Raw genomic sequence first — 144,179 nt, 5'->3', positions numbered from 1 at the left:
GGGCCCCCAACGAAAGCATCGCACATTTTCTTTTTTTATGCGTGGCTTATGTAAACCCAAGAAAATCTTGGTTGGCTCCTGTTTGTAGGAACCTTGGTGTTCTAAGCGGTGTTGAGGGGTTGAGAATTATTTGTTCCTCCACTGAAATGTCCATCGTAGTTGGAACGGCAAAATATCTGGGGTGGGCATGGTCCATAAGGAGGAGGGCTTTATCCTCTAATGTGCCTTGATTTTTACCTCTTCCGCTTGTTTGATTTATCCTTGCAAGTATCTACTGGGAGAAAGACATGAATTTTAACTAGAAAATGCTGCTAAATATGTATGTTGGGAGTTTTGATTGTATAAACTTGGGAATGGTCCGTAACGCGGAGGTTTCTACACCTTAACATGCATCTAGTTTCAGCACTTTATGAGAAAGCTTATTTTTAATCCCAATTGGTAATAACTTTTATGTTTATGTACTATGTATTTTTAACTACAAATTTATTGTTATCAAATGCTTGAAGTTTTAAAATGTATGAATTTATATGTGTGTGCTTTTATGAGTGTATAACTCGAATAAAGCTTTTTCAATCAATCACTACTCTACTCACTACTCTACTCACTACTCTACTCACTACTCTACTCACTACTCACTATACTCACTACTCTGCACTCACTACTCTGCACTCACTACTCACTACTCTACTCACTACTCTACTCACTACTAACTACTCTACTCACTACTAACTACTCTACTCACTACTCTACTCACTACTCTACTCACTACTCTACTCACTACTCTACTCACTACTCTACTCACTACTCACTACTCTACTCACTACTCACTACTCTACTCACTACTCTACTCACTACTCTACTCACTACTCTACTCACTACTCTACTCACTACTCACTACTCTACTCACTACTCACTACTCTACTCACTACTCTGCACTCACTACTCACCACTCTACTCCCTACTCTACTCACTACTACACTCACTACTCACTACTCTGCACTCACTACTCTCTACTCTGCTCACTACTCACTACTCTCCACTCACTACTCCACTCACTACTCATTACTCTACTCACTACTCACTACTCTGCACTCACTACTCACTACTCTGCACTCACTACTCTACTCACTACTCACTACTCTACTCACTACTCACTACTCTACTCACTACTCTGCATTCACTACTCACTACTCTGCACTCACTACTCACTACTCTACTCACTACTCTGCACTCACTACTCTGCACTCACTACTCACTACTCTGCACTCACTACTCACTACTCTGCACTCACTACTATACTCACTACTCAACTCACTACTCACTACTCTACTCACTACTCACTACTCTACTCACTACTCACTACTCTGCACTCACTACTCACTACTCTGCACTCACTACTCACTACTCTGCACTCACTACTCACTACTCTGCACTCACTACTCTGCACTCACTACTCTACTCACTACTCACAGTACTGTAATTAACACATTTGATCAATTCACTGTTAAATTTCAATTTCATGTTAAGAGAAGCGACACAATAATAAGACTCCAATTGACAATCAGTGTTAAAAGCCAAGGCTCGTGGAATCAGCTCACAAGAATGACATTAGATAACAGAAAAATATGATTTAATAGATATTTGTTACCACTCCTATTTCAAGCCAAGGTTAAAAAAAACTTGCCAGCGCATAGCATGTACTGGCAGGGCTGAACAGCCACTACATAGCCAAAAGAGAGAACATTTAAGTAAGTTACTTAAGCTTGAAAGGGCAAAATAGTTAAGTTCGAACAAGAAATAACCCGTCACATTACATTACATCTCCGATGACAGGCGAGGGGATCACATATCGCACTGTACACGCACACTGCGCCACGTGGAACAAAAAAAAACACAGGCGGAGAGGGCTGGGTAGGACCACCCACAGTCACTGCTTCAAACACAACTGAAATAAACCCCATTCTCGACCGAATGTACAACTTAAACGCCTCACACACACACACGTCTCCCTCCCCACAAGCCACTGTTGCCAGCACCGCATAACACACATACATATATATATATATATATATATATATATATATATATATATATATATATATACACACACACAGTACACATTCTTAAGGCATTCAAATCAAGAAAGAGCGGTACCATTAAGTGTAAGCAGCTTCAGCCGACAGACATGAGAGGGGGCGGGGTCATTCCAGAGAATACGATGGAAGGGGGGCTCTTATAGACTGCCCACGCACACACATCTCTGTACAGTACAGGATCTATACACCAAAGGACTCAGATCATAGCGAGTCCTAGGGCGCGGATTTTTAGCTCCACTTTAAAGCCAAACGTTACCATCTGCAGTTACACTCGTTATGCAAAAAACACGCATCCGTGTTCACCTGATAATAGACGTGCTTATTTATATAGTAGGGTGGGCACCTTACTCACAGTGGACAGCCTCTCTATACCCAAGCTTTAAAGGACAACATAATGCACGCTGGGAAATGTAGTCTGTTTCCCCTCCATTGAGCCAATAAGAGAACTCACCTGATGAGCCTAGGGTGTAAGGACTTAGTAAGAGACTGGCTCTCGAAGAAAAGAAAAAAAAATAGGAAAATCATGGCCGAACGTTGGTCACTAATTCTGTCAAAGAAAAAAAAAATTATGTATTTATATGTATATGTATATGTATATATATATGAAAAACACCGCTCCTCCTCTGCACGCTCTGCGCTCGCAGCCCACGCCAGCAAGTAGAGGACTGGACCAACAAGTCAGCAAGATGTAATTTTTATTTCTACATCACCCACAGAACCAGCGACGCGTTTCGGGCCAAGGTGCCCTTGTTCACGCTGCAACATAGTAATGTTTGTAATGCTCTTTTATACACTTATTTTTGCAAAATGTCACCACCCCCTGGTGGCGACCTCCAGTGTTGCATGTGTTAATACAAACAGTGAAAAAGTACTATTGCTGCCAATTGTATAGTGTACATCTGTCTTTCTGTGTATAGCATTGTATCTCTATACAAACATGACTGGTTAAATCCATTAGTTCTAAAAGAATACTGACCATGTGAATCATTTTAAAATATGTCCAAAAACAATTATAGTATTATACATCACTAATCTGAATTTTCTAAAACTAATGAAGTAAGTTAGCAAGACTTTACAAATACAGTACTCTTGATTTTACTAACCACCCACAATTCGATAATTATTGGTAGCTATAGTTATGTACATGTGCAAATCTAAGCATATAGCAGCAACAAATAAAGTGCAAAAAGTGAGGAAAAGTGCAAATTGTATGAAAAAAGTGCAAAGTGCAAGAGTCGACCGCATTGCCATCAAAACAAGGATACCATACATTTTCATACATATAAAATATTAGTATTTTAGAATTTTCAAATTTCATAAATGTCAGTATGGTTAAATTATCGGTTCTCAAGGTTCATAAATAGCAAATGGTATCAAAAAGTTTATCAAAATTTAAAAATGGGCATATGTAAAAATAACAACATACCCCATGACTAGGAACACATGAAGACACCATTTAACTTGATCTAAAATCTAGTAGAAAAAGTTAAAAGACAATTCATAATACACTGGTATAAACAATTTGTAGATAAAGAGATATCAAAGTAAATGAGCTAGAAATTTCAATATACAGATATAAGCGAGGGTACAGATCTTATAAAACACTCCGCGCTCAATGCTCACATAACCCTTCTTCTGCTACTCTTCTAAATCTAGTATCTCCTAATAGGGAACCTAACTAGGAGACAAATACTGTCAAGAGGAGAAGAGGAAATAAAATGGATATACATAGATTACTCATGAAAACAGACTGGGAGTGTTGGGGGATAAGCAATCTATTCTTATAGGTAATGATGCATTTCTTCAATGTTGTTGAGCCCATTTGGCCAACGACTGTCGAGCTCCAAGATAAACCTACTTTCCAATTTTCTGAGTTGGAGTTCACGGTCGCCCCCTCTTTTCTGTGGCGGGACTGCTCCAATCACAAAGTAACTCAAGCATGAAAGGTCATTATTGTGAGCCCTTTTAAAATGTCGGGCGACCGGATATGCCGGGTCACTGTGTAGAATCGCACGTAAATGCTGCAGTATTCTGACATGCACCTGGAGCTTGGTACTACCAACATATCTGAGCCCACAGGTGCATGCCAGAACGTATACAGCATGGTCAGTTCTACAGGAGTAATTTCCCAAAATAGGTTTGGAAATGGAGCTAAATGGAGTCGAATAGTGTGAGATGGTGGTGCCAAATTTGCAAGCACGGCAGCTTGTACATTTAAAGAAACCCTGTTTCGCTTGTAACCAAGATTTTTTCATTTTAAGCTCAGGTGCAGCTTTATCCAAACAATTCCCCATTGTTTTGGCACGTCTGAAAGTTACAGTGGGAGTGGCCGGCAATCTAGTATTAAGAACATGGTCACTGAGGACAATGGGCCAGTTTTTATTAATGATGGATTTAATTAACCTTTCTTCCCTACTGTATGTGGTAATCAGGCGTGGACATTCTGCTGGAGGGTCCATAACAATAGAGGTTTCATCAACAATAGTTGTGGCAGGAAAAAGACTTTCTCTAGACCGAGACAAGGATTTGTTGAGAGCTGCTTTTAAAATATCATCAGAATACCCCCTTGCTTTCAGCCGTGTCATAAGGTCTTTAAGACATATTTCATAATCAGATGGGGAACTGCAAATTCTCTTTAACCTCAGAATTTCACCGTACGGAATCCCTGCAATGGTGTGTCTGGGGTGCATGCTATTTGCATGCAGCGTGGCGTTGCCTGCAGTTGATTTTCTGTGTAAGGTAGTATTAAGGGTGTCATTGGCAACATATACTTCAACATCTAGAAATTGGATTTTATTTTTATCTATATGCGCCGTAAAGTTAAGATTGAGACTGTTGCCATTTATCTCCTGTATGAATGTAAGGGCTTCCTCCTTAGTGCCTCTCCAAGCGATAAAAATATCGTCCATGTACCTCAAGAAACAAATTACATTGTTATCCATCCACCCTTTGTGGTGCACTTTGAGGACCTGCTCCTCCCACCAGCCAACGTGCAAGCACGCATAGCTGGGAGAGAAGCAGGCCCCCATCGCCACCCCTCTGAGCTGTCTGAAAATCTCTTTACCAAAAGAGAAGAAATTATTGTGGAGGCACCATTCCATGAGACACAAAATGACCTTATTATGTTCATAATACTTAATTGTTCGCTTAGAGAGGTACCATTTCACAGCGGAAAGTCCTTGTCCGTGATCTATGCTTGTATAAAGCGCCTCCACATCTAATGAGATGAGCCACATGTCTTTATCCCATTTAATAGCTGCAATTTTGCTAATGAAATCGCTGGTGTCACGTATAAAGCTAGGAAGTTGTTTCACAAAGTCTTGGAGGAAAAAGTCGATATACTCCCCCACTCTTTCGCCCACGCTGCCGATAGCAGACACTATAGGCCTTCCAGGCGTTGGTTGTATTGCTTTGTGTACCTTTGGGATAAGGTAAAGGGATGGCAAGACAGGAAAATCAATACACATAAATTTGTGTTCCTCCGTTGAAATTAAGCCATCTCTTTTCCACTGGCTTAGCATCTTGTGCAGTTTTTGTTTGGCTTTATCATAATCTTTGTGTGAGGCTCTTACATAGCACTCGGGGTCATCAAGTTGACGTTTGGCCTCTTTGATGTAGTCCTGTTTGGGCCAAATTACTAAATTCCCACCTTTGTCAGATTTTTTGATCACGATTTCATGGTTGTCTGCTAACTTTTTCATCAGCTTGTCATAGGCGCATTTGACATGTACCTCTTTTTTTCGCTTTTTGTGATTGTTATTAACCTTAGTGTAAAGTTTTTTAATGTCATTGGTAACGCAGTCGTGAAAGATGTCAATTGCATCCTTCGGCATAAGAGGAATGTATTTCGATTTTCTTTTGAATGGACTCAAACCTGCTCCTATTTGGGAAATGGATATTTTTCTCAGGCGGCTTTGAGTGGCTTCATCAGGATCGATTTCTTCATTGTCAGGGGGATCAAGAAGATCGTTTGCATCAAGGAAAACATGTGTGTCTGCAGCACATAGTTGGCTGACGCTGCCAGATGCGTTTTCTTCGCTCAAAAGGTCAGTGTTATTCGATTTTTTGGCTGATTGTAAGGCGAAATGTTTCTTCAATTTTAGTTTCCTTATAAAACAGAATAAATCGACCCTGGTCATGGCATAGTTAAAACTCTGTATCGGTGAATAGTTCAATCCCAATGATAATAGTTGCTCTTCCGCTTTATTTAGGGTGACATTGGAAAGGTTGATAATTGTATTATCCATTAACGTCGTTTCCCCCATGTTTTTTTCTTCTTTTTTTGTTGCATATATATAGCCTCGCACACATATAAATAACTCTAAATTAAATCAGGAACATGAACTCCGTATGTGGGTGTGTGTAATATATATATATATATATCCACACACATTTTTATAGTTGAGATTACAACACCCAACGGCAATTTTGTCGGCAATTGACTCATTATACAGATAGTGTTCAAATACGGAGGAAGGACCATCTGAGAACGTATATTGGAAAAGGAAAATGAATGAAGCTTGCACCCGTTACAATGTTAATAACGCTGTACAGAGCACAAGTAAACAGCCGAGCAGTACTAGTGCATCACGGGGAGACCTCTGGTGCTCAAAGGGACCTTGGATGGGATCAGGGTGTGTACCAGGATCAAATGAAAAACGCCACATCACACAAAAGGATCGGGGTAAAGGGACGAAAGCTGTATCGTCACCCATTCACCAGATAAGCACACCTTCCTTTGTGCTTTAACACCGAGCTCTGTCCAAAATGGCGGTAAAAAGAGTGCTCAAAAAATGGTCTGGTGAAGGGACAAACGCACCCGGCACGGCAGGTATAATCTTCCCCACTCCCCCCCCCCCTTTCTATTGGTCATTTTGTCGCAACAGCATGTTTACGGCGTCCATACTGTATACGACGTTGCCTGCCACGCTAAAAGCTGCACCAGTGCCTATCACGTACACAACAGCGATGGGGGTTGCAAAAGTGTAGCAATTACGTACAATACCCTATACGACTCAAAACTGCACTCTTCACTAAATGGAGATTAACGCACTCACCTAAAACAATTACAGCGCTAGAGAGGTACCTTTAATGAAGGCTCTTAGCAGCAGTCAACATATGGTGCTGTAGCCTGGTTTTAGTCCCCCTGAAACAGCCAACTGAAAAGCGCCAAACACCGCCACCAAAGCCCCGCCAAAACAAGACCGATTGCGCTTGCGCATAACAGACTTACAGCACGGCCACCCTGACAGCTCCTAATTAAGATTAAGATGAATGCACTGCCGAGCACGTAACCGCTGATAAAATGCAATGTAATGGTGAACGCTCTCCCACCATCTGTATTGCATTAAAGGGGCACTCTGACAGCTCCTAATTAAGATTAATAATCTGCCGTCCGCGTAACCACACACAATATGCCATGTAAATTACTAAAATGGCCGACTAAATTACATACGGCCTATGGCGTCAAGGCTACTAAAAATACTGCACAGCGAAGACGAATCACTAGGCAGATGCCAAAAAAAACGGGCGCGCACTAAGGAATGTGGCAGCCCGGACCACTAAAGATTTTTTTTTTTTCTAATACATAAGTGCTCGGAGCTCCGCTCCACTTCGTGGAGACGTAGGCCCGAGCCCTAAAAAGGGACAAGGGACAGTCACTTCCTCCGGTGGCGTTTAGAGAGCTGGTTCTGCACGTTCCGCAGCTCTTTGCGGAGGTCCTGGACCTGGCGCTCCAGGTAGTCCACTCGCTTTCGGAGGCGGCGCTGGCGTACCATCCAGGCTCCGGGGGGGGCAGCTGTTGGTTTTGCTGCTGTGCGGCGGCGGCGGGAGGCTGTCGGGCCACGGCTCCGTTTGGCTGGAGGCTTGTGGCTGGTGGACCCGGGGGCAGTGGAGGAGGATGTGGAGGTTGTTGTTGTTTCCTCCTCATGCTCCCGAGCCCACAACTGTCGATACTCGACACAAATAGCCTCCAGCTTACGGGCCCTGGCCCGGACAGCCATCTCCTTACGGGTGAGCTTTTTGGGAGTAGCATCTATGAAAAAAGGAAGAAAAATACTGTAGCCAATAGTCTTTAACATAAAGTCAAAATAATTCAACAGAAAGTTGACACTCAGTAACACCAGCATAAGTAACACCAGCAAGTAGCAAACACAGTATAACATTTTTAAGATAACGGACCAGGTTTTTTTTGATTGTCGATCAACAACTGGCGCCTCCCGTATGTGACGTTATTTATAATTTCTAACCACTATTTTGAGGGTGCCCCAGATAGGAGGAAGAACCTAAACCTCCAATTAGGACCAAGATCCAAACATAATTGATACAGCAGGTATCTGTGCACACGTCGCCTTTTACAGAGTAAATGCTGTTGGTAATCAAACAACACAACCAGACAAACAATGTGGAAGTAGTCTTGATAAAAGTTTTTCTTCAATTCAGATTTTATCCACCACGCCCAGCCAACACGTGTTTCGTTAGGGCTAGTAGCCCGCGACTTCATCAGGGCTCCCGCGGGCAGCGGTTCCAAAGCTATTGCCACAATGGCTAGGTGCTCTCAGCCGGTTCTAATTCCGACCCGGATACCGGGTACTGTCGAGGTTCTAGCTGATTCGTCTCAGCCGTCCGTGTGATGGTTAATACCAAAGATGCGACACACCATAGGAGTATCCGTGTGAGCGGCAGGTTAAGACGTACTGCTTTCCAGCGTCTCCGCGTGTAAATGCGGAAGTCATCTACAGTTTACACGCGGAGACGCTGTAAAGCTGAGACGGCTGAGATGAATCAGTGAGAACCTCGACACTACCCGGTAGCCGGGTCGGAATTGGAATCGGTTGAGAGCACCTAGCCATTGTGGCAATAGCTTTGGAACCGCTGCCCGTGGGAGCCCTGATGAAGTCGCGGGCTACTAGCCCTGACGAAACACGTGTTGGCTGGGCTTGGTGGATAAAATCTGAATTGAAGAAACACTTCTATCAAGACTACTTCCACATTGTTTGTCTATTGGTTGTGTTGTTTGATTACCTACAGCATTTACTCTGTAAAAGGCGACGTGTGCACAGATACCTGTTGTAACAGTATAACATTTTGGCATGTATCTTTCCGCCGTCTTTGTAAGCCTGTGACATTACTGGGAGTTTCAGAATTCCACTAGCAGCACTATGGGTGGACTCACTACTACATACATAGTCAGAGAGTACTCAAAAAAGGCCTTTTTTTACTTTTTTTTCTCTTGGGTTGCAAAAGGAAATCACTGGTACGTGAACTTGTGCTCGCCGCCATAATGGCAGCTCACTCTGCTTTCACCCAAGAAATACAGACACAGGCCATGATGATGCAGACTCGCAGTACTTTAAGCAGTACATGCAAGTGGGGATCTGAATGTCTTACTTTTCTATAGGGGTGGCACTGCCACTGGCCATACTTCTTCCACTCAGCGTCTGCTCTACTACATCATACACCTCTGCTATCGACGAGGAGGATAAAGAAGATAACATCCAGGCTTTGAAAGTACGTCTATGATTCTTCTTGATGTCTCAAATGTACCAAAATTTATTTTTGTCAAAAACCAACTAACACCCTTTTCATTATATTTTGGAAAGCGCTGTCTTCTTATGTTGAATTGCATTCAACAAAACCATTCTTTATATTCATAAATATTAAGACTCGCTCGTCCTTCGTTTCACCCTTCTTTAACTTTTCGTTCTTCACATCCCTAAACTTCATCTGATATGACTTGGCTTCACAAATCACAATAAAAATTGGCCAGCTGAGTTGAAGTGAAATAGAGGGGGCCATTGGTTACCAGAGAAGTACCGTAGCTAATGCTATTAACAGTCAAGGTTGACTGTCTTCTACGTGATAGTCCAAAAAGTAGTTCTAAATTAGTAAATGTTCTTGACAGTACAGTGTACTTATAATAGTGTACTGGGTACTACTGTACAGTACATCATACACTACTTTGCGAGGCTACTCAAAAATATTTCAATAAGTAAGGAGTATAATAACTTACCACCGTCCGCCGCCGCTGAGTCTTCCCCCCCAGCTCCTCCTGTTGGCGCCGCCCCATCCTGAGTGGACCCCTCCGCACTGCTGGCCTCGGCACTGGTTGTCATCTGTGCCGCGTCAGATGTTGTGACGTCTAGGAAAAACATGTCATATTTTCAGATGCCATACACAACCCCCTATTTTGTCTCGTAACGGAAGAAAATGTTACATAACACTTTTTTTTATTACTAGGATTGAAAAAGAGTAACGGTTTTGGGGAGGGTGTTAACCTTTTATATGCTTATTCCATTAAATGCTACACTTGTTCTTATGACAACTGATGAATGCTTGCTTAACGGGCACCATTTTTCTCATTACAGAAAGAAGATTACATTGCCCTTCTGCCAGACAATTCTCCAACTACTAGTAAGTCATCACCAGCAGTACTGTGTTTTCATTTATTAATTGAAAATAAAACTTTAAAACTAACAAACACTGTGTGGTTTTTGTTTACGAGTGAGTGAGCGGAAAGGTTTGAACTACTGCACTTGGCAGTCATGTTTCAGTGACTCAGATAGGCCGGGACTCGGAGGTAGTCTTCTTCTGTTCTTCTGGGTCGTAAAAATCATTGGTCAGACATTCTAGATAGTCGGTCAGGGGATTGGGGGTTCAACTTCTGTTCAGACTGAGGTATGTCGAAAGACGAACTGCACCTATCATCTTGTCCATACTTCTTTGTGTGCAGAATAGTCCCTGAAACACTAGCGGTATGGGATGTGCTCCTCTCAAATCAAAAAGGACACTGCTACCTTTTAGTTGGTGTAAACAATTACATTTTGTTGTTGCAAATTGTCAAAGCACTTACATTAAGAAGACTGGAATAGACAGCAAGGGCAACCCAGAGGACTACACTCAGTGCCTAGAGCTATTGCTGTATCAGAGTTTTGTTTCACACCGTTTGCCGAATGGGCAAGCTTAGCTACCTACACAGACCGACTCATAATTGTAAATAGTAGAAGCTGAGAGAGTGATGGTAGAGGCAGGATAAGAATGTAGAAAGTAGTCTACATTAGAAGAAGATCCAAGACTATTTTGTAAAACATAGAATTATTAGGAACCAGTTTATAATAAATAGGGGCTGTAAAAGTTAGGGAAGTATATGAAATGAAATGAAAACAATATTTAATAAAGCGCACTGCTGCCAAGCGGCTTCCTGGCGCTGGGGGACCTGGAACAAAACTCACAGAGGGGGACACAAGGGAACCTAAGAAGGGTAAGCCAAAGAAAAAAGAAAAGTTTTTAAAGCTTTACGGAAATGGCTGAGAATAGGAATGGAACGAAGATGAAGTGGGAGACTATTCCAGAACTGGGGAGCCAAGACGGAAAGACGAGTGCCCCCGGATCTGGATTTGCGAAAGCGGGGAGTGTGAAGAAGGGAGAGAGAGGAAGACCGGAGGGTGCGACTGGGAACATAGGGAGAAATGAGGGAAGTGATGTAGGCAGTGGCAGAGCGAGAGTGGGCACGAAAGGCAAAGCAAGCTAGTTTGAAAAGGGATCTGAAGCGGATGGGGAGCCTGTGGAGGGATTTCAAAGCCGGGGTAATGTGAGAGGATTTGGGGAGGGAGAGAATGAGACGGGCAGCTTGGTTTTGGATGGCCTGTAAACGTCGGGATTCGTGGGAAGGAATGCCCACGTACAGGCCATTGCCATAGTCGAGGCGAGAGAAGACTAAAGCCAAGACTATGGTTTTAAGTGCGTCGATGGTGAAAAAGCGAGAAATCTGCCGGATAAGACGGAGGGAGAGGAAACATGCAGACACAGCAGAACTGATCTGGCTGTGCATAGTTAAGTCAGAGCTGACTTTAATGCCAAGGGTGCGGACAGAGGAAGAGGGCGTGGGGGGGGGCCAAAAGAAGGGGGCCAATGTGCAGGAGACCAAGGGTTAGAAGGGCCACCCGTGGGGACAAGTTCCGTCTTATCGGGATTGAGCTTAAGATGGTTGGCGCTCATCCACTCAGAGATAAAGATAAGGGTGGAACTGAACTTGGGGATAGAATCGGGAGAAGAGGACAGATCAAAGACAAGCTGAAGGTCATCGGCGTAATTATATACAGAGACCCCCAGTTTGAGAAGAGAAGAAACAAGGGGACAGATGTACAGATTAAAGAGGAGAGGGGAAAGAGAGGAGCCCTGAGGAACACCACAGGTGACCGGACAGGAGGGGGCAGAGAAACCAGAGAGATGAACGGCCTGATGCCTATCCTGAAGAAAGGATGCTAGCCAGGAGAAGGCCGCGCCCCGAATGCCCGCTGCGCAGGCACGGTCGAGAAGAATGGAATGGTCGACCGTGTCAAACGCAGCGGACAAGTCGAGAAACACCAGGGCTTGGGGAAGGTTAACATCTGCCTTGCCCTTAAGTTCATCCAAGACCGCGAGAACCACCGCTTCTGTAGAATGGCCAGGGCGGAAACCCGCCTGGTGGGAAGCTAAAAGGCCATTGTCCTCGATGTATGAGGAAAGGCAGGAGGTGACATGGGTCTCTAGGATCTTGCCCAAGTAGGGAAGAAGGGAAATGGGACGGAAGTTAGCGGGGAGGGAAGGATCTAGACCAGGTTTTTTTAGGATAGGGAGAACAACAGCAGATTTAAAGGAAGAGGGGACAGCACCGGAGGCCAATGAGGAGTTGAGAAGAGTGAGGGGAGGACCAGGACAGTTAGAGAAAAGGGTTTTGAGGATACGCGCAGGAGCGCCGTCCAGAGGAGAACCGGATTTAACTTTAGACAGGTAGTTACGGAACAAGTCAGGGGAGATAGGGGGGAAAGTGTCAAGGGAGGAGGAAGGGGGAGTGCCAGGGCTGGTGAGGATAGGCTGAGGCACATTAGGAATGTTAGCTTTAATTTTCGCAATATTGTCGATAAAAAAGTTATTGAGTGAAAGACAGAGGGATTGGGAGGGGGCCAAGCCGGGGGAAGAACGATCAGAAGTGGCAAGATTGCGGACCAAAGAGAAGATTTCACAGGGTTTATTCACGGAGAGCGATACTCTCTCCGTGAAATAAGAGGTTTTGGCATTAAGGACTGCTTTTTTGTAGTTGGTAAGAAGTTGTCTGTACTGAACGCGCAGAGGAGGGGAATACTGACGTCTCCAGAGGCGTTCCGCCCGCCTGAGATCAAGTTTTAGTGCTTTGAGCTCAGTGGAAAACCATTTGTGCGCATCGTATGGACGGACCGCTTTGATCTTTTTAAGCGGGGCCACACGGTCACACGAAGCAGCAAGCCATGTACTTAGAGCTTTGGCCTGGGATTCAAGGGGAAGACAAGTAAGATCAGGAGCGGAAGAAACCAAAGAGAGTGAAAGGGAATCAAGATCGGTTTGGTTCCAGTTGCGGGCTAGAAGGTTTTTAGGGGGAGAGGGTTTGTCAACCACACCTAAGTGAACAGAAAAGGAAATAATAAAGTGATCGGACCAGACACAGGGAGCGATAGAGGGAGGTAAGGCAAGGGGACACGATGACCAGATTTGGTCAAGTATATGGCCGTGCACGTGGGTCGGGGCTGTGACGTGAGAGGTAAGGTTCAGACAGTGAAGAGTGGCAGAGAAGTCTTTGGAAGAAAAGTCTTCCTTAGGATCTCCTGGCCAGAAATTAAAATCACCAAGAAGGAGCACGGAGGAGTTGTTGACCACCAGGGTGGCCAGCAACTCCTGGATGGAGGCTACAAAAGAAGACATCGATTGAGGGGGGCGATAGACAAGAACCACAGTGAGGGGGGAAGGGAGATTGAGAGAACGGGCCACCAGGTAGTCCACGTTAGAAATAGGGGGGTGAGGAAGGAGCTGAAATTTAAGTGGCGACCGGACAATCATCGCCACCCCCCCGCCGGCCTTGCCATCCGGGCGGTCAGCTCGGAGGGCATAGTAGGTGTCAGGGAGGATGGATAGAAGATCAGGGAGGGAGTCAGTAGTGAACCAGGTTTCGTTCAAAAATAAGAAGTCTGGAAAATCAGTGGTTAAAAGATTGAAAAGTGCTGTCTGGTGTTTAACTGCGGACCGGGTATTAAGTAGGTAGGCAGAGGCAACCGTGGGGGCCGAGGGGGAGGGAGGAACCGGGGATGAAATAGAGGGGAGAGAAGGAGAGTCGGAAGAGAGATGTGTCAGGTGAAGTAGAGGAGAAGAGAGAATACCAAGTGATTGTAGGTGATGAAGGGGGAGAGGAGCAGGAGAGGGAAAGGCAGATAGTGCAATAAGTTGGGCAGCAGTGTAGACCAAGCGAGGGGCAGGGTGTGTGGCCCCTGGTCCCGGGCCCGTCGCAGACGGGCGCAGACGGGCTTAACTTAGGCGCAACTTCGGCGCGCCTTCGTCGCGCCCGCTGCGCCCGCCCGCTGCGCCGCCGGAAGACAGGAACAATTATGTGGGGATGACACATGAAGAGGGCGGATCAAGGGGGCGGGACAGGGGGTGGAGGAGCCAAAGCGCTGCAGCGCCGAGGCCAGACCCGCCCAAGATGGTGGACCCGCCCGTCCCCTCCGAGATTCAGGCGAGGAGGGGGCGATCAGCGGCGGCGGTCTGGTCTCTGGTCGCGTGCAGGGAAGGGGCAGCCAGGAAGGATCCGAGCGCCGGGCTCGGGGCGCAGTGCAGGTATGTGGGCAAGTTTTTAAAAAAAAGCAAAAGTTGCTTTAAAAGTCTCGTTGCTCCCGGAGTCGCCTCGGGAGATCAGCAGCAGGTCGATGCGCCCAGGTGAATGGGCTCCTTAAGAAGTAAAGCAGGGGGGGAGGAGCCAAAGCGCTGCAGCGCCGAGGCCAGACCCGCCCAAGATGGTGGAGCCGCCCGTCCCCTCCGAGATTCAGGCGAGGAGGGGGCGATCAGCGGCGGCGGTCTGGTCTCTGGTCGCGCGCAGGGAAGGGGCAGCCAGGAAGGATCCGAGCGCCGGGCTCGGGGCGCAGTGCAGGTATGTGTGCAAGTTTTTTAAAAAGCAAAAGTTGCTTTAAAAGTCTCGTTGCTCCCGGAGTCGCCTCGGGAGATCAGCAGCAGGTCAAGTATAAGTATTAAGATAACAATAAGACAACTTACTGGGGCCAGCAGAAGAACCTGGAAGGGACTGCTCCTGTCCAACTTCTGCCACCGGAGTCTCTGTCGCCGCCGTCGCCTTGTCCCTGGGAGTTTCTGCTGGTGGTGTTAATGAAATAAAGAAACACAACATGGATGATTGTTTTTTGGGAAATATTTGATTTCTTTGTACTCAATCTAAAATTATGTCGGGGAAACAAATTAACATCAATTGCATCTGACCTGGTCAACTAAGAGGATAGTAGTACAGTATTGCAGGATTCGCAGACCGTCTAATAGGAAAGTTATGTAATTCACTAACTACATCAACAACAAAAAGGTTCTACTACGACTGCCATCACTCAGCAGCACGAGACGTCGCGTGACAGACACAGTCCATCATCATGATTGCAGACCACTAACAAATGTCCTAGAACAAGTAATAAATAGTATACTCAACGTATCAATCCACCACTATCTCTTCAAAGTGGCAGCAGCAGGAGTACAAAGAAGGACTAGACTTGAGTCTACTGTCTCTAGCATTACGTAGTAATGCTCTCAAATGACTAAAAAGTTGGAAACAAGTAAGCATAGTAGCAACGCCAACAACCAGGCGAGCACCTGCAATAACAGAAGCTATTTAAACATTAATTTACCTGCAATGTAATCTAATCAGCAGCATTCGTACTCTTCAGGAAAAAAATAGATTAGCAATATAACAGAGCAGAAGAAGGAAAAAAAGTAGTTATTAAATAGCTACTTACCAAGCCCAGGGATCTCCACACCAAGCAGGTCGACCAGGTTATGCTCCCGGTCCAAGATGTCACTCCACAGGTGCGTCACTTGGTGGTAGGTGCGCCGGACCCCAGACTCCTTATGCATGCGCCGGCACACCGTGTCCCACAGCTGGCGACGCTCCCGGAGGCCGTAACCGGAAGCAATCCGCCCACCTGCTGCCACGGTCTTAGGGAGGTGGACCTGGACAAAAACCAGCAAGGCGGCCACCTCCACCGCAGAAAAGATCTCCCTGGGCTGCACTTCCTCCCCCCTCCAACGCCCGCAAGGGAGCCGGGTACGTGGGGCTGGGCCCTTCCCCTTGCCCTTGTTGCCTCCCTTAGCCATGGTCCTGGGCACAAAAAGAAGGAAAGAAGAATAGGTGCGAAAAAAATAAGAGAGAGAGCAAAAGAAATAAAGTAGGTAATAAAGTAACAAAAAGTTTTAAAAAACACAAAATATAGATGTAGGAAATTGAAGAGAGAGATAATAAGCAAAAAAAGAACAAAAAAAGTTCAGAAAAACATAGGATTGCAAAGATGTAAGGTGGATAGAGAGGTAGCATGCCCAAAACCATAGCAGTGAATGAAAAACAAGATGGCCGCGCCCATAGAGGACCGCGTGGGTAAGTTCGCGCGATATTTCCCCCGCGAGCACGCAAAAACGCCCACGAATACGTAATCACGCGCCGCATACGCCGCAAACTCGCAACGAGCGGCCGGAAACGGAAACACGTTACGCAAACAAGATGGCCGCGCCCGTACATGACCTCATGGGCAACCTCGGAGTCGGTGCGCTGCAAGCGGCCCGCGAAGAAGCAAAAAACCGTCCGAACGCGCAAAAAAAAAGAAAAAACGCCCGAACATGCAAAAAAAAAAGAGAAATCAGCAAATTCGCACGAATTTGCGGATTGCAAGTTCGATTTCGCGTCCCGCAAATCTAGCGAAATGGAAGAAAAACACATTTTGGAAAACTGAAAGCACTTAGCAGGTGCAAAAGTTCAAACTAAGTTGTAACCATTCCCTGTAGTGCTTCCTGAGGGGCCCCTCCAGAGTTCAGTTGCCTACTTTCAACTATTCTCTGACCCTCAAAGCAGGGTTAGAGAATAGTTGCAAGTATGGCACATTGCTCCTGTAAAAAAAATAACTGCAACAGGAAGGTCTTACAGCTAAGGAAGCAGGTGCCAGACTTGAAGCACAAATTCAGTGACACGTTAACCAGCCCCAAATTAATTCATCTCAGTTGAGGCTGGGAAGGTGTGCTTTGCTTTCCCCCCATAATCTACAGTGGTGAACAAGAGGGTGGTAGTGGTGAACCAGAGGGTGGTAGTGGTGAACCAGAGGGTGCTGTGATAAACCAGAGGGGGACAGTGAGGATCCAGAGGGTGGCAGGGATGAACCAGAGGATGGCAGGGGCAAACCAGAGGGTGGCAGTGATGAACCAGAGGGTGGCAGTGATGAACCAGAGGGTGGCAGCCTTGAACCAGAGGGGGACAGTGCTGATCCAGAGGGTGGCAGTGGCAAACCAGAGGGTGGCATTGATGAACCAGAGGGTGGCATTGATGAACCAGAGGGTGGCAGTGATCAACCAGAGGGTGGCAGTGATCAACCAGAGGATGCTGTGAGAAACCAGAGGGGGACAGTGATGATCCAGAGGGTGGCAGTGGCAAATGAGAGAGTGGGAAAGTGATGATCCAGAGGGTGGCAGCGGCAAACAAGAGGGTGGCAGTGATGAACCAGAGGGTGGCAGGGATGAACCAGAGGGTGGCAGGGATGAACCAGAGGATGGCAGGGATGAACCAGAGGATGGCAGGGATGAACCAGAGGGTGGCAGCCTTGAACCAGAGGGGGACAGTGATGACCCAGAGGGTGGCAGTGGCAAACCAGAGGGTGGCAGTGATGAACCAGAGGGTGGCAGGGATGAACCAGAGGGTGCTGTGATAAACCAGAGGGGGACAGTGATGATCCAGAGGGTGGCAGTGGCAAACAAGAGGGTGGCAGGGATGAACCAGAGGGTGGCAGGGATGAACCAGAGGGTGGCAGGGATGAACCAGAGGGTGGCAAGGATGAACCAGAGGGTGGCAGGGATGAACCAGAGGATGGCAGGGATGATACAGAGGGTGGCAGTGGCAAATGAGAGAGTGGGAAAGTGATGATCCAGAGGGTGGCAGTGGCAAACAAGAGGGTGGCAGTGATGAACCACAGGGTGGCAGGGATGAACCAGAGGGTGGCAGCCTTGAACCAGAGGGGGACAGTGATGATCCAGAGGGTGGCAGTGGCAAACAAGAGGGTGGCAGTGATGAACCAGAGGGTGGCAGGGATGAACCAGAGGGTGGCAGTGATGAACCAGAGGGTGGCAGGGATGAACCAGAGGGTGGCAGGGATGAACCAGAGGGGGACAGTGATGATCCAGAGGGTGGCAGTGGCAAACGAGAGGGTGGCAGTGATGAACCAGAGGGTGGCAGGGATCAACCAGAGGGTGGCAGTGATCAACCAGAGGGTGGCAGTGATCAACCAGAGGGTGGCAGTGATGAACCAGAGGGTGCTGTGATAAACCAGAGGGGGACAGTGATGATCCAGAGGGTGGCAGTGGCAAATGAGAGGGTGGCAGTGATGAACCAGAGGGTGGCAGTGATGAACCGGAGAGTGGCTGCGATGAACCACAGGGTCGCTAACAGGCTGGACACGTAGAAACAACATGGTCGCGACCGTTGCGACCACACAAGTAAGTTCGCGTTTCCGAACTTGTACAAAACCCTCGTGAACTGGCAAAACCAGCAAATTCGCAATTTCGCACAAATTCGCGAATTTTGCGAATCGTGAATTCGCAAAATTCGCCCATGCTTAGAATGAATCACTAATTCCCGTTCTAGAACACAAAAAAAATGAAGTGATTTATTCCTTAGTGTTTGCCAATGCTCCACTTCACCATGGGGTAAAACTGGTACATTGACCAATACCACGATATATGGTGTTGCCTCCGGGGGTAGGTGAAGATTAGGGTGCTGGGGAATAGAATGTCTTTGGCCAGGAAACTGTCCATCTGGAGTTCCTACATTCTGGGGGCCCTCTATTGAGTTATTACCAGACTTTCCTTTTTGACTAACAAAACTGGCTTTGGCTACAATTCGGGCCTTTTGACTGATACAGAGTATTATTACCATCTGTGAGGGGGTGCTCAGCCCTTAGTTGAGGAAGGTTGTCCGGGTTCACTAATCTAGGGACTAGGTCAGGGGGCTGTGCATCTCCATTTTTGGGACCACTACAACCTCCTGTCGGGCATAATCCACCAGCTGCATGAGATAGATAGGTAATGGATGTGGGATTCATCAAACTATTAATCCAGCCCTCAAAGTTAGTTAACTTTTTTAAATTAGGGTCCAAATGAGCTGATATTATAAGTTACAACTTTTGCGTAGAGAAACCGTCCATCTCTTGGGCAGATGGAACCTCAGTGGGTGCTATGTTCTCATACATTAATCCCTGGTGACCCCCCTCTGTTTCAGAAACCCTCCTCCTGTGGTTCCCGGTTGCCGTCTCTCTGTACGGACCAAGTCTGGAGAGAATAAATCAACTTCTTGCTGTATCAAGAACACACCAAAGATTCTGCTTCTGTTTCCTTATATATTTTTCAGTCATTGCACTGTTTGTGATACTTTGTTGTAGTAGCGAGAGCACACTTGTATATTACTCATCTTAAAAGCCCTTAACAGCACAATACAAAGTATAACAACCACACAGGCTCAGAACCAAATGATCGTATCTTTGGTATATGGAAAAACTCTAACCAGATGTTAGCCCAGTGGCCCAGCCCAGCCTCTGTCGGCCTCAGATGGGCCCACACTTGGCGTCCCGCGCTGCGGTGGAAGAGGCAGCGCTATAAGCGTGATGGCCACACCTCCCCCTCACCACCGGCACCTGAGATTTATGGCGAAGTACGCTGGGACTTGTAGTCCATCAAGTTGGAGGTAGCGCGTTGATGTCGAGGAGCGCTAACTAGCACTGCTTCTGGGTCTCTGGTCCCTCTCCAGACCAACACGATGACAGCAGCAACCAGTGGGCAGCAGGAGTGGTAAAATCAGCAGCCAGGGAACCCCTGTATATCATATGCTGGGCCTCGCCTTGTAAAGCACCTTGCGCCGGAGCAGTGACGCAGCCCTCCTGCAACGCTTGAAAGTGGCCCAGCCACCAACTTCCAGCACCCCTGTGTCACCTGCCGTACCACTGGGGGCTCAATCTAATGCCCCAGGTGCTCACCACACTCACCAGAGTATGCAGTTCCTCCTGAGCACAGAGCTTCATCTCCATGCGTCTTCAGGTCTGGCAGGCATGCAATACTTCTTCGGCCGCCCCAATTTCCTCAGGGGAGCCGCTGGCACGATCAGCCCTACGCCACGGGATCAGGCCGCCACTGCCGCACGGCCTCGGCGTCCGTCCATGGTCAGGCAACGCTGCAGGGGGGAGCAGGCACCTGTTCTGTCACCGCAGCGATAGCGCTTCACTTGACTGCACCCTGTACTGAGCATAAATGTGCCGCCAGTTCGGGCATGCAATGTGGGATCGGCTGTAAGCTACGCAAAGTTAATCCAACAAAGACAGAGTTCCATCTGATCGTCAAGAGCTCCAAAGAGCCACAGACCCATACTTTGCTATCTAAATAGGTAGCTCTTTCTCAGGTGTCACACCAGTGAGATGCAGAGTCCCACAAGTGTCGACCATTTCCCACACACTCTTTAACCTATATCTGGAGTCACTAACGCAAATCTTCAATCGAACATTACATACCACATGTACACTGACGGCACATAATTATACTTAGGGGATGTTATCCAACTAAATAACACTTTAGTCAAAACTCAGTCCTGGGTAGCTCAAAACAAACCTCAATGAGCTCTCTGAAAAAAGAATTCCTACTTTTCTCCTCTCATAACAGATCCACATGCAACCAACATTGGCTCAATCACCTAAACACCCTCAACTGCATTATTGATTCCACTACATCACTTGGAATAACACTGGTGAAGAATCGGAACATGCTAGTACACATCGGTGCACGTTATTCCAACTCAATCTTCTGAAGATAGTGAAGAAATTCCTGCCACCTTCATACTTCAAACAAGCAGTACAATCATGAGTGGTCTCAAGACTAGAATATGGATCTGTGACCCTTTCAGGTCTTCCCAAATTGAGACCAGCTCCACTCTAAGCGACCCTCAATGCAGGTCTCTCAACTAGCTCCCTCTTGAGGCCAGAACGCTACTGAAAATGCTTGGCTCACGCATAAAGCCATTAAAAGTTTCTCACAGGTTTAAAAGTATCAGTTATAATACTAAAGGTACAGTGGTATTCTTCTAATATAAAATCTGTACAAATCTAGCAGAGGACTAATGTATCCTTACTTAGCTTAGTGAGCGTACAGTATGTAATTGAATTGAATTGAGTTGTACGAACCCCAGCTATATTCAAATCTAAAAACAGAAGTAACGTACTCTTCCGCTCGTTATAGATGCCCATGGGCATATGAGCGCTCTATAAAACCACAAATCAAATAGTACAACCTTAGAGCGTTTATGCCAAACATTGGCTAAAAAACGACTTACCGAAAAAACTATTGCTTCAGAGGGGTCAGCTTTTAAAATTCCTAATGCAATTTTATAATTAACCTTCAGGTTTAAAAAGTCAGGGTGTATCCATTTCCTGCGGGGGCCACGGTATTCTGGGCAGAAAAACAAAACACGTACCTCCGTCTCAGGAACTTCCCCAAAGGAAGGGTATTAGTCTGAATTTCGATCCCTTACCCACTTACTCATTAAGGTTTTTAGTGGCAAGCTACCCAATCGAAATCTCACATACAGACTTTTGGGGGGAGAAATTCTATCAAGAAAACTTAAAACATTGGGCTAGGCTTGAATATAAGAAACTGATCGGTTCGGACGACCTAAAGAAGCCATGGCTAGTTGCTGGCCAGCCAGGAAGGCAACCTCAGACTTTCCGATTTTCTCAGTACTATCCCAGAGTCTGCTTAGTTAGCCCCATTCTCCTACACCATTTTGAAATATATTGTAACCAAGGGGTTTGGAGGACGCCATTGATCCTCATTAAATTCCTCAATGCGCCCCTTTACTCCATTAGTTCTGGGGTAGACAAGATACAAACCCAAAACCTCGAAGGTCTTAGATGTGCCATATCTGCAATATGTTTGCTACTAAAATCCATGAAAAGTAGAAATGGGGAGAACTTGAAGGAACATAGATAAGTGATGTGATGTGATGAATATATTCTCCTCCACTGGGAATTTGTGAGTATCCGCCCACCTGCCAGACACAGGCACAAAAAGGGCAGCACCCCTCAATATACCACCAAAGCTGGGAATATGACTCTGGACCGGGTCAGTTTATGCAATCTGAGAATTGCCATGAATCTTTGTGTCAGACGTATACTGCTTTTCCTAAGCTGGGGTTCCCAACTAAGCTTGTCGTTCAGTTTGAAACCCAGATAATCGAAGCAATAAACTCTTTCGAGAGGTTCATCAGCCACTCTCACACTACTATTTCTAACCTTTCCTAAAAATCATGCATTTAGTTTTTGATGCATTTATTTCCAGTCCCCAAGAAACACAATTGTTCAGAACCTTAATTAAATTTTGAAAGCCGGTACAGGTTACGATAAGGAGTATGGAATCATAAGGAAAAAGTAATATAGGAATCTTGCTGCCATTCAATACAGGAGAGCCGCTGTTATAGTCCTGCAGTTCCTTAACAACATAACTTGTATATAATGTATACAGAGCCGAAATGCAACCTTGGCATACCCCATGACGAATTTGAATCTGCTCTGTTACTTCCCCTTGGTTGTCCCATCATACCAGAACGTCATTATTTTCATGCAGATTTGCAGTTAAATTAATCTGGTTGGCCAGGGGCCCCCATCTCAATTAAGACCTCCTACAGAAGCCTTTGAGGAACTAAGTCGAAGGCCGCACATAGATCTATGAAAGAGTTTTTGATTACAAACCAGAGCATACTTCCAATACAGTAATGTGAACCTAAAAACTTGGTCTGACGTGACTCCATAAATGAAGACAGTTCTTAATAAAGCGCACTGCGACCATGCGGCTTCCTGGCTCCATACTTATAAAGCAGGTAAAAATGTTGAAAAGAGACCTTAGTGAAGAGTCTGTGCAAGAAAATATGACTTTGTATGAGAACAGAGAATATTTATCAATGTTGCAGGCAATGGAACAATTGCAGATGCAAAGATTATCAGGAGAGGTGACTACATCTACCCAGAGTATATTGAATACAAACTACACAGCACTCTGCTGCAAAGTGATAAGACCAAACTCAGTTATCGTTTTTGAATACTTAAATAGAGGGTGAAAAAATTAGCCATTATCTTCATTACTAGCTAGAACCACCTTCATGAGTCGTGAAGAGTTATCACAGACTTCTGCAGCAAGATCTCAACTTACTGAAGTGCCTTATCAGACAAACGCAGCAGGTTTTCACAAGAAACCTTATTAGGTATTGCTCAAAACAGAATTATTAACAAGTTTAGTTTAAATTGTCAGAAATTTACCACGGCCCAGATACTTTACCGTGCTTGTAACAATCCTTACGCACGTTTGGGCACCTTTGAAGCTCTTAATACATGTATCAGGCTACTGCAAGTTGTCAGCTGGGTGCCCTTTCAGAGCTCAAAAAAACATACCATAATGTTTATTTTGCTTTATTTTTGTATTATTAGCTGAAAATGTGTTTAGTGTTTGTTTCTAACTTGTTTAAGTGAGCTAATATTTAATAGACACCAACACAAACAGAGGATTCCGGAAAAATAAATACTTGAAGAAACAGTAAATCACAGCTTTTCACTCAAACACAAATAAGCATTGGTAAGTACTATGAATTTAACACACAGAATCTTTTTGAAAAAAAATTCTATCAAAATGTCATACGGTCACTCTTGGGTCAATGGTAAATTGCCAAAGACTCTAATGGAGTGGCCCCAATGCAAGGAATACAGGAGGGTGAAGATGTTCAAGGATGCTGTAGTCAATGCTCCGGTTGCCTTGGGTCTTCCTCAGACCACCTCTCGCTCCACAAACACAGAGGAGTGACTTTGGCCAGAGAGGACGACATCCATTGAAGTCCAGCACTTTGCAGTCACCACTGGTTTACTGGTCTCTGGCTACAACCAATCCAGTGATTCACTATTTTGGGAAATAGCTTAACGCCTAGATGACCAAACAGCACTATGATGGCTCTCCCAGGTCCAGCAGAGTTGGGTGTATCTTCTGAGTATAGGGACTTGGTCTCCCAGGTTTCACTTTGTTGACAAGAGATTATCCGGTGATATAGGCTTCCTCAGCTTTTGTGGCCTGGGTGCTGTAACAGGAAAACAGCCAAATTACTCACCTTGCCAAATTACTCACCTCTTCTGTCTTGGGCTCGAGATTGATTTTTCACGTTCTGGGCACGGCAGGCACAGTCCTCTTCACTATTCCAAGGAGCAGCAGGTGCAGTCAAATCTTCGTTGCAATCTCTCTTTGTCAGTTCTAAGGGCAGTCATTCGTTGGCCCTCCCTCTAGTACAGATGTGATATGATGCCTGGGGGCAGCAGCGCTCACAAAATACCCTCAGGAGCTGTGACGGTTACTAGCCAATGGGCTACCATGTCCCCTCCCACCTGATAGCTTCCTGTAATGTGTGTCATCGAACAATCTCAGAGTGCACTATTCTGCCCACTCTCAAGATGACTGAACTCTCTCGTGTGTGTCTGTGTAACTTAGAAGCCCAGCTTAGAGATGTGGCTAGCAGCTTGGTACACGGCCACAGGAAAAGTGGTGTGGCAACTGTTTACCCCCTCCCTATCCCTGATGCCCTCCTGTCTACCTAAACATATTAGCAGCCCATCCGCATGTGTGCTTGTCATTTGCCCTTCAAATGTGCCTCCCCATTGAAGCTCGCGTTTTGGGCGCACACACCATTTGCTTTTTCCAGTCAGGAGAAGAAAACACCTCCTTCGCCAGAAAGCCCTATTTAGGCTTTCCCGGTACATATTCACACTTCTCCCAAGATGCCAGGAGCCTTCTTGAGGACAGTTTCATTCAACCATAAATGGGCAAAGGAAAACCATGGGCTAGACAGTGGTAATTTACAAAAGTTCACTTTGCCCGCTGGTGACAATAAATTCAATGTAATCATTAAATCAGATGTAATGCATTGGTTGTGTTTCCTTGTAGCACCAACCTTATTGGTCCCATTCAGAAGCTGGCAGCCTGTAACTTTGCACTCGCCAATGCGCCTACTAGCTTTCCAAAGGTAAAAATGACAATACTGGTATTTACTGCTAGAACCTTAAAAACAAGAATCAACAGGTCCAGCCTTTCAATATAAGGCACCCTGCCTTTAGGGCTCAGTGGACCTGCTGTAGGGGTGACTTCCAAATATTAACAAGCATTGGCATAGCCAATAGGTCTCGCCTTTGGGACCTTATAAGTATTTAGTTAAGCAGCACAATATCCTTGGTGCAACAATATCAACTGTTGCCTGGCTAAATACTTAAAGGTCCCAAAGGCAAGACCTATTGGCTTTGCCAGTGCTTGTTATCCATGTTTCACAAACGCAGAGAGGTACAGCATTGTAGCACCAATGCAAGCTTCATTCAACAGAAAAAACGTACAGCACATAGGACAAGTTTAGATATACCACAACATTCTGAGCCTAGCAGCTGCCACGGCATGATGGGAAAAGTTTACAGTACATCTGAAAAAATAAACATAAGCGCGAGATATACTACAAAAAAAATAACATTAATAGCTGCAAACTGTTTGGAGGGCTGTGGGTGTACGTTTAGCTCTTTCCGTATAGTGGAACACGTTTGGGAGGGAGAAGGCCAGTTACAGACACGATATAAACATAGGTCAGTCTTCTGAGCGCATGCAGCGAACTGTCAATAGGAAGACCAATGGAAATTTAGATTGATCATTTTAGATTTTGAAAAATATGGAAATGTATCATTGAAAGTTAACAGGCACTGACGAATACCTTTTTAGGTGAGAATACATATGAGCTTAGTAAATGTGTAACACAAAGAAATGTAAAGCTTACTGGAACGCACTAGGCTTCAGCATTTTCATGACAGGATACATTGTCCACAACTGAAAGGCTTTATAATAAAGCTATGCGTGCCAAAGTTGTGCTGCTTTGATTTTCACCAACCACACCGAGCAATACCTGTTCAGGATCGATGATAGTATCCTACTCCTTTAAATCATACAATTGTGATGAAACAAGGTGCAGCAGAATAATAAAGCTCACCAACTTTAAAAAGCACAGCATTGGGCAAGAAATCGGGAACCATTCAGAAACTCAATACCGAACTCCGCAACCTGCATTAACCCACGCCTCGCTAGTCCCCTACACCCGAAAAATACCATCAGGAAAACTAAAGTCCTTTTTTAACGCTGGGCTGCATACCATTTTTCGAATTCAATTACTTAATTTACATCATATGCATTAGTGGAAGCTTTCAAGAAAGAAGCTTAGAGAACACTTGCTTCGTTTTTACTCAGCCATAAAGTACGAGCAACCCTACTGCCAAGCTTCAAATTATACCAATGCATTATACGGGAAAGCTTGCGACCGGCTAATGTTTTCATAACAAAGTACCGTCGATGCGATTTTAAAGTAGGGATCAATACTGCTTTATCTAAAACAAGGATGTGCTTCGTCGACAGAAATATGATCTTTACAGCAACACAAATAAAACAAGAGGGCCTTTCTCTGCTGTATTTGGCATGTATACTGCATGACAATTCTTATCAGGACCTGCAATCATCCTTAGGTCTGCAGTGTTTATCACCCTATTCTTACAGACCGTTCAAAACTGCGGTGCGGATTACCTGGCGGGGGTCCCGCTGCTTCGGTGGTCTCTCTTATTCCCCGTGGAAGCGGCCCCGGGTGCCACTCACTGCCACAGTGGCAAAATAACCCCCACCCGGCTCCTAAAAAAAACCCATGCAGTCGTGCCCGCTCGAAGACCGAGTACGGACGCAAAGTTGAGAAGGGTTGGACCAATCATGCAGCAAGCTGTCACCACGCTATAGAGGCAGAGCAACAAGTAGCATCACTAGTTCCGGGTAGATAGGTAGCAGATGTGCTGCTGCTGCACAAGTGCGACGGCCATGTTGTAATCTCAAATACCTAAATCTGATGCATCTAAAAGCGCTATTGTATATTTTCATTTTGCACCAAATAAAATCATTGTGAATACATTCACTTCTTGATTCCACAGCTCGACTCTTTTTAAAAGCGTTACCAACTGCGTACAAGAGTTCTGCAAATAAATGTATTTGTTCCCCTGTTTCAGCAGCAAAGGTTTTAGAACCCGGTGGAAGCGGTGTAATGGCTTCTCCGTAAACAACTTTTTAACAAACGTGTGCGCATCGGCTATAAGTTAAAAAAAAAACACAACAAGAGGAGGAGGCAGCAAGGTGAGGGGAGAGAGGAGGGGGCCTGCGCCGGTTTCCCTTGCGGGAGCGAGCAGGAACCATATGTTACTTACAAACGTATGGTTTTAAAGCTCGCTCCCGCAAGAAAATCGCCAAACGTGCACACGTGGCCATTGAAAGCAAAGCAACGCATGCACGTTTTTGGGCCAAAATGGATTCGATTGCTAAAGGTCCTCCTTCGCAGCGCACTCGCGCTACATAGGCGAGACCTAAAAAGGAAGGCTTGGGCTCTGCTTTGTTGAGTTAGTAGTTTAATGGTGGACTGGGAGTCATGCTTTTGCTACTTCATACTCAGGGTGGCACAATAAGTGATGCAGTCTCTAAGGGAAATAAATTACAGGTATACATATAAGCATGTTATCCTTTGCCCTATGGGTATAATGCAATTAACATATACTTTCAAGGAGTCATAGCACTTGTGTCCTGGTTAGCAGGGCTGGAACAGAAAGCACCAGCGGCTCGTTGATCCTCCTGCCGATGTGATGGCCACCAAGAACACTGTCTGAATCGTTCAAAGCTTTAGAGTTCATCTATGTATAGGTTCAAAGGGTGAAGATATTAGGTAAAAAACAAATTAACGTCCCATTAGGATGTAACGAAAAGTCTGTGGGGAAACATAGAATGAAGACCTTTCAGAAATTGTTTCACAATCGGTGACTTGAACAGAGAGGGTTGATCCGGCCACCTCACAAAAGCTGAGCTGGTTAAAAGTTACCACTAAACTGTGCCTAGATGAAGGTGTTGCCGGAATTCGACAAAACGAACAGCAAGACTTTGGAAAAAGGCACAGAAAGAGGTTCAACACGTTATAGGTGCAACACGCCCCACACTTGTCCCAGCGGCAGGGGTACATGGTCTTAGTAGATTGACTCCCGGTCTGCCAAGAGGACATCCCAGACTTTGAGAGTAAGTTAAAAGACTCTCAGCTGTCGCTGCTCTATCCCCATCCATGAAGGTGGAGCGTGTGCAGGTTTGGGTGCAGAACCCCACCCCAAGCACTCCTGATCGGTTGCACTCTTGATCAGCCGGTAGTCTAAATATAGGAAGATGTGGATGCTACTCCTCTAGAGATGAGTGGCTAACAAGGCAAGACACTTTGTGAGCACTCTGGGACAGTGGTGACCCTGAAGGGCAGCACCTTGAATTGGTAATGCTGTCTACATACTATGAACTGGCGGTGTGGATGGTGCCTGGCAACCCTGACATTTTATCATAAGAAAGATCTTCAAACTGGCAGCACTGTTCTCCAGGCTGCAGTTAGCGTTAATGATTTTTCTCTCTACTTTTCTTTCAGTGCAAGCAGCTTTTAAAGCACATTTTAACTGAAGTTTCTGTCTAACATTTAGTAGGACTAATGCATCCCTCACTGCATCTGGCCTGGACTGGTTTGGTGAGTCTGTCTTGACTTTCAGCTGGGTTCAAATAAATATATATGCCCTTTAAAGAGTTTGTGGGTATGCGGTACAATAAAAACTGCAAATGTATAACTTTTTTCCTATTTATTTATTTATTTCCTTATATAGCGCCTGATTCAATTCCCGAAGGGATATCTCTGCGCTTATGCTTCTACTGGTTAGACTCAATCAGAGTTATATGCTGTTTAGCAGAAGGGTTTTACCTAAGGCAGGGTGTAGAGATAGGTTTTTAGGTTTTTCCTGAAGGATTCAAGACTGGTAGTTTGTTTCAGCATAGGGGGAAGGGAGTTCCAAAGGACAGGGCCTTTATAAGAAAGAGCCCGACCTCCCTGTCTAGCTCTTCTAAACCTTGGAACCTGAAGCAATTGGTGGCTACTGGAGTGTAAAGTACGTCCAGGGGTGTATGGAACAAATGTTTCCTTTAAGTATTTGGGTCCAGTACCAAACAGGCATTTGTGAATCGTACAGCATATCTTAAATGTAACACGCTGCTTTACCAGTAACCAATGGCGTTGGTGCAGAAGGGGACGAGAGGGAATTCTGGGAGGGACATTAAGAACTAGCCTCGCTGCAGTGTTTTGGACCACTTGTAGTTTTTTCAGTTGTTGCTCATTGGCCGAGATGTACAGGCCATTACAGTAGTCCATCCTACTTATTATTAAAGTCTGGACAAGCGTTTTCCTGTGGTTGTCGGGCAGAAATGGAAAAACGCGCCGAAGCAGCCCAATCACACGGAAGCATGCACCTGTGACTTGGGTAGTATGTTCCTTAAGTAGGAGTGCTTGATCTATCCGTATACCAAGATTTTTGACTGTTTGTTTCGGACTTGGGACAGGTCCTAACTCTAAGGGCCACCAGTCTGGGGACCACAGGAGAGTTGCCCCCCAAACAGCATGACCTCAGTTTTGGTCACATTGAATTGGAGGCAGTTCTGTGCCACTGCTCTCATTCCGTCTGCAAATGATTTTTGGATTGCGGGTGTGAGAGTATGGAAAGGAAATAGAAGCTGGGTGTCATCGGCGTATGACACCGGGGGCCACGTACACGTTGAAAAGCGTGGGGCTTAGGCATGAGCCCTGTGGCACTCCCTTGGTGAGCTCCCTAGAGGTGGAAAAGTGGGAGCCCAACTTGACACCTTGTGAGCGACCCGAAAGAAAGCTTTCCAACCATGACAGAGCCACACCTCCTATGCCCACATCCCTCAATCGGCCGAGAAGTAATTCATGTGACACCGTGTCAAAGGCAGCGGATAAATCTAACAGCACCAGAATCATTGAGCCCCCTCCATCAAGTGACATCCTGATGTTGTCAGTCAGTGAGAGGAGGGCCGATTCGGTGCTGTGATTGGGCCTGAAACCAGATTGAGAGTGGTCCAGGCCCTCCGCTGCCTCAATGTAATTTGACAGGTGAGTGTTCACATGCTTCTCGGTCAATTTGCTTAGATAAGGTAGGAGGGAGATGGGTCGGAGGTTAGAAAGGTCCGTCCATGGAAGTGCGGCACTCTTTCGGATGGGGTTCACCACCGCTTTTTTCCATTCCACTGGCACATGTCCTTCCCTGAGGGAGTGATTTATTACTGCCTGGATTTGGGGTCCTAGCAGGGTACTCGGGGGACATCATTTTAGCTGGTAAAAAATCGTTGGGGGATCCCGATTTTATGTGGTTGGTAAGGAGGGGAAGATCTAGGTCACTTACTGGTGGAGAAGTTGTTAAAGAGATTTTTCTTTGTGTAGATGTAGATGTGCTACATTTAAAGCTACATTTAAAGCTCAAGGCTTTCAGGATTTTCTCATAAATTTAATTTATTTTGTTTTAAAAAAACAGTGAAATATCATTGCATAAGGATTGTGAGAAGTCATCTGGGCTAGCACAAGCTGTTGGTTTGACAAATGCTTCCAATATTTTATATAATTCCTTCGGGGAATTGCCCGCCTCTGTAAGTTGTTGGGCAAGACTGTTCTTTCGAGCCCTTTTTATATTTTTATAATAGTTTGACTGAGCTTCACAATATGCCTTCCTATTCTCTTCTGTGCGTACTTTCCTCCATTTTTTCTCTATCCTCCTACATCCCTGCTTCTCAGCTCTTAATGCCTCAGTGTACCATTTTTCCTGTTTGGTTGCAGGGAATTGTTTATGCAACTTCAGAGGGGCCAGTTTGTCTAGTGCCTCAGTTAAGGAGTTATTGAATTTGGCTAGTGTACCCTCCACATCATCTGTTTCCATAAGGTTGGGCTTTTCCCAGACCTCCTGCAGCTCCTCCACCGTTACCCTGTGCCACTGACGGCGCCATAATGGTGGAAGGGTTTTCTTGTGAGGACGTATATCACTTTCCAGCAGGCAGAATTCCACCAAAAAATGGTCAGTCCAGTCTAGCTGGATAGCAGATTTACATTGAATTTTGGTACAATTAGAGAAAAGCAGATCAAGGGAGTGTCCCCCCTCGTGTGTGGGTCCGTTATTCTGTAGTTCCAAACCTAGGGTGGATAGATCAGCGAGCAAGGTTTTATTTTCTGGAAGCTCTAAAATATCTGCGTGAATATTAAAATCGCCCAGAAGAAAGAAATCTTCTTTGGCTCTAAAATAGGGAGCTAATAGTTCCAGAAGAGAGAGAGTGAAACCTGAACATGGTCCTGGTGGGCGATAAACTAGCGCTCCTTTCCTGGACACTTTAGTGGAGAGGTTAATTCTAAAAATAACAATTTCTAATTGTGAGCAGCATTTTTGCTCCAATATGGTAATCTTCAGATGCTCTTTATATGCGATGGCTAGACCACCTCCTATTTTGTTTGGACGATCCATATTTAGGAACTTGTATCCTTGTGGAACCCCTAGTGTGATAGCGGGAGTTGTGTGGGGCTTGAGCCATGTCTCTGTCAAGAAACATAGATCAGGTAGTAATGTATATAGTAGATCCCATATTTGGAGTTGGTGCTTGGGCATGGAACGGACATTCAACAGGACACACTTTATCCCTTTTTTTGGCATGTCTTTAGCTGTGTCTGTCATGCTAGAGGTGATTAAATAGGATGCTTGAAAGTGGCAATTGACACAGGAGAAAGGGCCCTCTAGGCATGGCCACCTCTCGCTAGTACAATCTGGCAAGGGAAGTGGTCTAAGGTTAGACAATTCTTGAGCAGAATACCTGAGAACATTTTTCAATTTAGGGGGTGAATCCGGCCTAGTAGGGTCCATGGCCCCTGGCCCGTCCTGTCGCGGACGGGCGCAGACGGGCAGCTCTTTGGCTGGTCTTCGGCATGTATTCGGCTGCGCGCGATCGCTGCGCGCTCCTGAAGGGGCAAGGGCTAAATAGCCCCTGAAGATAACCACTAGAGCGCTACCCGCTCCAGTGAATACCGGAAGTGCTTGGCTCTCACCTGTCCGCCCTCCGCACAACGGTACTAGTTACCCTGTCGGAACGAGGAGGACAGGAATGAAAATTGAGCCACCACTACTCGCTGCCCCCAGAGATATAACTGGCTAAAGGCTGCTTCCCTTCTTGTGTGTCAGGTAGGGGAGATTCGGCGCGGTGAATTCTGGCGCGTTAGTAGTCAACACAGATTCAGATATACTAATTTTTAAAAGTGCACAGTGAGCACAAAGGTTCAGTGAAATTAAAAGATCCAAATATACAATTGCAGCATGGATCGCTGATAGCGCTGACCAGTACCAGCAAGCGGGTCGGGGACACTGCCGCCGTCTCCTACATCTAAAGTACACCCTTTATGGTTTCCGGTGAAGTATTTAGGCTCGCTAGCAATTTGGTACTTTTACCACTTTGTATGAACACTCCATCATGCTTTATGGCAGTCTCTTGCAGGATTATAAATTGCAGACAAGACATGACAGACTGATTACCATAGTCTGACCTCTATGATTCCCTGGTAGGTCTTAGGACCAGTTTATGCATACTAACTATTACTTGCCCATGATACAAAAGTAGTGAAGCCTTCTTTCTTCGTTTCATTAAAGCGGGCTACTTTCCGTTTTAAGGTTGTCCCTTGAAGTAAGATCAGACATTGTCACGATTGTGGGACCTTTTCCCCACAATCCCTTGGTATGTAACGCAGATTTATTTTACTTATCATTGAAGTTCAAAATAATTGGTAACCCATTTGGGTGATGTATGTACTGTTTCATTACAGCAACTGATTACCCATTTTGAAGTTACTCAAAGAAATAGTGCCGAACATTCGCTTAATAGTAGGACTTTCTGTCCCAATCTATTGGTATGTGATTTAAGATTATACCAATTACTGTATTGTGCTTACTTAACGAATGGGTACCATAACAGAGATATATATATATATCACCTACTGGCGGTCGCCAGTAGGTATATATAGTTAGGATTTTTTTGAATAGGGATTTCTGAAAATTCTATGTTGAATAACTTTGGCGTTGATGGACGGTTGGACTCACTTTTAGCTCGAACGGCTGAATGGATTTCCACAAAACTTGGCAAAATTGTAGGGACTGGTAGCCCGATGTGCCTTTGCTATGTCTCAAGATATATGCTCCAGTGGTTTTTACGAAAATTAACTTTGAAAAATATATATTGGGCTACATTGGGCTATATATATGTTAGAGCCCAAATGTAGCCCAATGTAGCCCAAAGATGGCCACCAGAGACAAAAAAAAACAAATGTAGCTCAAATATCAGCCAGATGTAGCCTAACTATAGCCCAGTGACAGAATGTCCCAGAGTGTTCTAAAGAACAACTAGAGCGCTAACAGTCTTACTTATGACAAAAGTATGGCACACCTGAAGTCATCTTGATTGGAATAAAGTGTTAACACTTAAAACATTTAATTTGCAAAGGAACAAAATGAGGGGTTTCATTTTGCCATAGAAATGTTATATATATATATATTACCTACTGGCGGTCGCCAGTAGGTATATATAGTTAGGATTTTTTTGAATAGGGATTTCTGAAAATTCTATGTTGAATAACTTTGGCGTTGATGGACGGAATTGGCTGAAATTTTCAGGAAAATGGCACATTTTGTTTCTGAGCGTCCCCTGAAAGTTTGGGGGGGTTTCGTCAAGCGGGGGCCAAGAAAAAAGGGGGGTCCCAAAACGTGTTTTTAACATTGAGTTTTTCATAGGGCGGTTGGACTCACTTTTAGCTCGAACGGCTGAATGGATTTCTATGAAACTTGGCAAAATTGTAGAGACTGTTTGCCCGATGTGCCTTTGCTAGGTCTCAAGATATGTGCTCCAGTGGATTTTGAGAAATTAACGTTAAAAAAAATATATATCTGTGACAGCGTCCCGGTTAGCGCCCCGGTTCGCGTACCAGACGCGTAACGGAACTTCGCGAGGAGAAGCGGATTGGCTCCCCGGTGACTCAACATTCTAAACAGTCCGGAGCGGCCGCCATCTTGTCTCTCGGTAGGATCGAGAGACAAGAGGTGGAAATAAACGAAGGGGGAAATGAATGAAAGGGGCAAGGTAGACCCCTCCTGACCCCCTAGGATTGATGTGGGGGCTATTAAAAAGCCCAGCGGGGCAAAAAAATAAAATAATTATTTTTTCGATTTTTCGCGGTGGAAGCGTACTCGGTACGCGAACCGGGTAGCTCACCGGTAGCGTAACGGGAGTCTGCCATCTTGTGTTTCGGACGAATTTAGTCACAAGATGGAGGATAAACAATGTTGGGAATGGGTATAAGGGGGCACGGGAGACATATCCTGACCCCCTAGGCTTTCTGAGGGTGGCTGAGGAGGCCCATATATGTAAAAAAAAAAAAACACACCTTTTTTTTCCAAATTTTCGCACGGTTAGCGCCCGGTCCGCGCACCGGGTAGCGTTCCGGAAAGCGTAACAAGGGGAAAACCAAGGGAAATAGTATATTAATATTTTAGAGTGCTTTGAGGTAGGGTAGCTCTGAATAGAGCTGTTGTGTTGTGTGGGTGATGTAAGTACCAACATGTAGGTACCAATGAAGAGTCTAAAATTCAATGTACACCGTCTCCTCTGTAGATATTTTGTATGTTCTAATATGGGTTATTTAAATGTAAATGTGTGGAAAAGCACTTCATGCATTAAAACAATTGTATTTTTGAACTGATTGTTCTTTCCTCTTAGTCCTCTTTGTTTTTTTTTCCCCACACTCTTCTTCAGCATGATAGTTGATAAATTCGTTTCCTCAATCCTCATTTGAGATGTCATCAGTGATGTCATCAGTGATGTCACTGACCATGTCATGAATGATGTAATATGTGACATGATCAGCAGTGGATTGCGGGTGCGCGATATATAGTTAGTGCAACTAACTATATATGCGAATTTCAATGGTTTTGTGTGAGTAAAATAAGGTTTTGTAAATGCTAATTCCTAACTATATATGGTCTATAACCTGTTTTTTTCAGTGAATATATATATATATATATATATATAAATATATATATATATAAATATATATATATATATATAAATACACACATACACAATTAATTTTAGGTGTCTTCTGTATATATTTTGCATTCTGAGGATGACCCTGCTATAAATACCTATGTGCAGTGGTCGAAACATCGACAAATAACATATTTTAAGAAATTATTGGTGGATACCAACACTCGTTTTATGGGTGTCAACTAGCAGGGAGTTACAGGGAAAGGTTGAAAAGGAATGTCTTTAGCTGCTTGCGGAATACGGAGAGGTTGGGATTGGTTCTAAGCTGGGGAGGGAGAGTGTTCCAAGTCCTGGAGGCATTGTAGGCGAACGTCCTGCCGCCCGACCTTGACTTTTTTATTCTTGGAATCGTGGCCATACAAGTCTGGCTTGAGCGGAGGTTTCTGTTAGGTTGGTAGTGGGTGACTAAATCCCGGGTAATCATAGGGCCTGTGTCCCAAAAGGCCTGATGGGCAAAGCACATGGCTTTGAAGAGGATTCTCTGGCGCACTGGCAGCCAGTGAAGGCTGACCAGACCGGCTCTTACCGATTGCCTGCAAGGAAGCTCAAGCAGTGTACGGGCCGCGCAGTTCTGTAGTCTGTAGTCTGCGTAAGGTATAATCAGGGGCGCCAAGATAGAGCACGTTGTTAAAATTTAAGCGGGACTGTATTAAGCCTTGGATGGATACCTGCTTGGCCTCCATGGGGAGAAGGGGGAGGATTTTCTTTAACATCCTAAGGAGGCAAAAACAGGTAGCCGAGAGTTTTGTGGCCTGGGTGTTGAATGAGAGGGACCTATCCAGCCACACTCCTAAACTCTTGATGTTATCCTTGGGTGTAGGGGGGGTGCCTAAGCAGGGGGGCCACAGAGAGTTGAAGAAGCTGGGATCGGAGGGGCCCAGGAGCATCAGCTCCGTTTTGTCGCCGTTTAACTTAAGGGATGACGAAGACATCCAGCTCTTTACTTCCCGTAGGCACTCTCTAAGTCCGCCATTCATTGGCGTATTGGCCTCCTGCGCCAATGAGACCACCAGCTGGGTGTCGTCCGCGTAGGAGATGATCTTAACCCCAAACGGACGAACAACCTCAGCCAGTGGCCTCATATAAACGTTGAAAAGGGCAGGGCTTAGTGAGGAGCCCTGAGGGACTCCGCACTTTAGTGGTCTACTGGTGGACACAGATTCACCATCGAAAACTCAAAAGGATCTGTCCTCCAGGAAGGATTTAAGCCAAAGCCAGGCTTTATCCTTGATTCCGACACTTGCCAGGCGGTACAGCAACATGTATATATATTTCAGCATTTCACATATGCAATTTTGATTCACCTTTTATCACTTTCACTGCGCCATCACCTTTTAGGAGCACCGTGTTTCTAAGAAAAATATAAACATTGGATTGTGTATATATTTAACAATATGGGCTATGTATTAATAAATGCACTAAACGCATAACTGAAACTCATTCATTTGAGAGGTTTTCTTCTATCCCTTGTGCAATACTACTGCTGTGGAAGTCAAGGGCTACACTTCCCCCGTAGGGACCGGTTTTTGTGAATAATTTGTCCAGCCCAGGTCCTTGGGTTGCCCCTTTTGTTCTGTCGGTTGGATAAGGATGGCAAAGTAGGCATCCTTCAAGTAAATGGCAGTCATGAAGCCAGCTTGCTGCAGTAGAGGGGTGACACCCTGGAGAGTCACAATGTGGGATGTACTTGTTGAGGGGCGTGAGGTAGAGTGGGGGCCTGAGACACTCGTCTTTTTTTGGAGATTAGAAAGTACAGGCAGCACACTCTTGTCTGGCTGGTGTGGCGGCACGGGCTCTATGGCCATTACTTCCTCCTGGAGGAGGTGCTTGTGGCCTGGAAATTGTGTGTTTGCTCGGTGGGACTATGGAGACGATATAGTGCGCTACAAGCAGTAACCCTGGCCTCTGATGGCAAGGACTCACTGATTTGATATGGTCTCCAGACACCGTTGAAGTAACCCCTGTAGTCTTACCCTGACCAGTGTAGTGTGACCTGAGGTTGGGTGGGATCAGAAAGTGTAAACAGGTCACTGTGTGGTAGGGGCAGCTACCTTAGCAACACCGTTCCCTCTACCCGGGAGTTGCTACCCCTGTAACCCTCCTTAGAATCTGGGTGTGCTAGCTCAGCTTTGGGGAGCTGGACTTGGCACTTCTAAATTATTGGGACCTGCGAAATCAACCTTGGGGTGATATTGTCCTGAGCGCACCCATGGCCTTGGCTGGGTACATATACTATGATTTTCTCAAACATCTGGTCAACCTGCAGTCCGAACAGATGCTCCCCACTGAAGGACCGATTGAGCAGCTGATGTTGCACTTCTCGCATGAAGCCAGTCACGCAACCACGCATGGTGTTGGATGAGTATTCTCGAATGGATTCCACACCACGGTGTACGCGGAGTCTAGGACACACAGAATGGTAGCACAAGATATCCTTTTCTCCTCCGTGACCCAGTCACAGCCACGTTTCTGGTACTGCTCTGGGAGATGTTGGACAAGATCCTCCATTTCATCCTAGTGAGCTCGGATGCACCTGGAGGCCAGGCCAATAAAATTGGTGAATTGCCAATGGCTGGAGGACTAAGCCACGACACGCTTACAGGCCACATCAATCTCCCTACTCTCCTTGCTCAGGAGTGGAGCGTCACCAGTGTCCTGATCATTGGCAAGCTTGTGGGCTGTGTAGGCTAACAGGGAGTCGGAGGGGGGGGGGGGGGCTGACGTCTCCGATAGAAGGAGAATCTGAGGGGGAAGCTTTATACTTTTTTTTTTATGAGGTGACTTCTAATAACGTTTTTTTCACGTTATGATTCCCTGGTATAGAACTTAAATGTTATGGGAGGTCAACATTCCCAATATTTTTAACCCCTTCCCTGCTGATTATGAGCTGGACTCGTCATGGCACACACTGGTCGTGTGCCGATGACGAGTCCAGCTCGTCATAAGCCCCTCCCTCGGGGGAAGCACTGGCACCCCCCCCCCCCCGAGGGTGTCCGATCATGGCCGCAGGTATGGGGATGGCAGCGGAAAAGCTTCCGCTGCTCCCCTCCCCCCCCCCCATGGGAATCCCATGACGTCAGCGCGCACAGCGCGCGCTGACGTCATCAGGGAGTCCCTGGCGTTCGGGAAGCCATTTCTTTCCTGAGCGTCGAGGAAAAAGGTTTGTGTTTGCGTGTCTGGGAGGGGTTTGGGGCCACAAGGAGGCATCAGGGGAGAGGAAAGAGATTTTCCTCTCCCCTGATGTCTCTTTGCAGAGCATTTCTGCCTCACGATCGCGCACAGCGTCGGGATCGTGCGGCGGAAATGCCCCCACTAGCACCAGGGATTTAAATTTAGAGTGTAGGACGCGACCCCTTGGGCAAGGGTCGCTTCCAGGTGGGGTATAATTATGTCCTTGATTTTCTGCTCCCCCGGGGGCAAATCGGCCCTTTTTTTGGCCGTTTGCCCCGGGGGGGGGGGGGGGGGCAGAGCAGCAAACCACCACTAGCACCAGGGATATATTAAGGGGCATTTATTTTGCATTGGAAGCGACCCCTTGGGCAAGGGTCGCTTCCATGTGGGGGCCAAAATTAGTTTTGATTTAATCTGCCAGTTTTTTCAGCCGTTTTGCACCCGGGGGGGGGGGGGCAGGGCAGAAAATCGCCACTAGCACCAGGGATTTTATTGTAGAAATGTAGGAAGTGACCCCTTGGGCAAGGGTCACTTCCAGGTGGGGGCTAAAATTTGATTTACATTTGCTGCCCCCCCTGGGGGACAAATCGGCCCGTTTTTTCGCCCGTTTTGCCCCCAGGGGGGGCAGAAAATGCCACTAGGCACCACGTATTGTTTTCATTGCAATGGAATTGACCCCTTGGGCAAGGGTCACTTCCAGGTGGGGGCCAAATGTAGATTTACATTTTCTGCCCCCCTTGGGGGCAAATAGGTCAGTTTTTTCCAGCCTTTTTGCCCCCTGGGGGGGCCAGAAAAACGCCACTAGGCACCAGGGATTTTTTTGTTTGTAATGGCTGCGACCCCTTGGGCAAGGGTCGCTTCCTAGAGGGGACATTTTTTTGTAATGTTTTTCTGCTCCACCCCCACCCCCTTGGGGACGAATTGGCCCATTTTTTATGTTTATTGGCCTTTCTGGCCCACTAGGCCCTAGGGATTGTGTTTTGTAGTGTGTGGAAGTGAGCCCTTGGGCAAGGCTCGCTTCCAAAGGTGGTTATGGTTATGTTTTTGGATGTTTTTTACTGCCCGCCCCCCTCCCCCCCCCCCTTGGTGCCAGTCGGTCTTTTTTTGTCCTTACTGCCCCCGTGTGAGGGGGGTACAGTAAGGACAAAAAGACCGACTGGCACCAAAGGGGGCAGGCAGAAAAAAACTTCCAAAAATATAACCAGTGTCTTGGTGGAAAACCTCACCTAATCCCCATTGGTCTCAGCCCTATTTAAAGGCCCACCAGGCCGAATGTCCATTTGGTTGGCAAATTTGTGCGATATTTTTAATTGTTATATGTAGTAGTAATTTTTTTTCTCTATTGCATTCTAGTTCAAGGCTTTTGCTGTTTAGATTGCTGTAGGTTGCAGTTCTGTTACTGCTGGTTTTGCAGCTTGTGTAGTTGCATGTGCTTGGTAAGTGAATGTATTTTGTACTACTTTCCCTAGATGAATGTGTTTTTGTAAAAGGTATAGTTATAGCAGTTTGTTTGGCTCTGTGTTTTGATTGTCAAAATCTTTTTTGCATTAGTGCTGGATGTGTACTTTGTTGTCTAATGTGTACTTTTTTTTTTTTCTTTCTAGTGGGATATTTCTTTTTGCTGGGTCTCAGCAGAGTAGGTGCTGGTGAGTGTAGCTATCTTTGGTAAGAGTTATATTGTTTTGGAGTGTGTAGTTCTTTGTGTGAAAGCCTTACCTTGTTTACTACTTACTTTGCACAGTGTTGGTTGTTGTTCACTTGTTTGTGCAGTCTTCTTTCTTTGTAAGGATAATGGCTAGTCGCAGGATTACTGCTCAGCAGGTTGTTGGTATGCTTTTTGAGTCTTCCTCTGACCATGGTTGAGAGATTGACTCCGATTCGGAGCCAGAGGTGGAGAAGATTCAGGCAGTGAGTTTTCTCTTCGCATGGAATCATCGAATGATGAAGCTTCTTCTAGTGCTGATGAAGTGCCTGTGTTAGAGGAGGACATTGATGTGCCGGTAGTTGGCCTAGGGCCGCAAGGTTTCCCTTTGGTGTACGTCGGCAAGAGGCATCTGGGCTGCAGGCTGCGCCCAAAAGGCTTCACATTGCTGTGGTGCGGCAAGAGGCATCTGGTGCTGCTAGGCTTCCTGTTGGTGTAGTGCAGCAAGAGGCATCTGGGGCTGCTAGGCTTACCATTGGTGTAGTGCGGCAAGAGGCATCTGGGGCTGCTAGGTTTCCCGTTGGTGTAATGCAGCAAGAAGCATCTGAGGCTGCTAGGCTTCCCGTTGGTGTAGTGCGGCAAGAGGCCTCTGGGGATGCTAGGTTTACCGTTGGTGTTGTGCAGCAAGAAGTATCTGAGGCTGCTAGGCTTCCCGTTGGTGTAGTGCAGCAAGAGGCATCTGGGCTTGCAGGCTGGGGCGGCTGCACTTCCCGTTGAAAGGGATGGCCTTTGGGTTGCCCCAGGCATGGTGCAACCGGCATTGCCAGATTTTACTGGTGTTCCAGGGAGTAGAGTGAATACTGAGAATTTTCTGCCGAACATTTTTTTTTCAGTGGTTTATGGATGATGTGTTTTTGGCAGAGATTGTGGAGTAAACTAATTTGTATGCAGAACAGTTTTTGAAGGACAACAGTGCCAGCCTTAAGCCCCATTCTAGAGCTACCCGGTGGACTCCCACAAATGTTGAAGAGATGAAGAAGTTTTTGGGATTAACTTTTTTGATGGCTTTGCTAAGGAAGCCATCAATGTCTTCATATTGGTCCACTAGTCCCTTGATGGCAACAGCTATATTTCCAGCAGTCATGAGTCGTGATCGGTATTTGCTTCTGCTTCGGATGATGCATTGAAGATTGATGATGTGTTGAAAAAGGTTTAGCGTTGCCACGAGATCACCCTGATTGTGACCGTCTTTTTAAGATTCGGCCTGTTCTTGATCACTTTGTTGATCGTTTTTCTGAGATCTTTGCTCCTGGTAAAGAAATAGCAGCGGATGAGTCTTTGGTATTGTTCAAGGGCCGCTTGGTTTTTAGGCAATATATTCCTAGTAAGAGGGCTCGCTATGGAATTAAACTGTATATGCTGTGTGACAGTGGGACTGGATATGTCTGTAATTTCAGGGTGTACACCGGTAAGGAGTCCAGCATTAACCCTCCTGGTTGTCCTTCCACTTTTGGAGTGACTGAGAAAATTGTGTGGGAACTTGGTAGACGATTATTTAACAAACGCCACCATTTATATGTAGATAACTTCTACACTGGTGTGCGGTTGTTCAAGGAATTGGCCAAAGTGGGCAATGTTGCTTGTGGCACAATGCGCTGGTAACCATAAAGGTTTCCCAAAAGAACTTGTTTGCAAAAGGCTTTTGCAGGGACAATCTAGTGCATTGCGATGTGAGGAGCTTCTAGCTGTGAAGTTTTCAGACAGGAGAGATGTGTACATGCTGACTACCATCCATGATGAAAGCACTGCATCTGTGCCTGTTTGGGGTTAGGGTGCTGAAGTGCGCAAACCTGTGTGCATTTTAACTATAATAGGCACATGGGTAGTGTTAACAGAGTAGATCAGAGGTGGAACCTTATGCAGCTCTTCGAAAGTCTCTTACATTTGGTATAAGAAGTTGGCTATCCATCTTTTCCACTTGGCAACCTTTAATGCTTTTGTTGTGTTCCAGAATTCTTGTCCTGAGTCAAAGATGCCTTTTGTTAAGTTTCAGGAGTCTATAATAGGCAGCCTTGTTCTAGTGGAACAGGCAAGTGTTCCTAGAGTTGGAGTGGTTGAGGATGTGGCTAGACTGAAAGATCGCCACTTTCCTGAATACATTCCTCCCACATCCTCAAAAGACTTTCCCACTAGAAGATGTAGAGTCTGTTGGCGAAGAGGCGTGCGGAGGGAGACTCTTATGTACTGCCCCGACTGTCCTTCTAATCCTGGATTGTGTGTGTCAGCTTGTTTTTTAATCGTACCACACGCATAAGAAGTTTTGGGAGTTTCAATGAGCGGTAAAGTGAACTGCCTGGTCTGTATTCTGTATTATTTTTTAGTCTGTTTCATGGTTGGCATTAGTGCAATGTATTTAGTTTTAGAATTTGTGTTAGCAGATTTGTAGGTATTTGCAATTGGTTTGTGTTATTTAAAAAAAAAAATCTAAATGCGATGGCGGTGTGTGCAGGCTGGTGCTTGGATGGCGGTGTGCATGGATTGGTGTTTGGCTGGGGGTGTGCGTGGATTTTTGCTTGGCTGGTGGAGTGCAAGGATAGGTGGTTGGCTGGCGGTGTGCGTGGACTGGCGCTTGCCTGGTGGAGTGCAAGGATTGGTGCTTGGCTGGCGGTGTGCGTGGACTGGAGCTTGGCTGGCAGAGTGTATGGATTGGTGCTTGGCTGGCGGTGTGCGTGCACTGGTGTTTGGATGGCGGTGTGCGTGCAGTGGCGCTTGGCTGGCGGTGTGCATGGACTGGTGCTTGGCTGGCAGAGTGCAAGGATTGGTGTTTGGCTGGCTGTGTGTGTGTGGATTGGTGCTTGGTTGGCGGTGTGTGTGGACTGGAGCTTGGCTGGTGGTGTGGGTGGACTGGCGTTCAGCTGGCGGTGTGTGAGTATTTACTTTCTGTTGGTTACTAAACACACTGCTAGCTGCTAGGATCCCTCGACCCGTCACAGTCTGGCTTCCGAGCCAACCACAGCACCGAGACCGCCCTCATCGCTGCCACCGATGACATCCGAGCCCTGATGGACAACGGAGAAACAGCGGCCCTCATCCTCCTAGACCTCTCCGTCGCATTCGACACTGTCTGCCACCGCACCCTAGTGCAACGCCTCAGCAACGTCGGAATTCAAGAGAAGGCACTTGAATGGATCGTCTCCTTCCTCGACGGAAGAACACAGAGAGTCCGTCTACCACCGTACAAGTCAGAGGCCACCGAAGTCATCTGCGGCGTCCCTCAAGGATCCTCGCTGAGCCCCACCCTCTTCAACGTCTACATGAGCCCCCTCGCGCCCATCGCACGCCAACACAACCTGAAGATCATCTCCTACGCCGATGACACCCAGCTGATCCTCTCACTGACCAACGACCCCGCCGCTTCCAGAGCCAACCTTCACGAAGGGATGAAAGCCGTAGCCGAATGGATGACGACCAGCCGCTTGAAACTCAACTCAGACAAGACGGAAGTCCTCATCCTGGGCTCCTCGCCCTCCGCCTGGGACTCCTCCTGGTGGCCCCCCGCCCTGGGCTCCGCACCCACATCGACAGACCACGCACGCAACCTGGGCTTCATCCTGGACTCCTCCCTCTCCATGACCAGACAAGTCAACGCCGTCTCCTCGTCATGCTTCAACATCCTGCGCATGCTACGAAAGATCTTCCGGTGGATCCCCACCGAGACCAGGAAGACGGTCACCCAGGCCCTCGTCACCAGCCGACTGGACTACGGCAACGCCCTCTACGCCGGAACCACCGCCAAGCTCCAGAAGAGACTCCAGCGGATCCAGAACGCCTCAGCCAGACTCATCCTCGACATCCCCCGACGCAGCCACATCTCCGGACATCTGAGAGACCTGCACTGGCTCCCCGTCAACAAGAGAATCACCGTCCGTCTCCTCACCCACGCACACAAAGCCCTACACGACCAAGGCCCGAGCTACCTCAACAACCGCATCAACTTCTACGCTCCCAAACGCCACCTCCGATCAGCCAGTCACGCCCTCGCCGCCGTCCCCCGCATCCGAAGATCGACAACAGGAGGAAGGTCCTTCTCCCACCTGGCCGCCAAGACCTGGAACTCCCTCCCGACCGACCTGCGCCTGACCCAAGACCACCTTTCCTTCAGGAAGAAGCTCAAGACCTGGCTTTTCGAGCAGTAGCAGCAGCACCCCCCCCTCCCAAGCGCCTTGAGACCCTCCGGGTAAGTAGTGCGCTATATAAATGTCCATGATTGATTGATTGATTGAGTGCCACTCCACGCAGTCCATCACTTTGTGTAGTTGCTGTGTCAGGAAAGTGGGCGAGTGAAAGTGTTGGGCCCTTGAATGGCGCTGTCTGCTGATGTGAATAATGTGATGGGCTCGTGGCTGGCAGTGTGAATGTTTTGTATGTGTCACACGTATGAAAGGTGTATGAATGGCCTGTAAAGAGGTTGGTGCCTTGACGTGGCTTTACAGCTCACGAGCTGCGAGTCAATGGTTCAGTTTCTTCTCTTTTGAAGTATTAACAGTGCATTTCATTTTTGCGAAATAACTTGCTAATACAATTGTATATACTGAATCATCACTCACCCTCGTGCCAAATCCAACCAGTATGTGTGTGTGCTTGCGGATTAGATGGCTGTGCATTAAAATGTGACTTTTTTCTCTTTCTGAAGCAGGGTGTACCTTGTCCCTTTTTGTGAATATTGTAATTTGTTGCTTTTGCTCCCGGATGGTGTTAATGGTCTGGTGTGTATCTGGTGTGAAAGGTGCGTGAATGGCCTGTAAAACAGTTGGTGCCTTGTCATGGCTTTACGGCTCACGAGTTGCGAGTCACTGGTTCGGTTTTTATGCATTTATTTATTGACCGAGCATTTCATTTCTGTGAAATATCTTGTTAATAAAATGTTATGTACTGAGCCATCACTTGCTCTCGTGCCAAATCCACCCAGTATGTGTGTGTGTGTTTGAGGAATAGATAGCTGTGCCGGAATGTTTGACTTTTAAGTAACTCTGTTAAGGTGTACATTACAGCTATAAATAACTTACTAAATGAAGATATTATTGGTAAACCATGGGAGTATATGGTGATGTCTCTTGTGAATTCTAAATAATTTTTTTATCCACTATGTCCTGTAAACTTGAAATTGTCTGTCACAATTTCCATGCAATATTGTCCCAAAAATCTCACTCTGTAGAACTGAAAACATAATTAAGTCAAAAAAATGTGGTTTTGTAAGGGAGGTCACCTGGTTTTTTGGTCCTGTGCTTGGCGGCTATCTTGGGAAACCTATCAAACCCATACACTTCTGAAAACTAGACACCCGGAGGCTTCTAAGGAGTTATGGCTTGCGTGGATCCCCTAACGTTCTTTTACCCAGAATCCCTTGCAAACCATCAATTTAACTGAAAAAATTTGTTTTTTCACACATTTTTGTGAGGGAAAGCATGACATCACTGGGCTCACACAATTTTCCTCCCATCCAGCGTTCCCCCAGGACTCCCGATAAAAATGTTACCTCACTTGCGTGGGTGGCTCAAGGACCCGCAACAGGCAAGGGCCCAAAACCTAATGAGGCGACATTAAAATGACTTATCACAAACCTGGTTTTGCATGGGGGTTCCTGTGCGTTTTTGGCCCGGGGCTCGGCGGCCATGTAGGGAAACCAACCTAACCCATACATTTCTGGAAACTAGAGACCCGGGGGAGTCCAGCAAGGTATGGCTTGCATGGGTCCCTCATCATTCTCTTACCCAGAATCCACTGCAAACCTCAAATTTCGCAAAAAAATGTGCTTTCTTCTCACATTTCTGTGTGGAAAGTTGTGGAATCTGCGTGGATCCTCAAATTTCCTCCCACCCAGCGTTCCCCCAGGTCTCCTGATAAAAATGGTACCTAACTTGCGTGGGTAGGCGTAGTGGCTGCAACTGGAAAAGGCCCAAATCGTACGGTGGAGACTTAAAAATTACCTACAGCAAAACTACCTCATTTCTTGGGGGGGGGGGGGGGAGGGGGGCTTGGCAACCTGAAGGCATAACCAATAGGAAGGAGCTACACAAATACAGGAGTGGTGCAGTACCCATCTGATGTGGAGAAACTATGATTTGTTCTACATAGATGATCTGAAGTATGCCCCCAATTACTTGAATTTTTAGTAGTGCATTGTTGCACTGGTATATTATCCTGGTCTGATAACTCTGAATGAGAGCACTGCTCTTCATTTTGCATTAAATCTGGCTGTCAACTGCCTTTTCCAAACTCTTTTCCAGAAATAGTAAGCAGAAGACCCAGCATTAGTTAACACATCTGTCAAGGATCCAGGTTGAGCTATTCAGGAGATAGGCAGAATTCACAGTCTTACAGAATTCACAGTTTTGCAGGAGTTTGAGAATCTTCTTTCAATCCATGGACTAACAGATTCCCATGTCTTACACCTGTACCACTACCATTGCCATACTAACTGTACCATTATGTAACGAGGATACAGTGAGTGACCCTTTGCATTGAAAGCTTGCCCTCAGTTTCAATAAAAGAGACAAGCTTAATCTAAGATGACACCGTAAACATAAGAAAAATGTTACTTACCCTGTAAGCATCTGTTCGTGGCATGTACTGCTGTAGATTCACATGCTTTGCATACTTCTGCCATCTAATGTTGGGTCCGGATGAGTGCATTCGAAATAGCCGGAATAAGATCGCCACAGCTCTGTAAGTAGCGATAACAACATGAATGGTTGTCCTGGAGGTAATGGAGGGAGAGGGTGGCCGCCGCTCTCCTCAGTACGCTGGTACCTGCTATCACGCCAGGAACCTAACGGCACATCGCTGCTGTCTCCAGATTCCAGCCATCACGCAACCCTAAGGAGCAAGCCCTATACCTAATACGGTACGGCTCTCAAACAATCCCCAACCTCGGATACAGGAGCGTACTGAGGAGAGCGGCGGCCGCCCTCTCCCTCCATTACCTCCAGGACACCATTCATGTTGTTAACGCTACTTAGAGAGCTGTGGCGATCTTATTCCGGCTTTTTCGAATTCACAAACTCAATTTTTGATACTTCTGCCGACTGGCACAAACATGTTCTGAACCAGGCAAATGTTATTTTCTAGTCCTTATGATGATCCCAGTTTACCATGAGCAAGGGATCGAAACGTCGACATTTCTAAATAGAACCACAAATGTCCATTGTGGTTAACTGTTGTGGTATCTATTTTTGGTCAAAACTTGCTGTTATTTAAAACTGAATGCAGGTGGCCAAAGCTCAAAGTCTTTGCCTGTATTTCTGTTTTGGTTCGATTGTCTGTATTACCCCATTCCCCCACACTTCCCGGTTCTTTAAAGGTACAGGCTTGCGCCTCACTATTTATGCTGTTCAAAGTATTTCTGACTTTATTTTCTCCATTGTAAAAATAAAACTCCATTGTCCGGATGGACACTGGATGGCTAGAGTAACCCATCTATGGTTACATTCTAATTATTTTGTGTACGTTATTATTTGCTTAGGACCTTTGTTCCTTGAAATAGAATGGTTACCCGTGGTCCTCGGCCATTATTTCGGGCCCCCTTGTCTGTTTGAAAATAGCACAGGGGCTGCATGTCCTAACCAAAGGCTGTTTGTAATGGCGTGGAGAGGGAGTGGGTACTTTACTCACAGATTGTTGAGAAGGTGTAATGTCCTCCATTTCCTGGGTCACTTCAAAATCTGATCTGGAGCTGCCTTCGACAGAAAAAGCCACTTCCTGTGCAGCCTATGGTTGGGGGTGTTCCTCAGCTTAGACGTCGCTGTGCTCCTCCACGACATCTTGAGCCGATGTGTGCGATGGTCTCGAATCGATTTCTTGGAGCAGAAGGAGCGGCATATGCCGCAATCGGCCTCGCTGTGATCTGGTGACAAAATGACAGACCTAATGTAAGTCAGCCCGAGGGGACTTCACATAGCAGCGAGGACAGTAACGGAAGGGCGTCTGTTCCATCACCAGCAAGGCGTTCTTGAAAGATGCGATGGAGACTGAAGGAGGCCTGAAGGGCAAGGCCCTGGGCTAGCCGCATTTGAGACGAACTCTGCTCGATCGAAAGTGTAAAGTAAACAATGATACGGAAGGGAAACTGGAAACGCGATCAGAAACAATTCTGATGATGGGGAAGGTTATGAATGAACCAAAAAGAACACCAAAGTGTCGAACAGAAGTGTGTGGCACACACACACCTGATCCAGATGGTGGAGAGAGGACAATCTAAATATGGAGTCGATGCCCAAGCTTATTATCACCAGGAGTCGCCGCTCTACCTCGCGACTAGAAAGACATCTCCGAAGAAAATCAACTTACATGTATACAGACCCAACACTAGATGGCAGAAGCATGTAAAGCATTTATATCTACAGACACACATGCCTTGAACATGCAAGTTATCAATACTTACAAAACATGCACCACAAAAGACACTGGAACACAAGTTCCCACTAGCTACTACATTAGAACCAATTCAAGTTGATGCGTTTGGCTAAAAACTTATGAAAGGTATTTTGATTCATAACTGAGATCCTTTTATACTACTTGTATACATGGGTGATGCCTTCTATGCCCCTAAGGCGACGAACTCAAGAGATAGTTAGTTGTGAGTCCTTGGGCACCTTCTCTGGGTGGGAGAGGCTTTAGGCACAAAGCTCAGTCAGACATAGACCAAGTCTCCAGCAATCCTAAAAGTAAAAAGACACAAAACTAAACACTGACAGCCTTTATCTTACTATACGTTAGACATAAATGCATTTATTTTGATGCAGCTCATTTTAGCTAAATTTGATTGTGCAGTTTTTTCTCTATCCAAACACCGTGAGCTACAGTAGACGCAGCAGCATTTTAACCTTATTTCTCAGACCCACCATCGAAAACATGGTGTGTGTTGCATCCATGGCTCCTCTGCTTTTCAGCCCTGCAGAGGCTCACATTCACAGTATTGAAACTGTTGAGACTACATAGATGCAAATTGTCTAGTTAGAAACGGTCAAGCATGAATACAAGAAAACATGTAAAACGTCTGTGGATTGAGGTAGTTAAAAGATGACAAATGCATGCATATTAATAACCACCTAAAACATTAGTTACCACCACAACAACAAAAATGTGTTTAATGCTATTGGGGTAGTTATTCCAACTAAACTGCATTTACAAATGAAAGTTCTGTTCTTGAAACACCAGATTACTACATTTTTTTAGACGTTTAGTTTTTCTTGAGAAACAATAATGCCAATGGTCTAACTAGCAATCATTTGTCTTGCTCAGTTTATGCTCTCTATGCCGCAAAACACAATGTGATGTCACAGACACTGGAAAGCATTTCCTGCAAATGTCATTTATCTTAGGAACTTGTCTAGGTGCCTTTTTTGAGGGGAAGAGAGAAAGGTCAGAGGACGAAGTAGGTCGAAAAGGGAGGATTGTGACCGGTATCCTCAACATTCTTATTCACACAATTATATTTTTAGGCTTGAAATGTAAGGTTAGTTCTCTGTACATCTTCTCCCGTCTTGTCGGACAGCCAAGCTATAAAAGGATTGAGTTCGTCAGGTATTCTTTTAGGATGCATAGCTTGCAACTACATGTGAGTGCTCAACGAGGACTTATATACTATTTAGGTGAATTCTTTCCATAGCATCATAGTTCCATCACTGTCCCAAACACCGGCTCGCCTCTTGAAGATCTGCACCATCAGATCCTACTAGAGTCTCTTGGGGTCCTTACTGGATGTCATCACAGTTGTGTACCCGGATGAGGAGCTCATGCAGAGTTTCCCCCACATGAACTAGGTTGTCAGAGATGAGGTGTAGGTGAGTGACGGTGTCACTGGCGAGGCTCTCAAGGAGCACCTGCTGCTGTTGGGATGTCTGCAGGAGCTGTGCCAAGATCTGCTGCATGTTCTGGAGCAAGGACACCACTGCTGGGGCTGAGGAGCAAAGACAACAAACCAAAAGTAAGCTTAGGAATTTATGCAGTTACGATCTGCAGCATGAATGACTAATACAAACAACTGAGGGAAAAAAAAAATCACCACCACCTTCTTGGCTCTACTTGAATATGCATGAACGGAAAAGTTACTTACCTTTGGTAACACCTTATCTGGTAGACAAGATCTAGCCACAGATTCCTTAACATAGAATTTTCCAGGCATGAGGTTGGATTAGGAAATCTTTTGCTCAAGCAATACACTTGCTCGCTGATAGGTGGCGTCGTCAGCGCCAATAATTACATCTACGTCACCTATATCGGCGCCATCTCAGCACGCTGACGCCAGTTACTTTTTTTCAACTTTTTACGCCAGGAGCGTGGAGCCATAAAGTTAACTGAGTGGTGTGTTTAGAACAACTAGGTCCGAGAAAGGGATCATCCTTGACCCTTAAAATGGGTGGGTCAGTAAGGAACCTGCGGCTAAATCATGTCTCTACCAGATATGGTGTAGCCGAAGCCAAGTAACTCGTCCATCTGATGGAGACATCTAGCCGCAGATTCCTTATCTTTGAATAGATATCCAAGCAATACCATACCTGGAGGAGGGACTGCAAACCAGGCTGGACCAGTAAGTTCCTACAGGGCAGAGGGGGCAAAAAGGCTGTCCCTGCGGACTTTACTGTCCAGGCAGTAGTGCTTACAGAACGTGTGCTGTGATGCCCATGTTGCTGCCTGTCAAATGTCAAGGACTGGAGCAACACAGTGGACGCAGCCTTAGGTCTGGTGGAATAAGCTCTTGAGAGGCTGTTTCTTGGCCAGAGCGCAGTAAATTTAAAGTTGTAAGAGCTCCCCCATTGGGCATGGTCATACCTACCCAACAGCTCTACAGAATTGGCACTACACCAACGAGTCGCAGAGTGCGAGGCAACTCTTTGCCCCATCGACTCAATCTTTCTACTTTCTTAATCTGGGAGCAGGGCGTCCCTAGTGCCCTGGACATTAGCTCGTTTGCGGGTGACTAGCACCACCAGAAGTCAGGTGGGAGCTGGCCTCTTTATTGTCAGACCCCCTGGGTGACAACTCTGGCCTTCAATGGGTCCTTAAACACCTCCTACATAGGCTTCGGCATGTCCTTAACCATCGTCAAGATTGAGTGGCTCACTGAGTGTGGGAGAGCATTTCCGCCAAGAAATCTACCACTTCAGGTATGGTGTGTAGATTCATCGTATGGAAGGTGGCGGCTCCGTGGGTAATCTCATGGTATTAGGTGGCTTTCCTCTGGAGGGGAGGGTTCGGCAAGGTACAATTCCGGGTCATTGGGACCTAGAGGGACAACTCCTTAATCATCCCAGGGATCATCCTGGGGATCTTGGTCGTACGGAACATCAGAGAGACCCAAGGGTGGTAGGCTTCGGTCCCCATAGGATGAATGGGTAGAACCTAGTTGCAAAATGGGCAGGAGCCGCTGTGGTGGTGGTGGAGAAGGAAGTGGCAGCAATGGTGGTAGGGTAGGAAGACGAAGAGGGAGTGATGGAGGGGTAGGCCTTGGGAGCAGCAAACCAGTGCCCTACCTTATCATTTTTATGCTTTAGCGGCGGTGAAGGATTCAAAGTTAGTCGCTCCTCAAAGGTAAGCTGCATCTTACGAAGGAGAGTCTGCTGCACCTGTGGCGGGAACTTAGCAATGATCTTGCCTGTGTCAGGGTGAATAAACAACCTTTGCTGCTGAGAGTCCAACTCCTCCTGAAGGCACTTTAAGGTGGAAAGCTACTGGCTTCCAGAGTCTGCTGTGAAAGCGTGACTGGATTCAGAGCTCTGTTTCAGCTTCAAAGCCACTTTCGATCTCAATCTGTGTTTCAGCTCAGAGGAGTACTTCAGAAGCAGCGTGGATTCACCTGAAGGTGCAGTTGACTGGCTTGGTTGAAGCCATAGGTCAGTGCTGGCCATGGCTGGGAGGCAGTGATGCCCGGCCCCCAAAGGGGGAGTGAGAGCCTGGTTGAGTGTGACACTCACTGCAGTCCTATGCTGATGTTGAGCTGAGGTTGCCTGCTGAAGTTTGGTTCTTAGAGTCCAACAGGGAATCGGGTTCTGGGTTGAAGGTTGCGGCCTGACTGGTGTAACTTTTTCATCTGCTTCATCTGCTTCATCCCCTCCAACTTCTTCCCTAAAGATGTTGAGGGTTTCAACGCCACGTTGCTGTTTCATAGCATGCCATGCAAGTCATCGGCCTAGACAATTTTGGATGGTCTCTTTCGACTGGAAAGAAATGCAAGCGAAGCAGAAGGCATCAATATGGTCAAGGGGCAGGTAAAAACAGTGTACTGGTATTTTCAAGAGCACTTCCAATGGTACTGTGAACAGTACAGGAAAGGTGTCTTTTCCATTACCATTTTAACATTCAAGCACGAGACTTGGTTAAAGCAGCCCGAGAGGGACAAGGCCTGAGCAGGTCACCAACAACATGATCGATGCAAATCTGAAGGAGGAGCCACAACTGCGTTGAAAAAACAAAAGGTGCACCAAAGAATTGTATTAAGGCTGTCGGGAAAGGAGAACTTGGGAGGCCCAGGTGAAGATCGCCATGCGGAATTGTAGGAAGCTGGCTCTGTATATACCATACCAAAGTATGGTATAGTGTGCACAGAGTCCAGTGGAACCCCAGAGGCTTAAATAGATCATACTAAAAGCGCTCTTTGTGGTAGTGTAGTCGAGCAGTTCAGCTTATCAGGTGGCTGTGTTAAGCATTTGTTGTACACACAGGCAAGAAATGATTACACACACTCAACGAATCCAAGACCAATTGTTTTGCATAAAAAGTTATTACTTTTGTTATTTTATTTTAGAACCAAGAGGAACCCAGTTGCAGGTAAGTAACAGTTCAAGAATAGCAATACTTTTCAAGTGCAATAGGTATTGTGTTGCAAAGGCAGGGAAATACTCTACAGGAGTATTAAAAATAATTTTGGGATGTCAATCAAACAATAGCAAGCTTAGCAAATCTAAGAGACATTTAGTGCAATAGATAGAAATGCAATGCAGTCATATGAAAGGAAAACCGTTATATGCATTTACAGGTAAGTATTCAACTTGCACATCCAATCTTCAGGAGTTTGGACCAACACTGGGCAAGGGTCAGATCAAGGAAGATACTGCACCACCAGCAGCACTGGGACGGCCGGGTGCAGAGGTCACCGGGCCCAATGTTAGTTAATGGAGACTAGGGGCACCCACAAGAGTTGCAGTTTGCAGGTAAGTACCCGTGGTTTAAGGGCACAAGCCCAGGGGTTAAAGCAAGCATGGGGGGCACAAAGCAGCATCAGTAATACAGCACTAGCGGCACAGGGGGGCAGCCGGATGCAGGGTGCAAATCAGGGATGGGCGGTCAATGCAAGTAAAGGGGAATCTCGGGCACACAAAGAGGCTGCAGGCTCAGACCAGAAGGCGGAATGAAAGTGGGCAGGTAGGTTGAGGTGTCGGTAGATGCCTGGGCACCTTTGACAGGGCTCCTCAGAGTCGGGGCTGGGGATGCATAGGTGCCTTTAGGTGTCGGATTTCTTTACTAGAGCTGGGCGCGGTCAGGGGGACCCTTCGTGATGAGACTGCAGGCGTCTTCGTGGGCTCCAGGAGAGGTCGGCCAACACTGGATTGGTGGTCAAGATCACTGGGAAAAGTTCATTGGACAGGTGAGCCACTCAAACAAAGGCCGAGGCCCTGGTTCCAGCTGAATCTGGATTTCTTGTAGTTGGATTCTTCTGGACAGGGCCGAGGCATCTCCACTGGGTGGAGGGGCCATGGTTAGCATATCAAAGGTAGGTAAGTATACTTGTAAAGCGCACTGTTACTCCATCTCGGAGTGTCCTGGCGCTGTTTACCGCTGGGGAACCCGTCCTGGCTTTCCCCTGTGAGATGGTCCCTCCTGGGCACCTCCAAGGTGAAGCCAGGCATTCCCGCTAATGGGGCCGTTGTGGAGATTAAGCAAGCTATTGCCCAGAGTGGGCAGGAAGCCTTTGAGGCTCACTGCACTGAATGCTGTTCCTACTTGGTCGTAGGTGTTAAGCACCTCCACCCAGAGCAGGCTTTGTCCCTGACCCCAAGAGAGCATAAGGGCTCTCACGTCAGGGGGTCAGAAACATGTGCGTGTGGCAGGCTGGTGCAGACCAGTCAGCTGGACTTGAGGGAGTTGTTTTTTTTTCAGGGGCATCTCTAAGATGCCCAGAGTGCATTTTACAAAAATCCAACATTGGGATCAGTGTGGGTTTATTGTGCTGAGAAGCTTGATACCAAACATCTTAGTATTCAGTAAAGCAATCATGGAGCTGCAGAGTTCGTAATGACAAACTCCCACCCCATGTATTCAATATGGCTTCATTACACTTACAATGTCAAATAATGTACTTAAACACTGGTGGGGCATATTGCTCATGCAGCCATGCCCTCACCTGTGATATAGTGCACTCAGCCTTAGAGCTGCGAGGCCTGCTAGAGGGGTGATTTGCCTATGCCACAGGCAGCGTTTGTGGACAAGGCACACAGGGATGTGTGCCATGTAGAATTTTCAGTTTTGACGACACCAAAGCATACAGTCTGCAATGGCAGTGTTGTGTGAGGTGAGGGGTCTCTGAGGGTGGGACAATACATGCTTAAAACCTTAGAGACCCTCTCTGGCAACATGTGGTACCTTTTAGGTAACTTTTACCAGGCACCTATATGTGGACCAGAGGTGTGCCAATTGTGGAAACAAAGGTACAGTTTTAGGAAAGAACACAGGTACTGGAAACCTGATCAGAAGAGACCCAGTGCACGTTCAGTCAAAGTTCATTAGATATCAGGCAAAAAGTGGGCGGTAACCATGTAAAAAGGGCACTTTTCTACAGGTGTGACTCAGAGCCCCGGCCAAGCGCATCTGACTCAAACTGCGGAAGAAATGAATATGCTACTTACCAGTATGCATCTGTTCTTGGCATGTAGGGCTGCTAACATTCATATCTTTTGCATTAGATCGCCGCCTAGTGTTGGGTCCGGATGATCGCACATTGTTGTCCTGGAAGAGTCTTCGAAGTATCCTGAGATAGGTGGCTCCTCCCCTGGACTACAGTGCGCATGGGCATCGGCTCCATCCCCAGATTGTTTTTAGCCATTGTGACAGAGATGGAGTGTAAAGTGTAAAGGATGTCCATGCTAATGATTGAATGCAAGAGTATGTCTGCAGCTGCGACAGGCACCGGGGAGGAGGGTGGGCGATATGAATGTTAGCAGCCCTACATGCCAAGAACAGATGCATACTGGTAAGTAGCATATTCAGTTCGAGGCATGTGGGCTGCTAAATTCATATCTTTTGCATAGAATATATAGCAGTCCCTCCATTAGCTGCGGTTGCCCGTGCCAGCTGCAGAAACCTGAAAAAGTGTTTTTAGAACAGCCTGCCCAACAGCTGCCTGCTGTTTGGAATGCACATCAACACAGTAGTGTTTTGTAAAGGTATGTGGTGTAACCCACGTGGCTGCTCTACAAATATCCTCTAAAGGAATGTTCCCCAGGAAAGCCATGGATGCCCCCAGCTTGCGTGTGGAGTACGCCCTTGGGGGTATTGTTAAGGTGCGTTTAGCCTTTTGATAGCAGATCTGGATGCACTTAACAATCCATCTGGCTATTCCTGCTTTGGAAATAGGGTTGCCCTTGTGCTGTGGCGAGAAGGCAACAAAGAGTTGTTTTGTTTTCCTAAAGTGTTGTGTCCTGTCAATATAGTACATCAACGCCCTCCTAACATCCAAAGTATGAAGCATTCTTTCCGCCACCGTTTGTGGGTTTTGGAAGAATGCAGGCAAGTCAATAGTTTGGTTGAGATGAAACTGTGACACCACCTTCGGAAGGAATTTGGGGTTAGTACGTAGTACCACCCTATTTGGATGAATCTGAATGAATGGCTCTTGGATTGTGAGCGCTTGCAGCTCACTGACACGTCTCAGTGACGTAATAGCTATTAGGAAAGCTACTTTCCACGTTAGGAACTGGAGTTCACACGAGTGCAGTGGCTCAAAAGGTGGTCCCATCAGCCTGGTGAGGACCATATTGAGGTTCCACACCGGAGCTGGCGGTGTTCTTGGGGGAATGACTCGTTTCAGACCTTCAAGCTAGGCCTTAATGGCAGGCACTCTGAAGACAGAGAGATGCTGCCTGTTCTGAAGATAAGCTGCTATGGCGGATAGATGTATCCGAATGGAAGCGTACGCTAGATTGCACTTGTAAAGATGTAGCAGATAGCAAATGATGTTAGGGATAGATGCATCTAGCGGGTTGATGTTATTGGCCGTACAGTAAATGACAAAACGCTTCCATTTTGCAGCATAGCATGCTCTGGTAGTCGGCTTTCTTGCCTCCTTGATGATGTCCATGCATTCTGGAGGTAGGTGAAGGTAGCCAAACTCTAGGACTTCAGGAGCCAGATCGCCAGGTTGAGCTGTTGCGGATCTGGATGCTGAATGTCTCCATGGTTCTGCGTCAAAAGCCTGGGCGTGAGGCGCAGCCTTTGATGCGGCACCACCGAGAGTTCCAGAAACGTGGTGTACCATGCTTGGCGTGCCCACGTTGGAGCAACTAGGATGAGTGTCATCGAGTGCTGCCTTAGTTTTCTTGCCACCAGCGGTATGAGAGGGGCTGGTGGAAAAGCGTACGCAAATCTGCCTGACCAGTTCATCCATATCGCATTACCCTGCGACTGTGGGTGAGGGAACCTGGCGGCAAAGTGTTGGCATTTTGCGTTTTCGTTTGTGGCAAACAGGTCTATCTCCGGATGACCCCACTGCTGGAAGTACGGGCGGAGTACTGATGGGTGTAACTCCCACTCATGCATTTGATGGCTGTATCTGCTGAGCAGATCCGCCATCTGATTGTCCTTGCCCGGGAGGTGTTCTGCCATGAGGAAAATGTTCCTCTGAATGGCCCACTTCCACATGCTCTGAGCCAGATGAGACCGCTGTGGCGAGTGGGTGCCCCCCTGCTTTTGAATGTAGTACATCGCGGTCATGTTGTCCGTCCGGACTAACACTACCTTGTTGCACAGATGTACATTGAAGGACTTGAGCGCCATGAAGATTGCCATCAGTTCCAGATAGTTGATGTGCATCTTCTGTTGCTGCGTCGTCCATAGTCCCTGCACTGTGTAAGTGAGCAGATGAGCTCCCCATCCCTGGAGAGATGCGTCCGTTGTCAGGATAATCTGTGGCACTGGCTCCTGGAACAGTCGGCCCTTGCAAAGGTTGTGTGGATTCCACCAATGCAGAGAGTCGTACGCCCGACTGGTAACCAACACTAGGTCTGTCAATTGTCCTTGAGCCTGTGTTCACTGATTTGCTAAGCACTCCTGGAGCGGACGCATATGTAAACGTGCGTGAGGGACTATGAAGATGCAGGAGGCCATCATGCCAATCAACTGCATGAACACTCTCGCTGGAAGCGAGTGTTGTGGTCTGAACTTTTGGATTAGAGACTGCATGCTGTCTATCCTGACTTGGTTTGGCTGAGCCATGGCCGTCAGGGTATTGATCGTCGCACCTAGAAACTGCCGGACATGTGCCGGCTGAAGATGCGACTTTGGGTAGTTCAACGAGAAGCCCAGATTGTGAAGGAGGTGAATGGTAGTCGACATGTCCGCGGCGGCGCTTGAACGAGCCAGTCGTCTAGGTAGGGGTAGACATGGATGTTCTGCCTCCTGAGGTGCGCCGCTACTGTCGCCAGACACTTGGTAAACACTCTTGGGGCTGTGGTCACTCCGAAGGGCAGGACCTTGAACTGATAATGCTTGCCGTGGATAGTGAACCTGAGGTATTTTCTGTGGGACGGGTGTAGTGGTATGTGGAAATAAGCATCCTTGAGGTCTAAGGTTGCCAAGAAGTCCCCTTGGTTTAACAAGGGAAGAATCTGTTGCAGTGTAAGCATATGGAAATGTTCTGACAGTATGTACAGGTTGAGGGGACGCAGATCCAGAATGGGTCTGAGAGATCCGTCCTTCTTTGGAATAAGGAAGTACAGGGAATATACCCCTGTGCCTTCCTCCTCCACTGGCACGAGCTCGATTGCGCCTTTTTGCAGCATCACCACTACTTCTTGCTGCAATAAGTGCAAGTGCTCTGCGGACATAGGCCGTTGCCTTGGTGGAATGTTGGGTGGAGTGGACTTTAACTCTAGACAATAACCGTACTGGACAAGTTGTCGTACCCACCTGTCTGTGGTGATGTTTGTCCAGACTGGCAGGAACTGCTGGAGTCTCCCCCCGACAGGTGTTAAATGGTCGGGGGGCAGTGACAGAGAGTCACTGTTTGTTTGGGGCAGAGGAACGGGAATTGTTGTTTCCTCTGCCACGTCCTCTGGTGCGGTTTCCTCGATAACCCCCTTTGTTCTGCTTGGGGTACGAGGACTGTGCTCCACCTCTAGAGAACTGTGACTGTTGACCCATCTGTCCTCTGGTGACTCCACGTGCACCTGAGCGACGAAAAGTGTTGCCCCGGAACTGTTGTGATTGTAGGGCCCCCATAGACTTAGCTGTTTCGTTGTCTTTCTTAATCTTTTCGAGGGTGGTGTCAACATCAGGACCAAACAGTCCATCAGGATTGACGGGCTGATTGAGTATGGTTGTTTGAATGTCTGGTTTAAACCCCGATATGCGGAGCCACGCTTGTCGTCTCAGCATGACGCTAGTGTTAATAGCCCTAGCTGCTGTGTCTACGGCATCAAGTGCACACTTTATGGCTGCGTTGGAGATTAGTTTGCCCTCCTCTATAAGCAGTTTGGTACCCTCTTGAAACTGCGGAGGCAGGTGTTGTAAAACTTGCTCTAGGGTGTCGTAATGCGCCCTATCATAACGTGCCAATAGTGCCTGTGTATTCGCAATACGCCAGAAATTGGCAGCATGCGCAGCTACCCTTTTGCCCCCTGCCTCCAGCACTTTTGACTCCTTGTCCGGGGGAGGAGCTTCACCCGTCGTTTGGGAGTTTGCCCTTTTGCGGGCATTTGCGACCACAAGGGAGTCAAGTGGCAACTGTCCCCGAATGTATGCAGGGTCCGCAGGTGCTGGTCTGTATTTCTTCTCGATGCGTGGATTGACCACCCTCGCCCTGGTAGGCTCTTTAAAGATGTCCGCAGCATGCTTAAGGACACCTTTGAGCATAGGCAGTGTCTTTACTGTCCTTTCAGAGACTGAAAAAGTGTCAAATAGAAAGTCTTCTTCCACTGGGTCAGCATGCATGTCCACATCATGATTAGCAGCTGCCCGTTCAATGAGTGCATGAAAACCTGCAGAGTCTTCTGTTGGGGACGCACGTGCACTGAAAGGCTGTGGGTCCTGCCCCACATTCTGGGTGCCTTGGTCACCTATGTCGTCATAGGAATCTTGCTGTGCATCGGGTCCATTGATGGGGAAAGTGTATTGGTCATCTTCTCCATATTCCTCTCCCTCAGAGTGTTCTGGGGAAGGTGTTGGGCTCCTTCTAGGAGGAGTCTGGATAGGTTCCATCAGGGCTGAAGCGTCCTGTGCAAGCCTTTTCTTCTTCAGTGGGATAACATAGGGGTCCACTGGTTGTGAAGTGATCTTTCTTTTGTAAAGGGTCAATTTGCCCGTGTCTGCGTCGATAAAACGCTCAGAATCTTCTCCTGAGTCGAGTAGTCGACCTGAAACTGCTGCAGACGTTGACGATTCCGAGGTCTTTGGCGTAAAGGCCTTTGGTGCCTCCTTTGGCGGCAGAAGGAAGAGAAGTTTACCCGCAGGCTTCGCCGGCATGTCCATCGGCTTCTGGTGCGACGGCGTCGGAGCCGACGTCGCAGAGGCCTTCTCCCGAATTCTCTGTAGTGAAGAGACGATGAGGGACGCGTCACTCACAGCGGCACTTGGCGCCGACGAGGAGGCCTTCACCTTGCTTTCGGATCCGACGTCTTGTGGGCCCTTCTGAGTCTTAGACGTTGATGCTGCAGCCGTAGACACAGAGTCCTTGGACCGATGTGTTGAGCTTCCAGCCTTCGATCCGTGTGATTTTGCAGACTCCGTCTCCACCACGCGTCCGACTAACGACGTCCCAGTCGGTACCGGAGTCTTGTCGCTGGCTTTGGCGGACTTCGACGGCGTCGCAGCGGTCGACCCGTGCCGGACGCCCTTCTTAGAGGATACCTCTTCTGCCGACGACTTCGACACTGTCGAATCGACAGTTTTCTTCGACTTCTGTGGACCGGAGGCCGACGGAGTCGAGGAGGCAGCCGGTTTTGGTGTTTTTGGTGGAACGGCCGCCATCTTAGGTACGCTCGAATCCGTTAGTTTCGGTTTCGTTTTCGGGGCAGCCATTTTAGGTGTAGTCGATACCGTTGGTTTCAGTTTCGGTTTCGATACGGGCTGCGCAGCAAGTATGTCCGTGGCCGGGCCTGAAGGCGGTGCCGTGGCTTGCGGTACGGGGTCTTGGGTAAGGCCGAGTGGCGATCCCGTGACCCGAGCCTGATCCGCATAACCTTCGGGGCATAGCTCATCCCCTGAGCTATCTTCCGCGGCCCCATAAACCTCTTCGACGTCCCCTACCTCGTCGACGTATTCAAGGCCTTGACTCACGACTCCGTCGTCGTCTTCCGGATCCGCCTCGATCTCCGTCGCGGGCGGTGAGATTTGAAGATGATGGCTCAGGCCCTCTTCTTCTTGGTCGCCGAAGATGTTCTCTGGATCCGGGGCCGCTTGTCTGGCCACAAGGCGCACCGCGCGCCGAAGCTTGAGCGTCTTCTTTGACCTGAATCTGGAGCAGGCCATGCAGTTGTCCTCGTTGTGGTCCGGCGAGAGGCACTTGTTACAGACCGGGTGCACGTCGATATGTGGGTATTTGGACCCACAGACGGGACAGTATTTAAACGGGCTCCGCTCCATGCTGAAAAGTTGCGGTCGTGTTGCGATGAGAAGGCCTCGATGTCCGAAGAGTGATACGACTCCGTAGATTCCGACTCAAAGAGACGGAAGAACTCGAGACCGTACGCAAACAATACCGACGCGACGTAATGAATGTAAGGCCTTTTGGCCGTAAAAAAGCTAGTTTTCTCGGTTCCGACAGAGAGACGTCGAGACCGCATCCGAACCCAATGGCGGAAAAAAACAATCTGGGGATGGAGCCGATGCCCATGCGCACTGTAGTCCAGGGGAGGAGCCACCTATCTCAGGATACTTCGAAGACTCTTCCAGGACAACAATGTGCGATCATCCGGACCCAACACTAGGCGGCGATCTAATGCAAAAGATATGAATTTAGCAGCCCACATGCCTCGAACACAATTTTACTACGGAGTAGATGCCTATGACATTACCAGCTAAGAGAAGAGTCACTTACACGAAGATTCACTACACCATTCGACTGAAAAGACTTCTTTAACCCCTTCGACGCTCATGACGAGCTCAGCTCGTCATGAGTTACGCCTCTCGTACGCTCATGACGAGCTGAGCTCGTCATGAACCGCGGGTTTGTGCAAAAGTCAGCGCACAGCGGGGAAAACCCGCAGCGCGCATGGTATTAAACAAAAACAAGCTGTACTCGTTCGAGCCCAGCACTAGATAGCAGAAGTATGCAGGGGATGTTTATCTACAGCTACACATCACAAAAAAAAACAACACATAAATACGCATAATCTTACATACACAAATATATATAATATGTTATATATAACATATATATACACACACTGCCACTGAAAATACAAAAGTCAAAGGGACACTATAGATAGGTGGTGACATAACAAAAACTAATGTGTAGAAACAAACAAAAACACACTTAATCACTAGTTGTAGCTTACTAAGTCTACTGTTACTTGCCTCCCTGCCATGCACAGCTTATGACCTCACATATTACATCACTCATGACGTTAAGTGACAATAAATTGACATTTACAAAATGGCATTCCTGAGTTTACGTGTGTGGATCCATAACACTGAAAAAGCATAAGCCTTGGGGGCAATTCTGTATGTTAAATAATATTTAGTGCACCGTTTAGACATCACTAAAGCTTGGGGTGGAAGCAGGTCTCCAAGTGAAAGGAGGTAAAGTCTGATCACACCTAATGTGAGTTGTAGATTAAGAACTGAATAAAGGTCAAGACTTAATGGCAAAGGCTGGTCCAAAAATCTGTGAGAAACGCTAAAGCTGCTGTTGACAACAGATTTTCCACCAGTACACACATCTGACACTGCAAGCTTCAAGAGGCAGTTTCCAGTTGCTAGCTGGTATTTGAGGAGAGACAGGGCATACAAGTACTTTTTTAAAAATCCCATAGTTTTTAAAACCTTTGACCTACAGGAAAAAGTCGGAAGATGTTCTGATCGTCTACTTTCTTAGATTTTAAACATGTTCTTGTCATTTAGTCTGAACCCCGAGCAGGACAGCATGCTCCGTAGAGGACTGAAGGATTACACGAAGGAGCTAGTAGAGGTGAAAGAAAGATTGAACCCTTTAAATTGAACACTTCCTTGCCTAGCACTCAATGTATAGGTGTTATGTTCCTTGGATCAGAGCTGTGAGGAGAAGTTATAATTAGAAAAAACAGAAAAACCAAAAACATATTGTAGGAGTATCACAAATTTAAGATATTAAGAGGAGTGGAGCATGACATAAAATTATTTTATATGAGGCCTGTGGGTGGTAGACTAATGCAACTCAACTGACTTTTTAAAAAACTTTCCTAATCATATGCCATAAATTTGTTTGAGACTATTTAACAATAATGGCCACACACCATCAACACAGTTGACCAAAGACACAACTCAAAGTTTCTCTTTAAAAGCCAGCAGATGGTACTGTTGCACAACGATCACAAAGGGGCAGGATTACTTGCCTTGTAGATCAGTCGCCACTTGCTCGTCCAGTGAAGTGTCGTCTTCTGGAAGGGAGGCGGTGGTCTCTTGCTCTGCAGGCATTACTGAGGGTATCAGGGAACGATTGCGGCAAAAGTGGAAAAAACAACAGTTAGTGGAGAAAATGCAGCAAGGTCTTCATATCTTTAGAGCAATGAAAGGGCATTAGACTTACTAAGTTCATCCTCCCCGCTTTCCTGCTTCATGGTCAACAAATGAGGGAATGACGAGTCTGAAACACAAGATGCCATCGTTATTCTCGGACATTAGCCTGGGATTGGAGAGATTATGTGCAGGGCCGGTGGGGGCGTTTCAGCAACCTGATCACTCAACTCCCTTCACTTCCCACCTGTACACTGACGCGTGTAGGGCAGATTCTACTACTGTGGCTGCAGTAGACATTCACAGCAGCTTTGGTTCTGTCGGCTGCTCCAGGATCGGATGCTGCGGTCGGGTTCACCTCTCATAGACCTCAGAGCCTTCAGCATCCACGCTGCAGGCTAGCATCCTCGCAGACAGGTTCAAGGTTTTTAAACTTTATGGGATTCTGCGGCAGCCATGACAGTCATCGGCATATGATCTCCTTGCCTTATTGGTGGAGTTCCCCTGCTCCACATCTTCCCAGTCTCAACTACACTGCCCTTACCTCTCGAAACACTACATTTAGATTTGTACTGTGACAGCAAGGCACACACTCTGAACTGAGCCGATCTATCCTGGGCTGTTACAGTTAGGTTCATTGGAAAAAGATGAATACAAATTAATATTAAAAGTGTAGGAGTCAGCAATGAAATGAAGAAAAAGTGGCAACGCGGAGGAGACTAACAGAATAACGATTCGCCATAAACCAAACTTCCCAGCTCAGGTACTGTTAAAAGTTAGGCTGCAAACGTCAACATTATCGGCGCCATCTTGCTCTTCTTGAACCCATTCGTGCACGTAAGCGGCAGCCATTTTGAGCACCATGGCCTCCCTGCCCCTCGCTGATAGCCAGCGCGTCTCTCTCTCTCTCTCTCTCAACCTCGCAGGCATCCCCCCCGCACGCTGACAACCCCCCCCGCTCTCACATGCCTTGGGTCGTAAACCCCTCTTCAGCGCAGCTCTGCCCCGGAATCCCATCCTGTTCCCAGCGCGACACCTCCCTTCATTCCTTTCATGGTCCCAGGCCCTTTGATACAAACCCCCTTTTTCCTGTGTGCCCGTTTGTCTTCCTCGTTCCCAGGCCGCCACCTGGCTCTGCGGATACTGTTTATTGCCCCCCCCGTACAGTAGGAAGCTTCCCCCATTAAAGGACCCTCGAGTTGATCAAAGCCCCCACCCTATGAGATCCGATCAACCCCACACATTCCGTAAATCGGCGGAATGTCCAGCTGCGCGATAATCATCACCTGTTGTGACCGGGGTGGGGACTTCAACTGTAAATGTGTGTGGGACCGGGCCTGAAGGGGAGATTCCGAGGATGTCCTTTCATACTTCAAAGCATTGCAAGAATGTGTTACCTGCAATAAAAATCATAAACCTGTGTATAAGAGGCCAGGCCTCAGAGATGCGGTTAGAGCACCTCGTGACGATACTTGCTGTCCGAACTGATGTGTTCTCCTCCGGAGAGAATAAACCCTTGTTTCCTGCCTTCCAGTCTCCAGCGCCTGCCTCTTCATTGATTAATATCTTGTGGGTTAAAGAGACGACACCGCCGGGCAATACTTAAGGATCTTTTTCTGATTGGTAGCCTGACCTTTTTACAATTGGCGTCCCAAACGTGGGGCCCATCAGTGACTCGTGGATCCAGTGGGAGAGGTCCTGACGACAGAGTGAATGACTGCAACGATCGGGAGTGCACCTGTCCGATAGACCCTCGTCTGACAGCCGATCATCCGAACTTCACTGGTTCCGAACAGACCTCTCTCGAGTGATCTACGGTCCTGACTGGGAACCATCAGGAGTGCCGCGAGGATTACGAAGAAAAGAGGACGATCGGGCGCTGGATTCGGAAGACAAGAAACTGTCCATGCGGTCCGGGTAAGGTCGTGTAAACACGACGAATTGCGAAATGATTGTTTGATTGTTTAGAAAATACTAGTATTACTCTTTGTTGATTTAGTTGGAGATTCGCTGTCTGCAAACGGAGAAACAACAGGCTCTCTCTTTGCAAGCAGTGGAGGATAGGTAACGCAGCCGTCGTGCCTATCTTTCTCCCCCACTGATTAATTATTTGAACCTGAACTATTGTTCACAGACTGTTTTCTGGAGATTCTCTGTCTGCAAACAGGAAAGAGCTCCCCCCCCCCCTTTTTACAGATAGTGAAAGGGTAGGTAACGCAGACCTTTGCGGGCCTACTTATTCTCCCCACTGAATTGTTTGATTGACCGAACATTGACTATTCGATATTGGTTCATGAGGTATTCACTGCCTGCAAACAACGTAGAATAGAAATATTCTGTCTAGTCTTTGCACGCAGTGATAAGATAGGCAGTGCTGACTTTTGTCCCCGTTGTGATCCGTCATGTCTGTCTTCTCCCCACTGATTGGTAGCCTGTTTAGCCCGGACCGCTTATTAGAGATGAACCATCCGGCTCCACTGGAAGGCACCCCTAATAAGGACATGTTCATGAAGCATGGATTAATCGCTATAGCCTATAACAAGCTGTGGCATAAATATACGAAAAAGGATCGAGAAAGTCAGTGGCCACTGATAGGATCCTTCGATGATGACAAAATAAACGCGCTAGAAACAGCCCTTGGTAAAAACAAGACAACGCCCACTATGCTTGATAGTTTCGGCATGTGGCGCAAAGAAACTGAACAACGTAAAAAGAAAACTGAGAGTAGGTTGGGAAAAGAGCTGCGAAAAGCAGCCCACCTAGCTGCTCAGAAACTAGAAGGAGAGATAAAGGAAAGAGAGAAAGCCAAACAGAAACTAGAAATGGAAACATCAAGCCAGTGTCCGGTTAGAACGTCCTCCATGCTCTACCCTGATTTACCCTCGAAACAACGAGCCAACGATGATCTGCTGTTAGGTCCTCCGATCATCTACATGCCCCCTCCATATGCCCCTTCCCAACCCTTAGCACACCACCCACCACCCCCAGGTATAAACGAGGGTAGCGCCACAGCTTCGGCCCCCATGGCCTCTGTGCCGGCCGAACCCCTTGTATTAAATACTACGCAAACGACAACGTTAGGCGACCCTGAGACCCGAAGGGCTGGTTCTGCAAGAACAAGCAGACTAAGCAAAGATGAGCGAGCAGGGATCGACAAGATAGCAAGGACACTGGTAGAAAGGAAGGAAGATGAAGAGTACATCACGGATATGTTTAACTCGTATACAGGGAGTCACAGACGACATTTTACCGTACGACTGTGTTACCATGTCTTGAACGCATACGAGGACCGATATCGAGACAAAGGTCCCGAGAGCCTAACGACTCTGTACCGGAAGGTCGATATCGGGGATGAGGGCGAGTGTGATATGACGGACCTCCTTACGCGTACGCTTGAGGTTTTCCGCCACCTCACTGAACGAGAATCGGGAACTAAACCCACGACATCCGTAGCGACCGAACCACAAACTGAGCAATCTAACACCATGATGCCGATACGAGAGGCTGCCCCTTACTGGGTTCCTCCACGAGGTGCAGGGACTAACGATGATGCAAACCACCAAGATGCAAAAGGAAGGGTAGTGTACAACTGGGTCTACCAGCCATGGGACCGGCAAGAGATTCTGACATTCCGGAAATCTCTGCCTGACCTACGTAAAAACCCCACTGCCTTCTATACTGAATTGGGTACAGCCCTAGGTTCAACGATTATGACCCTGGCTGACATCGACTTGTTTTTCGGGTTATGTCTACCAGCTGATGTGTGGAAGCAAATCCGGAAAGTCGACCACCTTGAGCTGTTTGGACATACCTGGTCACAACTCGATGACATTGATAAACAATGAGGACCTGGACAAAAGCCTTTGAAATCCATTCTAGACCTTCCAGATAAAATCGTACAGAAATTAAAAACCCTGATTCCAGAAAAGAAAGTGGACTGGTCGATAGTAACGGCCTGTCGCCAGAAACCCCAGGAGGATGTATCGGAATACTTCTCCCGGTTTGAAACGGTGTTCTCCGATTACATCGGCCAGGACATGACCACTGCAACCGGACACCATCTGTTTGTCCAGAATTATGTTAAGGGTCTGTCACCGGAGGTCTCCCAGAAACTGCAGGCTAGCGAGAGTAGTTGGGCAGCCTCCAAACCTACGGCTATCCTCCAGATGGCCCAATATTATGAACATCAGAAAAATGAAAACGATAGAGCAACAGAGAAACAGAAGAAGGACTTGAAAGAGAGGGTGATGATTGCCCAACTGCAAGGGGTGACTATAGGACGAGACCAATACCGGGGAAACTATCAGACGAACGTCCCTAAGACTGCATTTCCCCAGGACCGCACTTTGACTCCCCACAGTGGACGTACAGACCTTAGAGAGGACCAGTGTGCTTTCTGCAAAGAACTGGCCATTGGAAATCCCAGTGCCCAGTTCTTCTGGAAATAATCAGAAACAAAGACCCCAAGGACATAGCAAGTGGACCGAGAAATAAGGGACAACAGCGAGGGCCCCCAAATGACACGACTAACGACAGATCAGGCAGACCAAATACATTTGATCGACCCAGACAGAACCAATACCAGCAATCTGACTACGATGACGCCCACAACTTTGCATAGGACTGCCAAGGGCAAGGGAGGGATCCAGTCGAGCTCTATGTTGACCAGCAAGGCCCTTACGTCACTGCTAAGGTCCTGGGTACAAAGTCTCCATTTCTGGTAGACACTGGCGCAACACGTAGTGCGTTATCTAAACGACTGATTCCAAGGGCACCCTGTCTGGCTCACTTATAACATCGACCGGTTTCGATGGAACGCCCTCCACTAACCCTTTGTCCGCCCCGATCCTCTTCGACTTAGAAAACAACACCACTGACACCACGTTTTTGCTTTCCTCCAATAGCCCTGACGCCATTATGGGACTTGACTTATTGAAACACTTCCGAGCGACAATCAGATGTTCTCAAGACGGAGTTCGAGTTTTCCTTTACGACAACCCCGTTCTGCTTAGACATTGCCCTCCCCGACGCATGTTTTCCATCACCGACGCTGACACATCCCTGCTTGACACTCTGCCTCCGTATCTGTGGGCCAAGGCGGATTCGGACGTAGGGCGCATGTTGATTGACCCAGTGCACATTACTGTCCGACCAGACGCAACACTCCCAAAACTTCCACAATATCGGATACCGAGGGCGAGAAGGCATTGGTAAAGATTATTCAGTCGCTGATAGACGCAGGAGTGGTAGAGGAAGTGGTTAGCAACGTTTGCAACAGCCCTATCTTGCCCATCATCAAGGGAGAGGGAGATGAGAAAGCATACTGTTTTATCATTGACCTTCGAGAGATCAACAAAGTGGTGGTACCCCAGTACCCCGTGGTCTCAGACATCACCACCATCCTGACTTTGATTCCTTCTACTGCCACCACCTTCACTGTCATTGACCTCAAAAACGCATTCTTTTCCATCCCCATCCACCCAGACAGCCGATATCTCTTCGGCTTCACCCTAAAAGCCCGCTCATATAGGTTCTGCCGAGCACCCCTGGGCTACACAGAAAGCCCTAGCATCTACAGCCAGGCTGTCAAGAGACAACTGGATCAAGTCCAGTTACCCGATGGAGTGGTGTTAGTGCAATATGTCGATGACATCCTTTTGGCAGCCGACACCACTCCATTAGCAGTTACAGCCACCATTCAACTCCTGCACTTCCTTGCGGAAAATGGCCACAAGGTCTCCAAGAAGAAGTTGCAATTCTGCCAACCCCAGGTCACTTACCTAGGCCACCTTTTGTCCAAAGAAGGAAGGAAACTCACTCCCGACCGGATCCAAACCATTCTCGAAACTCCTGTCCCTAAGACCCAGAAACAGGTTCGCTCCCTACTAGGCCTCACCTCCTTCTGCCGACAGTGGTTACCAAACTTTAGCCTCATTGTGAAACCGCTGCTTTCTCTGCTAGGTAAAGACGTCCCCTTCCCACTCCCTTGGACCCCTGAGTGTCAAACCTCCTTCACGGAACTACGAGATGCCCTTTGTTCGGCCCCTGTCCTAGGTACCCCTGATTACACAAAGCCCTTATCCCTTTACACTCACGAAAGGGAGGGGTGCGCTTTATCTGTCCTGACCCAGGCCATTGGCCCAAAGCAACGACCGTGCGCTTACTTCTCTGCCACTCTTGACCCTGTAGCCAGAGCCTTGCCTGCCTGCCTTCGAGCTGTAGCTGCTGCTGCAATCTCTATCCGACAGAGTGAGGGGATCGTGCTCTCGAATTCCCTCACGGTACTGGTACCCCATGCAGTTGACATCCTCCTGAACCAAACCAAGACGCAACACCTGACGAGTGCACGACTGACTGGATACGAACTGACTTTGCTTGCACCCCATATCGCCCTGAAAAGATGCACCACACTGAACCCGGCAACTCTGTTACCCTTACCAGAAGAACGATCCCAATGTGCACCCTGTACATGACTGCGTGACTCTTACGGACGAACAGACTAGAAGTAGGGTTGACCTCAGAGACACGGCTTTCCCTGACCCTGACGGAGAGCTGTGAGTGGACGGTTCTTGCATCAAACTCCCCGATGGCACCACTTCAGCTGCCTATGCAGTCACCACGGCTCGAACTGTAGTCGAGACAGCCGCATCACGCAACGATCTGCCCAGGCAGCGGAACTGATTGCCCTGACACGAGCCTGCATTCTGGCAGCAGGAACCACAGCGAACATTTACACCGACAGCCAGTATGCCTTCGGGGTGGTTCACCATTTTGGGCTCCTTTGGAGGGAAAGGGGATTCTTGACCTCACACGGCACCCCCATTTTGCACGGGGATCTAGTCTCCGCCTTGATCGAAGCTGTCCTTCTCCCCAAAAAGCTTGCAGTCGTCAAATGCCAGGCACACAAAAGGGTGACAGACATCATTGGGCAGGGAAATGCGCTAGCCGACATCACTGCCCGAACGACAGCTGAAAATAGGACGACAACACATATGTACGTGACCAGGTCACAAGCAGAAAAATGGACTGACGCTAGGGACACTATTAGAGACATTCAAACGGCTAGCACACAGCACGAACTGACTGAATGGACACGGGTGGGATTAAAAGATGACGAAGGCTGCTGGCGGACAAGAGACACAAACAAATGGTTGCTACCTGACTCGTACCTGATTCCCATACTGACTATGGCACACTCCCATGCCCACATAGGATCAGCCCCCATGATTGAACTTGTCTCCAGAGTTTGGCACAATGATAAAATCACAGACTCCGCCAAACGTCTGGTCCAACAATGCTCGATATGCCTGCAACACAACCCCGGGAAAGGAACTGTAGTACCCCGGGGAGGATTTGGGGTCCCAAATCACCCGTTTGAAGTCCTGGAGATGGACTACATCCAGCTAGACAGGTGCCAAGGCCTGAAATATGTACTTGTTGTGGTGTGCGCATTTAGCAAATGGGTGGAAGCATACCCAACCCGTGACAACACTGCTATGGCCACTGCAAAAGTACTGTTAAAGGAGTTTTTCCCCCGTTACGGCCTTTGTCGTATTTTATGGAGCGATAATGGCCCCCACTTCATAGCCGAAGTCATCCAGCTCATCTTAAAGGGGTTGGGCATCAAGCAGAAATTCCACGCAGTCTTCCACCCCCAGTCTGCTGGACTTGTTGAGCGACACAATGCCACACTAAAGCTTAAACTGGCCAAGATAGTGGCTACCACGGGTCTGAAATGGCCAGACGCCCTCCCACTGGCATTGCTATCGATGCGTTCCACCCCCACCAGACATCACTTAACACCTTATGAAGTTGTTTTCGGTCGACCCATGAGTGTCTGGTCTGCACCGAAACCAACTTCCATTCATGACGTCCCGGACGTCCTAATGTCTGATTATCTGTATAAATTGACTGAAACTCTGTCTGTCATTCATCAGCAGGTGCAGCAGGCCATCCCCGATGCTTCCAGGGGTCCGGGTCACGCCATCCAACCTGGAGATTTCGTGCTGATCCGAAACTTTCAGCGGTCGAAGAGTTTGGAACCCCGGTGGACGGGCCCCTGGCAAGTGTTAATCACCACCCGGACGGCTCTTCGTGTGGAGGGGAAACGGCACTGGCTGCACGCACACCACTGTAAGAAGGTCTCCTCGACCTTGGCCACGACAGAAAACATCGACAACCAAGAAGAGCTCCTGAACAAGGACCGACCGTCGCTAACCTGCTATCCTGATACCGAAGCACTTGAACTTTCAAAATTCTCTGATCCCACTGTGCCATCCAGAGAAGGGTATTTCCTGCGTCGAAAGGAGGGAGCTTCGGCTAAGTAGACCACGAACTAAGTTAAATCTCAGAACGGTGACCCAAAGCAACCAAGGGTTACCTGGAGAGAAGCTAAACTAAGTCTGTGGTTCTGCCCACTACCGAGCACCTTGAAGATGAAGATGATGGAAGCGCCAGATAAGAAGATGATGGAAGCGCCAAATGAGAAGATGATGGAGGCAACAGGAAATACCCACTACAGAAACCCAAGAACAGACAGACTCCACAGCTCAAAGACAATTGCACTCTTCATCACAATCCTTTTCTGCTTTCTCCTCATGACCACACTCTGGATTGTGGAAGAAAATGCACCTGCTCACGAAACATTCCTGACCACTGCTCAGCCTACCACCATGAAGGAACATTATCTGATTTCGCTCTCTCCTCAACTCAGAGAGAGGCGAAAGGAGTTTTGGAATAACTCTTTCGTACAGCTACTTCACCAGCACAATCTCGCCACCAATGCCACCAACTGTTGGATCTGTGGGTTGCTACCCCACGCCACTGGACACTCGATACCATTCATCCCTTCACCCTTCTCAGTTCATGGCTCCTGCCTTGCTTGGCTGATCCTCCTGCAAGAAAGCTATAAGGACAATGCCACCGCCAGCAAAACCGTAACGCATTTCTTCCACGGGGTCTGGCGAAACAAAACAAAGGCACACTTCTGCCCGCAGACCTCCAACGACTCAATCCACATGGACATCCCTGCTAAAGAACGAATTGAAATGCAGGTGTTCAACAATCCAACCAGACCCACCTTCTCCTACCTGCGGAAACGAACGGCTGCCACTCTGACTGTGGCCCTGTCAGTCATCAACGTCACAGGCCACATGTGCATAGAAGGACGTGGGACAAAGCTGGTGGGCCGCAGTGCTTGCCGTTTTACCAGAACTTTGGACTCCACGGATCCACCTTCCTTTGTGTCGTCCCCAAACATGTATTTCGTCTGCGGCACAAAGGCCTACACCTGGCTCCCCAAAGGCTGGGGGGGCACTTGTTTCATCTCCTTCATCCTTCCTCCGACTTATGTGGCCCCAGCGAATCATCATAGACAAAAACGAGCCAAGGACATTGAACAAGCCGACTCAACAGGAGCGCAGTTCCTCGATGCTATGAAGGGACTTGTTCCCCTCTGGGGCCCGATTGCAAACAGCCGTGCCATCCGACATCTGACTCAGGCAATTGAGACAACAATGAACATCACAGCTGGTATCTTTGCTAACAACACCGCCGAGCTTCAAGCGGTCCGCTTGGTGGCCCTCCAGAACCGCCTTGTCCTAGATGTGGTTCTTGCGGACCGTGGTGGAGCATGCCGCATTATTGGGTCCAGCTGCTGTACATACATACCGGACAACTCACCCTCAGTGTACAAAGCCATCGAACATCTTCACAGACTCTCTTCAGAAGTCCACCAGGATCAGGAAGAATGGTCGCTTGGTGGTTGGTTCTGGAACACCGTTAAGAACTATGGAGAAGTGTGGCTCACTGGTTAGAGGAGGCAGACCTGGAAGCAGAAGTCAGCCCGGGACCAGGGTTCAATTCCCGGCTCGGCGGGGTCTTGAGTCCTAAAATGTCCATGGACTCGACAATTCTCGCTCCGGTGCCTACTCGATTCACGGGTTCACACTCTGCGACTCTGGGCAATAGCTTGCTTAATCTCCACAACGGCCCCTCGCGGCGGGATGCCTGGCTTTCACCTTGCGGATGCCCTGCCGGGGTTATCTCACAGGGGAATACCAGGACGGGTTCCCTAAGCAAGCGCTTAGAAACCGCTCGGTGATTTGCGCTATATATATTCCTGTATATTTACATTTACAACTGGGGCTGGAGACTGTTCACCATTATCCTGATTCCTGTAGTTGTAATATGCGGTCTATGCTTAGGAATTCAATGTCTGCCACCTCTGTGTTCATTATGTACAAATTGTATTTGCCCTAAGACTGTGGACCTTGGAAACGAACGCATGGGAGCATTATATGATGCCGAGGTTAGGAATTTGATGAAGATTGACATGGAGTAGGCAAGTTGGCTAGATATGTTGAAAAGGGAGGACTGTTAAAAGTTAGGCTGCAAACGTCAACATTATCGGCGCCATCTTGCTCTTCTTGAACCCATTCGTGCACGTAAGCGGCAGCCATTTTGAGCACCATGGCCTCCCTGCCCCTCGCTGATAGCCAGCGCGTCTCTCTCTCTCTCTCTCTCTCTCTCTCTCTCTACCTCGCAGGCATCCCCCCGCACGCTGACAACCCCCCCCGCTCTCACATGCCTTGGGTCGTAAACCCCTCTTCAGCGCAGCTCTGCCCTGGAATCCCATCCTGTTCCCAGCGCGACACCTCCCTTCATTCCTTTCATGGTCCCAGGCCCTTTGATACAAACCCCCTTTTTCCTGTGTGCCCGTTTGTCTTCCTCGTTCCCAGGCCGCCACCTGGCTCTGCAGATACTGTTTATTGCCCCCCCCGTACAGTAGGAAGCTTCCCCCATTAAAGGACCCTCGAGTTGATCAAAGCCCCCACCCTATGAGATCCGATCAACCCCACACATTCCGTGAATCGGCGGAATGTCCAGCTGCGCGATAATCATCACCTGTTGTGACCGGGGTGGGGACTTCAACTGTAAATGTGTGTGGGACCGGGCCTGAAGGGGAGATTCCGAGGATGTCCTTTCATACTTCAAAGCATTGCAAGAATGTGTTACCTGCAATAAAAATCATAAACCTGTGTATAAGAGGCCAGGCCTCAGAGATGCGGTTAGAGCACCTCGTGACGATACTTGCTGTCCGAACTGATGTGTTCTCCGGAGAGAATAAACCCTTGTTTCCTGCCTTCCAGTCTCCAGCGCCTGCCTCTTCATTGATTAATATCTTGTGGGTTAAAGAGGCGACACCGCCGGGCAATACTTAAGGATCTTTTTCTGATTGGTAGCCTGACCTTTTTACAGTACTCCCACAAACAACACAAACTACGTTTATGCTTCAGGGCGGAGAGGCTGACGGAAGCAGGCGGCCTGTATTAACAGCTGAGCACCACAACCTCTCCCCACCATTAAACACAGTCCGGCAAGGAGCCTGCTAAGGGTACAGGTTACAAAGTATCAAAGAAAACAAGCAGGTTCTCTACGGAAGACACCAAACACTACCACAATGAATCTGGGTCCATATATATGCAACCCGCACTGCAGCGCATCCGGAACAAACAGAACAACTGTAGTGAAATTCAGTACAAAAGTAAATTAACAAGAATACAAATGGTACCCAGGGATCATTAAAATAACATATATACCACTTAAACCGTGATCTAAAAGCAGAGATATCACAGGCATGTCAGGCAGGAGCAAGAACACTGACTCATTGTCAGTGAAATTGCTCTCCCTCCCTCGCAGCTCCACCATTAAGTGAGGCCCTCCTGAGTCCCTGCACTCCTGTAGTGTTTGGTGTTCGAGGTCCTCCTCCACCCGCAGGTTTACCTGCGCCTCATGCCTGGTGGCCCAGTGGAACTCGGTCTCCTTTCTCTTGCTCCGCTTTCCTTCTCCGTTTCACTTGTTTTTTTACCCTCAGCTCAATGTCTTTTGTGCACTCCTCTGCACTTTTCTGCCCTATTTCACTTTTAATCCCTTTCTTCCTCATTTTCCCTTTCTCCACCGATTTTTCCCGCCGCTGCTGCTGCCCCCACTGCCCCACCCCCCCACATGACCGGCCCAATCCAGCCCCCTCCAAATCCACAGAAGTACACAACAACTTCAGAGCGGCGACCAACGCACACCATCAACTCATCAGAAAAAAGAAGAAAAAAGCGATTGAAGACAGAATCTTCACACATGCACACAACAGCAAAGAATCTTCAACATCATCAAAGAGTTCGCCCAACCACCAGCGAGTAGACTGACATCCCTCCCTCACAATACCTCTGCGACAAACTCAGCACCTTTTTTCACCACAAAATCAAGAGCATCTACATCAACTTCGACGAAGACAACCAACATACTTAACCCCCACCAACCACCCCCGATACCCTGAAGCCAGTAATTGACAACTGGACAGCCCTCACCACCGAAGACACACTGAAGACGATGAAGTCAATCCCCTCCGGGGCCCCTACGGACCTCTGCCCCCACCCTCACAACATCTTCAATAGTGCCGCCAACACCATCGCACCAATACTCCGCCACACCATCAGCCGCTCCCTGGCGACCGCCTCGTTCCCAGACGACTGGAAACATGCCGAGGTCAACCCCCTCCTGAAGAAACCCATGGCAGACCCCACCGACCTTAAAAACAACAGACCCATCTCTCTGCTCCCGTTCCCAGCGAAAGTCAGCGAGAAAGCCATCAAAAGCCAACTCGCCACATTCATCGAAGGGCAGAACATCCTCGACTCCTCCCAATCCGGATTCAGAAAAAAACAGTACGGAAACCGCCCTCCTACCCGCAACAGATGACAGCCGCACCCGACTGGACAAAGGAGAAACAGTAGCCCTCATCCTCCTCGACCTCTCCGCGGAGTTCGACACAGTCTCTCACTGCACCCTAATATGCAGACTTCACGACGCAGAGATCCAGGACAAGGCCCTCGACTGGATAAGCTCCTTCCTCTGACAGAACGCAGCGTGTCAGACTCCCCCCCCCCCCCCACCCTCCCCTTTCCTCGGACCCTACACCAGCCACCTGCGGAGTCCCCCAGGGGTCCTCCCTCAGCCCTACGCTCGTCAACGTCTACATGGCTCTGCTCGCCCCCATCGTCAGAACATACGGACTCAATATTGTGTCATACGCAGACGGCACCCAACTCCTCCTCTCCCTATCCAACAAACCCAAAACTGCCAGACACAACTTTCAAGAAAGCATGGAAGCCATCACCAAATGGATGAAAAACAGCTGCCTACAACTAAACACCAACAAAACAGAAGTACTCATCATGGGCCCAAACCCCGACACCTGGTGGAACCACTGCCGTCAAAAGCACGCCCACCCCCACGGACACAACCTGGGAATCATCCTGGACTCCGAGCTCAAAATGGACCGCCAGATCAACTCAGTCTCATCCTCCTGCTTCCACAACCTCCGACTCCTACATAAGACCTTCAAATGGATCCCACTCGAACACAGAAAGACCGCCACTCACGCCCTGGTCAACAGCAGACTCGACAACAGCAACGCACTCTACGCCGGACTAAACAAAAACCTCAGCCGTAAGCTACAGAACATCCAGAACGCCGCCGCAAGACTGGTCCTCAACCTGCCAAGACACTGCCACATCTCCCAGCACCTGCGCACACTCCACTGGCTCCCCATCGAGGCTAGAGTCACCTTCAAGAGGCTCACCTATGCACGACACGGGACCAGCATACCTGAACAGCAGACTATAATTCCACGCACCCCAAAGGACCCTACGATCAGCCCAGTCCCCCGCACCAGAAAAACCAGATCGTGAGGCCGCTCCTTCCTCACGGCCAAAGCCTGGAACACCCTTCCGCTCCACCTCAGACAGACATCACTTCCCATCTTTGCTAGAAAGCTCAAAACCTGGCTCTTCGGCAGACCTACTCCTTGACAGACTGGAACCTGCACCCCACCCCCCCCCTAGCACCTTGAGACCCTTACAGGTGAGTAGTCATGCTTAACAAACGCTTGATTGATTAAGGTTATGAGACAGCGAAGTTCCTGCAGTGAAAAGTCCACAAATCCCAGCACTGTTGAGATGGGACGGTACCACAGAATACTTGCGGAGTGCACTGAGTTACAGCACAATTTAAAGAACAGAACTTACTGTACAGAATGGTTTATAAACAGAGCTTCTAGTTTTAGGTATTTTTTAAACATTTTCTTTTATCCATATTTATCTATTCCCTAGTATTAATTTTGTGTTTTACAAACAATTCAAGTTGCAACGCAGTTATCTGATGAATATGTACTCTTACTTTGAAGCCGGTGGTGTTTTAGCAATCTAAGCCGCCACATATAACCTATCAGAATACATCTGTCACGATTAGCATTTTAGTACAAACAACTCATAGATAGTTATTTAAGAATCTTTCACTTTTTTCCTATAGAATTCCTTAGACCACACATAAATACACTGGTTCCAGGTCTGCTTGACACCCTACATGAAAGCGACACGCAGAGATTGTCCTCTTTCTGAAGCCAGGTAATTCGCCGGAAGATCCCACGTCATAAAGACCCATCTCTCTAATTAACTTCGAGACCAAAGTTCTAGCTGACCGCCTCAGATCCTGTGTACAGGACCTGATCCACCCAGGGTCATGCTCCACCGCTCCACACGTCATAACATCAGACGGGTGCACAATGCCATGGCAAGAACCCAAGAACTCGGACGTCCTGCAGCTATATTGCTCGCAGACATCGACAAGGCAGTTGATCGTACCTCTTTCGACTCCTGGACCCCATCAACTTTGACCCACGTTTTTTATCATATATATGCCTACTTTATACATGACTAACTGCATCAGTTAGGGTCGCGGGAAATTGCTCAGCCCCGTTTCTCCTCTGCCGCGGTACACAACTGGGCTGCCCCGTCACCATTTTTGGTTGCCCTTGCCGTAGAACCTTTGGCGGCATGGGTGCTTAGTGACCTGGTACTCGGAGGCTTTGAATGGGCCCCATCTCGATCTGATCGCATGTCGTTGTACGTGGAAGACATCCTTTTCTTCACGACTGACCCGTGGTTTTCGGGGTCACGCATTCTACACATCCTTCATGTAATTGGCCAGACCACCGAGCTTAGCACTAACCCCTCCAAGTCTTTGCTATTCCCTGTGTGCGGGAATCAAGGCCGAGAGACATGGGCTGCGCAACACTGGATTTCGGTATCTAGGTATTTTTATGGCGCCCTGTCCGAAGACCTCGTGGGTGCACAATATCAATCCACTCCTCAAAAGCCTCAAAGATGAGACTACAGTTTGGTCTCATCTTCCGCTTTCACTATACGGGCGCTCGGCTATTTTTAAAATGGTCTACCTGCCCAGAATACTCTGTAGGCTACAGAATTTCCTGTATGTCATACCACGGGGCTTGGTTCACTCAGGTGAATGCCATACATAACAAATTTCAATACGGGTGGCATGGAGTACGTGTACACAGTCAACGTATTGCAGCGGCATACGTATATGCCCATTATGTGGCCTCCCATCTGCTAGTTGTTAATGAGTGGTGGTACAACTCATCCTCTGACCCAGCGTTCGCACCGGGCCATATGCCAATGGGGAGTGTTCCCCCTCCTTCAACTTCTATATAGTTCACAGAATTTAGATTTCCTACCCTCTGCTAGCAGCAGTGATTCGACTCTGCCGGGCACAGTTAGGCGGATGGGATGGCATAGCCGCCTGACCCAGTCGACTCCACTGTGGCACGGTACCCTTCTGTTCTCGGTGGAAGCGCTTGTGGGATTTCGTGAGTGGGACCTTGACGGAATATCCACCTTGGGGATGTAATACAGGGCACCGCATTAAAATCGTTTCTACAGCTCCAGTTTCAATTACACAGACTCAATTCTATAAATATCTCCAACTCAGACATGCTCTTAGTCCCCTATTGCGGCCAGTTGATACACTGCCCGAATTTCACCCTTTGAAAGGGAGCTTATTAATGGGCGACTTGGGTGCCCACAAGACCCGCCAGATCTATCTAACTCTGACAACGCTCAACCACACCACACTACATAAGACCACACAGGCATGGTTAGAGGACATACATAACAGCCGACGATCGGACGGAAGCCTTGGCTAGCCCCTGCAGTGCGGCGGTCTCAATGTGCTACAGACTTACACAGTTTAAATATTTACACCCCATATATTACACCCGACTCCAACTCTGGAAGATGGGCGCCATTCAGTTCCCTATATGTTTGAGATGTGGGGAGGATGACAGGACCTTCATACATACTGTTTGGGGCTGTACAGCACCGCAACCATTCTGGTGGAGGATTGTGGCATGCCTGAGCGCTGTTGTCGATGGATCTCCCATTTGAGCCAAAACGACTGTTATTGCATAGTATTGATGGTATCGGTGGGAACCGGTACAAGCAACACCTGTTATTTTAAGCCATCACCGTTGCTAAACGAGACATTGCCCAGGAGTGGAAAAGTGTGTTTCCGTCCACGATCAGCAGGTGTAAAAAGGCCATTGATGATTGTATGACTGCCAAGATTGCTGTGTTTCACGCACGAGGTTTCCCCCAAAACCTTAGGAAAATATGGCTGCGTTGGGCGGATTACCGGGGCATAGAACTACCTCCCCTTATTACCCCAGACCCATAATGGGAAGTGTTCCCCGGATGAGACCGGCCATTGTACAACCAGGAATTTCATTCAAAAATTCCAGATTGTGGATCCAATTGTTCAATTATAACTGTGGGATTTGAGATGCACTGCGCAATGTTGTTGTTATATATGCAAGTTTTTCAGAAGTTACGATGAGATGCTTACATGGTCATATATTTCCATCAAAATGTATACTTCGAGCCAAGGCCTGGTATATACTGTGTAAACTCAATAAAATATATTGTTAAAAAAAAAAATTGTGAGCATTAATAAAGTACATTACAAATGCTGGGCCCAGAGCTGAATAGGCTCTTTGACAGCCAGACTAAGCTCACAGAAAGCAAGTAACTAACTCACAAACGTGCAGTTCAAAGGGGAACCAATGGACTGCACGTCCATAGAGATGTCCAAACAACAGTGTATGTCTGGTGCTGATAATGAACAACTCACTCTGGCAAACTCAATAAATCAAGTTATGTTTCTTTCCTTAGAACCAGGACTGGTGAAGGTTTATATAAACCTGGAGGCTTCTTACATGAGAGCGGGGAAGAGGACGCTTGGAAGTCCGGTGCTCCGGCCAGCAGCAATGCTGAAATACAAAGCAAGAAGATCACGTGATTTAAATACACTACTTTCACAGTGAGTGGCAGTGTGCAACAGAAGGAGGTACACAAGGTCACGTAGTGGAAAAACAGACTAATCACAAATCTATAGGGGATACTAAAACAGAAGCGTTTACATGTTCAAGAAAAAGAACAAAGGTAAGGAATGGGATAGCAGTCCTTTCTAGAGTTTGGAGTCAAAACATAGTTAACTATTTAGTAGCCAAGCTATTTTGGTGACCGGTAAATCCACTAGAAACCAGCTAGAGCTGTGTACGGTATTCATCTTAAAGTAATGTCACGAGACCTGCACCTAAAATCACTCGTTGTTGGTTGTCAAACTTATCAACTGTTGCCAAGGGCTGGACCCAACTTTGATCTCTATAATACAATATGAAGCAAAACCAAGGTGAGGAAATGAGAGTCCACCCCCCCAAAAAAAGAAAAAAAAAAATCAGACATATCCAATGGCACCGTGCATTAACCTCTTCCATGCGCACGACGAGCTGAGCTCGTGATGAGCCACGGCGCTCCGGTGCTCATGACGAGCTCAGCTCGTCATGAGCCGTGGAACGCTCGCATGTGGGGATAATTCCCCTGCTATGCTGAGCGTTCCACAGCAGGTAATGCACCTGTGACGAGCTGAGATCGTCATGTGCACAGGAGCGCTGTCGCTCATGACTAGCTCAGCTCGTCATGAGCATGCGGGCGCTGTGCGCGCCATTCCCCCCCAGCACAGTGGGAAAATATCCCCCGCAGCGAAGGGGTTAAGTAATGCTTCCATTCAGAAGTGTATAGTGGAATAAAATCTGGGACCACACTTACGAATGCACCTTTGGAGGATTTCTCTGTGACATCACTGGCACAATGTTATGTCATCCATTACATAAAGGGCACTTGGATGTGTACAATCCCAAACGCAGGAACCCAGTGGTGACGTTATCAATGGGATAAACTGGCATACCATTGTCAAGAACGCGGATCCAATATATTCCACTGCATACTAGCTGGCGTGAAATGGAAAAACAATAAGCTCAGTTCTGACAAAACGCATTCTTTTATTCGCCTCCAATTAGGCCAACCAATGGTCCACCATCAGCTGATCTGCCCACTATTAGACGTCATTGGTGACGATTCGCCTACATATCTGCTCGTACACATAAAAACGCCTCCCAGCATCGTTTTCTGCTACTAACAATACTGAGGAAGCTTCAGCATTTCATACTAAAAGACCCAGACTTGATTTTTATAATGTTCTTTATCTTGGCTTACCAAAATGGCCTTTTCACCACTTACTTGCAGCTTGTTCAAATCTGTGCTGCTAGACGATCGATGCTTAATGCGACACACTAGTCCCACAGCTTCATGTTTTACAAACTGTGATTGGCTATTTAAAATGAGCTGTCTTTAAATGTCTACGCATTTCTCATAAGAATTTCAACTCGGGGTTCCCATCTTACCATTTTCAGTTCTATCACCCATCCCATACTCTATAGTCTGCCAATTTTTTTACAATTACTTGACCGTTCCTACGATTAGGAAGGCTTCACAGGGCACTCGTTCCTTTTCTTGCCGGACTTGCAATATTTAAAACTCCCCTTCCAATGAACAATCACTCAATGAATGAGCAGTTTCAGGTTTGATAACCTCTCAAAAACAGTTTTTTAGTGCACGATTGGCCAGTATTCGCGCCAAGACACCAATTGGTAATTGCACACTATAAAATTAAAATAAATCAAGAATCTCAGGCCCCGGGTACATAGCAATCTAATTTTACACAGTCAGGGTTGGAGGTAGTTAGACAGGATATGACACCAATAGGTAGTGTTGAGATTTGGGTGCCATTAGGAAACGGCAGCACACAAGAGGGAGACATGTGGCATAAGAGATTGGGCAAACACATGGAAACCCCAATAACGGGCCCGAGCAGTGGCAGAGAGGTGGCACACTAAACGTACATCACATCAGGGCTTGCGAGTGATTCTCAAATAAAGGAGTCATCAAATTCTAAGCACATTCTTAGCCCCAACAAAAATTCAACTGGCAGCAGCCTTCTTTCACTGGAATCTCACGCATGGCACTACTAGACTGGATGCTGCCCTGCGTGCCGGTTCGGGCATCGAGGCCATTGACGGTTGTTTGGCGGCCTTCTCCTCCACCCCTAACCATTTCTCTACTGATGAGGGAAGTTATCCCGAAACCCGAGCCATGTCTCGGGCGATACCCAAAAACCCGGGACATGTATCGGGTCTAGAGATTCATCAGTCCAACAAGTACCGACTTGCACCCACCTGGGTGATCCACTATTGAACTACAAGTACCAGAGTCCCGAGGGGCGATCCGGAGGAGGGGCTAGCGGTGTGCGCTCCATTGCTGTGGTTTCTACTAGATTGGATGATGCCAGCCACAGTAGCCAATGAAAGGGTGAATTAGACAAATGTGTGTATGATTGGTGTGCTTGCTGATCAAACATAAAAGGCTCTCCATAAACTCATACACCTCCATTCTCGGACAGTTTAGTGTACTTACAACTCTGGAAATCTGTCTTTACAAGGTGCAAAGCTGGAGGTGGAGGGGTCCTGGCATCTTGAGGGTATCGATCTGCAAATTTTAAGAAAAGAAATCTCACAGCTGGGTAATCACAACTGCAGTATTTAGTATCAGAGAACAAATTAATTTCTGTTATAAAGGTTATTCGGTGTGCTTTAGGGTCGCATGCTATTCAACCTCGTTTAAGTCACCATTTGTTAAAATGTTTTGCAAAAATGTTTTGTGTGAGTGGGTTGAAAAGTTACTTTTAACTAGGTACTCCAGCACTGCAATCTTTTGTAGATTGGCTTTCCTGAATGTTTACCAGGCAGGATGTGTAAAGAAAGCACATTGTGCATTGTATAACCAACCTATTGTAATTGAGATGAAGAGGCTTAAAGCTAGATAGCTTAGAGATTTGTTTCAAGCCAAGAGCAGAAACGGTCTCGAGGCAAAGGGAGAAGGTTCTATGAAAATCTATGAAAGAAAGCTGGTGAAAGAAAGTTACATGAAAGGAACTCTTTTTTTCAAGGTCGTTTGATGGATTATCATGCTCGAAGACTTAACAAGTAGTAAAATTAAAAAGTGGAAGCCGTGAATCAGGCTTACCCAATGCATAGAAGTGAAGTAACATCAGAATCTCACTGCTGCCTCTTGCGTGCTCATTAAAGCAGTAGTGTTAAGGAGTGTGAAAGCGATGCCTTCCATGCTGGCCCCTAGCAGATGTCTGCCAAATGAATACCAACGAAGGGTGCTGCTGTTGTGGCCACGGAAAAATCGGACTAGCCTCTTACCACACCTGAAGCATTCCTGACTCCGACTGACATATGCAGGAAGCAATCCATTCCTGCAAAGCCTTCACCCTTGTTCGCTTTACCAAAACTCACAAAGAGATACGCAGACTGCATGAAGTCTGTGCTTGTGCTAGGACAATACTTTGTAACACCTCAAACTATAAGAAGTGCAAAACTGTTTACAATGCAGATGGTAGCTGCGGAACAAGGTTGGTAAATAGCTTGATGTTTGAACACTGGTGAATACTAATAAGAAATCTGTTTTTGATCAAACCTACTGAATGGAAGTTATCTGAATTGGCTCAAAGGGAGTCTTTAAAAGGTCCAACAGCACTATGTTCCAATCCTCTGGTTTTACTGGAATGGGAAGAACAGGTATCTGATATTCTGGTCTATTGCAACGAGATTCCACATGAGACCCCTCTCTGCCGGAATACAAGTAGGATTGGCTCTTGTCAAGTTCCTACTCACTGCATTTTTGCTCTCTGCTTAAGGCACCAGCCTAGTCGTTGCTCATTCGTGAGAAGCACCCCATTGACAAGAAAACTCTGTTTCAAGGCATAAAGCCAGAGATGCCGGACCTTGCAAGGCAGTTTTCTTGTCTGTAGACAGCTGGTGACTACATCAAAGGCCTTGAAGGTGTTAGGGAAAGTTGGTGCATCTACTGCATGAAATACCTAGAAGAGTTTCAAGTTTACTTCATTTAGCAGAGTTACTTAAAACCATTGCTACAAAAGATCTCCTTGCATGTCATCAGTTTTTAAAAATATTAAAACCAAAACCAGTTAAAAAAAACACTAAAACCAATTGATGTTTACAGTACATTAAAGGAAAAAGCAGTTATTTAGCAGCATCCGACTTTTCCCTGTCAGCTGTATTGCTGTTCTGACTAGGCATTTTCTTCTCCACTTGTTTCAAGAATTTTACAAAGTGGCACATAGAAGAGGTTCTCTTGGTTCCCCTATTACTGTAGTGGAGCTTTCAGAAACGGAGTGACCTGGACCAAAATGTCCAGGTGTCTGATCTCCTGTCTTTGGATGTTCAATTCTTATTGGAGATTGCCACAGCAGTGTTTTAAACTTCAATTTCTGTGAATTGACATATGTGCCCAAGAAGAGTAGATCCAAAGAAAGTCTGTCCTTTTTTCTCCACTGTTGATAACTGAGAAACAATGAACTTCTTACCTGCAAGTTAAAACAACTGACATCTCGTTGACAGTGAGACCCAGCGATGTAAGGACCTGAATTGAGGCTTGAGCAGCACCCACTGCTTTTGTTGAGAGAAGAGCTGATGAAATAGGATAACACTATATGGATGTACATACAAATAAGGTGGTTACCTTCAGTCTGAAGGGTGCAACCACTGGGGTAATGCATTTTGTTAATATTCAACAAGTCTTCTCTCCAAATGGCAGGGCTGTGCACTCATCATGATGGTCATGAAAGTTGGGAACTGAATATGCTGAGTGAGGGTGGATGGGCAGGTGGAAGTATGTGTCCTCTAAGTAAATAGCTTTTAGAATGTTATATAGGCCTGGTAGGTTCTGTATGAGCTGGTCTGGCCAAAAAGCACAATAGACCTGCCCAGGTTCTATTACCCGCCCCTTTACGTGTGGTACAATTGTCTCAAATACTACTACCCCCTTTGAAATGGAGGCTGTGAAGCCTTTAAAATCCCAAAACAAGGCCAAGTATGATATCTGAAAATTCTAGCACAGCAGTATTCAGTAGAGCTGTCATCCCAGATCACCCCTTAGTAAAATGTATTCTAGCTTGTGAAAACCCACTTTTCAACTTTTTGACCTCAGATATGTTTTTAGCTGGAATTTATTGGCGAGATCATTATTTAAAGTTTTGTGGTGCTGTAAGAAAAACAACTTAAGGTGGATTACTAACATTACAATTAATAAGGAATGCTTAAAGACTTGAGGAAACTAAGTAACGAGGAAGTAAACAAAGCCTGGCCGCTTGTTGCACTCTCTTGCAGCTGCCACAGAAGAGAGCACGTTTTGGAACATCCAATAAGAACTGAGCAGAGGAACATGAAGAACAACTTAAAGGTATAAAACCAGCAGCAATGCCATGGATGACCGGATGAAACATCATTAACACATTAAAAGAGCAACAGAATTAAGAGAAACTCGAAAGGACTGGCTCAAGAGTTTCAGGAAAAGAAAGAAGAAAAAAAATCACTCCAATTGTACTAGTCTTCACCTTTACAGTTTGTTTAGTTGGACACCACCAAAGGGAATCAGTTAAATTCCAGCCTAACAACTCTGAACGGATGGATTTGCATCCCTCCGACAATCCTGCCAAAGGTGCTTTATTTCTTCCTGCACATCCCAAACAAGCTTTTGACACCTTGAAATACATCATGATTAGACTGACTGAGCAGGCCGACAACTATATATAAAGTGGGACAAGCCGAAATTGGCTTATAAAGTGCGAGGGTCCGCGGCACCCAACTTCGAGCTACTATTCCTGTGCGCCAAGCTCATTATGCCTACCCAGCATTGGTCTCATGCTCCACCCCACATGCCACACCTGGTAGTCAAGTAGGACATTACAGACCCACTGAGCACAAAGATGATACACCGGTTTAAGAGGCCCCTAGACAGATTCGACCCAGTAGGTTATACCTGCTGGAAATGGTTTGAACCAAGCATTAGAAAGAGCAAAAGTAAACTATTCTCCCCAGAGTTGCCTCGGCTTCATAACACTGTGATACTCCTTAACTTTGGAACCAAAGCTAAATCCTGGTTGTAGCATTTCGGCACTAGGACTTAAGGATATTTATTTCCAGGAGGTACATTCATATTTCTAGACAATAACCTAGGATACCCAGAAAATAGCACTATATACCCTGTTCTATTTCTGGCTGTTGGCCATACTCCTAATATTTTCCGATGAGCCATCAATAGATGACTCTTGCAATCGTATAATTACCACCTTTGAAGGACAGCGCCTAGAATCGCCTAGATAAACATAATGCAAAACAAGAGGGCCTATGATGCTAGGGCTAGCAGACGTAAATGGGCCGCTGCACTGGAAGAGCCGATCACATGAATAATGGGCATACATGGCGAAAGCCCTGTTAGTGACTAAGAGGCGTGTGGCACCCTAGATGCCAACTGGCACTCCATTACTTCTACCACTATATATGGGGAGATAACCTGGGTCACGGAGACTGACACTGGAACTGCTCCTTGAGACTACAATGCCTGTGCCTTTTCAAAAATTTGGAATACAATGCGATAGTCTTGTAAACGATGAACCAGTCTATGAAAGATGACACTCAATCCATCAATCCAATAGGATTTGTAGAGCGCTGCTTATCATTCCTGAGGGTATCCAGGCGCTTGGGGAGTGGGCGGGGAGGAAGTTGCTGCTGACATGAGTTAGTTGAAGAGCCAGGTCTGCGGGGTGAGGTGAGTACGGAAGTACAGGCCGTTTCAGGGCTTGGCCGCCAGATGTGGGAAGGCGCAGCTGTACTATTTTGACATTGTATCCACTGTTCAATGTAACAATAATGCCGAAATGGTGCCTTTTATATTCGGATAATAAGAATCTGATCTTTCCTACGGATAGCAGTTGTTTCAATGGGTGTAGTTAATGCATGGGAATGTGGAGGTTTGCATTCTTTAAATTCAGAGCACAGAGGATCTTTTCCTTGGTTAGACTCCAGCTTCAAACTTTCTCTGCTCTGCAACAATATTCATGGGGTCCTAAGAGGAGCACCAGTGACTGCTAATGCCTACACCAGCCCCACGCTGCTGCAAGAGTTTGTGACCACAAACCTTTAACACTGATGAGTAGGAAACGCCATCTGCAAGGAGTGCAAGCCACGACCAACGAGATACCTCAAAGCACCAGGACAAGTACCACCAAAAATCCAGCTGCTGTGCAAAGCATAACAATTATTTAATCTAGCACTAGAGCACTCAGTTTAAAACATCTCACGTACAACAGCCTAACAATGCAATTATTTTCTACCAATAGTCGCTCTTACAATGGGTGGAAAAAGGAGAAACACACTTGCTGCAGGATGAAGCATTTAAGGTATAAGTGGGATAACCTTGCCTTCAGAGTTTGGAGATTTGTGCTCGCCCAGGATGCTTCCCACTTGTCTCACTGGTGAGAGCTCTAAAAATAGAAAAAGAGAGAAAAAGTAATTCTATCATAACACGTTTCTTAAAGAAAACACAGTTTTTTTTCCAAATTGAGAGAAATTAAGAAGGCATAATGGACTAAAAAATGCCCACTGATTTTGTAGATTTCAACAAGCTGTTGTGACCTTATTGTGTGATCCTGCCTCATTGTGCATGAACATGTTGTTTTAACACTCCTTCTAAATGAGAACATTGTCCTCATGTTCTTTCTGCACAAAGGCAGATTGTCTAGGGTTCAGTAAAGGTGGGAAAGGTTTCACTGCGAACTGCGGCAGATGGGAAAAATGCTTAGTTTTGAGGACTAAGGCGCATGGGGATATAAAGCACTTCCTCGAAGGCGTCGGGATGTGCGCAAGTAAATGCCTTGTTAAAAGCCTGGGGGTGTAAAGTATTTACTTACTATCCATCAGGCCGGATGCAACAGATTATTACTCTACCACCAATGCGTCTAATGCGACATGGTTCTGTAGGCCTTTGGTCACTGTTTGTTGAGATAGATCAGGCTTGACAATTCACATCATGGGCACAAAACAACATGTATTTTTGTCTAATTACACTGCGGTTAGTTCAGTTCTGGACTATTTGATGCATATGGACACAGTTAGGCTGAACCTTGTTTCCTTCGAGGCTACTGAAATAGAGGCTGTCTAAGCAGCACAAGAGCACAGAATTCTAAAATCCCTCCGTGCATAGGGCTTACCAGCCCGGGCGCGCTAGAAGATGGGTCTATGATACAAGACTGCCCTTCACTTCACTGGTTTCTATTATCTCACAGGCTGGGGTGGGGGCATGTTTCGAAATCAATTTCTAGACTTTGACAAGACAGAAACGGGTGGAGTCAGAGAAGCAGCACAGTCCCCTTTTCTATCTTGTCAAAGGCTGAGGGTCGGACAAGCGTATCCAAGCTACCCCATCCTGTGACGTCATGAGAAAGCACGGGATAGGAAATAGAAGTAGTCTTCTGCAGACTATACTAATGGTGATACTTGCAGAGGCAGGCTGGTAGCTGCGCGATATGACGCGAGTTCTCTGAACATGCAAGGTTTGTATGGTGCACATTCAGTGATTACTTGCACCCAATGACAGTGTTTGGGGATTGGCACTCTTTTCCCTTCCCCGTCAGGCATTCAGTGTACAAAATATTTGCATAGTCTTAGCCTTTGAGTCCATACATGCCAACATTTCAGAAGAGATAAGCGAAAAAAAAAAAATATTTAAACCAGGTGAATATATTTCTCCCACTGAATTGTATTAATTTCAGGCAGGAGACATCTAAAACTAAGCTAATTTTTGTTTTCGAGGGAGTCTCCCGCCTGAATCTATTGGCATGTATGTGAGCCATCTTCAGATCCTACTTGGACCTCCAGTGGCATGGTCTTATTCGGACTCTTCGCGCAGCCCTGAGCAGATTGTACCTGTAGTGAACCAACAAGCAGGGCAGAACTGGGAACCCAAAGCGGCCCTGGCAATTTTCTCAGACCAGCCCCTGAGGCTGAATGCATGAAACTGAAAACCGCTGTGGATGAACAAGTCCCAATTGTCTAGGGTCACACGGGGCCTGTGATCACATGCTAAGTATAGCCGACCCCAGAGGATTGATTCTACACTATCTTTAGTACGTTAGTAGCACTCTGGTTATTGTAGTTTTAGTTTGTTTCAGTTTGTCTATAAGCACACCACATTACACCATGATTTTGTTCATAGCAGCTTGACGTTTGGAGGTCGAACACTTTGTGGTGGCATCCTTCAAAAAGTTGTGGGCATCTGCACCTATTTTTTTTTTAAGCAAGATATAAGCACTCCAATTAATTTTTCATGACTGCCCTATGGGGCCATCTAAAAGACTTGTGGCTTTTTAGCAAATGTATCTGCAAATTGTCATGTAAAAAGTACAATTTTACTGAATTTTTTCAAATCTTTCTTGAGAAGGACCTCCACAGATGCCTCGAAGGAAAATCGGACACGATTATTACACTCGCTCATTCACTGCAATTTAGGTCACTAATTTAAGCCCTACCAGTTTTAAATCTTACCAGCCGCCACTGCTGTGACCACTCACTTTGAAATCTAGCCCTTTCGACCTCCATCTTTGCTTAAAAGGGTAAAGGATCCCCTTCTGCCTTAGGAGTCAGAGGAATTCAGAGCCTCAACCAAAGGCAGATACTGAGCTTTCATCAACTCCTTCATAGGAAGAGCTGGGAAATACATTGGCACGCCCTTTTGATTTTGATGCAGTATGTGCAGCGGACACAGATTCAAACACTACACAGAGCATTTAGGTAGAAACATGTGAAAAATATATATTTAATTATTCACAAAAATGTGGCCAGGCCTTAATCTCACTGGAAACCGGTTGAAACTCACCTGTACTCCACAGAGAGGGAATAATGGGGCTCAAGTGAATGAAAAATATTTTTTAGGGAGAGTGAATTAATAGGCCATAAATATCTGAAGCATTTTAAAGGGTCTAGTAATGAGGGGGTGAAACATGTCTGATTTGATGTACAAGTGTTAGAACCCCTTACAAGACTTTGAATCGACTGAAGCCGCCTTTATAATTTCAGCAGAATCAGAGTGACATGCAAGTCCAAATAAAACTAATAATTAACATATCACCCAGCTTGATTTTAAGTTATGGACTTCTAACAGGCAGTGGTTACTGTAAAAGGTTTTGAAACAGTCTGTCTCCGTTGCCACAACATTACTACTCATGGTACAAAGTGTTGATCAACGAGTGTTTAATGTGACCCAGTAGCTGCATAGATTAACTGGTACAAAAACACACAGTCATTCTCTAATAGTGATGGGAACACGCAGTTGCAAGGCATTATTGAAAAAGTAGAAGGTACATTATGGCTTTCTCCCATAGTCTTGACCAAGAAAAAGACAGGTGAACTGAGAATGTGTGACCTAATGACATGCTAAGATCTGGACATTCTACTACAAAGACTTACATCAGCACATATTCCCACTGTTCGTTTCTGTTGTCCTGGACAGTTTCAGCTGTTGCTTTCCGCAAAAACACTGTGGTAGTCAGTTGGTGAACAACGCATGGGAGGTCCAGAAGCGACAGACTTTTTATTTTAGGAATTAGGGAAGGGTGCAGTGGATCATAGGGTTTGATGCCGCGGGTGATGTTCTGCAGCTTACATACTGTAAGCAGGGGTGAACGAAAGAGTGAGAAGGAAAGCAACACTGGGAAAAATAACGAATATCTTTGCAAGGCTGGCTTAAAATTCCCCTTTTCAGCAAGATGCAGCAAGGTTTTAAAACACTAAGAAGAAGTTGGACACTAATCGCAACATAGCCTGAGAAAAATGGGAATAATTTAGCACCGTTACTTAGGGGTCAGGAGGCAAGTTGTGTGGACAGGGGTTTGCACATCATAGAGGCAAACAGAAGAGGTCTTGGAAGGAATCTTGCAGCACAGTGGACATGCTGAGCAGACCTTTGCCCAACTTTGCAAGGGAAATAATTTTGAACCAACTAAGAAGACTGCAATAGAACAATGTACGTTTACTGTGGATTGCTGCTTTAATGTACAGAGGTTCTGTGGTGTGCTATGTAGCGCAGTTACTCTATTTGACTAACAGTCTATTTGTGACTGCAAACAAAACAATAATGATGTACCAGGAGTGGGTCAAAGGCTGTCAGAGTGAAATGCTCCGAGACGCAAGCACATGCGACGACTACAATGCGTCCAAAAACGCCTCCGCCCGGATGATCCTCAACATCCCCCGCCGCAGCCACACCTCCTCCCACCTGAGAGACCTACACTGGCTCCCTGTCAACAAGGGGATCACCTCTAAGCTCCTCACCCAAGCACACAAAGCTCTCCACAATACCGGACCAGCCTACCTGAACAACAGACTCAACTTCTACACCCCTGCCCGCCAGCTCTGCTCTGCTCTGCCAGCCTCTCCCTCGCCGCCGCCCCGCGCATCCAATCAACAACCTCCGGCGGCAGATCCGTCTCCTTCATCGCCGTCAAGGCCTGGAACACACTCCCCACCCATCTGCGGCAAACCCAAGACCTGCTCACCTTCAGGAGGCTCCTCAAGACCTGGCTCTTCGAGCAGTAGCAGCAACCCCCGCTCAGCGACTTGAGACCCTCACGGGTAAGTAGTGCGCTTTACAAGTTCTTTGATTGATTGATTAAAGGGAAGGTGTCTGTGATTCTCCTCGATTTGTTTGCGGCTTTCAATACTGTGAGTCACAGGGTCCTCATCGATTGTTTAGCAAACATCGGGATTCACACATCAGCTTTAGACCTCTTGCGCTCTTTTCTCTCCAACAGGGAACAGTAGGTTTGTCTTGGAGACTTCAGGTCAATACCCTATGCTATTTAATATTTATGTCGCCCCCTTAGTGAAACTTATTAAATCCTTTGGCTTCCCCACTATTGCTCACCTAGACGACACACAAATTATTGTGACCTTTCTAGATTATGTTGAGAAGGTCGCCAAGAGTTTCGGTAGCCAAGTGTATGAGGCTTGTCTTAAGATAAATTCCAACAAAACTGAGATTCTCCTCGTTGGCAAGGACACCTCGTTTTGGAACTCTTTTTGGAGGCCATAGTACTCTCCCTAGTCCACCACTGAAAATCAAGAATTTAGGGGTGTTCGATGCCAACCTTACTTTTAGAAACCAGGTCAGCAAAATTACCTCACCTTAACATTTCATTTTAAAACTGTTAAGGAAAATACTTTCTTTCATCCCTTCTGAACTACAAAAATCAGTTGTCATTGAATTAGTGTTGTCCAGGCAGGACTACTGCAAAGCTTTGTAGCAGGGACTTCATTTAGGCACTTAATAAACTCCAGCTTTTACAGAATGCTGCTACATGTCTCTTAAAGAATATGCCTAAATGTTACTGTGTCACATTCGTTAGTTGAGCTTAACTGGTTCCGAAGTAAGACCCAGGTGGCTTTTAAGGCTTTTTGTGAGGCCTATAAATCACCCCGGAGGGGGAACCGGGGGGGGGGGGGGTTGGGGGGGGGGGATTGGTCCAAACATTCTGCAGAAAAGTTGTAAGCGGTACATACCTAGAAGAAACCTGCACTCCACTGCATCCAAAGTTCTGGCAAAACCCAACTGTAATAAAGTCTCATGGGGAGGCAGGAGCTATGTGTACTCCACATGCAAGTTGTGGAACATACTCCCCCATGGAACTTAAAAATCAGTTGACCAAAATGATGATAACACCGGTAATAAACTACACGCTATCAATGCTACCACTTCCAATGACAGAGACATTTCACAAAAAATTGGACCAGCTCATAAACATCTTCCTGTGGAAAAACAAGAAGCCAAGGATAAGCCTACAAAAACTAAGACTGTCAAGAGACCTCGGAGGCCTCAACCTGGCGAACTTCAAGACATACCAGACGGCTTGTCTGGCGAGACAGGGTATCGCCTGGGTAGATGCCACACAAACGTACAGGCCAGTATGGCTGGAGGTCGAACAAGACATCCTAGGAGGACTCAAGCCAATAGCACTCCTAACAGCGAACCGGCACCCACTGAAAACGAGCGCCATACTAAAACACACCAGAGATGCCCTGCTGAAAGTGGACAGGCACATGGCGCAGAAACTGAAGGGCACTGCTTGGGAATCCATCTGGTTCAACACTAAAGTGACCTACCAAGGGGCGACACTGCACAATGATACGTGGATTGGAAAAGGTATCAGCACGCCCAGTCAATTGGAAACAAAGAAAAAACCGCTGACGTTCCAGAACGTGCAGCAGCTACATGACCTCCCGAACCAAGAGTTCTATAACTTCCTAAAAATTAAGACAGCAATAACAAAGGCTAACCTATGCGGAGGAGAGCCGGGGATCATCAAGTATCTGCAGCTCATCGACTCAGCAGGTCATCAAACGGCAAAAATCTATAAACTACTCAGCCCATCCAAGATGGCGCAGAACAAAAAAGCAACCAACACATGGGAAATGCGCCTGGGCAGGCAATTAAATGAAAAGGAGCGAGCGATAATGTGGAGTTCAGCGACAACAAACAAAATCACCCCACAACTAGCGCAAACAAAATACTGGCTGCTCCACAACGCATACTGGACGCCATCCAAACTCCACAAGGTCGGCATAGCAGACTCAGACAAATGCTGGAACTGTCTGAAAGAGGAAGGGACCCTCGAACACCTTATCTTCACCTGCGTGAAAGTCAGGAAGTTCTGGGCACAAATCAACACTTTCCTGAACGATATGCTCAAAACACATCTGGAGATCAGCTTCGTCAGCCTGGCGACTGAGCACCTAACAGCGAACCTAAAAAGTAAAGAAGAAAGAGAACTCCTAGACCTACTTCTCACAGCAGCCCTCAAAATGATCCTAACGAACTGGAAAAACACAGCCAAAGCAAGCTTTAAAACATGGATCAACTGGATTACCTTCCTGAGGGGAGCCGACAACATCACAGGCACCTTCTCGAAAGAACACAAAGCCAAGCTGCACATGTGGGACCCGCTTGATGAGCTCCTGAGGACGACCCAATAAAGGACAATCAAAGACAACTACGTGCGCACCCACCCCCCCCCCCCCCCCCTCTCTTTTCTTCTCCAGTGGAGGGAGAACAGTAGATATATATGACCGTCGTCTGTGTACCTATATCTGTATATATATATTTTTGTACGACCTTCTTTTGTATACCAATAAAAAATTTCTAATAAAAAAAAAAAAAAAAAATCAGTTGAATGTATCTAGTTTTAGAAAGCAACTTAAAACTTGATTTTTTTCAGTCTCTCTAAAACCGGATTTTTCAGTGCTAGTTACATGTTTTGAGGTCAGTGTCTTCGGGCCTTTGTGGCGCTTAACAAACCTACATCAATAAACTATGGAAAGGAGCCATGTTCGCAAAAGCCATTATAAGCAGCTAACTTGAGCCACTACAAAACCATATGCATAAGAAAAGCTGCACAACAACTTATGACTGCTTGTATTGACGTAATCATTAATGAAGACTACTGCAGAAATGTCCCTGGATTGTGGTGGATTTAAGGACTGAAAACTAACACTGCTCAATATGCATTTAATTATTACTAACGTCTAAACTACTTTATAAAAAATGGTGTCTGAATAAACGTCCGATGAATACATATTTGCTAAAAACTGATGTTGTTCGCTCCAGGCAAACTACTAAGCTGGTTTGATAAAGCAGAATGTAATGTTTTTCAATTTGTTTTCTTCCCTACTCAGTTCCACTGTGACCAGGTATGCAAACATTTTAATCTGAGGTATCACTTTTTGACTGTTTCTGGCTAAGATTAACCAGTAAGGTTCCATTCCAGTTTACCATCTTCTGGGAGTTATCGAAAGGCTCAAAACCATCCAATCTATAGTCTTACATCCATTAAAATCCTCCAGAGCTTAATCGATGTACCAGTTTAAAGCGGTAGACAGACAACTTTTATTAGCCTATGAATAATGATAAATATGTGAAATATAGGGATTCATTAGGTTTACTTCCTAATTTCCTAAGAACGCCACTGTCTTGTTCAAAGAAAAGGTTTTTGCTGGATGTGTGGGAACTAAGAGCATCATGGAACGAAAACAAGAATTGACTGAGTACAGAACTGTGCTGGCAAGGCTGTGAAAACTAGACATCTAATTTCTATTTGCCAAGAATTACTGGACAACAGAAGAAAATGGTTAGGCTCTTTACTCTAAGAAATGGAAACTGGTATTTAGGAAATAAGACACAACTTACTAATGTTGGTATGTATTAACTTGTTTTAGGAGTCTCAACCAACATGCATGATGCCCGGCTACATGCTTATTTAAATCCCTTTTTTGTATTATATATTATATAATCAGCAATAAAGATGTATCTTCTGTTGCCCTATTAATTCATGTGCTGGTGTTGTGTATGGGCATAACGTGCTAACTGGTCTTCTTGAATACCTGGGCAGGAGAGTCCCTCTTGTTCCACAGATGACCTCATATCCCAAGGCAGGGTAGCACTTGAAGGCCTTAATACCTCATCTTCATCCTCATCATCCTCCTCCTCCTTCGCCTCAAGCATCCCTAAAGAATAAACTTTACAAGGAAAATTTAATAAATAAATTGTTCTTTAAGGGCAACAGCATACCAAAGATGTTATTTTTTCACAATTCAAAATGAAATAAATGTTTGAATTCAATTCAAGTCACGATACAATTCATAAAGATGAGGCACAATGATTTTTCAGTAACAATGACTATGCCAGGAAAAGGTGGTAAGAAATTAACAAAAGTGCTTATCAGTTCACAGAAGTTCCCGTTCAACAAACAATTTGTGGTTAATTATATTTCTACTTAACCAGGACAACTGGAATTATGAGATCCTGCAGACACTGCATTTTCCACTGAATTATGTATTTGCAGCATATGCCATATAATCCTTCATCTGCCCATAATCTTCAGATTTTGACAAAAAAAAAATGTTTCAACTCAAAACAGCCCAAAAGTTACTAAAAAAGCACACGTTGCTACAAATGGAAGGCTCTGTGCAAAGGTTGACTGGTCACCTTTCTGCTGTATTTGAATGTTGAACTGCTACTTAGGAGGTGAAATATTTGCCTAAATAGTTTTAACATGTAATATTGTGTTGGACCATAGGTACATAGTTGTTTGGGGTAGACAGTTGGTGCCCCATAGCATTTTTCCACTAATCTGGAGACTCTGTCTATTCTGTTCACTTAGAGTGCTATAATATATGTTTTTTTACATGTGTCTTTTTTTCAGGTGCCTTTTGCATCCCGGCTATACTGAGGATTTGTATTTGGCAAATGAGGCTGTATTAATTCCAACCCTTATTCCCAATCATGTTCAATTCTTTTCTCATTTGTGTTTTCACTATTTAGACACTTTAGTTTTAATGCAGCAGCAACAACATTCATAAACAGGTCCTGAAGAAAGCAGTGGACAATCAGCCCAGAAGGCTGAAACATGTCGACCTTATCCTTAAGCAGTTATGTTTGAAAACTGTGTTTGCGCTGTTTTTATTAAGGATTACAATAGATATTCCAATAAAACTTCACTCTCTTGTAAATCCTTTTTTAATTTCACTGTCACACTATTGCACTGCACTCATCACTCCCACAAAGTATTTGTGATAATATCTATGTGTTTTGAGCCTGGTTTCGCTCGTCTCCTGGTTCCTCCCACATGACCTTTTTAAGACACATTCCACTAGGAATCCCTCTATGATCAAGAGAAACAGTGGATGGTAGGTTGGATACCCAGATGATGATACTGATCACTTCAGTGATTGATGGGAATCAGATTGTTTACAAGGGTCTCTTTACTCTGTAATTTCTTTCTGTAGCACTCTGACATATATGTTCAGAGACTTCTCCCCAGATAGGTAGCGGTTTGAGCAGACCCCCGGATTAGTTCTATGGTTGTAATAGTATTGTTTGGGGAAATAATCTGTGCCAGGTCTATAAAATCCCTTGGACATTCACGCCTCCACTGGTAAGAAAGTTAGTTAATACAGCCGTAAAGCCGGCCATGTTGTCCGTAGGGGCTGTCTAAAAAGCTGACAGGGTGTCACCTGAAAACCCTCCTTTCCATTGGTAAGCCAGCATTTACCATAAACGCTGATGCTACCCAATGGACAGGAGGGGCGGGTGAGGTTCCGTGAGAATCATTACGGTGTTTCGAGCATGAACCAATATGGGCAAATAAGGTATCTAAGAACCGTAAATAACGAGTTCAGTAAGTGTACGCGTTTTCGCTACACTACTCGGCAGGGTTCGCCTTATTTACGTGTTTCTTCATCTGAACCGTTGGGTTCCATTTTAGATACGGCATCCATTTTGTTTCTTGCCCTCACGTAGCCAGCGAGCAGGAAACTGTCCGCCTCGTGACCCTTTTGGTCCCAAGCCTTACGGAAGATGCATGTTCCTTTCATGCATCTTCTATGACTAGGGGAATGACACTGAAAAGGCAGATGGCTCCGCTTGAGGGTAATCTTCCCACGGAGGCCTATTGTTTCAGCCTTGCATGCGCTCGGCTTGAATGCTTTGATCCTGTGATTATGCTTTCCGATATTACCCTCACACTCTCTCCTCTACTGTTGTCTGACTTCCTTGCAGCTGTTCTTGTCTCTACCCTCATCCTTTTACAACTAGAGTGAAATATGCCTAATGGTGGGAAGATGTGCATTTACAGTTGGGAACCGGCAAACGTTATTATCAGTGTGTTCCGGGTTTCCGATGCCATGATTGAAGCTTTTGAAGTTTACTGTGGGAACTGAGTTGTAACCTTTTGTTCGTAGTGTTAGTCTATGTCGAAAACTAGTATAAAAGGAGCGACCCACATATGCAATTTGAAGCAGACTCTCAGAACTTACAATTCGTTGTACTTCTTGTGACTTTTGCCTCCCTGCAGTAATAAACGCTTATCTTTGACGCCGAAGGAAGTGTCCCGTGTCTCTGTCACTTGTGCGCCGAACAGGTATCCCATGAAGGTTATAGGTGTTGTTCCCTGGCACCGCTGGTTCTGTTAAAAGTCCAGTCCTTAAGTTGGCGCCCAACGTAGGGCGACATCAGCGGTACCGGTCCAAAGCCTGACGATCGTGAGGAACTCCGTGTGAAATCTCCGAGGAAAAGGTGCACCCCGCTTCATCGATCCTGTTGTCGAAATAAGTGGTCCGAAGATTTTTCCCGCGAAGATTCCCGTCTTCTGACGACTGCGACAGACCGATGCCCTGACTGTCGACCTGTTTCGGTGCCCGGCGTAGACCTTTCGTACAAGCGAGACGATAGACGGGCCTTCCTGGTGACGCCATTGTGCTCTCAGTTAAGTATTTTGGTGGGTCGCTCCCAGTGTCCTTAGTTGTTGTTGAGCTTATTGAAGCTTTGTTGTATGCATGGTTCCATTGCATTTGTGGTTCTTAGTGGTTATTTGACAGTTGCAATTGCCAAAAACCGAGGGTTTTGTGTTTCACGAAGATTTAGCACTTCGGTAACCCTTGAAGTTTGATACTAGGTTAGTGTGCACGATGCCTAGCCATAGTGGTTTTCTTGGTTTCTTCAAATGTTGCGCAATGGATTCCCGGTTGGAGGACTCGTGTCCGATACCTCCAGTTGGAACTCCGATATATGAGCTCTATAGCCGACACGGTGTGGGCCCTATTATATATAATAAATACTGGGTCCGTTACACGAAAAAGGATGGTGTCCTTAGTTGGCCACCACATGGAAGTTTTGATCTCACGATCTTAGATAATCTTGAAGCTAAATTGTTTAAAAAGAAAGCTAGGCCAGCTATGTTTGATTCCTTCCGGTTGTGGCGTAAAGAGGCCAAGCAGAAAGAAATCAAACAGTCTAAAAAGAATAAAAAAGATGGTATGGCTCCGATAATGCAACTTGTACGACAATGTCAGCGAGATAGAGAAGAATCAGAAATTGAAGTTTCTACTAGATTACACCACATGAGGATAGACAAATGTTATCCGGCTTTACCAGCCAGTCCAGAAAGAGGAGGACCCTAAGGAGGATCCCCTGTTAACGTATTTCATGAACTCGCCACCTCCATATGCACAGGGTGCTACGGCTCCTGTTGTTCCTCCTGTAGTTCCTCCAGTAGTCCCTCCTGTTGTTCCGGCAGTTACTGGCCAGCCTGTTGCTGGTCCTGTATCCGTCCCTCCTACAGCTCCCGTGCCTTTACCTCCTCAGCCTCTTATCACTGCTCCTCCGACTACCTTGCCTGCTCCGACTATGCCTACCTTCACTTCTAATATGGTCGCTCCTGTTCTTCTTTCTTCTTCTCCTTCTGTTCGTAATCGAATCCCTAACGCTGTTGCTACCCTTTATTCACCGCTTACTGGTCAGTTATTTCCGTCGGACCTTTCCGAAACTCCCCAGAGACGGAGTCAGATCCCTAGTGGAAGGGAAAAAGAGACGTTAGTGACTATGGCACATAGATGGGTAAGACACCCTGCTAACTACACTCCACGCATGGTTTTCGACACGTTTTCTCAGTTTAATGAGCCTACGCAGAGATTCGTGTTTGAAGAAATGTGTAACTTTTTGAGGGAAGAATGGTATAATAATGATGTAGATAATGTACCGCCCGATATAACTGAGCTTCAGAGTCAATTTTCGAATGGTATGATTGTAGGTGGAGATGTACGACGTGCCTTAGAGCGATTGTTAGCTCATAGGTCAACAGTGCCTTCTCAAGTATCGTTTGATGATGACTCTGAGAATTGGAAAGCGGCTCCTGGTCAGTATCCTATGAGAGAGGTTCCGCCACTTTGGGTGCCTGGTGATCCTGGTGCTCACCCTCCGGTCTTACCGCACTTTCGAAGAGTGTGGATACACCTCCCATGGAAACGATCAGAAGTTTTGCAAGTAAAGCAATCTTTGCCTGATCCACGTAAGAATCCGGCTGGTTATTATAAGGAACTATCCCAATTGGTGGAAGCCTCTGTTATGAACCTTGCCGATATCGACATGTTGTTTGGTAATGTTGTACCACAACCAGTTTGGGCGAAAATTCGCCAAGCAAATCACGCAAATGAGTTAGGTGGTGATTGGGCTGCACTAATAGCGGCTGATGCATTACAGGTTGGTGCGGCTAAGCCTGAGCAGTTGATTTTAGATTTACCTCAGATTTACCTCAGAAAATCATTACACTTATGAAAACTCTCATGCCAGCGATGAGGGTGAACTGGGATAAATTATCAGCTTGTAAGCAAAAGAAAGACGAGAGTGTCTCGGATTTCTTTACAAGGTTTGAGGAAGCGTTTGTCGACCACAGCGGTCAGGACATGGGCTCCGAAGGAGGTCAGCGGTTATTTGTCGACAAGTTCGTGTCGAATTTGTTGCCTGAGCTATGCAACAAATTGAAGAATTCAGAAAGTGCATGGGCTGTTTCAACTACCGCACAGATATTAGCGACGGCTCAATACTATGAGAATAGGGAAAAGGAAGACGGTGATCGTGCAGATAAGAAAACGAAGGACCTCAAAACAAAGGTTTTGTTGCAGCAAGCGTATCCTCCGCGATCAAATCAAAATGATTCGCAACAGCAGTATCGACCACGAACACAGCCCAATCGGATGCAGCCATGCTCTGACAACTTTGACTATAGATCTTCACTTGGGTATAATCAGTGCGCATATTGTAGGCGGGAGGGCCATATCGAATATGATTGTCCTGCTCTACGTGATCGCCTTAATGGTGTGTCGACTAGAGGGGGTCGTGGTGGCCCCCAACAGTCTTTTCGAGGTAGAGGCCGTGGTAACGCCCAAAGTCAGAACGAGCGCCCTCTTAATTCATCGGACGCAAATAATTGTTTTGATCAGCGCAATATGAAGTCCGATAGATCGGCACAGTACCATGTGGACGATTATTACACGTACCATGAGATTGTGTCAGACGACCGTTACTAGGACAGCCATCGACAAAGAGAGGGAGTAGTGTCAGTTCCGGTTGATCAGAGAGGGCCTTACGTTGCAGTTGCCACATCTGGCGTCGTTGAGCCTTTTCTGTTAGACACTGGTGCAATGAAAAGTTCCATCATGCATTCAAAACTCCCTGGCGCACCTTTGTCCGGCTTAACAAATGTTTCCATTGGATTCTCTGGCGCCCCGGTTAGCAATCCTGTCTCCAGCCCTTTGCCCCTTACTATTGGTCCTCGTGAGCTGGAGGCTCCATTGATTCTATTTACTGGTTGTGGTGAGAATCTCTTGGGTCTGGATTTGTTAAAACGGTTATATGCGACTTTGTATTGCTCTCCTGAGGGAGTGGAGCTTACATTAGGTCGGAGAGTAATTTCTCCTATGTACTTATCGATCGATAAATTCCCACCGGAATTGAGCTCCCTTCCTGCGTCTCTATGGGCCACGGGTCCCAATGATGTGGGCCTATTGGACATCCCTCCTTATGTGATCCAATTAAAACCGAATGTACGACTGCCACGTATACCTCAATATCGTATCTCTCTTGATGGTGAGCGAGCGCTATTGGCGATTGTTCACGACTTGATCCAAAAGGATGTCATTGAAGAGACTCTGGGAAATGTGTGTAACAGTCCTGTGCTACCCGTTTTAAAACGAACTGATCCATCTAAACCTCCTGTGTATCGCTTCATAATCGATCTAAGAGAAGTGAATAAAATTGTGGTTCCACAGTTTCCCGTGGTACCTGATATCACGGCTTTGTTGACCCTGATTCCAGCCTCTGCCTCCTGGTTCACGGTGATCGATCTAAAGAATGCTTTCTTTAGCATCCCAATCGCTGAGGAAAGCAGAGACCTATTCGGATTCACATTAGGTGGTCGCAGTTTTAGGCTAAAACGCGCTCCACAGGGCTACTGTGAGAGTCCGTCAATCTACAGTCAAGCACTTAAAAGTCAGCTTGATGCCTTTGTGTTACCGGCAGGTGCGGCTTTGATTCAGTATGTTGATGACCTATTAGTAGCTGCAGATACTGAGATTATTTGCAGAACTGCTACCGTTTCGTTGTTACACCATTTGTGTGACTTACATCATAAGGTGTCACCTTCTAAGCTGCAATATTGTTGTCAAGAAGTAACCTACTTAGGTCACTTATTGTCAAAAGAAGGGAGAAGGTTGACCCCAGAGAGAATTGCAGCGATTGCTCGAATGACTGTGCCAAGAACTCAGAGAGATGTACGTGCCTTTTTAGGTATTACGTCATACTGCAGACAATGGATCCCAAATTTTTCATTATTGGCGAAACCATTGTTAGCTCTCACGTGCAAGGATGTCCCGACTCCTTTGCCTTGGACTGAAGAGTGTCAGAAAGGGTTTTCTGAATTACGTGATGCGTTGTGTTCGGCTCCTGTGTTAGGGACTCCTGACTATAGTAAGCCGTTTACACTATACGTTCACGAAAGGGATGGTTGCGCGTTGAGTGTTTTGACGCAACACTTTGGCGATAAGCAACGACCATGTGCATATTTTTCCTCGACCTTAGATCCAGTGGCTAGAGCATTACCGAGTTGTTTAAGAGCGACAGCAGCAGCTGCGGTATCCATTCGACAGTCTGCTGGTTTGGTCATGAATAACATGCTTACGGTAATGGTTCCACACGCAGTCGATACTCTCTTGAACCGGACAAAAACTCAGCACTTGACAAGTGCAAGGTTGTCTGGCTACGAGCTGACACTCTTGGCAAGTCATATACGGATAAGACGCTGTAACGTGTTGAATCCAGCAACGTTGTTGCCGATTGGCATGGAATCAGATGATGTAGCACCGCATGACTGTTATTTAAGAACCGAGGAGGAGACAAAAGGTCGTATCGACCTGAAAAACACTCCGTTGGTAGATCCCGATGGTACTTTGTATGTGGATGGTTCGTGTTATAAGTTGCCAAATGGTGATGTAACGACTGCGTATGCTGTAGTGACGTTGAGTACGGTTGTGGAAACTGCGAGATTGAGTCAGAATTCGGCCCAAGCGGCCGAGTTAATTGCATTGACGAGAGCGTGTGTGCTGTCTGGGGGAAAACGGGTGAATGTGTTTACCGACAGCCAGTATGCATTTGGTGTGGCGCATAGTTTTGGGCGTTTGTGGAGAGAACGTGGATTCTTTACGTCACATGGCACGAAGATTCAGCATGGACAACTTGTGAATGATCTTTTGGAAGCACTTACGTTGCCAACAGAAGTGGCAATAGTTAAATGTAGTGCGCATCGGAAAGTGACGGATGATGTTGGCCGTGGTAATGCGTTTGCGGATGAGACTGCCAAGAAGACTGCTAGAGATTTGACAAACCGAATGTATGTTGCAAGTCCAGTGAGATGGCCGGCAGAATCTAGTATTCGTGAGGACACAGTTGAGAGTGTGAAGGAGATACAGAATGAGGCTACTGAAATGGAAAAGACTCGATGGAAAGAAAGCACTGGGAAGTTAGACGAGACTGGATGTTGGGTTGATTTGTCAGAAAAACAGAGATGGATGTTACCGGATGCGTATGTACTTGCTGTTGTTACGATGGCTCATGGCACAGCACATATTAGCTCGAAAGGCATATGTAAGTTGTTGTCTCCTGTATGGAAGAATGATGGGATCAGTAAGTGTGCGGAGAGAGTGGTCAAGAATTGTATGGTGTGTCTGATGTATAACCCTGGTAAGGGCACTCCCACTCCACCTGGTCATTTCGCTCCCCCTACGTATCCATTCGAGGTTATTCAGTTAGATTTCATCCACATGGAGAGATGCAACAATTTGAAATATGTCTTAGTTGTGGTTTGTGCATTCTCCAGATGGATTGAAGCTTACCCTCTTAAGGATAACACTGCCCTATCCACAGCAAAAGTTCTGCTCAGAGAGTATTTTACTAGGTATGGAATGCCTCGGGTTGTATGGTCGGACAACGGAAGTGAGTTTGTGGGAAGTGTGATGAAGAGCGTGTGTCGTGGTCTTGGTATCAATCAAAAATTCCACAGTGCCAATCATCCACAATCAGCGGGTTTGGTAGAAGGATACAACGGTACCCTGAAACTAAAACTTGCAAAAATTCAGGCAACTACTGGCTTATCATGGCCTGACGCTCTGCCCCTAGCTCTTTTATCGACAAGGGCGACCGTGCACTCTCGAGTAGGGCTTAGCCCATATGAAATTGTGTTCGGTCGACCTGCTAATGTTTGGGGGGTTCCGAGGCCTAAAGAGTTTGATAGGATTGAATATCCAATGTTGATTGATTATCTTTATGATCTGACTGCTAAATTGAGTTTGATTCATCAACAGGTCTTTGAGGCACTACCAGCACAGACAGAGGGTCCTGGTCACCGGCTCCAACCCGGTGAGTGGGTACTTACCAGGAATTTCGGCCGAAAACGGAATCTAGAGCAGAGATTCGTGGGTCCCCATCAAGTGCTACTTGCAACGAGGACAGCAGTCCGGCTGGAGGGGAGAAAGAACTGGGTTCATGCAACCCACACCAAGAAGATACCGCTTCCTCTACCAGTCGATACATGGGTGAAAAAGTCAAGTCAAGTCATTTGTATAGCGCGCTACATACCCAGAGGGTCTCAAGGCGCTTGAAGAGGGGTGGGGAGTTACTTGTCGAATATCCACGTTTTGAGTTGCTTTCTGAATGCTAGGTGGTTCTGAGTAAGGCGAAGGTGAGTGGGAAGTGAGTTCCAGGTTTTAGCTGCTAGGTAGGAGAAGGATCTACCTCCCATGGTGGTTTTGTTGATGCGAGGTACAGTGGCAAGGGCTTGGTTGGAGGATCGTAGCTGGCGGGAGGGGGTGTAGAAGGATAGTCGTGTGTTGAGGCATTCAGGTCCGATTTCGTAGAGTGCTTTGTGTGCGTGGGTTAGAAGCCGGAAAGTGATCCTCTTATTGACGGGGAGCCAGTGGAGGTTTTTCAGGTGATCAGAGATGTGTTCTTTACGCGGGATGTCTAATATGAGCCTGGCTGAGGCGTTCTGGATGCGTTGTAGTTTTTTCTGGAGTTTTGCGGTGGTGCCGGCGTAGAGGGTGTTTCCGTAGTCCAGTCGGCTCGTGACCAGAGCGTGGGTGACTGTTTTTCTAGTTTCGGTAGGGATCCAGCGAAATGTTTTTTTGAGCATGCGAAGAATGTTGAAGCAAGATGAAGAAACGGCGTTGACTTGTCTGTTCATCGAGAGTGAGGAATCCATGATGACGCCCAGGTTCCGTGCGTGGTCCGTCGGGATGGGTGCTTTTCCAAGGGCCTCTGGCCACCAAGAGTCGTCCCAGGCGGAGGGGGAGGTACCTAAGATGAGGACTTCTGTTTTGTCTGAGTTCAGTTTCAGACGGCTGTGCTTCATCCATTCGGCTACTTCTTTCATTCCTTCGTGTAGGTTGGTTTTGGCCGTGTTAGGGTCTCTGGTGAGTGATAGGATCAGTTGGGTGTCGTCGGCGTAGGAGATGATGTTGAGGTTATGTTGGCGTGCGATGGCCGCGAGGGGGCTCATGTAAACGTTGAAGAGGGTGGGACTGAGTGAGGACCCTTGAGGTACGCCGCAGATGACTTCAGTAGCCTCTGACTTGAATGGTGGAAGGCGGACTCTCTGGGTTCTTCCGGAGAGGAACGAGGTGATCCATTCCAGTGCTTTTCCTTGGATTCCGATGTTTTTGAGGCGCTGTAGAAGGGTGCTATGGCAGACTGTGTCGAAGGCTGCGGAGAGGTCGAGGAGGATGAGGGCGACTGTATCTCCATTGTCCAGTAGAGTTCGAATGTCGTCTGTTGCTGCGATGAGGGCGGTTTCGGTGCTGTGCTTGGCTCGGAAGCCGGACTGTGAGGAGTCGAGGGATTTGTTGGTTTCGAGGAATGCGGCGAGCTGGTTGTTGACACCTTTCTCGATGACTTTGGCCGGGAATGGAAGGAGTGAGATAGGGCGATCGTTTTTGAGTTCGGTGGGGTCAGCTGTGGGTTTCTTCAGGAGGGCGCTGACTTCGGCATGTTTCCAGCTTTCCGGGAAGGTTGCGGAGTTGAGGGAGCAATTGATGACGTCTCGGAGGTGCGGTGCAATAATGGAGTCTGCTTTGTTAAAGATGTGGTGAGGGCAAGGGTCTGTGGGGGATCCTGAGTGGATAGAGTTCATCAGACGGATGGTGTCCTCAGTGGAGATTGGCTTCCAGTCATTGAGGATGTTCAGGGGGGGTGGGGGTCCTGCAGGGGATTGAGTGGGTTGGTCTCCGGGTTGGTTGTCGAAGCTGTTGTGGATGTCTGCAATTTTGTTGTGGAAGAATGAGGCTAGGGAGTCGCAGAGGGCTTGAGAGGGGGTGATGTCGTTGGAGTTGGCTGAGGGGTTGGTAAATTCCTTGACGATGTTGAATAATTCCTTGCTGTTGTGGGCGTTGTTATCTAGACGGTCCTTGAAGGCTGCTTTCTTGGCATTTCGGATTAGTTGGTGGTGTATGCGGGTGGCGTTTTTGAAGGCGTCCTTGGTGCTGGTGGTTGGGTCTTTTTTCCAGGCCTTCTCGAGGGAGCGACAGAGTTTCTTGGATTTCTTAAGGTCATCGTTGAACCAGGAGGCCTTCTTGCTGCCTAGTTTGATTTGTCGTTTTTTCAGTGGTGCTAGGATGTCGGCGCTGTTGGATAACCATTGGGTGAGGTTGGTGGCTGCTTGGTCTGGGTTTGAGGAGTGGGCGGGGGGCTTTTGAAGAAGCGATGAGGAGATCTGGTCGATGGTGATTTTGTTCCAGTTTCTTTGCAGAGTGGGTTGGGGGTGGTTGTTGGATGTGGGCTTGTTGTAGGTGAAGTGAACGCAGCTGTGGTCAGTCCAGAGGAGAGCTGTGGTGTGGCTGAAGGAGACATGTTTGCTGGAGGTGAAGATAGGGTCGAGTGTGTGACCTGCGATGTGGGTGGGGGTAGTGACAAGTTGTTTAAGTCCGAGGTTTGCGAGGTTGTCCAAAAGGGTGGTGGTGTTGCGGTCGTTGTTCTTTTCAAGGTGAAAGTTGAGGTCTCCCAAAAGGATGTAGTCCTCGGAGGGGAGCGCGTGTGGAGTGATGAAGTCCGTGATGTCTTCACTAAATTGTGCGCGGGGTCCTGGTGGCCTGTAAAGGAGGGTGCCTCTGAGTGTGGTCTTGGGGTCGATGTGGATCTGGAAGTGAAGGTGTTCAGAGTTGGCGAGATTGACGTCTGAGCTGGTTGAGATGCGGATGGATTTCTTATGGACGATAGCGATGCCTCCTCCTGTGTGGCCGGTACGGTCCTTGCGAGTGATCTTATAGCCTTCCGGGATGGCAATGGTGATGTCTGGGGCTGAAGAGGCATTCATCCATGTTTCTGTTAGGAAGGCGACGTCCGGAGAGATGGTGTCGAGTAGATTCCAGAGGTCAATGGCGTGTCTGTGGACCGAGCGGGTGTTGAGCAGGATGCATTGTAGGTGGTTGGTGTCAGATCTCAGTTTGGTGTTAGTGGATGAGGAGTTGTTCTTGGTGACGTCGAACTTGCAGGAGTAGCAGGAAAAGGGGCCATGGGTGTGTCCAGGAGCAGCTTGGACGCAGGTGAGGGAGCGGCCGGGGTTGAGGGCTAGGAGGGTGGTGGCCTCGTAAGTAATGCGGGAGGGGTGGACTTTACGAGGACCAGGGGCTTTTCATCGTCTCAGACTGATGTTCCGCTGCAATTTGTGCCATTTGGTGATGCTCAGTTAATAAAGAACAAATCAGTGCAATCAGACAATCATGTTGAATCATCAGAAACTTTGACTTCGTCATCAGCATTGGAGAATTCAAGCTCTGAACCGTTACCTGAACATTCGAATACTGTTTCATCATCAGAACAATTGTTTGAAGAGCAGACTCAACCTGGGAAAAGTCGATATTTCCTTCGACCGCGCGATAAGGACAAATAAAAGAGTTCTATTTTTTTTACTCCCCATTTTTGATTTTACAGTATCACGTACTGTTGCTATGAACATTGTGGACATTTTATATTGTGTTTATCTTATCTCTTCATGCAGCTAAGAGACTATTATTGAATTAAAATAATTCATTTTCACCTATCATCTGGGTTGGCCGTAGGGCCGTGCGGGTACTTCCTTCTGTTTAGCAGCTATCGACACTAGGTCGGTTTCGTTTGTCGATTTCTGGGAACTCCTGGGAATTGGCAATCGCTACTCAGAACGAAGTGCGTCAAGAACGTCACGGACGGTTTTTAGAGGATGGACTTCTCGAAGCTGTCGGAAAGAGAAAATGTCGGCGCAAAGATCAATAGTGTTTTGCACAAAATGTTTTCTATTTCAAATCTGTATGTTGTTCCTAACTGTTTCAATGCTCCTGGTGGGTGGAGTATATTTTGGGATTCAATTACTATTGCCCTCCATTTCACCTACTCCTCCTTTCGATAATCTGAATGTCGCTTCCACTGTTTCTCCACATTCCTTTCATCTTCTGCCCCAACATGAACAAATCAGACGTGCTGAATTTAAGAACAATTCCTTCGTTCAACTCCTGCATCAGCATCAGTTGGTGGTTAATACTACTAATTGTTGGGTGTGTGGGTTAATGCCACATACCATGGATAGGGGTATTCCGTACTTGGTTCTTCCATATAGTTCCCAAGGGTCAGCACGAGCATTTCAAATTATGTTCCGTAGTGCACTAGATTGCTACCCCCATCGAGAGCCACGCTCAGCAAGTTTTGGTCCTGGTCCGTACCACAAGCCTCTGGCGACAGCGATCGCTGATCTAGAAAGAGACATTTTTGACGCATCACTTATCCCAGAGGAGGAAGTACAGGCCTATAAGTACCTTAGCGAAGCGGAGTACAGTATATCAGTGGGTGATAGACAGCTTAAAAGCTCGTCTCCAATATGGATTGTACCTCACATGGGCCATTTCTGTCTGCAGGGTCAGGGCCGAAATCCGAGAGCTCATCTTGGGAAGAGTGCTTGTGTAGATACTTATGTGTTACCAATGCTCTCTTCCCCTGTCTTCCTGACTGCCAAGGGTACCTATTTTGTATGTTATGATCGCGCATATACGTGGTTGCCCCATGACTTCTCGGGTACGTGTTATATCGCGAATCTTTTGCCACCGACTTTTACTGTTGCCTCAGATTACCACAAGAGAATTGTGAGAGGTGTCATTAGTAAAGAAGATACTTCCGGTCAAGAAGCAGGAGACTTCTTTAAGGGTTTCCTTCCGTTTTGGGGCCCTATGGTTAATAGCAGGAATCTGAGACAGTTAACTCGCGTGGTAGAGTCGACTGCCAATATAACTGCAAGTGCCCTTGGTAAACTGACAGCAGAACTTCAAGCGGATAGGCTTATGACGTTGCAGAACCGTATGGTTCTAGATGTAGTACTAGCAGATAGGGGAGGAGTCTGTAAGGTCATCCATTCGAGTTGTTGCATATTTATACCAGATAATGCTCCAACTGTCTTTCAAGCCATCACAAAGTTGCATAAGATCTCCGAGTCCATACACATGGACGAGGGAGATTGGACGCTACTAGGATGGTTTTGGGGTCTAATGTCGACGTGGGGTTGGAAAATTCTAATGGTCATAGGGGTTGTTGTGGCGTTCCTATTCACATGTTGTCTTTGTGTGCAGTGTGGTCCTGCCTTATGTGGCCTCTGTGCTACTACGTGTATAAGACGCCCACTTGTTACCAAAGAGGCATTGATGGATAAAATAATGTTCCAACAACATCTGAATGACCTGATAAATATCGAGATCGACTCTGACTTCGATTAATTCTTGCCTACATGAGGGCAAAAGGAGCGTCTGAGGTTCCGTGAGAATCATTACGGTGTTTCGAGCATGAACCAATATGGGCAAATAAGGTATCTAAGAACCGTAAATAACGAGTTCAGTAAGTGTACGCGTTTTCGCTACACTACTCGGCAGGGTTCGCCTTATTTACGTGTTTCTTCATCTGAACCGTTGGGTTCCATTTTAGATATGCCATCCATTTTGTTTCTTGCCCTCACGTAGCCAGCGAGCAGGAAACTGTCCGCCTCGTGACCCTTTTGGTCCCAAGCCTTACGGAAGATGCATGTTCCTTTCATGCATCTTCTATGACCAGGGGAATGACACTGAAAAGGCAGATGGCTCCGCTTGAGGGTAATCTTCCCACGGAGGCCTATTGTTTCAGCCTTGCATGCGCTCGGCTTGAATCCTTTGATCCTGTGATTATGCTTTCCGATATTACCCTCACACTCTCTCCTCTACTGTTGTCTGACTTCCTTGCAGCTGTTCTTGTCTCTACCCTCATCCTTTTACAACTAGAGTGAAATATGCCTAATGGTGGGAAGATGTGCATTTACAGTTGGGAACCGGCAAACGTTATTATCAGTGTGTTCCGGGTTTCCGATGCCATGATTGAAGCTTTTGAAGTTTACTGTGGGAATTGAGTTGTAACCTTTTGTTCGTAGTGTTAGTCTATGTCGAAAACTAGTATAAAAGGAGCGACCCACATATGCAATTTGAAGCAGACTCTCAGAACTTACAATTCGTTGTACTTCTTGTGACTTTTGCCTCCCTGCAGTAATAAACGCTGATCTTTGACGCCGAAGGAAGTGTCCCGTGTCTCTGTCACTTGTGCGCCGAACAGGTATCCCATGAAGGTTATAGGTGTTGTTCCCTGGCACCGCTGGTTCTGTTAAAAGTCCAGTCCTTCACGGGGCTTACAGTACCCTTTTTCTAACAATATCTCTCACAGGGCGTGGCAGCTTCGCTGCTCCGCCCACGCGAGACCTAAAGATGCTAAGGCACTTGTCAAAATAAATCCCCTTCAAACTGGAGTACCAGGGAGTCATTGAACCCAGAATCTCTCAAATGACTAATGCCCAACGCATTAAACCGCTTTATGATTTAATACGCAGTGATATTTTTCCACTACATATTGGACATCAGAAAACAGATACACTCTGATCATTACAATCAGACTTGCTCGAAACACGCCACTTACATGTGTCAATTATAAAAACGTAGTCAGACGTATTATGCTTGGGGCACCTGGATTTACTTACACTACCTTTAATGAAAGCGAAACAGTATATATATCGCATTTAAATTTGAATGCGGAAATGCGTTTTGCTTCCACTGAGAACATACTCACTGCTGTGTAGATGGCCATCCTTAAAGAATAGCCACTTGCACATCGTAAACACATTATTGTTGTTTCTTCCGTGCCGGACTTAGAGGCTGTCATAAAAGCTTACATTTCAAACGCTCCAGCACTTCATACTAGATCCCTACAGTGGGTCACATCTTTAACAGTGGTTGATGAAGACTTTCTTCGACCCCTCTTTACAAACACAAGAATTTCTGCTGTATGAATATGTTTATCCCATGCTATCTACGGTTTTGTGTCTTTTTTTTTTTTATTTAAATTTGTTTTTATTGTTGCGGTAAAGTATCTCAATACAGCATAAACAGTCCGCCGACGTGGCCTCAACATTCAGCCACGATCAGCTATGTGTGCAACATTTTCTTGCTATATAGAACTGGTACACATAAACATGACTTCGACGAGTCTGTGCATTATAATCACATAAAGGCTCCTGCAGGCTGAGCGGTGATGGGACGGTATCGCCATAGGGGCGATGAAGAAGATCAAATGGGCACTCTCATGCCATAACAGCGCAGGATCTGGATCTGTACCGTGCACATAATAGTGTTACCAGTAAACAGGGGGGTAACAGAACTGTGGGAGGGAAGCATGAAGGCGTTAGCAGGGTCTAGGTAGAGGGAGGACGGCAGCGGATGTAAAGGCGGGGGGGGGTGGGGTGGGGGGAGAAGCCCACAGATGGCCGGACATGCAGGAGGTTGCCCATGACGTAGGGGGTTAACGGGGTCCGACTCTGGGGTGACTCACGTCAGGTGAAGGCTACTGGTCTCCTTGGGTGGGGGGAGGGGAAGGGTCAGGCGGGTCACCAGCCTGCGTGGACTGGCGGAAGCTGTGAAGAAGCATGGCCCATTCCATGGAGATGGGAAGTTTGCGCGCGCCCTTGGCTTCTTCCTCCCTTAAAGCGTCTTCCTCCGCTGCCGCCCATTTGCTAACCGCCCCTTTCCATTGTGCTATGGGGGGACCCTCTGGGGATCGCCAGCGCATGGTTATACATCTATTGGCTAGTAGGAGCGCTAAGGACACGAAGCGCCGTCGCACCGGTTCACGCTTAGAGATGTGGAGGATGCCTAATGCACTAGTCTCCCAGGTGGCTAGTGTAGTGAGTCCCGTGAGTGCCCGTAGTGTGTCGTGTACCCCCTGCCAGAATGGCTGAAGATTGGGACAGTCCCAGAACATGTGACGGAAGTTCGCAGCTGGGATGCAGCATCTGGGGCACAGGAAGGGCGTGGAGGGGTAGAACTTCTGTAATCGCGCTGGGGTGAGATATGCCCTGTGTAATATATAATATTGAATATTTTTGAAGCGGGCGTTCCTAGAGACGCGTTTAGGGGCCTCGAGAGCTTTAGTCCACTCTGAGTCGTGCAAAATACGGCCTATATCCTCCTCCCAAGTGGCTCGTAGGGTCGCCAAGGGGGTGTATGAGAGTTCCCGGATGGATTTGTAGAGCCATGTGACCAGGTGGCGACCCACCCCCATATGTAGAATAGTATGTATTACTGGATGCGTGTCTGGCTCGCCATTCTGAAGATTGAAATGGGGTCGGTATCCGTCGAGTAATTGTCTATACCTAAGGAATTGGCCTGGGGAGAGCCCGTACTCTGCGATCAGGCGGTCCAGCGGTTTCAGTTGACCCTCCTCGAAGAGTGATTCCAGGTCTGTGATACCACAGCGGGACCAGTCGGCGAGCAGTGGGGCCGCAAAGTAGGACTCCTGCTTGGGGCCGCCTATTAACGGCAGCAGCGGGGAGTATGGGGGCCTAGCGGGGGATAGCCGGTGTATCCGCAGCATACATCGGCGCGCGATCGTCACCTGAAGGGGGTAAGTGCGCCGTGGCTTGGTGCCCGGAAGGAGCAGACGGGTGAGTTCCGGGGTCGTGATTCTACCAGTAGGAGTAACCGTTTCCTGAGGGTAACGGTCCGCTGTCCAGTAGGACAGCCACTGGAGCTGTGCTGCGAGGAAATATGCCTCGAAGGATGGAGCTCCGAGTCCCCCCTGTGTTGTGGGGAGTTGAAGAGTTTTCAGGGCGACTCTGTGGCGGCCGGCTCCCCAAATGAGAGTTCCCAAGAGGGAATCAACGTCGCGAAAGAAGGACCTGGGTGGTATCACCGGCAGGTTTGTGAAATGGTAGAGGAGCCGGGGGAGCATCACCATTTTAGCAAGGGCTATCCGTCCAATCGGGGCCAGTGGTAAATTATTCCAGAAGGCGACCGTCGGGCGCAGACTCTCGAGTACCGCGCGGTGATTGCCTTCAAGGATGTCCGTCGGAGAATGGTATAGGCGGACGCCAAGGTATCGGGGAGCTTCCGTGGACCATGAAAGACTATGTGGTCCGAGGTCGATGTCTCGGGGGGGTAGGTCCGGGTGTAGGGGGTAAACCACGGACTTGTCCCAGTTGACTTGCAGACCTGAGGCAGTCGCAAAGTCCGCCAATGTGGTCCCTATGGGGGTTAGGTCCATTGCAATGTCCCGGACATATATGAGGAGATCATCCGCGTACATGGACACACAATGGGTCCCATCTGCAAGCGGTACTCCCCAGTTCACGCCCTCCCGACGCAGTCGAACCGCCAGCGGCTCGACCGCTAGCGCGAACAAGAGGGGCGACAAGGGGCAACCCTGCCTTGTGCCTCGTCGGACTGCAAACGCCGGTGAGATACGTTTCCCGATACGAACTCGAGTAGTGAGGTCGGTGTATAAGAGGCGGGTATATGCCATGAGCGTCGGGCCGAGATTAAGGCGACGCAGGACCGAAAACAGGTAGGGCCAGGTGAGGGTGTCAAACGCCTTCTCCAGGTCCATAATGAGGCAGGCAGCACGGGGAAATCTGTCGCGTACCTGATCTTGGATATGGAAGACTCGGCGAAGGTTCTGGGAGGTATTCCTCCCGGGGACGAAGCCGCATTGGTCGGGATGGACCAGCGGGCGTATGATCTGCGCATAACGCTCAGCTAGGATCTTCCCCAGTATCTTACAATCAGCTGACAGGAGGGTGATGGGCCGGTATGACCCCATGTGAAGCGGGTCTCTGTGGGGCTTAAGGAAGGTGACAATCACGGATTCCCGTAGCGACTGGGGTAGGTTCCCCAGGTGTAGTGACGCCCCGAACATCCGTGACAGACGGGGAACCACCAGGGGAGAGAATGTGGCGTAGTATTCTAGTGGGAAGCCATCTAGTCCCGGCGCTTTATTTCGGGACATGGCGCGCATCGCCTGGGTGATGTCAGAAGGAATTATCTTGGCGTCTAATGTGCGCTTGTCGGAATCCGATATTGCGGGCAACGTCAGAGGGTCTAAAAACTGATCCGCGGTAAACAGGGTACAGCATGCCGGGGTTTCGTACACTCGTGCATAATGGCGTCGGAACGCTAGGAGAATCTCATCTTGTGATTGCACCAGTACACCCTCCGGGTTGAGAATGTCCGTGATCGGCTTGATTTCGGTGTCCTGCTTCGCCATCCGGGCCAAGAGCGCCCCGGTTTTGTCTCTGTCTTTGTGTACCCGAGAGGCGTAAGCCCTGAAATTATATTTACGGAGGTCAGCGCAGGCGGTTTGATATTCCGTCTTGGCCTCCGCCGTGAGTACGGCGTGTTCCTCCGAGTCGTCAGGCCGTTTGGTGAGAGCAGCTAGAGCCCGTTCCGTCAGTAAGAGCGATCGTTCTAAGGTGCGGCGGACCCCCACTATCTGTTGGATGCATTCTCCTCTCGCCACCACCTTATACGCGTCCCACTCCACTAGTACTGATGACGCTGTGTTCTCGTTGTGTGTAAAGTAGTCGCGTATGCAGGTTTTGTGCGCGTCCTGAAAGACCGGGTCCGCCAGGCAGTCTCTGGGGAGGCGCCAGGTGGGGACCGGTGGATGTGGGGGGCGCCAGGTAAGCCGTATTATGTGGGCATCATGATCCGAGAGGATCCGTCCCAGGTAATCTGTAGATATAACCTTAGGGAGGATCGAAGCAGAGCAGAGGAAACGGTCCAGGCGGACCCGAAGGTTATGTGGAATCGAGTGGAAGGAGTAGATGCGAGCCAGTGGGTGTAGGTGTCGCCATACATCAGTGAGCGCCCAGTGTGTGGTCCATGCCTTGAAGAGGGCCGCCTGCCGGGGGGCCGGGGAGTGCGTGGGGGGAGGGTGTGAGCGGTCCAGCGAGGGGTCTAGTGTGCAGTTAAAGTCACCTCCCAGCACCCATGGGACTGTGGTGAATTGGGCCAGGACGCCCGTAAGGTGATCCCAGAACCGGTCCTGATCTGTATTAGGGGCGTATATGCTGCCCAGAAGTACCCCCTGCCCATCAAGAATCCCTTCCAGTAGCGCATATCTGCCCTCTCTATCCACTACTCGCCGGAGCGCCCGGAAGGGAGTACCAGGTCTCACCCAGATTAATGCGCCGCGTGCAAACGCTGAATATTGTGTGGCGCAGATGGTCCCTCGCCACTTGGCCTGTAGGCGAATGAGTTCAGTAGCGTTAATGTGCGTCTCTTGTAAGAACGTAATGTTGGCCGCCATGCGCCGTATGTAGGAGTATACAGAGTAGCGCTTGCTGGGCGTGTGCAGGCCCCGCACATTTAGTGTAAGGATACTAACGTCAGAGTGGGGGACAGCCATTTCTAGAGTGACGTGGTCGGGGGAGGGGCACCTCTACAGTTCCTGTGTGCCGCCCATGTGTGCGTGTCATGTGCGTTCCTGCGCGCCAAGCTTCCTTAATCGTGGGGGGGGGACTGGGGGAATTAACAACAACTAGAACCTTGGGTGGGCAACTGTCCCAATTCTGGGGATACGTCACTGGGGGTGGCATATCCAAACTAGTGTCCCACTAGGGGAGAAACCAACAGAAATTCGCGGGGGTGGCAGCATGTGTCGCTGCTGGGCCTGTGCGCGAGTCGGGCTCTAGTAGGAGAAGTGTGTATCGCTCGCCGGAGCTCGCAATTATCTAGTAGAGTAGTCTAGGCTTCTAGATATCGCGCATTACAACAGGCAATCATGGAAAGGATACGTCAGTTGACAGTTCAGGTGTTCACGAAGAGGTGGTAGGCTGACTGGCAAGGGTAGCGTCCAATGTGTGTGTCACCCCGAGGGGGGAAGAGACCGGGCCAAAACCCGACATAGTTCCATCACTGTCCCGGTCTTTCTCTGGAGTGAATAGGTGCGGCTGACCCTCCAGGTCCGAAGCCGGAGGTGACGAGTGCAGTCCGGTCACCGCTCGTAGGGCGTCTCGCCGCTCCTTTATGATTTCTGCGAGGTCGGGTGAGCCCGCCTGGGAGGACGCCCGGCTCTTGGAATGTCCAGATCGCCCACGGCTCGCGCCCCGTTTCCTGGGTCGTCTGGAGTCATTGTTGCGTGTCTTCTGGGGTCCGGGTTTAGGGATCAGTGGGCAATGAAATTCAGTCCAATCCTGCGCGTCCGCTGCCGTGTCAAAAAAGAGGGCTTTCCCTTTGTGGATTACCTTGAGGCGAGCGGGGAACAGCAGGGAATATTGAAGATCGTTAGCGCGGAGGCGTCTTTTGACTTCCAGAAATGTGGACCGCCGCTGTTGGACCTCCCGGGCATAGTCCGGGAACACCATGACGTGCTGGTCTTCCACCCGCAGGGGGCCCGCCGTCCGGGCCGCGCGGAGCACCGCATCCCGGTCTCGGAAGTGCAGGAACTTGGCCAGCATGGGTCGTGGGGGAAGACCAGGTTTGGGCGCCCGGGCTGGGACCCTGTGGGCCCTCTCGATGGAGAAGAACGGCGAACGGTCGCAGTCCGGGGTGAACGATTTAGTCCAGGATTCCATGTATGTCAGGGGGTCCGAGTTTTCAATCCCCTCCGGCAGGCCCAGGACACGAATGTTACAGCGTCTCGAGCGCCCCTCCAAATCCACTGTTCGTTCCCCCAGGGTCGTCACGCGGCGCAGGATCTCCTGCATGTCTGTCTCCTGCGATTTCACCGCTGGTCGCAGTTCAGTCACAATCCGTTCACCCTCTTTCACCCTGTCTGCTAGTTTACGGTGTTCATCCCGAATTAGGCTGATGTCTGTCGTCAGGGTGCCCAATCTCTCCTCCATCGAGAGGCGAGACATTTCTATTGCTGCCAACACCTGGTCCAGCTTCGCTGATAGTTTAGGGTCGGCTTGCGACGTGTTGGTCTGCGTCCATGCTCTCGTCTGTGGCATCTTCTCGGCGGCTGTTTCCGGGACCGCCGTCATCTGTGTGGCTCTCGGCTTCCCCATGGGTGCTGCTTGGAGGGAGAGGGGGGTCCCCTCCGGTCGTTGCGCGTCCCGGGGGAGATAGGTCGTCGCCACGCAGTGCTACCGGGTGGCGGCAGCCGGGTGCAGGTCAGTTTCCCCGGTCCCTTCCAGGCCCAAGGCGAAGTCTGTTCCTCCTCGGGGAGCCCCCACCAGGGGCGTCAGGGGAGGTTCGTGGTTGTCAGGGGCCGGCTGCTCTGACCACGCGAGGATCCTCTCTGCTCCGTGGGGTGAGGTCGTGTGCTCCGGGCACAACAGGTTAACGTGGCTGGGTCAGGGGGCAGTGTAACATCTGCCGGTCCCTCGTGTCCACTCAGGGCCTGGGGCGGCCTCCTCTCGTCTCAGGGGACGGGCGCTAAATCAGGGCAACAAGGGCGTGCGGGTCTCCCTCGGCGTGTGGCCCAGCGTTAGTAGCAGCCGGTAGGGCCGGAGGACAGATGGTGGAAGTACGAGGGGGTCCCAGTGGTGAGGCTCGCGCTGTTCGCAGTGTTCAGGCCTCCACGGGCGCCATCTTAGGGTCAGGCGCTTGGGGCCGATGGTCGTTGCGGGGCTGCGGGGGCACCCTGAGTCCCCGAGTTATCCAGCGGTGTGATTCGCAACCATATGCCGAGCCCCCGAGGTCGCGGGGGGGGGGGCTACAGGCATCAAGTGTCTCGGGGGGGGGGGGGGGGGCGGCCACTCACCGCCGCCGCGCCGATACGCTTGCTGGCCCTGGAATGGCCCACCACCACACCGGCAGCACGTCCGCCGATCCTCCGCACCCCGTGGCGGCGGAGCGGGCGATGGCGGAGAATGTTCAGGCCCCCGGTGAGGTCGCAGCGTCTGTGTGGTGGAGCTCCGGTGCGGCGGCTGCCATCCAGCGCACCGGGGCGGCGGATCAGGCGAAGGGGCTGTCTGGCGTGTACCTCGGGAGGGCTGGTCTCGCTGTTGCGCCGGGATCTCCCGCCGGCGGTCGCCGGTCCCGCCTCCTGGAGTCTGCGGTCACTGGGTCGGCTCCCGGCGGTGTACGCTCTCGCCGGACGGAGCTGCGCCCGCCATCTTGAGTTGAGGCGCCCGGCTCCGACTTCTGCGAATCGGCCTATGTCGCCCGTCCGCCGCCGTCTGAGGTCGTCAGAGCGGTACCCCAATGCATGTGGGGAGTCCCGGGTGTTTTTCCTGTAGGCTGAGGCTCCCGGCGATCTCAGGAACTGGGCTGGATGCTAGCCCGATCGCGGAGCCTCAGCAGGACACAGCCGCCATCGTGGCCTGCTAAGCCACGCCCCTCTACGGTTTTGTGTCTTGATCAGTATAACTGTATTATTTACACAGAATGTTCACCAAACCTGCTATAGGTCTAGGCAGCAAAATTCAGAAGCACGTACTGCTATTGTTGGTGTTATGGTGGACGGTGAGTTCTCTCAAACAACCTGCACACAGTCACTGAGTGACTAAACTGAGCATTTGGCTGAGGTAAAGGCTTTACTTTTTACACTTCAGCATAAAGATTCAGACATTGGTGCAGCTACCACAACTTTTGACATTGATAATCACTGTGCGGTCTTACTGGATCTACAAAAGTTCTGTGACATCCAATCAAACGACCACTTGCGCAACTCTCTCCCAGAGTGACAACGTAAAACCTGAACTGTCTTGCTGGATCCCCAAACTTGGAGATCTTGTATGTGACAGTTCCTGTCTTACGTGTCCAAGGTACGAGGAATGTTATTCTGCCACTATTCCTGGGCCTAAAGACTAGCTCTGTGTCTCCACTGAACATGTCAAATTACACCATATGACCGATTCTAAATAACACACCAGAGCATATCTGTGCAACTACACAAGAAACCCCTTTACAGCCAGTAAGTACCACCAATTCCATTACTCCTCGACTGGGGGTGGGGAGGAGGGGGATTAGGGGGAAGAGCCTGAGTCTCTAGTCACCAGTACAACTGACGTGCATACAGTTCTTACTGCGACATGGTCTCCAGCTGACCAGCTTTATAAGAATCCACCTTTTTTGGATTTTTCTAGTCTGGTTACTTAACCGGAGCCACCTGATTTTCAACTAAGTGGTTCTGGATAATATATGGCTCAAAATTATTTTTCTTCAGACAGTTCTTCTGTTTTGAAAACTCTGCCAGCAAGGATCTGTGTAGTAATTTCATTGTTAAAACACACCTATCTAGTTTCACCTTGGTTGTATATTTGGATCACTCTTTTTTGGGGTCTTTCTTTTCCTGTGGATTGGATTTGTGATTGTTTTCTTACTGTTGATCAATGGCCACTACCTATCAGAACTTTCTGCTATGGGAATGGTAGCTGTGGTGTAGGCCTCCCCCCCTACCCCCCATTCTTCTTCCCATAAGTTGAAAAGAGGCTTCTTTCTCCCTTGTGAATATTTCAGCTGTTTGGGTAACTGATAGAACTGTTTGGGATAACGTTCCTTTCAACATATTAGGCCCAAGGAGATCCTGTAGATACCCTATGTGATCAACATTACTATGGGTGATCTAATAGTACCTGGGTTACATTGAAATGATTGGAATATTGAAACTGTAAAATTCTATGCTCTGAGAATTGAAATATTACACAATTTTTTAATCAGAGGACCCGTAGCTCAACTCTGCTAATTATGCTGAAATGTTCTTTTATCACCATTATGGACGTCATTTCTTGCATAGGGCCAGTGTTCATTGTAAACTTTTAAATTATGGGAACCTTGTCTGATTCCCACAGGGAGTTCCAAAACCTACAAAGACAAATTCATGCATTCTTCAGGATATGACACCTCAGATCATATTTCAAATTAGCACTTACTCCACAGAAAAAAAGACATACTTACACAAACTAAGCTGATATTTACAGCTTTGTCTGTCACTCAATTAGCCCTTCAAGGCTATTATTATTGGAACAACATAATTTAACTGAAATCGATCTTGGGGACCAAACCGTGGCAAGTTCAGGGGTCAGAATCCTTGTTTCGTAAAGGTTTAATTCCAACACAAATTTATTTTCTGAATGATACCATCCAGTAGACTATGTCTGGGACTGGCAAAAACTAAAGAAATTAATGTGACGGATTTTCACTCCATCATCCGCTTTGATAATTGGCAACATTTGACAAATTATACTAAAGAACTCAATAGCATGGTGCAGAATGGTACCTTTAATTCCACACTTTCAGGACCATACAGGTGGTTATTGTGGGCAGAAGAAACAATCGGTTGTCATGCTCGTTTTCTTAACTCCACACCTGGGCGTAAATCAAGAAGACCCAATATTCTAATTATGGGATACTCAAAGTAAAGCTCAGGTATCACATGCAGCCCTCCTGACCTTTAATTGCAGACCCGGGTGAACAGAGCAGGAATAGTCAGAAAGCTGTGAAACAAACGGGCATACTTTAGTAATGGTAAAGAAGAAAAGAAGGTGTCCTAGACAGCTTACTTTTAGGAACACCTTTAGTTTTAAATAAAACTTGCACTAAAAGTAAAAACATTATAAACTCTTTGTGAACTACAAAAAGTCTATTTTATTAACATACATGAGTGTTTGACCTTAGTGAGTCAGATTACTCACTGGTCTGGTCGCCCCCACGCTCCTTTGCCGCTTCTCCATGCCGCATCTCCTACAGGCGCCCCAGCCGCCGCTAAGCCAATGCCAGCCCGCACTGGATTTTCCCGCCACCGGCCCGCACTCAATTTTCCCGCCGCTGCCTCCCTGCGGCCCCGTCCCCCCATACGGCCGATTGGCTCCCACGCTCCCGCCACCCAGCGTACCCTCCCTCCCGGCTCCCTTCTTAGGATGCCCCTATGCACGCGCAGCGTTGACGCGCAGCGGGCACGCCGATTGTGCGCCGAAGGCGCGTCAAAGGTAAGCCCGTCTGCGCCCGTCCGCGCCTGGACCGCGCCCAGTGCCAGGACCTCTGGCCCCCACCGATGCAAGACGACCCGACGGACCTACGCCGCCGCCGCCCTCAACGCACTCAATGCCGGCCGGAACCCAGCCTGCTGCCGAGCCACCCCGAGACGCATCCACAGACCCTTCACCTGCAAAGCCTGCAAATTCACCTGCCTTCGAACCTGCACCGCACCCGCCAAGCCAAGCACCAGCAGCAACCACCTCAAGTGCATCCTGCTCAACACCCGCTCCGTCCACAGACACGCCGTGGAACTCTGGAACCTCCTCGACGCAACATCCCCAGACGTCGCCTTCCTCACGGAAACCTGGATGAACGTCTTCTCAGCCCCCGACATCGCCATCGCCATCCCGGACGGGTACAAGATCATCAGGAGGGAACCCGTCAACCAGACCGGAGGAGGCATCGCCATCGTCCACAGGAACACCATCCGCATCACGACCGACTCCAACGACACCTTCGCCGCAGCCGAACATCTCCACTTCCAGATTCACACAGACCCAAAAGACAACCCTCAGAGGCACCCTCGTCTACAGACCCCCGGGACCACGTACACAATTCAGCGAAGACATCACAGACTTCATCAGCCCGCACGCCCTCCCCTCCCCTCCGCTGACTACATCCTCCTTGGAGACCTCAACTTCCACCTGGAGAACAACAAGGACCGCAACACCACCGCCCTGCTGGAAAACCTCGCCAACCTCGGACTCAAGCAACTGGTCAACACCCCCACCCACTACGCCGGCCACACGCTTGACCCTGTCTTCTCATCCAGCAAGCACATCACCTTCAGCCACTCCAACGGACTCCACTGGACCGACCACAGCTGCGTCCACTTCAGCTTCAGAAGAACCACGACCCACCACCACCCGCTTCAGGTTCCCCACAGAAGCTGGAGTAAGATCACCACCGACCAGCTCAACACCTCTCTCAGCCAGAACCCACCCGCCAGCGCAACGGACCCCAACGAAGCAGCCCGGAACTTCACGCAGTGCCTGACCGCCTGCGCCGACGACCTCACACCACTGAAGAACCCTCCCAGCAGACCCAGAAGCAAGAAGGCATCCTGGTTCACCAACGAACTCAAGGACTCCAAGAAGACCTGCCGCACCCTCGAGAAATCCTGGCTCCTCGACCGGACCACCGACAACATGACCGCCCTCAAACACACCGCCCTCAAACACGCCACCCGCAAGCACCACCAGCTTATCCGCACCACCAAGAAGATATCCCTGAAGGAACGATTGGACAACAATGCCCACGACAGCAAGGAACTCTTCAGCATCGTCAAGGAGTTCTCTAACCCCAGCACCGGCACCAACGACATCACTCCGTCACAAGACCTCTGCGACTCCTTCGCCTCGTTCTTCCACCGCAAGATCGCCGACATCCACAACAGCTTCAGCGCACCATCCACGCACCCCACCGTCGAACCAACGCCCCCCACCACCACCCTCCGCACCTGGACCACGGTGACCACCGAGGACACAGCCCGCACGATGAACACCATCCACTCCGGATCACCGACCGACCGACCCCTGCCCACACCACGTCTTCAACAAGGCCGACTCCACCATCGCACCCCAACACCGGAACATCATCAACACCTCCTTCAACACCGCCACCTTCCCGGAGAGCTGGAAGCACGCCGAGCTCAGCGCCCTACTGAAGAAACCAACAGCGGACCCCACCGACCTCAAAAACTTCCTGTTGGAAATGGGATCCCCGGCTGGCCAGGGCTTTCGCCAAAGTCAGTCAGAGACCACCACACCCAAGTCAGGGCAAGGGAGTTACACACCAAGATAACCCCTACTCACCCTCTAGGTAACGTGGCGCGAGCAGCAAGGCTAAACTTGGAGGCGATGTAGGCTAAGTATTTGCGCACGCACCCCAGCAACAACAACCAAAGGCCCACCACAAAGGAAACTCCACACAAGGTTATATAAAAATAGCCTTTGTATTACACCAAAACACATTAGATAAAACACACACTTTACAATGTGCCAGAGGCACGGGCAGAATTTACAAGGGGATATTTACAAGACAGGGCCACCTGGACCACTGTCAGGAATCAGAAGTAGCACTTTCAGAAATAGCACTTAGTACATAGAATATAGCACAAAATAGCACACAACCAGTAATCACTGGTAACAGGACCTCACTAGCACCACCTGTACTAGGGAGAAAACAACCACCTATGTATCACAATACCTGTAGGGGTGTAAGCACATAACACATGATGCAATGCATAACATTCATTCAGAGGTGTAAAGAGGAAAACACATGATGCATCAACAATACATTCAGAGGTGTAACAATAAAACACAGTTGCGCAAAACTCACAAGTCACCACCTGTGACTGTCCCTGTGTCCCAAGTGTCAGGGTCCTAAACGTGGCAGCTGCCCACGAAGTGCTGGGCAGCTGAATCACTGTTGGGCCACTGCGGGAGCCTCGCAGGCTCTGGCCAAAACAATGTGGGCAACAAGGGAGAGCCTCTCAGGGCTCTAAAACAACAATGGGGCCAATGTGGGAGCCTCGCTGGGCTCTCAAGAAATAAATTGGCCCCCTGAGCCTCTCTTAGGCTCTAGACACAAGTGTGGCGCTTCTCTGTGGGAGTCCCCCCTCTGGGGACTCGAAGTGAAGGTGGGGCGCTCAGAGCCTCTCAGGGCTCGTGAAATAATTGCCCCAATGAGCCTCTCGGGCTCAGCTACCACGTTATGCCCCCGGAGCCTCGCAGGCTCCAACAACCAAATGCCCCTTTACGAGCCTCTCTGGGCTCTAAACACCAAGCGCGAGGTCGCGCTGCTGAGGGGGGGGGGCGGACACCGACAACGTGTCCCGGCGCCCCTCCCTTCTCTTCTTGGGGCAACACTCACCGACTCTGGTGAAGGTCCGGGGGCTCCTCTCTCCCCCGGGGAGCCTCGGATGCACACAGCCGGCTGCTTCCTGCCCTCCGCTCCGCCTTCTGTGATGCGGCGGGGGCTCGGCCGGCTCGACCAATCACAGCGCGGCCCGGGCGGGAGGCGGGCGGCTGCTTTTCCTCGCGCCGCGGTGGGGGCAGGCACGGCACAGTGCCTCGCGCCCCTCCTTCCTTTCTCGTGGCAGCCCGGGGCTCTCCCTCGTCCTTGGGAGCCCCGGACAGGACACGGCCGACGACACAAGATGGCGGCCTCGCTCCAAAAGGGACTGCGAGCGTCCTGGTTGCCGGGCAACCCTCCGGCCAAGCTAGGCACGCAATAGGCTGGTGGAGCAGCCAATAGCAGCGCGGCCCTGCGAACGAGCCCCCAGGCTCCGGGTCGCGCTGCGGAGGGCAAAAGCTATCTTCTTTTGCCGTAACTCACCAATAAAAGCGAGGTGGGCACTCGCTTGTGGGGTAAACACAGCGCCAGGTCCCTGGCAGGGTGGACACCTGCCAGGGGACTTTAAAATCTGCAAAGAGCGCTGTAAGCCAAATAAAAGCACTCTTAAGCGCTAAAAAGGCAATCAAAAGCGCTCCCAAGCGCTAGGGGCCAACAAGCCCAGCAAAGGTCCTTGGGCAGGCAGGGGGGCAAGGCTGGGCCCAGAGCCAGCACACTGGGTCTCCAGGCAGGGAGACAGTCCAAGTGGCGGTCCTCTGGCCCAGCGACAGCAGCAACCGCCCCCTCAGGATCCTGGAAGAGAACAACTTCAGTGGGGACACAGCCCCATTTTTATACAGTGCATTCCTTTGTCTGAGGGTGCAGAGTGGGGGCGGAACCAGTCGCAGCTGGTTCTTGAGTACTCTGTTTACCTCAACCACCCTCTCTATTCACTGGCAGGGCTTGGGTCATTAGACACACCACAGGGGGGCGGAGCCAGCATTGTGTGGGGAAAACCCAGCCCATCCAGGACACAGGTACACTCCTCCCACACATTACTCATGCAGATCTCCCACTCACCACCGGGCAGACCCATCCAGACTTCCTGGAGCCTGGCATGCCAGCCAGCTCCAGCCAATCACACGCCAGCACCCTCACAGCACACGTACAGCCATGTCTAGAAATGGCGCTTCGCTACTAGACACATACATGCTGCATACACCATCTCGCAGCATTCACTCTCACGAGTTCACACATACCAGACTCAAGCCTGTACACCCCACGCATCAGGAACTACCAGGGACACATACATTCCCCATGCATTCCTATGGGCGGGCAGGCCTAGCTCAGCACATGCACTCAGAGTGCGCACGCACTTTCCACTGGGACACAGTGAAAGTGCGCAGAATCCAAAAATCACCATCTCCAGGTCACCATTTCAAGCAAAAAGTCTCGGGGTGAACCTGCCCTAAGGGCCAAAGTCCAACACTTCCGCCCCATCTCGCTCCTCCCTTTTCCTGCTAAAGTCATCGAGAAGATCGTCAACAGACAGCTTGCCGCCTTTCTCGAGACGAACGGATCCCTCGACCCCTCGCAGTCCGGCTTCAGAGCCAACCACAGCACAGAGACCGCCCTCATCGCAGCCACCGACTACATCCGAGCCGAGTGGATGAAGAACAGCCGCCTGAAACTGAACTCAGACAAGACAGAAGTCCTCATCCTGGGACCATCACCCTCCGCCTGGGACGACTCCTGGTGGCCCCCAGCCCTGGGCACCGCACCCAAGCCAACCGACCACGCAGCAACCTGGGCTTCATCCTGGACTCCTCCCTCTCGATGACCAGACAAGTCAACGCCGTCTCCTCATCGTGCTTCAACACCCTGCGTATGCTCCGAAAGATCTTCCGATGGATCCCGACCGAAACCAGGAAGACGGTCACCCAAGCACTCGTCACCAGCTGACTAGACTACGGAAACACCCTCTACGCCGGAACCACAGCCAAGCTACAGAAAAAACTCCAACGCATCCAGAACGCCTCCGCCCGACTCATCCTGGACATCCCCCGACGCAGCCACATCTCCGGCCACCTGAAAGACCTGTACTGGCTCCCGTCAACAAAAGGATCACGTTCCGGATCCTCACCCACGCACACAAGTCTCTCCACGACCTGGGCCCCAAGTACCTCAACGACCGCCTGACCTTCTACACGCCCACCCGCCAGCTACGGTCCGCCAGCCTCGCCCTCGCCGCCGTACCACGCATCCGAAGAGCCACCGCCGGAGGAAGATCCTTCTCCTACCTGGCTGCCAAGACATGGAACTCCCTCCCCATCCACCTTCGGCTGACCCAGGACCATCTCGCCTTCAGGAGACATCTCAAGACCTGGCTGTTCGAGCAGTAGCAAACCCCTTCCCCCAAGCGCCTTGAGACCCTCCCGGGTGAGTAGTGCGCTATACAAATGTTACGATTGATTGATTGATTATATCACTGCTTCGAGCGGCACTGAAATCATACAAAATGACATTTCTGTCTTGTGTTTGTTTCATTGTGGCGCATTTATTGCATATTAGAGCATGTCAGTTAAATAAAGATTTTAAATTTCCTTTGCGTCTCCTTTCTATCCTGTTGTAGACAAGTACGAGTATGGGAATGAAAGAGGGTGACCTACTACTGCGATCCATGATCGGGGTAGGGAGTGTGGTGTGTACTTGGGTGCTGAATCACTTGTCTTTCTGGAAAAGTTAAGAGGTCAAGAAAGGCACCATTAGCTAGTTTGATTGGGGCCAACAGATAATGTTATGGTATGGAGACTCAGTCTCTACCTGCTGATGTTCTGTGATACCAAGCATAGCTCTGTTCAGGAGCAGAATCCCTGCAAAACCAGCATGCGAGATAAGCTAACAACATGTACAACGTCGGAGATAAGAGGCATGGCAAACACACCAATTCTATTAAGGACCTTAGGCTTTGGGTTATTGCTTCTCTTTTTTTACTGGAAAATTTCAGCAGCCAATGAAAAATGTTCAAACACATTATAAAGTACATTCCCTACGATGCTATGTTGCGTACCACCAATCAACATCTCTCAGTCCATTCAAGTAATACCTATCTGCATATCGTGGGCCTCGTTCATTGGCAGCAGCCAGATTTAAGAGCATGTCCTTGTTGTGCTTACATGCATATGGTGGTTTCATTTATTTACTGAATGTTTCCCGGTTATTACATCGGTATATATTGTGCCATATATTGTACTGCAGTGATCGCTGGCTGCACCCTACGAGGCACGAGTCAGCGACCGCTTTCCTCATTTGCATTTTCCCCATTGTTTGCTTCAGTTGCTATCACCTCTCATGGGCCAGCAGTATCGCCGCAGAGCCTTCCTTCATCGGGCATGCAAGCGTTTTTATTGATATCAAGAGCCAGGCATGTGTAGCCCAATTGGGCTATATTTGGGCTTGTTTCAGGCTACGCAACATCCCCCTTTCGTTTTCCTCCTAATCCGGTGGTCTTTTAATATTACAGCCAGAATTCAACCTTTTTAACGTTGTATTGAATATAACGCCTTTCCTTCTATTGAGAAATTATGTGTAGTTCAATGCCTAAAGGCGTATGAGAAATGCACCTGTTCTGTAAGACCGGATGGTTGTACAAGAGTGTTAATTGCCTAACAATAGCCTTTTAAGTCTGTTACATCTGCCACAATTGCTAAATGACGGAGATCAATCAGGGCGGAGTCTGGTATTGACAAGCAAGTGTTTGGTGCTCATTCTGTTAGAGGCGCAATGGCGTCTAAGTCATAAATGTTGAATTCCAATATTCAAGGTGTATTGAAATCAGCTGGTCGGTCCTCTGAATCTACCTTTTAACAGTTTTATTACAAACCTGTGGCCGATATTTCCTCTGAGGTTTGTGATAAGCATTAAACTAGCAATAATCCAAAGCCTCAGGTCCTGTAACAGAATAAAAAAAGTGCTAGTATTCGCGCCAAGAATTTTCAATTCTATTAAGAACACAGAGGCAAGGATTATCCCACCCTTTCTGTCTTTATAATGACTTTTGATATGTTACCCCCCTTATACACTGGATGTTTTTCCATTAATTTTACCGGTTCCTGTTCCGTTTCAGGTTCAGAACAAAAAGGGGAGTGATCCGGTTTCAAGTTTCAGGTCACGGTTGACACTTTGTGTCCTTGTTCACGTTAGAGCTATGGCTGGCTTCAAGGATGGCCGCGAGGAGAGCTGTTGACGCTAGAAGTTACAGATGATGGTGTTAAGTATTGTTTTGATGTACAGAAAGGAGCTTGCAATATGTAAATAGGTACTACTTATATGAACTGAGATATTGTGATTAGCATCATGGGAAATGTGGTTTATAACTTGTTTGAAAGTTTTTCCACTGGCTGCTGAAATTTTCTAGTAAAGAAAGAGAAGCAATAATTCTCGACTCCGCGTCCTTATTAGAAATGAAAGTTATTGGTGTGAATGGTAGGAAACTTTTTATGCTTTCCCTATTAGCGTGTGCTTGCAGTAATGTAGATTTTTCTAGATCCGGGCAATTTCTCGTCAACCCGCACCCTTGAAGTTTTATGCATAACCACCGGGGATTCCCCATGCAATCATATCTGTATTAACAGGAAAAAGCAGTCTCTGCTATTTTTCTACTTGGTTGGTTGGTGGAAATGTTCATTTCATGCATTTTAAGAGCGCGCGCGCGTCTGTAAAGTTATGGGGAAGCAGGAATGTTCCTCTTCATGTTTTGCACAATTGCATGCAGTCGGGAGATGTTTTGGGCTGGCTTAAAGCCCAGAGAGAATACAGCATGTTGAGAGACCGTGCATGCGAGCAGGCTAGTCTCAACCTAAAAATGGATGGCACAGTAGTGCAATTGATAAAAATGGTTCAGCTTCCAGCATTTCTACAGGGCAAAATCGGAGTAGTCCTGCACCCGAAACAATAAGTCTGAAGAGCAGACAGCTTAAGCGGTCTGCAGTCAACGCATTAAAAGAGTCAGCCAAGGAAAGTGCTGTACCTAACAGGTTCACTGATAGCACAATGCACTTTATTTTTGCATGCTGATCATTTGCAGTCAAATAAATTAAGTTAGGGCTTAGTTGTAGATTTTTGCTTGGATATAAAGGTACACTTTAGCTGCATATTGTTTAATCTAATTTTATTTTGTATACGATTTTAAGTAATCAACAAATAAATACTTACTTAGGTTCGCTGATGGCAGAGACCGTTGATAATAGTCCGACTAAAGGGCCTCCACATCCTGCCCCTTGAAAAGTATACTTCACCTAACTAGTGTACTTCCAAAAATGCTAATACAAATAACTGCATGCAAAAGCTTATCTTTGCATACTACGCATTACCTGTAAAATCTTTACAGCAGTGTGCCACTGGGGAAATCATTTCATTTCTATCACCCTGAGGAATGCCCAGGACCCATGTCAGGTCAGTAGTATAGAAACATGCCAGTATTTTAACATTAGGGTTATGGGACCACAACATCCTGTTTACCCCGTATAATTATAGTTTCATGCTTCCCATCCAACCGCCAATAAAGGGATACCTTGGGGTGGATGAAGAATGTTATCAGAGCTCCCTGGAATCCGTTCAAGCCCACCCTGACCTTAATGAGTCAGTGGCATGCTTCATTATCAGGTTCACTCTATTAGAATGGGTGGTGGTTGTATATAAAAAAAAATAATAATAAATAAATAAATAAATTAAAAAAAAAAAATTAAAAAAAAGAAGAAGAAGAAGAAGAAGAAGAAGAAGAAGAAGAAGAGGTTTTCTCCCCCCCCCCACCCCCCCGAATCACTGAGCGTGGTTGAGCAGAGATGAAACTTATTTTCCTTCCGTACCATACTGTCATCCCTAAGAGGATACTACACAGGTTATTGTATAAAAATTGTTCAAACACAACCTCTGGCCATAAAAGTGACACCAAGTTTCCAACCTTCAAAATCAAATGCACCACAACAGTGGTGTTCATTCATCATTAATTCAGATTGTTCAATGACAGCAGCGAAAGAGAAAACATATATGAAACAATGGGGTTTAAATTTTGCACTAGACACAGGAAGGTCAAAGGGCCCAAACATGCTTCGTAGTGTGATTAACGTAATCATCCCAAGCCTTGTCTTAGGAACGTAGCTCGCTGCAGTCACTGCTTTCTTGCTAAAAATCACCTCATAGAAAGCGGCTCATAGTAAACCGATGTACCCGTAGCATCATCAAGTGGTGGGCGAGAGAGGCAGCAACACAGCTTTGAATCAACAAAGGTTGAACTTTATCTAAAGCTTAAAGAAAGACAAGGGACGAAATGAGAATCCAAAATAGACTAGCTAAAAACGGTCAATGAGACTCTTAAAGTTGTTCAGATGGTGAAATCAATAATATGCAGCTCTTCAGCAGAGGCAACACCAGATTCAATAAACCAAAGGGTACAACAAAAGCGAAGCTTCCTGCACACTAGAGAAATTCACACTTGGTGCATATTTAAAACCTGTGATGAACTAGTAAAGTAAAGTAAAGTAAGTATACTTGTAAAGCGCACTGTTACTCCATCTTGGAGTGTCCTGGCGCTGTATACCGCTGGGGAACCCGTCCTGGCTTTCCCTGTGAGATGGACCCTCCTGGGCACCTCCAAGGTGAAGCCAGGCATCCCCGGCGCTGATGGGGCCGTTGTGGAGATTAAGCAAGCTATTGCCCAGAGTTGCAGAGTGGGACCCATGGTTAACGTAGGCACCTCGGCGAGAATTATCAAGTCCGCGGACATTGACCCAAGACCCTGCCGCATCGGGAATTGAACCCTGGTCCCGGGCCGATCTCTGCTTCAGGGTCTGCCGCTTCTAACCAGTGAGCTACACTTCTCCACAACTAGACCTTGGCTCCCAAGGGAAACAATGAGTGCCTGGTAGATGGCCTCCTAGATCAATAGCTGCAACTGGCAAGCCTTCCAAAAAACTGCGACTGGAGTTGGTGTGCAATATAAGTGGAGCCATCACAACAAGAACTATATTTCTCAGATTTACTCTAACAATCATTTCAATCCAGTTTATGTGCCTTTCATTTCCTCTTTCATTTCCTCCAACATTTGATCACGGTCCCCTCCCTACTATTAAGTCCCTGAAATAAAGGTTTCTGGAGGGATCCATATATTTAGGAAAAAATAGGCCAATTTCATTCACAGATCAATAATTCACCCTACTACAATATCAACTGCTTCAATGCAAGTGACAACTCAATGTATTGTCATCTTGCTGACCAGAAACCTCTTACTAATTATTTAGGAAACTGGGAACACCGCTGCCCCCGCTGCCCCTGGGAAAAACTATCACAGTTTAACTTTCACCCACCTACAAAGAACAAAGGCATAATAAAATTGAAATGAAGTGGTATGCAATCTCATTTTAGAATATCCAATCACGGTGCTGGTTGAGCTGCAGAGGGCATCTCCTACTGTAATTTTGAACACCAAACAATACTATATACCAAGGATGTTGGTGTCTAGTGATGATTGGGAAATTTGTATCAAAAGCTTACATAGCTGAAAGTAAGCACATATCACGGTTTGTTCAGTTAGAACATAGTCATCTGTAAAGCCATCATCCACCGGGACCACCTTCTTTGCAAATCTGAGGATGCACAGATCCCTGACTCTGAAAGCCTGCAATTTACAATCAAGCTAGACTCGACCAACTCTCTGACAGGAGTCCTTGTCTACCGCCCTCCCGGGCATCCAGGCCCTTTCGCGAGCGCTCTCCTGGACACTGTAGCAACCCTGGCCCACTCCATATCGAATTTCCTGATAATAGGAGATCTTAACATCCATCTCGATGACCCTACTGACCAGACAGCAGCTGACCTGATCGCTGATCTGGCAGCACTTGACATCCACCTCCTTAATTCCGGACCCACTCATACCAAGGGACACCTGCTGGACCCAGTGTTCACTAACACTCCATCGATGCAAGTGAAGGATGCCTCCCCCTTACCCTGGACAGACCATTTCCTAATTTCCTTCCTACTGCCAGGTTTCTTCAGGAAACCTCAAAAACCGCCCACCTACATCAGGGACAGGACCTGGTCCAGACTTCCTACCGAAGAGTGGGCCAGCATTCTTAAAAACACCAGCCCGGCACGCGCAGACGACCCGGCTGTCGCTGACAGCAATTTCAGAGAGTGGATCACCACCTCCCTGGACTCCGTACTCCCACTAAGAACTAGGGAGGATAAAAACGGAAAACCTGGGTCCGCCCCGTGGTATACCACTGACCTCCGACTCCTCCGTAAAAACTGTAAAAGAGCCGAACGGCTTTGGAGGAAAGACTGGCAGCACTCCAGCAAGGAAGCATACCACAATACAGTCAGACTCTACAAAGATGCCATCAGGCACGCCAAAGCCTCCCACTATGACACGCGGATTACAGAATCTTCTAATTCAGCCAGGGAATCCTTCATAATCGTAAAGGAGCTGCTCAAAGTACCCCATTCCCCGTCCTCCAGTGTCCCCTCGGTGGACCGAAGTAATGACCTAGCCACGTACTTCAACGATAAAATCGCCCGTATACTAGTTTCCCTCCCCCCTCCCGGGCCCACCAGCCACTTGGACAATCTGACACCCCCCAGTCGAACCGAAAGTAATCCTCGTCCTCAACTTGAGACATTCAGGCCAGTAACATGTCTGGAGGTCGAGCGAACCATGACCAAAATGAGAAGTGGTTCACCACTTGATGCGGCTCCCATCAGATTCCTCAAAACCGTGGCCCCTGTCATCGTTCCCACGGTCACGGAGCTCATTAATAGCTCACTTACCCAGGGATCTGTCCCTGCCAGCTGGAAGAGCGCGGTGGTAAAAGCACTCCTTAAAAAAACACAGCTCGATCCAGCAGACATGGGAAACTATCGTCCAATTTCTCTCCTACCGGCAATCAGCAAGCTAGCTGAGAAACTGGTCAACAGACAATTGTCCCAGTTCTTTGAAACAAACAACATCTTACGGGAATCCCAAACTGGTTTCCGCCCGGGCCATGGCACAGATACTGCCCTCCTCGCCGTCATCGAGGAGGCAAGGCGCATACTGGATTCAGGAGGGTCAGTGGCAGTGATCCTCCTGATCTCAGCGCAGCCTTCGACACAGTCAACCACCGTGTCCTCCTCCATCGGCTCGCGGCAGCAGGGATCACCGGGACGGCACTTAGTTGGACAGAATCCTTCCTCACCGGACGCACGTTCCAGGTATGGGACGGCAACTACCACTCAGCCACCCTCCCCCTCACAAGCGGGGTCCCTCAGGGATCTTCCCTGAGCCCGACGCTTTTTAACGCATATATGGCTCCCCTGGATGACGTGGTGACACCATTTAACATAAAAATGGTAAGCTACGCTGATGACACTCAACTGGTCGTCTCTCTATCCCAACTAGTCGACCACCCGGAGAAACTGGCGAACTGCCTTACCCAAATACACAGCTGGATGAGTGATTCATCACTAAAATTAAATGGGTCTAAGACCGAAGTGATGCTCCTGGGAAAACAATGGGCAACTATCCCCCCAACAGTCTGGCCCGACGTATTCGGAGAAATCCCCTCCCCGAAGCGTGAAATCAAAACCCTTGGAGTATGGCTCGAACCGGAGCTCACCATGAAGACGCAAGCGGCCAAAACTGCTGGCACCTGTTTTGGGCTCATGCGCACCACCCGTAAGATCCTCCCATTACTACCACCTGCCTCTAGGAAACTTCTTATCCAGGGGCTAGTATTGTCCCGTCTTGACTACAGCAATATGGTCTACCTGGGCGCTCCAGAGGCCACCCTGACTAGACTACAGCGGACACAGAACGCTGCGGCCCGTCTGCTCACGAACCTTCCTTCGAGAGTGTCAGCAAAACCAGCCCTCAAGGCCTTGCACTGGCTCCCTGTTCGCCAAAGGGTGGAATTCAAAGCCATGTGTACAACACACAAACTTATCAACGGATCTGGCCCTACTATCCTCAGCAGCCTGGTCACCCCCTACAAAGCATCCATATCCCTCCGTTCAGACAGTGAGCACCTGGCCAACGTCCCCAAATTCAAAAGGACCCGCACCGGAGGCCGACGATTCTCGGTGCAAGCGGCCGTGAGATGGAATTCCCTCCCACGCACCCTCAGACTGGAAGCCAGCTACCTGACCTTTCGCAAAAAACTGAAAACGCACCTGTTCCCGAAATAATTGTTCCTCCTCCCTCCCTCTCCTTACAGGATAAACAATCTCCTTACAGCGCGGGGATGCCCTTGGGTCACCAGGCGCTATACAAATCGCTAAAATAAAATAAATAAAATAAAATAAATAAAGCAACGTTTTACGAACACTGGGCAAGTACACCTCTAGCTACATAAATCACTGTATACACTGCATCTGTATTCAACTGCACACTGATGAAATAAAGAGATTTGCCTTCTTCTATTTGCTCCTAAATTCACTTCTAAGCCTTACTCAGAAGAGTTCCAAATCCTGGACTCTCAGATCCAAAGGACAGGGATGTGGAATTCCTATAGCCCAACACCCGGGACATGTTGTTTGGGGTCAAGGGCAATACGTTTTCATGTGTATTTTGTCCTACGGACAAGTAGGCCCAACACCCTACAGCACAAACACTTTGGCTGCCGATTTACAGTACCACGTTATGGATCAGGGAAAGCATTGCCAGCAGTTAAGGTAATGCTGTTCAAACTTGTATTTATGGTTCATTAATGCAAAGCCTTTATTATTAGGGTGAGCACACTAAGCAAATGTTGTAAGCTCAGACTGCACTACTGACAGTAGTTCCAGTGTAAAAGTGTGTAAACACGTTTTCAATGTTTAGCAATAAGAGGCTATCTATAATCCTCTCAGAATGCTCCCTGATTAGAAGCAAATATTTGCAGAAACTTGAAATCAAGATTGATGATTCTTTGCTTTCAAAATAAAACGTTCACAAAAAAAATGCAACATTTTGCTAAACTACTGTAAAAATGTAGGCACCATTTCTTTGCAGCATCATTTAGTAAAGTGTGTTGTTGTATGCTAGTATTTACCTAAAATATTCATAATGAAAAATCTGTGTAACCATTTTAATAAGATTAAGAGAAAACAAAAATATAACAAGCATTGGTAAAGCCAGCAGGTCTGAAATTGTGGGTCAGCCTTTAGGTTTTCTCAATGCGCGACTTATTTTCACATGGTTTTCTGTAAAATCTTATTGGTATGGGAGCTGCCGGACCCTCGCGATTATAACAAACATTGGCAAAAGCAAGAATTGTTTTGGTCTCAAAAGGCACACATTGCAACAGTCCGTCCTGGCACTGAACAAAACTACTGTGCGTCGATATGCTCCTTGTGAAAGAACAGAATGTTGTCACTCACAGTGAAGCGAGCCGATAGACAGAATTTTAATAAACACAAAAGGCCATTGTTAACGCCAGACCCAATTAGGGGCCCAATTATTGAATAAAGTCTGAAAAGTGCACCCATGCATTATGTGCAATATATAGCTTTTGTGAATGCACAAGAATTTAGAGAAGTAGGCAAAGAAATAGTAGTCCTAGAAAATATTTGTGAACTGCATGTTAGCATGAGCAACTATACAGGTACACATTTGCTCATGTGAAAAATCTGAGAGTGTTTACATGTTCACTTTCCTTCCAACCACTTTTTTCCCCAACCCTGGAAGAAGTTTTTTGTCTGCCATTGTCAGGAGTAAATTTCTAACCTTTACCGAAATATTAGAGAAGAGTTGGTGAAAACCCTTAAAACATGCAAGTTAGTAGGTTTGCACAGACTCCAAAGAGCATTCCAACCCTGGAACTGTTGCTTACCATTACCTTCAGCCCCAGTATGTAAACCTGCGGAAAAGTGGCAACATAAGGGAATTGCTAGTATTCAAACCCTACTATGGAAGTAGCCCTGACATAATCAGAGAAACTATATTAGAGCTCTTATATAATGAGACTGCTACCATAATTTGTTGCCGCATTACATGGCACAAAAGGGACAAGTCAATGTGGTTACAGAACTAGAAGATTTATGAAGCAACCTGCCCTATAGACAAGTAGATATTTTGTTAAATTCCACACCCCTGGAAGAACTAATTTCACAAGAGGTTTCCTCTGCAGCTGATCATTTCATAGCTATAAGGATACAGGAAAAGGAAACCAAAGCTCAAGAGGAGGAAACAAATGTACACATCAGAGCAAGTGGGACACGAGAGCCTGGGACCACAGGGAGATCGCATTTTCGCCACTGAAGTGAAGAGATTCCCCAAAGGGTCACAGTAAGGTCATATTAATAGAACTCTGTAAAACAAGTACTGGCAAAGCCAGTCGAGTCGGTCTCACGTGTGGGATCAAGTGGCTTTGCCAATGGTTGGCCGAAAAAGCTTGAGTGTTTTTTGGAAAGCAGGCGAAATGTGCAGAAGCAACTGGGAGGAAGCGGTTGGGGTGGGGGGGGGGCGCAACACGGAGGTTGCAGGGGAGCAAACACGCGAGAGAGAGCATCTGGAGTTGAGAGGAGGTAGAGGGGGAGTTTGCAGGAAGTAGAAGCACATGGGTGAGAAAGCTTCGAGGAGCTCACACAAGGGCAAGTGCATCACGGAAGGGGACAGGCAAAAAGAAGCACATGAACGAAAGATCAGCGCAGAGAGGGGAAGAGAAGCACACTTAGGGAGATACCTAGAACACACATGCAAAAGCTGCAACTGAAAGAGATATCAAATGTTCATGCTCTGTTGAAGGGATTAACACACGGCCCACACACAGTAAGAAGTCAAAGCAAATTAAAGTGACAATGTAGTGAACCAGCGGTAATCAAAGGGCTGGCTCTAAACTGACTGCAAACCAACAATACATCTCGCAACAGACAGCACGTGCAATCTAGCACGCACGACCAAATAATGTAGCGGCCAATAACACTCGATTTATGAATTAACGGGGCCAAAAACGCAAGCAGTGGGACAAGTGTGACACCCGGGAGCCTTACGTATGTGCTGCTCAGTCTTCGCTTTAATCCCAAGTAAACTATACCATACCATGTAGACGTCCAATGTCGACAAATAATAAACATCTTACCCCTACGTTCTATCGAGAAGGTTTACATACATCAGGCCTGGTATATCACAGGTAACAGTTTAGCCATTACCATGTGTGGTTTATAATAATCTATCTGAAGTAGCAGCCCCATGCACGAACAGACGTACTTGTGCTCTGAGCATCAGAGAAGATGGAGTTAGTGCACTGCAACAAAATCTGTCTCGTCCGGGATAGTCAAAGTCACTCAAAGTGTCAACTGAGGAGCCGAGTTTACACCGGACTCTCAAACCTCTAACCTTAAAACAACTGGAGCCAAAACAACGTGTTTGCCTGCCGGAAATCCACAACTTATCTGGACACACGAGCGTTTGTGATTATCTCCCTGCGCAGGGAGGGTGTGTCTGCCATTAACAGTGTGTTATCGTAGACACGCCTCCAAACACCTCTATGAAACGTTTACACACGCTGTTCAGTAGCACCACCACGTTTTGCACACATTAAGTGATCTTAAGCAAAGCATCTAGAGCAGTGTTTCCCAAACTGGGGTCCGGGGACCCCCAGGGGTCCGTGACACATTCCCAGGGGGTCCGTCGGCAACAGTTTTAAAAACACAGAAACGTTTCTTGTATAATTAGCAGCATTCCAGCAACAATAAAAGTGTCAAGAGAATGCCAGTGATTAATGTACCTTCTGGAGAGCGAGGAGAGTTTTGTTCAGTGGCAGCTTTGACTTAACTAATGTAGCACGGAGGGTTATTGTGCCTACCGTGCCTAGGTCCGTAGTTACTGCGTTTGTCAGAGATTCTTTCGTTACTGTGCACTTCATAAGTGACAATCGTAATCTAGCAGAGGGACCTACAAACTGTCATCAAAGAGCTGCTTGCAAACTGCATGGTACCAGTTAGTAACATATATTTTGTCCCAGTTATTCATTATCCTGATGCTGCTAAAAAGATATATTTGGGTGGAAATACATTTTTAATGTTAAAGTCAATGCTAGCCACTGTGTTATGTTCTGAATCCTGAGTTTGTGCTTTTCCAGACCAAGCACTCTTTAAGCATGTTATATACACACTCATTTACATGTATGATTCAATGTCTCTATATGTGTGTGATGTTAAGTGCTCTGACATCCTACAATGGTATGAGAGATGCTATAAAACATATGAAATACATGTGACAGAGGGGCTATTACTTCAATATAAAATACTAAGGGCCAGATGTATGATCTGTTTTTATATGCGCGAACGGGTTTGCGAACCCGTTTGCGCATGCAAAATCCTATTGGGCCATGTACATAGCCTACTTCGCGAGTTGCAATTTGTTTGTGACTCTCTAGATAGGTTTTGCAACTTGCTATTTGGAAGGGGCATTCCCTTCCAAATAGCGAGTCTCAAAACCATGTACAAATGTTTTGCGGTCGCAAAATAGTCACAATTACCACCTACTTCAAGTAGATGGTAATGCATTCGCAAATGGCAAGGGGTCCCCAGGGGACCCCATCCCATTTGCAAATGCATGCTAAATTATTTTTAAGGGAAGGCAGCGGTCCCAGGGACCTCTGCCTGCCATTAGAAAATGAAACGAAAACGTTTCATTTTCTTTCTTTTTTAAATGCATGGTAAACAGGCTGAATTTTTTTTTTTTTTAAACTGCTTTATTTAAAAGCAGTCCGAGACATGGTGGCCTGCAGAGCCCAGCAGGCCACCATCGCTGGGAGGGCTGGCATTCCCAATGGGCTCGCAATTTGCGAGAGGCTAATTAATATTAATGAACCTCGCAATTTGCGACCCCATTGGGAATCCCAAACAGTGTTAAACACACTGTTGTACATTTCATTTAGCAACTCGCAATTTGCCACTCGCAATGTGTCGCCAATTGCGAGGCGCTAAATGAAATGGTCGTACATCTGGCCCCAAAATCCTTAGTACTTTGAGTATTTGCTTTGGGTGCACACATGTGTATTTTTTTCGAATTACTGTTTTAATGTTTGAAATTTAACTCATACAAATTGCTTGGGGGTCCCCGGCGTCCAGTGGTGACTCAATGGGGGTCCTCAGGAGTCAAACGTTTGGGAACCACTGATCTAGAGGATCAGAATAAAGAAACACGACTAAGTCTGGCCCCACAATAGAGCCTATACGCTAAGGGATGTAGGTTAGTACAGATCTCGGTCCCTCCGCTGACGCGTTCATGTTGGATGACAGCCACCGATACTCTAGCTCACGCCGTCCCCCGGCAGAGGATGTACCTACACACCAGATAATACAACGACACCACGTGTGATCCCGGACACACCTCCAGCCATCTTTGACAAATGTAAACATATGCGGCTCCAGCAGCACTCCCCCAGATATACTTAATGTATGTGATACATACGTCTCCAGCAACCCCGCCCCAGGTGTGATCTTCAGCTCTCCCCCACATATACTTATTTCATGTAAACATGCGGCTCCAGCGGCAGCAGCTGCCCCCCTCCTCCCCGGTGTGATCTGCGGCGCTTACCTGGCAGCCTGCGCACCCCGAACACGGGCCGGCCGGCCGCCTTCCAGAGCCCCTTCATGACCTTGTAGTGCCCCGGGGAGCAGAGGCTCGGGCCCCCGCCCCGCCGCCGGGCCGCCCAGTCCGAGTAGAAGGACTGCTTGAGCTTCTTCCACTTGGCCCGGCACTGGGAGACGCTGCGCTCGTAGCCCTCGGCCGACAGGCGCCGGGCGATATCCCGCCACAGCGCCTCGTTGGGCCGGGAGGTGGAGGCCATGAGCAGCGGCACCTGGCGGGAGCCGCCGATCTGCGCCAGCAGCCGGCCCACCTCGTGCTGGCTCCAGCAGGGGCCCCGCGGCATCCTGCCGGGCCGGGAGGAGCGCCCCGGGCCCGCCGCGGGGGAGGCCGCCCCCTCCGGCCCGGCCGCCGGGCTCAGATCATAGCCCAGCCGGCGGAGCAAGGCCCAGCCGTCCAGCTTCAGGCCGCGCTGTCCGAGGCCCGGGGGGAAGGAAGGGACGAGGGCTCCGGGGGCGGAGGGCTGCGGCGGGGCTAGGGCTCCGGAGGCCTGGAGCGGAGCCGGCGAGCCGAGTGCTACATCCACCGCGGCCTGGTGCTCAGAGTCCGGCCGCAGCTCCGGGGGCCTCTGGGCGGTCTCCCCTCTGCTCTCCCCGGCTATTCCGACCACAGACGAGCGGCTCAGCGCCACCTTGTCCCCAATAATGCGGCGTCTGGATGGAGTGCGCATGCGCCCCACGGTGACCCCTGCCAGGACCACAACATTCTCAGAGGCCGCTACTGCGCGTGCGCCTCCCGGTGACCCCTGCCGGTGTTTACCTGGACCACAACATTCTGAAAGACCACTCATGCGCGTGCGCCTCCTGGTGACCCCCCCCCTGCCAGGACCACAACATTCGCAAAGCCCACTACTGCGCGAGCACCTCCACCCCCCCTCTTCAAGACCACAAAAATCACTTAGGTAGGGTGACCAGGCGTCCTGGATTTGCATAGCTGCCAAGGTTTCGGATTGCTTTGAGTGACATTTTTATAATTTCAGTGTCATTATGAGTGACATTTCAACAACTAGGAGTGACACTTTCTTGCAAGCAAATTCAAGCAATGAAGATGAGGGAAACATAAATATCAGAAGTTACACACATTTGAGCAAAGGGAAACTCAAAGAAGGTCTTTAAAGATCTGCAAAGCAGCAAAATGGAGAGGTGCTAACTTAGCGTAGGCACCATTTTAAGCAGGACTTTAGCTATGGTCCGAAAATACATTGTACTAAGCAGTAAAAGTAACCAGTGGCTTTCTCCTTTCACATGTACCCCAGCCTGAACCAAAGTTTCACTAGATAAAGTTATATATTTTTAACATGCACTCAGAGAAAGAAATAATACTTCATGTTAATAGAATTCGCAGCACTTTTTTCAGTCAAAGATTTATGGAAGTGCTGCCGTACTACCCTCACTGCTACTTTTTGCTCCACTGCAGGTGTTGTGTAGATTGTCCCCCTATGTTGGTGTGTGTGAGATATCCACATCTGATTAACTCTTCAGGGGATTGGGGGAGGCAATGTTTCAGACTACTCATTGAAAGACCTTCCTCCGAGTAGAAAGTTATTGTCGAATGGTGGCTGTGGTTGAGAGGTGCCAGCACGGATCTCAGCTGTTATAAAGTAAATCAATTATCTAGACCCACTGTAGCTGAGCTCCGCTGCCCAACCCACCAAGGTATCATTCCAGTCCAGCCCGAGGAGACAAGCAGTGAGCTACAGGCTCAGGCTGACGCACACTCAGCTTTAAATTAAATGTATTGAGAATTGGACCCAAGTGAATGAACCACGGCCGCAACGAGTCTCAGGCAACTGGCCCCAGTGTCAGATGAGCAGAGCACTACACAGAGGAGTCAGGCAGTGAAATAATTTTAGCTCGAGTTACAGCTGGACTTTTATTATTTGCTTTTTGTCATTTAAGTTCAGCTTGCTACACCTAACCGCAGCTCAGAGGGCAGTCAGAGGAGCTCCTTTAAGGATAGTACATGGAGCAGCACCAGTCTGCAGTCACGGGCCTCGCGCTGCTTCACCAATACCCTCAGCCGACAGCCGCGTACCCCCAGTGGTGCCCCTCCCACCACTGATAACTTAAAGGACTACCGTGCCACGAGCATCAGCGGCCTGGGCCCTTGGTGAGATAAACGAATGAAGGCTGGCTCTATTCTTATCCTTTTCCTCGTAGTCAAAGCTCACTGGTCAGAAGACCAGAGACTCAGACAGAGAAGCCCTGGCTGCGCCCTGCGTGCGCCCTGCCTGCATTGACTGTAATAATCACTCACAATGATCAGACTGACTGAGTGACTGCAGATTTAACCAGGAGGCTCACTGGGAAGGATGATGAGAGTGAGCAGCCCTGCAGATGAGATGCTGTATTGTGTGAAATTAATTTATTTTTCAGATGACTCGTATGTACTTGTAAACATTAACTTGAACTAGAAGAGTTCAGAGACTTTTTTCCCTGTCTGTCCGGAGGCCGCACAGGGATTCCCGCCGCGCACAGCTCAGCTGCAGCACTGGACTGCCTTAGTCTTGTCCTTAGAGTCCGACCCCAAGACACTGGCTGCTGACACACTCCTCAACCCCAGGGCCCACCGCAGTTAAACTTTAGTTAGCGCCGCCGCCGCCCCCGTGGGATCCCCATGCCTCTTCTTGGGCGGCGGGCAGCGAGTCGTCACTGTGTCTGTCATGTCCTCCTGGCACAGTTGTCGCCGCCGCCGGTGACAAAATGTCACTCGCCGTCCGCCAGGGACCGTCATCATGGTCACTGACTCACTGAGTCCGTCTCTGGGCTCAGCTGGCCAACGCGGTATTATATTTGTGGCGCTCAGGTGTGCTGCGCACAAAGAGACCACAGTGCAGCACGCCACGGTGTGGGGAGGACTCCTGATTCGATTTGAGTCCCCTGCCACGGCCGCTTGTGCTCACTACTTCCATTCCTCTTCCTCCGGAGGTAACGGCAAGTACGGTTTCAAATCCGGATAATTAGCACATAAGGGTGCCCCTGGTGAGTGCCTGGCTGCAGAGCAAGTTACAGCATCGTGCTGATAGGCGGTCCACTATCTATTCACAATGGAAACAGTGAAAGATATGGCTGTGTTCAGCAAATTCATTCAACAGGCACGCCGAAAGCTGATGGCCCCGCACAACTAGGCCACCGGACGCCAACTGTTAAATTAATGAGACATATCAGCTTACGAAGAAATGGACTAATGAACTTAGTTTTTAATCATGTTTTTATTCATTTTTAAGTTCTTTTCTTTTCTTCTTTCATTATTTTACCTCTGACATGATAATAATGTTTACTTAAAGTTTGACGCCTTATTTAATGGTTTTGAGTAACCAAAAATAACGTTTTTTATTCATTATTTATTCATTCATTCATTATTCATTAACTGCTAGAGCAGGTGCTGGAACTGGCAGCACATCTCTCGCAGCTGGAGCCGTGCACATGCGCCGCAGGTGGCGCAAGCTAGCGAGTCGCAAATGCGTGACAATGCATTTCAGTGCGGTGATGCGGAGCACCGCACTGAAATGCGTGAGTGTCACACCTGATGCGTGATACTTGGCAGGACTGAATTTGCCCGGGCCTTCCCGTTTATTTTTATTTATTTATGCGTTTTTATATAGCGCGGACTTTACCCGAAGGCGTCAGAGCGCTTCACAATAGGCACAGTAACGATACATGAGGAGAAAATTACAAGTGAACAAATTACAAAAGCAAACGTTAAGTTACATGAGGCAAAAGTGACAATTGTGAGCAAACAAAATACAGGAGGTACAGTCCTGCCAAGTATCACGCATCAGGTGTGACACTCACGCATTTCAGTGCGGTGCTCAGGAGTAAGGTGGACTTCATCCCCCATTCCGTAGTCTGTCAGGAGGTGCGTTTGCAGAGTGGTGGAGAAAGGGGGCGTGGCCTCCGAAGACGTCTTAGCAATCCCACTGTGTGGGACTTACTGGAGGTAACAAGAGGGGTAGTTGGCCCCCAAGGACATCCTTGAGGCCAACTACCCCTCCTATCACCTCCACTAAGTCCCACACAGCAGGATTGCTAAGTTCTCAGAGCAGGCCACGCCCTCTTTGCCCACCACTCTACAAATGCACTCCCTGGCGCACTCTTGGATTGGTATTGAAGTCACCTCGTCTGCTGGTGGTCCTTTTTGGGCCAACTAGCCTACCTCTTACCTCCAGTAAGCACCACACAGTGGGATTGCTGAGAGGTAGACACAGGCCACGACCCCTTTCTCCACCACTTTGCAAACGAACCTTCTGGTGCGCTCTTTGTTGAGGGAGGAAGTCCCCTTGTCTCCTGAGGGTTCCTGGGGGCCAACTAGCCTATCAGGTACCTCCAGTTCTCCCCACACAGCTGGATTGCTGAGGGTGGCCTGAGGCCACGCCCCCTTTTTAGGTCTCGCCCTGCGATTGCAGGCCAAAGGCCTGCTGTCGCAGAGCGAGAC

At 47.8% G+C, this 144,179-nt stretch overlaps 1 protein-coding gene across 2 annotated transcripts; it reads right to left on the bottom strand.

Moving 5' to 3' along the window:
- Positions 1 to 48,805: 48,805 nt before the first annotated feature.
- LOC144817814 (uncharacterized) lies at positions 48,806 to 140,488 on the bottom strand. 2 transcript variants are annotated; one of them, XM_078674644.1, is made up of 8 exons: positions 139,695 to 140,481; positions 95,576 to 95,710; positions 87,568 to 87,630; positions 82,695 to 82,766; positions 80,099 to 80,152; positions 63,044 to 63,100; positions 62,850 to 62,933; positions 48,806 to 50,008 (listed from the first exon to the last, which is right to left on the bottom strand). In XM_078674644.1, exons 1-8 carry the CDS (start codon positions 140,413 to 140,415, stop codon positions 49,803 to 49,805), a joined length of 1,392 nt encoding a protein of 463 aa, XP_078530770.1. In that variant the 5' UTR covers positions 140,416 to 140,481; the 3' UTR covers positions 48,806 to 49,802. The 2 variants fall into 2 exon arrangements, with proteins under 2 accessions (XP_078530770.1, XP_078530771.1); XM_078674645.1 differs by lacking the exon at positions 87,568 to 87,630 and having other exon boundaries at positions 139,695 to 140,488.
- Positions 140,489 to 144,179: the final 3,691 nt, after the last annotated feature.

The sequence above is a fragment of the Lissotriton helveticus genome, chromosome 2_1 (genome assembly GCF_964261635.1).
Source record: "Lissotriton helveticus chromosome 2_1, aLisHel1.1, whole genome shotgun sequence".
NCBI classification, from domain to species: domain Eukaryota; kingdom Metazoa; phylum Chordata; class Amphibia; order Caudata; family Salamandridae; genus Lissotriton; species Lissotriton helveticus.
This window is presented reverse-complemented; position numbering and strand designations above follow the sequence as displayed.

What these genes read in the sequence shown, in the direction of transcription:
- LOC144817814 (XM_078674644.1), bottom strand. Translation starts at nt 140,415, where the DNA reads ATGCGCACTCCATCCAGACGCCGCATTATTGGGGACAAGGTGGCGCTG. An exon ending in AAAGACAGATTTCCAGAGTT is followed by an intron (nt 80,153 to 82,694) that starts GTAAGTACACTA and finishes TTTGTATTTCAG; the next exon opens with CATTGCTGCTGGCCGGAGCA. An exon ending in AAGCGGGGAGGATGAACTTA is followed by an intron (nt 62,934 to 63,043) that starts GTAAGTCTAATG and finishes TGATACCCTCAG; the next exon opens with TAATGCCTGCAGAGCAAGAG.